Genomic DNA, 106,515 nt, shown 5'->3' on the forward strand with positions numbered 1-106,515 from the left:
TATTCTGGTCACTTTTTTGTCCGGCCAAAATTGCCAAAATCAAATATCACAATATATTACTGAAAGCTCCACTAGCTCGTCATCTCATGTTTCCCGATGATTTTGGGCATGCCTCTGATGAAAATTCAATTATTCTTAAGTCGGTGCTCGGTAACTCAGAGTTACCATATCATATCAACTATTCAATTTTTACGAGAACAAATCCGATGAGGAAAAGAGTCAATATAAAAATAACAATATAAAAGACAAAGTGGAATGACATATAGTGACAGTTGCTAAAAGAAAATGGCATATAGTGAAAGATAGTGAATATTTTTTTTAATATCTAAGTCTCAAATGGAATACAGTCTGTTATATATATCAAGCATATACCCATGGGCACGCACTTACTATTGTTTTCCACCACTAGATGTTTCCATATCCACTATATATACACATTCAATACATATCAAAAAATATCAAGACACCACCATCTCTCTTACTCTCTCAGGATGTCTTTACTCTCAAGACTTCTTAGTTCTATCTTAACCCTAGTACTTTTCTTCTTCTACCCTTCACAAGGGTACTCCAACCCTAAATGTAACTTACATGACAATGGCCAAACCCTTAAAGTCATGCATATTTACGGCGAATGCTCGCCTTTCCGGCCATCAAAATCTTTTTCTTGGGAAGAAACTGTGCTTGATACAGCCCGTAAAGACGAAGCCCGTCTCCGTTATCTATCTAGCCTTGTTGCGAGAAGATCCGATGCCCCCATTGCTTCAGGCAGACAAATAATTCAGAGTGCTACATACATTGTAAAGGTTAATATTGGTACACCAGCTCAAACAATGATGATGGCCATGGATACTAGTAATGATGCAGCTTGGGTACCTTGCAGTGGCTGTGTAGGATGCTCTTCTAAGCTCTTTGATACTACCAAGTCCACAACTTTCAAAACTCTTGGTTGCCAATCTGCTCAGTGCAAACAGGTAAGAGTTGGTTTAAAGTCATTTCATATAAAAAATGACAGAAAAGGCTAGAAAAGTAGACTTACTCCCCATACCTCTCTAGCCGACATATACTCCGGTCAAGATTTGGCCGGGATATGTGTCGGGCAGAAAGTCATTTTTCATAAATCTACTATACATTACGTAGACTGGAAAAACCCGTCCGTCAAAAGAGAGAAAGAGTTGACCTGGAAATTAAAATCGTTGATTTCGTTTAGGTCTGAAGTAGACCTTGACTTGTACCCTTTTCTAGCATTGTTCGTCTGATAATAAAGATGAGCATGTACATTAATGTTGTTTCTTATGTTCTTTATTGTAGGTGCCAAATCCAACTTGTGGTGGCTCATCATGTTCCTTCAACCAAACTTATGGTTCATCATCATTCTCAGCCAGCCTCACACAAGACACATTTTTATTAGCAAAAGATTCAGTTCCAAGCTACACATTTGGATGTCTTCAACAAGTAACAGGCACCTCTGTCCCTCCCCAAGGACTTCTAGGTCTTGGTAGAGGACCTTTATCCCTTCTCTCCCAAACCCAAGATCTCTACAAATCAACTTTCTCATACTGCCTACCAAGTTTCAAGTCCATTAACTTCTCTGGGTCACTTAGATTAGGACCAATAGCTCAACCAAAAACAATCAAGTACACCCCATTACTAAAAAACCCTAGAAGATCATCACTCTATTATGTAAACTTACTTGGTATTAGGGTTGGTAGTAAAATAGTAGATATTCCACCAAGTGCCCTAGCTTTTAACTCAACAACAGGAGCTGGTACAATAATTGATTCAGGAACAGTTTTTACTAGGTTAGTTACACCAGCTTATAATGCAGTAAGAGATGAATTTAGGAGAAGGATTAAAGCAAAAGTAACAAGTTTAGGAGGGTTTGATACTTGTTATGATGTACCCATTGTTATACCAACTATTAGTTTTATCTTCACAGGGATGAATGTGACATTACCCATTGATAATATTTTGATACATAGTACTGCTGGAAGTACAAGTTGTTTAGCCATGGCTGCTGCACCAGATAATGTTAATTCAGTATTGAATGTTATTGCTAATATGCAACAACAAAATCATAGAATTGTTTTTGATATACCTAATTCAAGAGTTGGTGTGGCTCGTGAAACATGTACCTGAGTAATGCTAGAAGAGGTCACAAGTAAAAGTCTATTGTCGACTACAAGAAATCAATAGTATCTATTTTTGGGTCAACTCTCTTTCTCACTCTTGAAGAATTTTTTCGTTATTCTCGATGGACTGTTGATTCTTATTTAGATCTGGAGTAGTGATGATGATGTAAGTGTGTTCTTGAAAAGCCAAGTTATTTTTTTCTTTTTGTGATGGAATGAAGATTAGGGTTTATTTTGAATATGTATTAATTTGGTAATTATATCAGATGTTTTGTCTTGGAATAAAGTGAATAAATTAAGAGTTAAACTGTCATATAACAGTGAATAGTAGTGGGGGAAGTGAGAGTGGAAAATTGTGATCAAATATTTTAATAGAGTAACGAGGTCAGAAATCATATGGGGATTGAGTTGATTCGTGTTTCTAATGATTCAGATCCACTGAATAGGAAAAGAATGACATAGCAGTACAAAAGTACTACCCTATTGTGAAATGAGTCCACACAATTTTTTTAAAAATCAATCTAAGATGTTAGGTTGGAGATTGATTTGCCAAGGTCAGGTGGTTCAGGTGTGAAAAAGTCTATATCAGACTCTTGTGACGTTATTTCAATTGCACAATCAACAAATTATGCGTCAGTTTAATACAATAACATGTATGCATCAGTTTTTAACACAATCGACAAATTTCTAACAAACAAGTCGGAAAAAAAAGGTCAATCAAATTGTATTCATTAAACAAGTGAGTTGCTTACACTGTAAAATACATTATGTTAATGCACAATGCAACATCCTAACTTGACTTATTGGACTTACCTTTAATTTTTTTTTTGTGAACTTAGGGCCTCTCCCAAAAAAGAGCTATCATTTTATGGACCATAAGTTAATTATTAAAAAGTTACATGAAAGTCACTTGTTATGTCACGGGGGTGTCTGTTTTCACTTTTTATTATTGTTACTCCATTAGTCTTCAAGTGCTCAGATGAGATCTTTCACGGGTTGCTTCACTCTCTGTCTCCCTCTCTCTCATACTTAGATGATAGAGTGATGGTGTCTACATAATAATATATTGTATTATTCTTGTTTTGGCTTTTGAGCAGAGAGATGTTTGTCCTTTTGTCATTTTTTTTTTAATTTTTTTTTTGTTGAAATAGTCATATTTTTTTTTTTTTTTTTTTTTTTTTTTTTTTTTTTTTTTATGTTGAAAGGATTGTCTTTTTGTCATGAAAAAGGAAATCTATTGGGATGATCATTATAATATACTACTCCATGATATATATAACTTATGATGGGTATTGGATGGAGTCATGTAGCAAACAAGATCTGCAATCTTTAAGTTCAACAAAAAAAAAAAGATCTGCAATCTTTTCTTGGCTGTGTAAGAGCACATTATCACTTTGTTGGAGCATCAATTAGGGGCCATTAGACTCCACTAGGGCCCTGCAGTGTGAAGGCAGTGGACTTCTGTGAGAATTAAAATTAGGTCCGAAAGTATGTCCTGAGGTCTGAGGACGTAAACGACGCCATTACGTAAGAGTCATGCTTGTCGCTTTCAACAAAAAAAAAAAAGAGTCATGCTTGTCCTTGTTTTTACGTGATTGTTGCATTTTTGTTTTCGGACTTCACAAGTAGAATGTCGACGCGATTTTGTGTAATGCTTTAAAGATAACAAATATTCTAAGATAGGTAAACAGAAGCGGAAAAATGGTGTATTCTCATAAGCTTTCATTTTATGACAACATATTGCAAATTGTTGACAAAACTCGGTGTTACGTTGTAAAGATATGCCAACAACCCTTGGTTCCAGTCACAAGCTGAACAATTACAAAAACGTTGTAAAAATATTCAAAATGTTGATAAAACTTGGTGGTATGTTGTAAAAATATTCAAAATGTTGATAAAACTTGGTGGTATGTTGTAAAAATATTTAATGCATTAATTCCTAATGATAATTAGTGTTGTAAAATATGAAAAACGATAAACCCTACTGAAAAACTGTATCTTTTTTTGAGTTTTTTGTTTTACGATAACATAAAACTAAAATACTGACAAACATTTTGTGTTATATCGTAAAAATATTCCAAATGTTGACGACATTTCGAGATAAAAATAATTAATGTTAAAAAATAGTAAAATATACCGTGCAAAATGAATTGTTTCGTTTTCTTTGTTGCAAGAAATCGAATTTTTTTAAATGAATAAAATTAAAGATGACCAATAAAAAGTGAATTAAAGTGGAAAAAATAATGATTATGTGTTTTTTTTTGGAAAAAAATAATGATTATGTGAGTGTATATATAGGCAAGAGAATATTATGACAAAAATAGAACGTATGTCCATTCTACTTTTGGACCTAATTTATATTAGACCATACTTTTGGAATTTAGGCTTGATTATTAGGAGTGTTTAGAATTTTGAACTTGAAAAACTATTCTCTCACAACTTTTAGGTTTGGTGAACTTATATTTTTGGCAGAAATGCATAATTCAATAAATCTATTTTTAACCAATTTACTTCTCCAATCGTCACAAATAAATTATACATGTATGATAAAATTTATTGTTCTGATTTTTTTTTTGTTAAGGGAATTTATTGTTCTGATGTTAAATTGAATTCACATTGTACTTCTATTGTATCTTCTATCTTTAATTTTTTTTCACTTACAAATCTCCCCCTTCACTTTCATCTTCTTCCTAAAAGTTAATGATTATGATATATATATGAGGATGGTGATAGGGGTGGTGGCAGTGGTGGGCACAACCATTATTAGGAATATTATTTCATTATTTTCAACCAATAAGTGGTGGTGGTAGGCCAAAGTGGTTGTGTTAGTGCCAAGGGTGGGGGTATTGAGACGCTAGTGAGGTGTTGGTAGGGAAGTAGCACATGTAGTGGCAATAATCTTATTAACAATTTTGGTGGAAAAGAAACTAACATTTTCTCAAATCAAGCCAAGACTAGTGCTAGGCACCAGTCTGACTTTCGTGGACAAGACGACAAGAAAAGTTGACAAGTTGGATATTTTGCAAATGAAAATTTTGCAATTTATGGATGTGAAGACTCATTCTTCTTTTCTTCTCGCCTGTCAATCATTGAGACCATCGATGGGTGAGATAATTAAGCCCTCAATTACAGAGACACCACCATTTACTCTAACCACCTTCACCATCGACATTTTTACCCACCATCGACATGTTTCAGTCGCAATGAAAAGTGCGGTGGTGGTTGTCTACTGTGCATGTGAATAACGCTTGACTTGGTCATAGTAAAAAAAAGAACAAATGAAGAGTGTGTATAACCATTTATATGTACTTGATCTCACCATTTTTTTGTCAAGCCTCCTTGCTCGACTAGGCTCGAACTTGGCCGATATGCTACTTGTGTCCCAAACCCGGCCCAAATAACACCACCATCCGGGTTGAGTAACGTGTGATCGTTTACACGTGCGTAAATCAGCGAATGACAGTTTTCTCTCTCTCTCTCTCTTCACCTGTCATTTTCAGAGGCCATGAGAGACGATTCACTAGTTTCCCCTGAAAACTCATCGAAACTTCCGGTCGTCCATTTTCGGTTTCTCCCCCCCCTTCTCGTTTTCTCCTCTCTTCTCCGGCCTACCCACCGACCTAAAACTTCAAGCTTTTCCGGTAAGGTCCCCTCTTTAATCTAGATCTCCATTTTTTTTCTAGACATATACATATAGAGAGAGAGAGAGAGAGAGAGAGAGAGAGACCAGTACCTTGGGTTTTGGACTTCAAAAGGGTTGAAGGTCATTGGGTTTTCATGGTTTTGGCTGAGAGTAATTAATGTTGATTTGGACAGCCAAAATTGAAGAGAAAGGTTTCTCTTTTTTCTGCCCCCTTTTCTGTTTGAACTTTATTTTGTTGGGTTAGTAGTTTAAACAGACTAGTTATTTTGCAAATTTGAAAATTTTATCTGGTGTTAATTTGAGTGTCAATTTGACTCTGTCAGGAAAAACCCATAGTATATCAAAGAAGGGAAGAGAACTCTGGGAGTGATCTCATAGTGGAAGTATAACTCTGTTCTTTGTTGATGCTTATGGGAGAGCTTAGAAGTGTGTTATATTTCTTGTACATTTAGTCAGGATTATATGATTTGAGTGGTGGGGAAGCAGATGATTGTCATGGGTTGTCTCCAAATTTGTGAAAAGAGAGCAGCTTTGATGCTGAATTGTTTTTTCTTATGATGAGGGAAGCCATTTGAGAAGAAGATTGTGAGAATTGGGTTGTTTTCTTTGTTGGTGTTTGAGTCATTGAGTGTGATTCATTAAAGAGTTTGGGTTTAAGTTTTTCTTGCTTTAGAGAAATGGCTGGAAGTCAAGAAGGATTAGCTGACAATATGTACTCAAATGGGTCAAATTCTAATGGCACCGAAGAGAAGCTCGACGAACTGCGTGGGCTTCTAGGTAAAGCCGACGGTGACCAGTTGAAGATTGTGTGTGTTGGAGCAGGTGCTTGGGGTAGTGTTTTTGCAGCTCTTTTACAAGATAGTTATGGTCATTTTCGCGAAAAAGTTCAAATCAGGATATGGAGAAGACCTGGGAGGGCAGTTGATAGATCTACAGCTGAGCATCTTTTTGAAGTTATCAATTCAAGGGAGGATATATTGAGAAGACTCATTAGACGTTGTGCGTATTTAAAATATGTTGAGGGTAGATTAGGTGATAGAATTCTATATGCAGATGAGATTTTGAAAGATGGGTTTTGCTTGAACATGATTGACACACCTCTTTGCCCTTTGAAGGTTGTCACCAACTTGCAGGAGGCAGTCTGGGATGCTGATATTGTTGTAAATGGCTTACCTTCAACCGAAACACGTGAAGTTTTTGGGGAGGTCAGTAAGTATTGGAAGGAGAGAATCATGCCTCCAATCATCATCTCTTTGACAAAGGGTATTGAAGCTGCACTTGAGCCAATACCGCGTATAATAACTCCGACGCAGATGATCAGTAGAGCAAGTAAGTGATCGCTTTCTTTCATGTTTCTTTTGTGGAATGCCCATCTGTTAGCTCTATCTCCTTATGAAGTAATGCTTGTTGAGTTCGGTTTTGAATGATTGCGAAACAAAAGAAATTGTTGTTAGTAATCGAGTTGCATGAAACTAGATTAGTATGAAGGGGAAGGTGAGAGTAAAAAGTATATGAGTTTGAAAGACAACATAAGAACTAGTTATATCACATGGAATTTTGTATCTTATTCTGAACAGGTCGTGCTCAGTTAGCACCCCACCTAGCCAAAAACGTGAAGTTAGTTTCTTTCCTCTGTAGTTGTTTTTTCCTATTGGAATTTTTGGATAAGTCATATTTTTCCTGTTTTTGAAATGTGATATGTTTTTAATTTCTCCTCTTGCGCTTGTTAATATTATATTTTTGTGGCAGCTGGAATTCCGATGGATAACATTCTCTATCTTGGAGGGCCAAATATTGCTTCAGAGATTTACAAAAAGGAGTACGCTAATGCTCGATTATGTGGTGCTGAAAAGTGGAGGAAGCCTCTTGCGAAGTTTCTAAGGCAGCCCCATTTCATTGTTTGGGATAACAGCGACCTTATTACTCATGAAGTCATGGGTGGATTGAAAAACGTTTATGCCATCGGGGCCGGTAAGTAGTAATGATGTTGAAAGTGAAATTGATTTAGTCAAATGCATTTAGTAAGATCAGTAGTCTTAGATAAGGGTCTCAAGTGTCATGTTTCATGTATGAACTGTGTAGAAATTTAGACAGAATATAATACCACTAGTAATGCCTGTGTCCTACAGATGGGTAGAATAGACATTCAGATGATTTCGAGACGAGACTGAAATTCGGCAGTCTCCTCTGTAAAGTGGACCACAACCATCGATATGTGAAACCCTGTAAACTTTTCTCCTTCTCATCTGCCCCTAGACTCTAGAGTATGATGGAAACCTGCTAAGTATGTAAAGCGAACCCCGTTTTTGTTAATTCTCTGTCTGCCTTAAACCAACATCTCGAATAAAGTGTGCTGACTTTTCTGTCCTAGAGAGGTATAAAGTGTGCTGACTTGGTAAGTCTTCTAGGAGACGCCACATGATTTTTTTGTTTCTTTTGAATCCGTACTAGGATAATACCGTCAGTTATTTGTGTTTAGAAACCAAACGATTCTATGTTACTAACATCCAGACTAACCAAGAAGCATGAAACAACCGTAAAGAGGCCAGCAATAGCAACCTTAAGAAGCTCATAAACGATTTATCTAATGCTTTATTTATTCCTATATATTACATCAGATATTCAAATGAGTTCATTCAAGAAGGTAAATGCAAACCCCAACATAGTGCCTAGTGAATATGCTTCTCGACGCATTCTTTTTCATTTATGTTAACTTTCACATATCTTTACAAGACTATCTTGGATCTGTGAATGTGATTTAAATCTCCAATGTGGTTTCATTAGGAATGGTGGCAGCATTAACCAATGAAAGTGCAACAAGTAAATCGGTATATTTTGCACATTGTACGTCAGAGATGATATTTATCACTCATCTGTTGGCTGAAGAACCAGAGAAACTTGCTGGACCATTGCTGGCTGATACTTACGTCACCCTTTTGAAAGGTCGAAATGCATGGTATGGTCAGATGTTAGCAAAGGGACAAATAAGTTTGGAAATGGGTGATAGCATCAAAGGGAAGGGAATGATTCAGGTAAGGAAATTTGACTTTGTCCAGCAAAATTGTGCATGTTTCTGACCCATGACCCATTAATACCTCTCATTTCTTGTTTTTAGAACGAAAAAGAAAAGATCTATTAAGCATATTGATTGTTTGATGTGTGATCCGAAAAAAGCAGAGCACTAACTCCTACTTATATTATCTTTGATAGGGAGTGTCTGCTGTGGGAGCATTTTATGAGTTATTAAGCCAGTCTTGCTTGAGTGTGCTACATCCCGAAGAAAACAAGCATGTCGCACCAGCCGAGCTTTGCCCCATATTGAGAACTCTTTACAAAATACTAATAAAAAGGTAATTCTTTACTTCAAGTCTTCTTTAACCGATCTCCTTTTACTCTCTTTTTGGAAAATCGCTATAAGATTTATTTAGATCCAATATAAGCATCAAAGTATGACCTTATTTTATCTCGGCTCTGAGAAATAAGAGACTTAATAGCCCAAGTTCTGACAGATTTTTAGTAATTGCAAATGCCTCTAGGATATTCGATTTAAGATTCTCGAGGAGAAAGAGAATCACAAACTCTCCACCCCCGTAGGTTTGAGATTCTCCCTCTCACAGGAAATCCTATTCCGTTGAGAATGTGATTCCTGATGAATTCCTATATGCCAAACACCACTCGGGAATGCCATTCTTTCGGATTTCATTTCCACTCGCCAAGGCAAACACATCCTTGAGAATTAGGGGTGGTTATAGGGTGATTATACTTGACAGGGTGTTCAGATTTGATTAGAAATGAGAAAGAGGATAAAAGATGAGCCATCTATATTATTAGGGTACAATAGTATAGTATCTGCCTGTTGTTTGACTATTTACTATTTTGAGTAATGTTCAGGGAGCTTCCATCGGAGGCGATTCTTCAAACATTAAGGGATGAAAACATGAACGACCCACGAGATCGGATTGAGATAGCACAAACTCATGCATTCTACAGACCTTCACTTCTCGGGCAACCTTGAGATAGATTCCGTCAACTTTCTTGGTATTCTTTGTTCTGGTATTCGTTGTTCAACGACAGTTATATGTTTCTTCTGGTTCCCTCTCTGTGGGTGTTCAGTGACTTGAAAAATAAGACTATTGTGAGTCTTGTTTAATAGTAGTGTGCTTAATAGATTGAAGTTGTTTTGTTTCATTTAGCTTGTAGTTAGTTTCCATTATTCAATATTGGATTCTCGTTCTCGGTATGTGAATTCCACATATTACCTATGTCGTTACAAGGAGAATATGGAATATGGTCGAAGGAATCAAGAAATGCAATTTGGTGAGAGCATAGAAGATGAAGATGAGAGTTTGCTTTTGAAAAAAGACTAAAAGAGTAAAGGGTAATGTTGAAGTTATGTTCCACTTAAAATTTAACAAATTACACATGATCCCTTCAAAATTTGGGTTTTTTTTACAACTCTGCAAGTACCTAGGTTTTGTTTATCATATATATAAATTCTTCCTCCAACTGCTAACACCTCATCACATCATCAATGAATATGACATTGTTTTAGGGCACATTGCTCATCTTCTACTCTGACATCTGAGATTCCAAATTCATAATGCAGAGATACTGAAATAATAAAAGAACCCAATTAATATTGAACACATTGGTCAACTGATGGAAGATGAAGCGAGTCGCCAGAAAGATAAATCGTCTGTCACAGAGAGTTCATTGAAACATTTTATTATGATCACGTCAATAGCCGAATAAACTCCATCTATTCAAATAACTTAATAGCTCGACCCAGTTAATAAACTACTTCTTCCATACTTCGCTGTTTAAACGTCTGATATGGTACTCAATTTCGATGACCATGTGATGTTCGAAGATTCATGCACAACACACTTAGTCCCGCATTTCACTTTGACTTACATATTTGCTAGGCCCTTTTAGAGGGCTTCGCGCCTAGATTGGTCACGTGAAGAAACATGAGGTGACCTAGGAAAGCCGGGTACAAGGTGGAACTAGACTGGTGTTGGTAGTACCTAAATTTATGACGATATGTTTGGTAGAGTTTCTGAAGCATAATATTGGAAAAAGAGAACTCACCTGCACTGGCACATCATCCATATATTCCCAATCCAAACTCTTTTGGATTAGTTTCCACCATCCATGGGGCCCTGTCCAAAAACCACCATTAGTTCCAATGTTGAACTAGAGCTAAAAATGGTAGCTTCAGATAGGTTATCAATGTTTACTTGTTCATTGCGAAATTGATGGTTCCTTCAGCTGCACGTTTCAGAAGTAACTCTCTGGCTTCAACTGCAATTCCTTCAGGCTAGAAGCAGAATGTGGAGAGATTCTCAGAAAAAACAAAGCCAAAGTCTTATGTGTGTTTTCCTCTGGGTGTTGTTTGTACGTATTTATATAGGAACTGAACAATAATACTTTTTTTTGCTTCGAGAAGTCGGTAGGATTCCAAAATCATTGAAATATTACCAGTTCAAATTCAGGGTTCTTGGTATTTGAGAGACACCAGCAGATATTTTATGGCGTTGTTTGCATGTTTGGATAGATATGAATTTAGTGCTTCCACACTTTAGTGTTTGGTATTAGTAGGAATTGAAATGAATTATCTCAAACCAAGGGAAAAACAAGAGATTAATTTTAAAATCCATAGGAGGTTGGATTTTGAACTCCTTTATTGTAGTCACGAAAGGTTCCTAAAGAAAATCTGGATCCGTTCTTAAATAGCCTACCAAACTTCCGAGTTCCAACACTAATCAAATCCGTCCTAGAGACGAATCTGTCTGACCAAACAAACACTTTATAATTCTTGATTCTAAGTAGTAACATCCGTGCTTTTCTCTCTAAAGTCATGTATGGCTTGTGGTACGTACCTCTTCGGGGAACCAAACCCCAGGCTTTGTGTTCCCTTCAAGAATTGCCAGTGCAAATGCAGCCGCTGCAGTTCCAACTGATCTGGAAGAAACACCAATCCGGCATAACTTTAGGAAATAATTCAAATCAAACAGCTATAAGCTCCAGATACCTGTGCAATTAAAATTGAAAATGGAGATAATGTATGAACACATAAACACACTGACATGCACTTTCGGCATCCAACCGTCATAAAAGTCTGTGGGAAAAGAAAGCTTACTCAGAGAGTCTTCTGTGACTGAATATACCTACGTTATGGCGTCCATTTGAGCTTTCCAAATCTACCTGTAAAGGAGAGAAAGGGAAAATAAGGAATCGGATATTATAAGGTCTCTTTCAATAACGTAAAAGTAATGCCTTGTGAATCTTTCCACCTCCTGGATAACCAAACAAAAAGTTCAATAGAAAAGACACATCTTACTCTCATTGACATCCGTTGTCCTGCAAATTTGTCAACAGCTCTTACAAGAGGGTCAAAATATCGAACCAGTTGCTTTACTTTTTCTTTGTCTCTCAAAACTTCCTGCAAATTCATTTTCTTATCAGTACTTACTAAGATTCATTATCCATAAATTTACATCAGCAGCATAAAGGTTTAGATTATGTTCTGCATTTTGATATTGCATCTAGCAATATCTTAGAAGTCAACAATATCCAGATGCGTGATGGAGAAAAACGACATGCAACAACAAAGAAGTTATTGCAATTTTATTACTTTACATGGTTTTGCCAGAGCAGCTACTGGGCCAACATTGAGACGGGTCAATGTAATGAATCTTCGAAGGCCATCATAGATAGATCAAGTGATTAAGTAAAATATGTACAATCCAATTCGGTTTTAACTTTGAGCTGGTTGAGTACGGGTAAACGTTTGTGAAGATGGTCTCCAAGACAAGCAACAAGACTCGTGCCATACCAAAAAAAATGATAATTATAATATCATCCTTCAAATCGTCCCCTTCTCTGAGTACGTGTAAACATTTGGGAGGATGGTTTCCAAGACAAGCAACAAGCCTCGTCCCATCCCAAAAAAAAATGATAACTATGATATCATCCTCCACATCGTCCCCTTCTCACCCTACAGATCGATGAGAAAATTCTGTACATGGTAATGCAAAAGCAGGATCGTGAAATGGTGTCTACAGTTATCAATTTTCACCAATGACGTTTTTATATTAAATAACCTTGTTCCTAAGCAATGATAACAGAAGATGTATGAGAGCATACTGCAGGAACAAGACTTGACATAGCTTCCATTCCCCAATTCCAGAAGAAGGGTGCTGTACCAAATCGAGCGCTGACACTTGGTACCCCTAAGACCTCATGGGCACTTCTTACCTCAGGCAAGTTCCTGCAAAATGAAATATATTAGTTTCCTCGTATAGGGTATCACTACTCATCCATCCTAATATCCTCATTAGGTAAATCCATGATTTCATCCTATCTATGACAAATATTAATTTCCATGAAGCACAACAAACGTTACTCCAATCTTATAGACTTTCCACTAAGGTGCCGAACTGAGCTCAACACATTGATTCCTTAAGAAATAACTAGGAAAATGCATATTATTGTGGACTGTACTAACACCACATGCACGTGTACTATACATGGTGCAGATTGGAGCTAAGTACGGAATATGGCATCTACATCAACCTATTGTCTGATAAAACCTGGTTCTTGGAGAAGCACTAAGAATTGTCTAAATAGATTCGGTCTGATCCGTAATTACATTGATGCAGACGTTGTGGAAGCCCTTAAAATCCAATAATAGCTCGAACTAGAATTACAACTAAAAAGCAATGCAAGGAAAATTATAATGAATATAAAATTTGCATGAGGTTTTACTATCACTTGAACGATAATACAATACTAGAGATACCCTTTTATATGAATCAGCCAGCCATATGTGTGGCTAATAGAAATTCCTAACTATTACTATTCTAGTTTGTTACCTTACCTTAGGCCATTCTTAAGATATTTTGGCTCCATACAATATTTCAAAAGTGTTTATTTCCTTGTTAAACAAAACTAAATGATGGTTACCTATGTGTTGAGGAACTTAGGTTCTCTTGTTGGTCACGTATAGAGAACAAAGAAGAATTTGCACAAAGTGATGACATGAATTGACAAAGTTAAAACTTAAAATGCCTACGAGGTTTTTATCGTTACTTTTAGATGATTAGCTAATGTAGTATGGTATTTCAGAGATTTCAGTTTCTTCTCATCAAGGAACTTACAACAAATTTCATCAAAAAAAAAGGAGCTTACAACAAATAAACATCTCTCTTTCCAATTCCTTTTCCGAAGTCAATGTTGAGCCTTCCAGTGTAAGGCTTTAATTTGACCATTTCTCCTGGTTAAAGGTTTAATAAGAAAGTGAGTCACTAAAGCTTAAAACGTCCATGTAAAAGGAAAGACGGGATCATACTTATGACTGACCTTTATTGTAGGCAATAACCTCTTCTCCAAGAAGCAAAAAGCTAGTGGATAGTATTGTAGGACCAGCACCACCAGACCCTGCTGTGTAATAGAAAAATCTGAAAAATAAGATATTAGCGCGTTTTTTGCAGATACATGCTTGAGAAAATTATTGCTAAGCTTTTGATCAAGTTCCACATAGTGTTAGACATGTAGCCGTGACATTGGGAACGTCGTAATTTTCGTCTAAGCTGTAGTGACCAATAACCATCAATTAGTACATAACAATCAATTCCCCAGAATGAGTAATACAATAGAGATTTGAGAAGGTGAATAATGTCCCAAATGGATTGAGGTATGAATATGAGAAGTTATTTGCTCATGTACTTTTGATTGACCCTCGTTCTTCTCTTATGGCTGTTAATGTAGCTATTCCTCTAGAGAAGAGTTGTAGCATAAAATGCATGAAAATTTTGCACTTCCGCCGCAACAACAACGACAGCCCAACCGCCGTGAAGTTGTAGGAAACCCGATAAGATTGCGGAAAGCGTCCTACACTTTTGCCGCAAAAGTCAATCATACTTCGCACGTCAGCTGCAAACTCATGGATGTCGTTGCTGATGAACTATCCAGTTCCAAACAACTAGTGATACAGCTTCAGGATGGCACCCGTAACTATGACCAATTGTCAATTGGTCTATTATCCCAATATCTCATGAGTTCGGGGCTTCTCATGAGAATGATTATTCTATCCGAGGTCCACTGACCCCATTGTGACCCAATTATAGATCTAAGCTTTCTTCGAGCCCAAGCCGATCCCTGAGTAACTCGGACGATTCAGCGGAGTTCAACTGCATAGCATATAATGCCACTAAAACTCCGTAATTTCCCAAGTGCTAAAACTACATTGCAGAAGATATTCTCAAAGGCTATAACCTATTTAGTGATGGATGGATTTTCCCTATTCAGATCTGTTTACAGCTTTGACTCACTCTTGGTAGTTGGTACCTCTGGAATTAAAACTTATCTAGTAAGAAAATATAGGTAGCTTGGAGACTGGTGGCTAATCAATATTCAAGCAGTAAGAAATCTCTCTAGGTTATTTCTCCTAATTAGGAGTAAACAGTACTCTGTTTTCTCTCAACCTATCTTCTTTTGTTCTCCCTCTAATAGAAAATCATGTAACAACCCCTAAGTAGGACATTTTTAATTAAAGAAAGATAATAAAGCACGGAAGACGATTTACCTTAGTCTCTCAGGTTTCATGTCTTTACTTCTTGCGAAGCGTACCAGTTCAGCTGCCATGACTATAATCGAAGATAGAAGCAGAGAAGTAAATACATCGAAAAATTACAACACGATGTAACATATACAGAGATAATTAAAATCACAGATCAGAAACATAAGATAAAGTAAAGCCGGTTTATTGACTTTTATATAGAAACATACAGCTCTGAGATGAACAATCCCCTAATAACCTATCAGGCTACCAGGTAATTTCTGATGCATACCATTTACAACAGATTGAACGTGTAAAAGCAAGTTCTCTCTATTAAATAGTTATTGTTGGAACTTCCAAGAGAATCTATGCAACATAAAATTGTGGATACTCCATTTAAGATTTTCGTCGTATTGGATACTATGATTCTCCTACCGGAAGCTCGAATATCCTTCTGCGCCCTAACGTGAGGTTTTATATGTACATCTCATGTAAACTTGCATCTGATCATATTAAGACCATAAAATGTCGCTATAGGTTAATAACTTAACATCATCAATGTATAATAGTGGTTGGGAGAAAGTAAACCAAATTGTGAAAATGAAGGACCTATATAACTACAAGAAAATATATTACATGTATCAAAGACTACATGTTTATTTTGTTGCAGATAAGCCCTTTTGTACTAGTAAATTGTTGATTAGCTTCGTCCTTTCTTGTATTTTTTTTTTGAATAAATATAAGGAAAAGGTACATGTTCCCTAGATCTTCATATCTCAGTCTAGGGAGATTGAAGTCGAAAGGTCTATAATGTTGCTAATAGAGCCTCCCAAGAAACAGTGAAGTCTAAGGAAGACATAAATTTAGCGCAAGGGTCTCCTCCACTCCAACTGTATAGGATGCTTTGTTAATATAGTCCTTTCTTGTGTTGTTTTAAGTGAGAATGTAAGAAATGAAGTATCACCATTGCTAACTCCAGGATAAATCCCACCAGTTGTTATTGCAGGAACATTGGCAGCTACAGCTTTCTGGTGAAAAGATTTTGCACGGGACGCATAGTTTGTATCATCACACACGTCCAAGTACGCTGTCTGTTTAGACAAAGACAACTTATTTATAAGGTCATCGACAATTTATAAGGTATCATGTTAGAAAGAAGTACAAAAATTCAAACGTAAACATAGGATAAGGCTATCATATTAGAAACAAGTACAAAGATTCTATCGTAAACATAGGTAGACTTTGCCAGTGCTCGACATAGCTTCGAAGTATCACTCCTAAATGAGCGAGAAATGGTTATGTTGATGGGTTTTTTCCTTAATGGTGGTTGGAACACTAAGTCATGTAGTCGAGCTGAATGGACCTATATCTGATATTTAAAGAGTCACAGAGGCTTGATATTGTATTCAGACGAATCCATCAAGCAACGGAGTACAACATAACTTTAAAGTAACACTCTGGCCCAGTGTGATAAGAAACCTTACCCCCTGTGTACTGCTCACCGAATTCTATGTTTCAGGAGATGGAATTGTTGGATAATGAGTGCATCTATTAAATATACATCATAGAAAATATACTTTTTAGGAAAAGAGTTTAAAACGCCTCATGACCTAATAAGTGTACCAACAAGGGCCCCAGCATACTGCACAGTGGACATGGTAGCAAACCTCGTACCGATACCACGTGTCAGAGTAATCTACATTGGATATACTCCCACCCTCCCTAGCGCACCGCATAATGGATATGGTAGCATACCCAGATCATGCCTTCTGTGCGCTAATCTGGATATTACCTCTTGGCTGATTGAATATTTTCATTGCTTTAGATCGAGCTCATGGCACGATAATTAGTTGTATGACAAATCGAGTTGGTTTGGCGAGATGAATCTGGCTTCACTGACTAGACACGTGGTATCATCTTAGCTATAAGGTAAAATCTGGCCTTAACAAGTTTTTACTTAATGCACAAATTTACCTGGGTAGATATCGCAGCCTGCAACACATTGCACTCTTCTGTTTGTTGAAAAGGTCCTGCTGTATGAACTACAAGATCTACATCTGAAGTACAGAAGTTTGGGTTATAAGAAGAAACATGTAAACTACATGGCGGAAGCATTAGAAATGTCATACAGGTATAACTTACGCCAAAACGATTGAATATTCCGTATTTATTATGTTCTTAATGAAAGAGTACAATAATTTGCGATGGATATCTCATAAGATTCTACCACAAAGAGAGAAGCATTCTTCTGTTGGTTGTGAGTTGTGACATATTATAGGTGTAACATAGGGAGAAAAAAAATGGAGAATGAAAATAGTCAACCATTTCTCTTGTACACTTAAATGAAGATATAAGCTATGTGCAAAAGATGAAGAATATGAAAGAAAAAACATGCATTAGTTCTTGATGTTCCAGACTCCAGACTGCAGATTAATAGAGCTCTACAAATGGTACTTTTCGACAAGTTCAGAATGACCAGGTTCAGTCTCACTTGCTAAGTTACTATAAGAGGAAAATGGAACAAAAAACAAAGACTGGGGACTCCAGAGGAGGACTTCAAGTAAGCATATAATTTGGTGTTCTATCAAATAATTTGTTAGCACTGAAAATATCATAACTCTAACTGAAGTTTATATAGATCGTGTTGTTTGTATGTCGTTTAGGTGAATAATTTCTATGTAATTTGTATACATTAAGTTTGTTAGTCCCAGAAAGAGACTAGTCCGTAGCATATTAAGAAAGTGTCTGCTCGGTCCATTAATCAAGAATAAATAGAACAACTGCAGAACGATCGTATAAGATGTACTGATGTTTTATTGTCTAGGGGAGCATATAAATAAATCTTACTCGTTGCATTAAGCTTCTTGACTTACACGAAATAGTTGACTTACATCATAGGAAATTGAGAACCAGTCACAGAGTCAGCCTCATAATATTAATAAGTAATGAATAATATTCTTGGAAGGCCACTAGTATAAGGAGTAAAGGAGCAACCACCTTTTAACGCTGCTTCCAATGCTTTAACATTGTCAATGTTAACTTCAACAAATTCGGAATTTTCTCCAAGTGTAGCCACTACATCAGCGCCTCTCTCCCTGTGAGGAAAACTTCCCATTACTCAGTTTGCTTTTACGCAACTAAAAATGTTAACACGATTAAACATCTTATGCGTTCTTCTTATTCATTTGAATAGGTTATTTGCACTCATCAGCAGTCACCATAATTTATATGTTACTGTATTCCAATACTTAGAGCTTAACACCTAGCAACCAAATATACCTCTTTTAATACCAAACTTGCTAACCACATTTACCTTTTGATATCTCTTAATGGAAGTTATATAAGCAACATTATTAGGCCACAGGGTGGCATAGTCAGCCTGCCATACATAGACAGTAAGTTTATAACTACTGTGCTGTAGTAATTCATATAGGTTGTGATACACTCCAGAGTTACTATCAATACCATATCACAAAAATGAAAACAACAAAAGTACCAATTGGTCCAAACTTAGTACCCTCCTTGTTAGCACCTTATCTTACTCGAGGATCATTGGCTCTAATACCAAAATATGATGTAAACGTGTTGGTCGAAGTTTCTACCAAATTTTGATGCAAACACGTCAGTTGAAGTTTTTAGTGAAGTTTGCAATATTTAAAATAAAGATAGTGTGGTGGTTAACCTCATGGCTCTCGTACTTACCTTCCACTTCTTCAAACCTTTTATTATGTCTACTCTGGAAGGTTCCTAGCTCCAATAGCCAAGGAGAACAAGGTGCTTCTATCCTTATCCACAAATGAAGTAATACGGACTCTCCGATATATATTTAAAGTTAAAAAAAAATCTAACTTCCTTACAAATCTGCCTAGTTAGAGCCGAAAGATGGGGGGCGGGGAATCCTATTACAGATGTTGCAATTGTGGCAAGAAGTGTTCCTCGGGTATCATCTTGTGGGAAAGTGTTGTTTCTGATTCGTACGGACTTGAGCCCACCATAAACCCATCTACTAATGCAAATGGAAAAATGATATCTAGTAACCGAAAACATGGATCCTATTCACAACATAAAATCCTCACTTCCATGATTTCTCTCCACAATCACTGAATCATGGTAAGTAGAAATGTGTTTAAACCAGTGTCTCTCTTTTACCGACTCTAGTTTCAACAAGCCATTTTACTCTACGCGTAGCATAATTACTAGTGATATTCCAAATAAGTTTCCAACTCCCAATAACTAGGCCTCTACTTTGCCATTTAAAAAAAAAACTTGTATAAGAATTAGTTCTTAATTCAAATATACGAGTACAACAGACAATCATACATCTTACATCCATTACTTTGATACATCATTACGATAGAATATGCTTGTAACCGCCACGTTGTCCTAAAAAACACTTGTACACCCTAAAGGTCATTAATTATATTTATATCCTTAACAAATCAATAAATGATGGATTTCCACGTCCACCCAGTTTCGATCTTGTGACTTGGGGATTTCCGAGTAGATGCAAATACCACTTCTTTTTTTTGAGAAATCGACTATGATCTACGTTAGTCGTTACAAGACATTGATACATCATGCTTAAAGCCCAACAACATGAAAGAGGCCTAAAGCCCAACAACATGAAAGAAGCCTAAAGCCCAACAACATGAAAGAGGGTCTAAAGACCGACAACATGAAAGAGGCCTAAAGCCCGATAAATTTATTACGTTATTTATACCTCTAATAACCCAAGTTCAATAAATCATGGATTACACCCTCCTTGGGAGCTCCACGGTTTTGGAGTTTATGTCAACATTTTCAACCACTTGGACAAGCAAGTGTTGACGATGCAAGTAACACTTGGAACAAGACCCTAATCTTGTGACATCTGGGTTTTCAGAGTAGATGCACTGCCTCTTGGAACAAGACCCTAAGTGCACATTTAAGTTAATAACATGGAAAACGACTTATTAATGTAAAATTTGAGTTCCCTCACTAGACTTAAATTGGGTTCCCAATAGAACTGATTAAAAATTTGAGAACTAAGAAATAAGGGTAACAACTGACCTGTTTCTATCAGCAATGAGGAGTTGAAGATGAGGAGAAGATTTAGAGAGAGAAATAGCAGTGGAACCTCCAACTCTACCAGCACCACCCAGAATCATAACCTTGGGATTTTGGGAATTGTTCTTCGTTTTTAGTGGATTAATACTAACTGTTCTTGTTTCTCTTTCTTTGGCGCAGCAGAAGATGAACGTCCTGTTCAATTCCAATGATGATGCTCGCGCCATTTCTTTCTCTCTCTAATCTCTCACATCTTCCCCCTCCTTTCATTTTGTATTTTCTTATTCTATCCATCTAAAACCGACGTGGTAGTTTTTTATGCCACGATGGCCTTCTTGCCCAAATCCTATTTTGATTGAAAAATGTTCAATGACCCATGTTGATCTAAAAGGCCAAAAAATGGGTATTGTCAATCTCAAGAAAATGGGGTGTGTCGTATCATTTTCGTGTCGACAACCAATACAGAAAGACTAGCTTTGAGTAATACTGTCTTTCAACTATCTCATAGTCGCCTATTAGTTGAAGTGAGATATGTAGTGTTGAGGTGGAAATTCAGTTCAAACTGTAGAGTATCTGTCCTATTTCTTATGAGACGTATTTGAAAAGTCTGATTAACAAACAATGAGAAATAAAATCAGATCAACAATGAGAGGGGAGTAAAAAATAAAACCCCATACTGTTACTTAGAATTGTATCATTAAGGTATTCTAACAGGAAAAATGTCTTTGTATCCAACCACTATGTCTGTCGAGTTCTGTTCGAAATATATAGAGACGAGATTTAGAGATAGAAAGTAAAATACTTTGTATCTCTAAACTAAATCAAGCACCCACCCTAGTCGAGATTCACCCTGGATAGTGCCCGAGCAGAGAGCATCACCCTTGCTCCCAAAGTTCCACAAGACATGCGCCCTCTCTATCAATCTAGTTAACTCTTTGGACCCCCAAAATTTAATTTTTTTTCTCCACTTCCAACTGTTTCTCTGCATTTTCTCTCTCTCTCTATTTTTCACCCTAACTAGGATCCCTAATTTGGAATTGCAAATTGGAACTTTCAATGTTCTTAAATTTACTAAATTTTCCACTAAGACTAGATCTTGAATGACATTGCTCTCTTCCTCTTTCACTCCAAAACTTCTGTTTTGATGGGTGAGAAAGATGATCATGGTTAGGTTTTATGTCTGGTTATTATTGCTGTTACTATGAGGAGTTCGATGGGAATAATAGTAGGAAAAGTTAGAAAATTTGATCTTGCTCTGTATAATCAACATTCACATTCAAAATCTCATCTTCAGAAGCAGAATTTCAGTTGGAGGTTTCAGAAGAAATCAGCATCTCGTTCTTTCAAATGTGGGTTGATGCTATTCACTTTAGGTTTAATTTCTATTTTGACTGGACATTTCGCTTCTTACCTTGAGTTCTATTCTGGAGCATTCTTCTATCACAAACTGGTATTAATTTTGTTTCCTCTCATTCTCACAAAAATCTTTAATTTTTTTTTTTTTTGATTCCCCATTCAGAGAAACTAAATAGTAAAATGATTTACTAGTTTGTATAAATTTGTAATTGTGATGGGTGGTTCAGATAGGTTTATAAATTTGATCATATGAATGATTGATAGGTCAGTTGGTGAAGGTAGTAGCATGCCCATCATATTATAAGCTTGAGCTTTGTCTTCGAAACAAAATGGGTGATTCAACTTGAGTGTATGTCTAACTAGTTTCCTAAACTGGGTTTTTAGTGAGAGTTTGATTAAGCAGCTTTAAATCTTAATATGAAGTATAAAGCGCAGGCTTTAGAGAGAAAGAGGCCGTGAACAACACAAAAACCCGTTCCTCTAGAACAGCTTTCGAATTTGGAACCGAATAAGCAATCACGTTTTTCATCTGCAATCTACTGAGCTTCCCTTGACATAGAGAGAATATGCACTAAGTCGTGTACTCGTGTTTGCTTGTCTGTTGTTTATTTGTTGGTTTAGTTTAGTTTTATGTTGGGATACACTATGTTTGTACATGACTTGTAAAGCATCTACTCTTTCGAGGATTAGGTAGCTTGAAATGTATATTGGGCTTGCAATTTAAGTTCTACTCTGAGTTCTTGAGATATAGGGTATAACGTTATGGTTTCCTCATTTGTCATATCACTAAGTTAATAGTTAAGATTTCCAGTCTTTTTAACTTCACATCCGAAGAAGAGGTGATGTGATTCAGCCAAGTTGTATACAACATAAAACACATCCGTTCAATGGAAACTTGGAGGATGCAATTTGCATTTTGGAGAATTAGTGGAAAATGGCTATTGTCCATAAACTAGGGGGCCAAGTAACTTTTTTTTTTCCTTATTATAATAAATTTTATTTCTTCATAGGAAACTAAAGGGCGATAAACCATTTTCCATTTCTATCTTGGGTTGATCTTCAACGGTGGATCAACATATTTTAAATATTGATTGCAAATGGCTAAATGCCTTGTGCTATTTGAGTTCTAGATTAAGCATTCCTAACATATGTCTTTTGGTAACAATTTGCAGGATAGGAGTCGTCATGCACCAGTTGATATATGGAAATCACAGTCTTCAAAGTTTTACCATGGATGTAGTTACAGAGGCCCTGGTTTCACACGTAAGGTGCTTCTATTTTGTGTGTTTTTTTCCAGAAAGGAAGTGCTCCTGCTAATACCTACTTGTTTTGCGTTGTACAAAAAACACTCTTCCGGGGATAACTTGATGCATTCCCACCAATCCACCAGTATGCAATTTTAATTTACTGTTGTGACACATATTTTACATAGCAATCTTCTGAAATTGTTTCCACGAAAAAGTTGCTATTTTGTTGGTGATCCTAAAACACTGCTTGTGTTGTCTTGTCATCAAGAACATATTATGACCAAATACTTTTCTCTTGAATATACTGTAGTAAGGGTGCTAACTGGATAATTATCTTTTCTGAAAAGTAGACACTGTTCACCTTGTAAATCGGAGTATGTGTATCCCTGCTAGATTATAGGATGTGGAACCATCGCTGCTTTTCTTCGATCCCCTGTATTTGTGATAAGATTTAAGAGCGTGCAACCCCAATGAGTTTGGGAAAAATGATGTTGAACAATTGGGATAATGAAGAGGAACACTTATATTCACACGGTCACAGCCTCTTTTGTCACATTTCTGTTGGCCTACTATTTGGTTTTACCTTAATAACGACGATACTCTTCATAGATTTAATCTCTTTCTATTTGTTTATCATATTCCTAGGTGCTATAAATGAGCGCTCATCTAACGGCTACTTGCTTATTGCAACAAGTGGAGGCCTTAACCAGCAAAGAACAGGGGTAAGTGAAGATTCACTTCTATATTGGTCTATGGATGCGTATAAACACATCTGAAAGCTCACATAGCAATATTTTGGATATTCAGTGTTCAAGTGTGCCTACATCTAATAGACCTCTAATTTTGTCGGCAATGTTAGATGTCTTCTGGAACCATCAAGGGATCATGAAATGGCTAACAAATCTACTTTTGCGTTATACTTTCCTTCTGTGGATTCAAATTACCATTTCTTTTCTGATGAAAGAAATTGTTCGTGATCCTTAGGATAATGCTTAATAGTACTAATGAGTATAAGAGCATGCCTACCTCAATACTCAAAATTTTCTGATTCACGAATCCGTGAACAAGGCTTGAGCATGCCTGTTACATTATTGTGATTTAGGAATGAATTATATGGAGTATCTGGAAATTGAGAAAGTAGGTGGTTTTTAAGGGCTTAAGAATCCAAGCAGAGACCATTGTTGGAGCTGTTGAGAGCAACATGTTCCATTGCACGAGGGCAGGGGGTGGTTGAAAAAACATGCATTATTTGACGGTTGTGATTGATTGGAAGGCTTTGTTGAATACTATGTAATCTTTTGTTCTTTTGGTTGAAGATCGAAAAGATTCTTCCTGAGACCGTGGGTTTCTGTTTCCCCTGTTTTTGGGAATTTGTCTCCTTCCCTTTGTGAAATCCATTTTTCTCTGATAAATTCATTTAAATATTCATTTTCTTTGGAATGAATTATCTTCTAACATACGGTTTGAATTGACATGAGTGCATTTGTTTTCTTATTTTCTAACTTACAGATAACTGATGCGGTAGTTGTTGCTCGAATTCTTAATGCTACACTAGTTGTACCTGAGCTGGACCATCATTCCTTCTGGAAAGATGATAGGTAAGTTGGGTTTGCGTCGCGTGATTGACAGTATAAGCGTCCATAGTGTCATCCACAATAGATCTATCTATATATGGTTGTTATTTAAACTAAATGCTATTTTTTCCTTGTGTTATAACCTGATAGTAGATCCTTGACATGCAGTGACTTTCTCAACATTTTTGACGTCGACTGGTTCATCTCCTCCCTAGCAAGAGATGTCACCATCGTGAAAAGAATCCCTGATAAAGTAATGAGATCGATGGAAAAACCTCCATATACAATGCGTGTTCCCAGGAAATCTGATCCTGAATATTACCTTGATCAAGTTCTGCCAATACTCTTGAGGAGACGTGTAAGAAGACCTTTGAAATAACATTTTTTTTTTCTTTTAGGGACTTTATGCTATATATTACAGCTGCAGTCTTGAAAATAAGCACGGTACTGCTTGTCACGGGGTAAAGTTTTCGCTCTTACTTTAGCACCGTGCGGCACTTGACTTAGCTTCCTCCTAAGTACAAGTCTAAGCCTTAACCTTCCCAAATGCCTAAGTAACCTTGACTAAATAGGCAAAGACCCAAGAAAGATAAGCTTCCAAAGTGTGCACCAACTAAAGAGAACTTTGATCTTTATTACTAAGAACTCTTTGTATACAAGAAGGCTTTTGGGCACGTTTCCCAAGTCACTCAACTCTCACACTATTGCTTTGAATCCTTACTTGGATGCTTTACAAATGAGGGGTGATCCCCTATTTATACTAGTTCCTATATACAATGGACGGCTAGGATTTACCCACATGTAACACATCTAATGGTGATGGAAATCTCTAGATTACTTGGGCTCCAAGTATCTCTAGGAAATATCTCCTTGCCATCTCTAGAAAACTCCTTGGGCTGGGCCAAAGAAGGTGCTCCAACTATGTACAAATGCAGCCTGGTCCAATGGTGCTGTTTGGTTCCTGTTTGGGCTGCTGCTGTCTAGGCTGCTTGGCTGCTGTTCTGGGTGCTTTAGCTGCTGTCCGGCCCAGGTATAAGCTGCTGTTTGGGGGTACTTTAGATGGGCTGTGACATTCTCCCCCACTTAAGCCGCAGACGTCCTCGTTGCGGTCTCCTCATGGTACTTGGCGATAAGATCCCTATGTTGCCATAAGGTGTCTTCATGCTCCCAGCTTGCTTCACTGTCTGGTAGCCCCTTCCATCGCACTAAGTACTCCTTATAGACGCGTCCTGCTCTGGAAACCCGCCGATGGGACTCGATGCTTTCTACCTCTTTGTCAAAGGAGGTAGTCATTGTCACAGGTGCTCTGGCCTCTGGTTGCATCTTCTGGATCCGCATGATAAGGCTTGAGGCAGCTTACATGAAAGACGGGATGGATTTTGAGATGTGCTGGAAGTTCCAACCTGTAAGATGCCTTCCCGACCTTCTTAAGTATGGGGAATGGTCCCTCATACCTCCTGATCAACCCCTTGTGCACCCTTCGAAGGGACTTGAACTGATTTTGGTTGAACTTGAGCATCACCAAGTCTCCAACCTGGAACTCCAAAGGACGCCTCTTTTGATCAGCGTATTTCTTCATCTTCTTGGCGGCCTTCTCTAAGTAAGATCTGGCAACGTCAAGCTCCTCTTGCCATCCTTTGGCAACCTGGAAAGCTGCCGGGCTTGCACCCTTATACCCACCTGCAAGAGTAAGTGGGGTAAGTGGTTGTTGGCCTATAGCCAACTCAAACGGACTATGCCCAGTCGATTCACTCTTCTGCAGATTATAGCAAAACTGGGCAATGTCTAGGAGCTCCACCCAATTCCTTTGGTTGGCTGTGACGAAGTGCCTTAAGTATAGCTCTAAGAGTGCATTGACCCGTTCTGTCTGCCCATCTGTCTGAGGATGGAAGCTCGTAGAGAAAGATAGCTCCGACCCAAGTAACTTGAATATCTCCGTCCAAAATTTGCCAGTGAACCTTGGGTCCCGATCACTAACAATGTTGGCAGGTATACCCCAATACTTGACTACATGCTTCACAAATAACCTTGCGGCTTGTTCGGCGGTGCAGTCGGTAGGTGCAGCGATGAAGGTAGCATACTTGGTGAACCTGTCAACCACCACAAGTATGGAACCTAACCCATCAACTTTGGGTAAGGCAGAAATGAAGTCCAAAGAGACACTTGCCCAAGGTTTCTCTGCTATAGGAAGTGGCTCCAATAGTCCTGCTGCCTTCTTCTGCTCCACTTTATCCTGCTGGCATATGAGGCAGGTTCTCACATAGGATTCTACATCCTCCATCATCTTTGGCCAATAGTATCTCAGCTCGAGTAATGCCATAGTCCTCCTCTGGCCTGGATGTCCTGCCCACCTGGTATCATGACATTCCCTTAGGAGTGTCCGACGGAGATCCCCGTACTTTGGCACATAAAGCCTGTTCCTTTTTGCAAAGAGAAGACCATTATCCACCCAGAACTTCTTGGTCTTCCTTTCACGAGCGGCCTGCATTAGCTTCTGTGCATGGGAGTCATGTTGAAGTCCTTCTCGTATCCGGTCCAAGTATAAAGTGTCGGGTTGACTGACTATTGCACAAAGCCTTGAGGATGTTAGCTCTGCCTTTCGACTTAGTGCATCAGCAACATGGTTGGTGCGGCCTGGCTTATATTCCATCTTCATGTCAAACTCGGCCAGAAAGTCTTGCCACCTTGCTTGCTTAGGACTTAATTTCTTCTGGGTCTGGAAGTAGCTTGTGGCAACATTGTCAGTGTACACTGTGAAGAAGTTGCCCAGAAGATAGTGCCTCTATGTCCTTAAGCAGTGCACCACAGCTGTCATCTCTTTCTCTTGGACCGTGTAGCGCCGCTCCGTATCGTTAAGCTTCCGACTTTCATATGCAATGGGATGACCCTCCTGCATAAGAACACCTCCAATAGCAAAGTCAGAAGCATCTGTATATACCTCGTAAGGTCTAGTATGATCTGGCAAGCTAAGTACGGGCTCTTTCATAACAGCTTGCTTTAGATCATCAAAGGCAGCTTGGCATTTATCAGTCCACAGCCAAGCTTGGTTCTTCTTCAGAAGATCAGTGAGTGGGGCAGCTCTTTTGGAATATCCCTCGATGAACCGCCGGTAATAGTTAACAAGCCCCAAGAAGGACCTTAGGTGTTTAAGGTGCTCCTCCATGGTATGACTATATATTACTATATCATCCAGGTAAACAACTACGAATTTATCTAAGTAAGGATGGAATACCTTGTTCATGAGGGTGCAGAATGTGGCAGGAGCATTTGTTAAACCAAAGGGCATAACTAGAAATTCATAAGCTCCATACCTGGTGACACAAGTGGTCTTGGGCTCATCTCCTTCGGCTATTCGTACCTGATAGTAGCCTAACCTCAATTCTAGCTTTGAGAAGATCCTTGCACCACCTAATTGATCAAACAAGTCCTCCACCCGAGGGATAGGGTATTTGTTCTTTACTGTCACCTTGTTCAGTGCTCGGTAGTCGATGCATAGACGTAGACTCCCATCGTGTTTCTTTTGAAAGAGCACTGGCGCCCCATAAGGTGATTTGGAAGGTTGGATGAATCCTGCATCAAGTAGCTCCCTGAGTTGCTTCCTCAGCTCTGCCAACTCAGGAGGTGCCATCCTGTAAGGGGCCAAGGCAGGCGGCTTGGACCCCGGCTCCAACTCGATCTCATGGTCCACCTCTCTCCTTGGTGGAAGCTTCTTTGGCAGCTCATCTGGCATAATGTCCTTGTACTCCTCAAGGACAGCTTGAACTTCAATAGGGACTGGTCCTTCTGCCCCATCAGGTTCCTCTTTGAGTGTGGCAAGGAACGTCTCTTCTCCTTTGCCCGAACGGCAGGTACCATACATGGTGACTTCTCATCATGGATGCTGACAACATTCAAGTAAGGGCTAATGGTTGCTTTGGCATGCTCCATGAAATCTAACCCAAGGACAACCTTGAAGTCATCCATGTCTGCTACCATGAAGTCCACAGTACCACTCCAGGTGCCAATCTTTAGTGGTACGTTCCGTGCTACTCCATGCACGGTCTTAGGAGGCGAGTTCACAGCCTTCATCTTACTCGCGTCTCCTTCATACTTAAGTCCCAATCTCCTAGCCTCATCTGGGATTATGAAGTTATCTGTGGCTCCACAATCGGTCATGGCCCTAGTAGCTTTCCCACCAAGTAGGATGTCAGCATACATAAGGCTCCTTCCTTTCCTGAGTTTGGTGGGTTGGGTTCCCTTGAGAGCATTGAGACTAATGGAACCCATGTGTGGCTCTTCTTGGTTCTCATCAGGTTCGGTCAAGAGAGAATTGAGTTTAGCTCTCATGGGACATTCGTATGACATGTGGTCTCCTGTGCATAAGAAGAATTTCTTTGGACGGGCTGTCGTCTTCCACTTGCCCTTCCAGTCCCTTGGGCCCTTCTGACCCTTCTTAGGGGCATCTCTACGGGTGTCCCTCGGTGGTTGCTTGCTTTCTCCCCCACTTTTGCCCTGGTTGCCCTTAGATGATTTGGTCTTTGCACTTTGGTCAGACCTATACGTATAATCATCAAGCTTCTCTACAGTACAAAGGGCAGTGGGTAGGTCTTCAACCCCTCTTCTACGTAGTTCGGTTGCAGCCCAGGGTTTGAGACCATGGAGAAAGAAGTAAAGTCGGTCTTCGTCGGTCATGTGGGTTATATCAAGCATAAGGGTATTGAATTGTTTAACATAGTCGGTGATGCTACCTGTATGCTTGAGATTCATCAGCTTGTCACGAGCCCGATACTCAACATTCTCCGGGAAGAATTGCGCCTTGAATTCCTTTTTGAAGTCTTCCCAAGAGTACATCCTGCAGAGTCCCTTCTCGACTTCGCCTGATTTGCGTCGCCACCATGTTAAGGCATCTCCTTTCAGGTACATGGCTGCTGTGCTCACCATGGATTCTGGGTCTTCAAGGTAGATAGCCTTGAAGTACTGCTCCATATGCCATATGAAGTTGTCAACCTCCTTGGCATTCCTTGCTCCAGTAAAGCTCTCAGGGTCAGGCACCTTGACCCTTGGTCCATCTTTAGTGGAGGGTCCTGCACCGTTCGCCACGGCTTTCTCTAGTAGAGCAATCCGGGTCCTGAACTCCTCAAACTGGGCATGCATCCTCTCGACCGCAGTGGAAGGTCTGGCTATAGCTGCCATCTCCCTCTTGAGCACCTCCACGGTAGTCTCTATGGACTTTTCAAGATTGGATATAGCCTCATTCTGACTTCCCATAACCTTTTCTACCCCCTCACTGAGGTCAGGAAAGGATTCTTCAACCTTCTCGACACGTCCCAGCAACATGTCAAACTTGGTCTCTAGTTGCTCCAACCTTGCCTCTATGGAAGCGTCCCTTTCTGCAGACTTCTCTCTAGCAGACTTACCACCCTTGGTCTTGGACCTTCCTTCCTTCCTTGGCTCTGGCAGAGTAACGTTCTCCACTTCGCTCGACATAGTTCCGACCTGGCTCTGATACCAACTGTCACAGGGTAAAGTTTTCGCTCTTACTTTAGCACCGTGCGGCACTTGACTTAGCTTCCTCCTAAGTACAAGTCTAAGCCTTAACCTTCCCAAATGCCTAAGTAACCTTGACTAAATAGGCAAAGACCCAAGAAAGATAAGCTTCCAAAGTGTGCACCAACTAAAGAGAACTTTGATCTTTATTACTAAGAACTCTTTGTATACAAGAAGGCTTTTGGGCACGTTTCCCAAGTCACTCAACTCTCACACTATTGCTTTGAATCCTTACTTGGATGCTTTACAAATGAGGGGTGATCCCCTATTTATACTAGTTCCTATATACAATGGACGGCTAGGATTTACCCACATGTAACACATCTAATGGTGATGGAAATCTCTAGATTACTTGGGCTCCAAGTATCTCTAGGAAATATCTCCTTGCCATCTCTAGAAAACTCCTTGGGCTGGGCCAAAGAAGGTGCTCCAACTATGTACAAATGCAGCCTGGTCCAATGGTGCTGTTTGGTTCCTGTTTGGGCTGCTGTCTAGGCTGCTTGGCTGCTGTTCTGGGTGCTTTAGCTGCTGTCCGGCCCAGGTATAAGCTGCTGTTTGGGGGTACTTTAGATGGGCTGTGACATGCTGCTGTGGCTCGCGTTCACATTTAGTTTATGGCCTAATTTGACATTGTGAGCCCTTATCATGTATTTATATTACAGGGCGTAGTTAAGTTTATACAGTTTAGGTAACTTACTTCCATAATTGACCTTTTCTACTCGTATCTCTTTTTCTTATCAAATGTCTGAGTCAACTTCTGGAATGAGGTGTCAGAGCATAGTGATCACTAGTTCCTGTGCGATCAAGTTTTTCTTGGGTTTATCTTAACCTTTCAGCAGTTTCCATTTATAAATGAAGATGATGTAAATTGTGGCCTGTGATCAAGTTTTGTGTTATACAATTTTTTGCTTCCATTTTGCTAAGTTTGAATATGTCGTGATGATATTGATTAGTTTCCTTTGTCATGTTTTCTGTTTTGATACCATCACACTTGATATGCAGGCTGTGCAGCTGACGAAGTTTGATTACAGGCTCGCCAACAGTCTTGACGAAGAACTACAAAAGCTACGTTGTCGGGTTAATTACCATGCTCTAAGGTTCACACGAGCCATTGAGGAACTAGGTAAAGAACTGGCAATGAGAATGCGGAAGATGGCTACACGTTTCATTGCTATTCACTTAAGGTATACTTAAGTTTGGATGGAGAATTGAGCTTGAGTTCTGGAATACTAATGCATGATTGCAAGAAATGGGAAGTTGAGCTTATTTCCTTTGTTGCTATTGATTATACTAAAAGAAAATACTAAAGGTACTCCCCTTAAAGGAGATAGTACTCTACATGTGTAATAACCCCTAATCACAGCTGCAGTCATATGTTATAATAGCATTACTGTGACCTAAGAACTTTGATTGGCACTCTGCCGGGAAACTATTCAAGTGGGGTTCTCAATGCCCCCGTGCACCCAATTGCCCAAGGATACTTCTCCATCGTCATAAGATAGCAATAAATAACGGAGAAGATGAGCACTGGAGTTTGTATTATAACTTAAATTGAATTAACTACAACTTACGCCTTGTATATAGCCTGCCTATAGCAGACGACCAGTACGTACTACGTAATGCTATGAGGTTATTAATATATACCTAGTTGCTAGATATCCTATAAGAGTCGACTACTATGTTATCTCATTTTGAAGGAAATATCTTTAAAGTAATAAATTGATAGTTGTAATTAGAAAATCTATATCGGTTGATCTACTAAAATGAGCAATACTAGGGGCAATCCCCCATTAATGAGGTTATACAGACTAGGCCAACAACGCCCATCAATATAGACAAAGAACTTATTCGGAAAATATGTGTCCATTCTTGTGATGAGGGCTTCCATAGGAACATATGACAATCCGCATTCGTAAATTTTAAGTACTTTAATTACCGGCAGGTTTGAACCTGATATGCTAGCATTTTCTGGTTGTTATTATGGAGGAGGTGAAAAAGAGAAAAATGAGCTGGCTGCTCTGAGAAAGCGTTGGGCGACACTCCCTGTAAGATCCATATACTTTCTTTTGTTCCCACTTCCCCATGAATCTTGAATATTTATGATTCTTGTAGAACTATTTGAGGAAACAAAGACTGTTGTTTTAATGGCTCACACAAATCTTAATGTTCCTTCAACATTATAGTACTATATGATCTTCAATACCTCTCAGTAGGATTCACAGCCGTTCTGAGTATTTGCTATACGAAAAAGAGAGCAAAATTTTGCTATTTAAGAACTAAGCTCTAAAAGATTCATCCTTCATAAGACGAATAAATTTGTATATCGATGTTTCCGAGTCTAAGAAATATTTGACTACATTTACTTGTGTTATTCTTTTATCTTTCTTAATTTTAGCAGGATTTAAGTCCAGACGGGGAGCGAAAAAGAGGAAAATGTCCTCTCACTCCTCATGAAGTGGGTTTGATGCTGAGGGGACTTGGTTTCAAAAATGATTCTTACCTGTATGTTGCATCTGGAGAAATATATGGTGGAGAAGAGACTCTGAAGCCACTTAGAGAGCTTTTCCCAAATTTTTACACAAAAGAAATGCTTGCAACTGAAGAGTTGAAACCTTTCCTGCCTTTCTCGTCTCGCCTTGCTGCTCTTGACTATATAGTCTGTGATGAAAGTGACGTGTTCGTCACAAATAACAATGGGAATATGGCTAAGATACTTGCAGGTCGAAGGTAAGTACCAAACCTCAGTATTTCTGTTTCTCTCCTATTGTTGGACACAATGTCTTTTCCACTATGGATAACATTTCATTTATAAGTCTCTTAAACAAAAGAAAATAAAACTCTGAATTCAAGTTTTCGTCATATCAAGATATATTGATTCTAAAAATTTATGAGCAAAGGACCAGTGGAAGAAGCAGAATCCTATTCTATTGTCTGAACCATTAAACTTCAGCAATGAAAAGTAAAAAAGGTTTTGTGAAGTTCTAATACCGCATATTTGATTAGAAGCTTGTTCTACTATCATCCAAAGCACTTAAAAGTTAAAAGTTAACCTTAAATCTGCTCACATCCAAACATTTCCTTGTATGGTATTGATTGTTGATTATTGAATTATGTAAAGCTATATTTTTTTTTTTGAGAATTCAACTACGATCTACGTTAGTCGTTACAAGGCATTGATACATCATGAAGATGGAATAAGCACGATAACTGTCTGATTTAAACCAAGAATGAAAGAGGCCTAAAGCCCAACAACAAAGAGGCATAAAGCCCGACAAATTATTACATTATTTATAGCCTAAATTACGTGGGATAAATATTGATGGCAAACTGCTTCCACCAAGACTCGATCCCACGACATCTTGGACTGAAGAGAGGTGTCCAACCACTGCACCAAAGGCTGGTGCACGTAAGATTACTTAATGCTTCCCAGTATCCATGAAACCATGAATTTCAAACACAGACTCTAATGAGGTGTATGCTAATTTAGATCAACCTTTTAGAAGAAGTCAAAGTCCTTCACAAACTATCTCTATAAACAGCATATCCAGTAAGCAAAAGTAGTACTTGTTAAGTACCTCAGTCAGTTAAGAGGCTCATGCCGAAGAGCATTTGACATTATAGAAGGTTTGAGAGAGAAGTTCTATGGGGAAGCACTAACCTTTCACTCCCCTGGGGATTATAAAAATACATAATATCTAATGCATGAGTTGAACTATTTTTTGGCCGAAATAGTGTGATTTCCTTTAGCCTTACAGATTTTGTGTACGTATTAGACCTTTGGGCGTTTCTTGAGTTTGTAATTTGATTCTATTTCACATGATTGACTTTCTTGACATATGTTGTGGAATGTGGATGAAAGGAGGTACATGGGGCATAAGAGAACAATCAGACCAAACGCAAAAAAACTGAGCTCAATATTCATGAATCGGCATGAGATGGATTGGGATACATTTGCAAGGAAGGTAAGATCCTGCCAGATAGGCTTTCTAGGAGAGCCTGAGGAGATTAAATCCGGACGAGGTGAATTCCACGAATACCCATCTTCATGCATCTGCAAGAAAGACGTTAGTAATAACAGCAATGTAGAACAACCCGTCAGACAAAATGCTTCAATGTCAAGAGAATGGAAAGACTGGAGGCGAGGATAGAGCTACTTTTATAATATTTACTAATTAAAGGTACGGACAATGGGGGCAAGAGCTAGTAGAATATCTTCAAGAATGAAGTAATCGCCCGTTAGAGGAGATGTATAAAAGAACAGAAAAGAATATGAAGCTGTTTTCGGGAAACCCAACCCATTGTTGCCTAATTATGGAGGATCGATCAACTAAAGTAGCCGCCCTACTCTTTCCAGTAATGAAGTGCGAACTAAGTTATGGTGTTTACTAGAAGACTGTTTTATTAGATTAGTTTACTTTTGCCACTGAGTTCAAGAGAACTGTAGTTTAGATGGAGCTTTTGTATATAAAGAAAAATTACTTGCAGTTTACCTAGTAGTAGTTAGATCTTTTACTTGAAACAAATAATGAGCAATTGGGTTGAAATCATTAGTAACTTACTACTGTCCCAAGTTTCTCTTCTGATATTATGTAAAAGTAGCTGATTTGATTTAATATTATACTAATGTTATTATTATACAACTTGTCTTTTTTTTTCCTTCCTGTAGTAATCTTCATGTATTCATTTTCTTTGAACACCATGAAAATATTAAAATAGATGGAGAGGACTTTGTATCATATGTCGCTTTCCGGCTAGGCCCTAACGAACAAGTTCTCTTTCACGTTGGCAGCATCAGGTCGATTGGTCTGTGCAGTTACTGGCCAGGTATCTCTGGTAGGTTATGTTCATGGATGTCTTTTACTTCCGAACTAAAACACTATTTTCAAAATTAAAAAGGGAGATTTTGTAGATATGTTTTTTCTTATTAAAGACAAATTCCTTAAAGGCAGACCCACAAATAGTTACAGGCAATGTGGTTAATAGGATGCAATGCCTATCTTCCTCCTCCTCCAGCTCATGCACATCTTCCTCCTCCTCGTGCCCATTTTCATCCTCCTCGTCCTCTCTGCAAAGGAGAGGACCCCCTTCGTCGGTAATGGTAGAGAGAGATAAGAGAAGAGGAGGAGAAAAAGGAGAAGCAGGAGAAAAAGAAGAGTGTCACCGACCGGTCATTTTTGTCGAAGAAGAAGGAAGATGGGCATTGCCTCTAATCGTACTTGTTCAACTTGTTCAGTGGGTGACTCTCAAAGAAGGTTTCCTCTTCGTCTTATACGAAAGAAGTTCCGGCAAGGAAAGAGACAATGTGTCACGGCCTTTTCGTCCCGTTAGGTCGACCCGACATATTATGCTCAAAGACACGGGTCGATAGTGCGGAATATCAAATCCTAACGTGCCGTGCGGCGTCATGTACTCCCTCCTAGTACATAACCAGCCTTCCCGAACATATTCGGAGCATCTCGACTATCAAGTCACCTTGGTTCCCAACCAATAATGCGGCATGACACCAACGTGTCCCAACCTACGAGCATAGCTCGAGCCGTCCCGTATAACGCTTCCTTGAGTCATAGACTCTCGCCCACTATAAAGGATACCAACATATGTGCGGAGCACACCAAGCCGCATATGCGGATCTTGCCATCTAGTCTCAAGCATCCGGCACTTTATATCTCAGCTTACCATCCGGACATTGGGCATAGGAGCATCCATCTCCAATAAGCTACCTCATGCCCAACATAGCACATCAAGGTTTGGCCCCTTGAATAGCTCAATCCTCCTTATGGAATATGCTAACACGACGCACGCCTCGCCATGGCATGAGAACATGTAACACGCCTTCCAAAGGAACCCGCAGTAACCTATCTCCAGGTACTGTCCCAAGCCATCTCCTATGACAAGGGAACCCATGCAATATGCTTCTCTCACATATGCTAGGCCGGCCCCATGGGTTGCGCCACGAGGAAGCTCACTTTCGTGCCCAAAGGCTAGGATGGACGAGCGCCCCATCCACGAGGTCTTGACATATGCAGGATGCATATGAGGAAGGGAGACCACCCCCTCCTAAGGTTTGGCCCCTTGAATAGCTCGTTAGGATTTGATATTCCACACTATCGACCCGTGTCTTTGAGCATAATATGCCGGGTCGACCTAACGGGACGAAAAGGCCGTGACACAATGAGAGAGGGAGATGAAGAAAGAAAAAAGAGAAGGAAAAGAAAAAAAACAAAAGAAAAATAGAAAAAGATAGCGATGGTGGTCGGAAGCGGTGAATGATGGTCGAATATGGTGAATGGTGGTCAAGTGTGGAAGATAAAGATGAAGTAGGTAAGAAAAACATAAGCTAAATTTCGAATTGAAAAAGGGTGTCCGCGTAGGTTAAATTTAGTTGATCGAAGTCTTTATTATCGTGGAATGATTTGACCTAAAACTACCTGTCTTTTTAATCGAATTTGACGACCAAATGGTCAGTGTGGGTATAACATGGTCTAAGTAATAATGCGAGTGTGGCGTCCACCACCCTTTCGTGTAGCGATAGGACATCCCTCTTAAGTCCATGAGATCTTCGGATCTAGTTTCAGTGGAAGCAGTTTATCACCAAGATTTATCTTATGTAATTTAGAAACGTAGTTGGGACAGGTAGGAAACGTGAGTGTGTATATAAAGGAATAAAATCTCACTTTATCTCACTAGAAATGGTAGAGACTGATAGATAGTGTTAAGGAGGATGGAGGAGGTGAAAATTTATACTAGTAGTTGGGATATTTGGGTGGAGGAAGCAGTTTCAAAATTGGAGTCTCTGAAGCTTCTTCGATCTCTTAGACCCATTTCCACCCTCAACAACAACAACAACAACTACCCCCCCACCAATGATCTTAACCTAATTAAACAACAACAAGAAAATGAGTTGGAGACTTTCGACAGTCTCCGTCCGTCCGATCGATCTTCCGTCCAAGTTCACATTTCCCAATCCACTTTCCGTCAATGGTTTCACAATCTTCCTACTTCTGGTGAACATTATTAAACCCCTTAAACCCTTACTCTCTCTCTCTCTCTCTATATATATATATATATATATATATATATATGAATATAGAATTAATAACATCTGTTCTAAAATCTAACTTCGTCATTGCCCATTATATTATTATATGTGAGAATAGTCCCACATGGGAAAAAAGGGTAGATTATAATTTGGGTTTGAGTTACATTATCACAAATTTAACATGGTATCAGAGTAAGACTCACGCATGATTGGTTTAAGAGTCACACATGCTCCACGTCATCTGAAAGAAAAAGAAAGCGTGTTAGACTTAAAAGGACCTTACACTGACGTGGCGTGTGAGAATAGTTCCACATGGAAAAAGAGTGATCTCGTAACCACTTATTACCAATTGAGTTTGAGTTGCATGACGGCAAATTTGACATCATAGAATTGTTTGGTCGTCGATTTTTTCAGTCACGGTCAAACGCTATTACATTATGTAAAGAATGTGTAAATCTCACATTTTACCTAGTTTAGTGTTTGCGAATGTCTAAGAAGAGTATCTATGTATCCTATATGACAAAAAATAAGAATATTCATGTCATTTGAACTAAATCACATAGAAATGTGGTTCCTTTGGTTGTGTAGGAGATGAGATCATTCACAGAGCTGGAGACTTGAATGTGAAATTAAAGGATTGCCCCCAACTATCAAAGAAGTTGCTTCTTTTCTCAGGAAACGATTACTTGGGCTTGGGTTCCCATCCGGCAGTTCGTAAGGCTGCTTCCAAGGTATGAATTGAAGCTAATTTATTTTCTTTTTATTTTTTTAGTTTTTCGCATAGACTAATGATTTATTTTGATTATGCTAGTAATGATATTTCACATTCTTCCAATTTAGGCAGCTTTAGAACATGGGATGGGTCCACGAGGTTCAGCTTTGATTTGTGGGTACACCGATCACCACAGCTTACTAGAATCATGCTTGGCAGATCTCAAGAAGAAAGAGGTAATTGCCAGCTTTTACTATGGTTCAATGAATGGATCTTTGCTTAAATATACTCAAAACTACACGGGCTGAATTTGCGGAATTAAATCCTAATGACCATGCGTGCAACGCTATGAGCTCCATCCTAGTACATAGCCAGCCTTCTCGAACTCCTGGTTCTACTCGTGACCTTCAGGTCATCTTGTTCTCGCCAATAATGCAGCACGACTCCTCAGAGTCTCCACATACGATCCGTCCCGTTCAAAGCTTCCTCATACCTCCTGATATAAGACGATTTTTTTAAATAGCTTGTTGAACTTTTAGTTTTCACATTCTTTCTGGTCAGATTCTTTTCTTTCTCATACGTCCTGATATAAGTACTTAAGTTCTCTTACATATTTGGACCTTTGGCCTTCTTCGTGATTATCCATATGTTGGCAGTTATAGATCAACTTTTTCGACAGTTGCCCTCTCGCTAATTACTTTTCATTTTTTTTTTCTGTAGAACTAATATGTTCGGTATTCTGAATGGCTCCAGGACTGCCTTCTCTGTCCTACAGGTTTTGCAGCAAATATGGCTGTAATGGTAGCTCTGGGTAGTATTAGCACCCTGCTAGCTGAAAATAGAAAACCGTCGGACGTAGAAAAAGTTGCTATATTCTCGGATGCTCTTAACCATGCATCAATAATTGACGGAATCCGCCTGGCTGAACGACAAAAGGAAGTTCAGAGCTTTGTGTATAGGCACTGTGACATGGCCCACCTTAATTCTTTATTGTAGGTTTCTCCTCTTCAAATTGTGTTTCACTTTTTTTTTTATAGTTTACATGGTGTACTGATCACGGAGTTTCATATCATTTAACAGATCGAATTGCACAATGCAAAAGAAAGTTGTTGTCAGCGATGGGTAAGTACATTAGTATATGGTGTTTCCTGCAATACCATTTATTTGGCGCAAATTCTTATAGTCAAAATATGTTTGTTAGAGTTCAAAACTCTATCCTAGAGAATGTAAAAAGTTGGCATTAATCTTTCGTGAAGCATACTGAGTGGACTAGTGAACATTTTAATTGATCTCTGTGATGAATGTTATTTCATGTTTCTCAATTTGGGGTACTGCATGGAATTTTGATATAGTGGTAGTGGATTAATCATGTATGCCATGTCTCTTAGATACATCTATATCTTACCTGGTTCAGTTCTACTTATATTTTTTTTCTTCACTTGATGGTCTGGTTCATGAATACTTTCTCTTGGACTGAGTGATTTATGTTCCAAATATTCGCATTACACCACAGCTTGTTTAGTATGGATGGGGATTTTGCACCAATGGTTGAACTTGCAGAGCTCCGTCAGAAGCATGGATTTTTGTTGGTCATTGATGATGTAAGTGGTAACATTTAAATATTTTTTCACTTTATCCAGTTTAGCAAAGAGGGATCTGAAATTTGTTCTGAACTTTTTTTTTTATTTGAATTGTCAGCGGGTTGAAGGGACCCTAACCTAAACAAAAAACTGAATCAAAAAATAAACAAATGCTCTAAACAAAATAGATCAAAAACCGGACTATGACTGTATCATCTCGTTCACAATCTTCTTAAGGTGCTCCGGTAGTTCAGTTTGTAACGTTTCCAAATACCCTCCAATTTGTTCTAAACTTCTCACCTTTTGTTGCCCATGGGTTCTTTAACAGCCATTCTGGAACCAAAACCGAGCAGATAACTCTATTTTCTAAATAGAACAGAACCTAATGTTAAAAAACTCAGACCAGAATTGTATGACAGACAAGATTGTCTTATCTGTTCTTTTGCTTAGTCAACCTCTTTTAGGCTATAGCAATGACGGAGATGGTTTCTTTATATTAATTCCTCATTATATATGGAGCAAGACTGCTAACGTTTAAGTAGATACAGGCTCATGGAACATTTGTTTGTGGGAAGAATGGTGGGGGAGTTGCAGAGCAGTATAACTGTGAAAGTGATGTTGACATATGCGTAGGCACTTTGAGCAAAGCTGCAGGTTGCCACGGAGGGTTCATAGCATGCAGGTTATTTATTGATTCTTTGTTTTATCATTCCTTTAAATGCTGAAATAAGAAAACTAAATAAAATAACTCCAAGAATAACTTTACGACTTGTTACGTTGATTACTTTAAGAATTGGAATAGATTCTAGTTATAGACTACAGTCGTGAGATCATATCCATCCTGGGCTAGACTTTTTATTTAGGCTATATCATATTTCGCGGTCTTACCTCTTAAGTAAAGGTTCCCTTAGAGGTATATTTAGAGTTTCTTTAGAGCCAGACTTGCCAGCAGATCTTGTAAGTTGTAACCTTCATTGCGTAAATTTGTTCTTCATATATCTTCTTCGTTAGACTAGAAATGTATAGATCTTAATTTTTTTCTTCTTCGTTGTTCCAAATTCTAAACCTTAATTAGTAAACACTTCGTGGGAAGAACAGGAAATGAGAAGAGAAAGAAAGGGGCAAGATAGAGGTCGGAAAGAGGAAAGAAGTTGGCTAAAGATGAGGGACGTTTAATTTAAAGAAATGTTTCGTTGTTAAACAAATCACACAGTTTGGCTTACCTGCTATTTAAAACAAAAAGAGTATTTAGAATGAAAATGTAGTCCCAGGTTTCAGACTTGGGTACTTTGATGTGTACACGTGTTTGCTCTAACAAATCGTCAAAATTGATGATAAACTATTTACTTGCTATTTTTTCCCCTGAACAGATGTATCAAAAATCTGGTCCTAGGTCATTGTATCACATGATACTATTGTAAGTTAGAATTGTCTGATATAGTATTGGGGTTTCTCTATGAATAATTCTCGCTCCTAGTATAAACATGAAATTTTAGGAGGTTGTCGGGTGTCTACATAAATTACTTTTTTGTTTATCAAAAGCAAAATATCTACAACTTTGAACTCCAAACCTCCTTCATTTATATGCCATGCATTTTGGCAATGTCAATCTGAGTTATGACTGATGGTTTACTAACTTTCGCTTTAATCTTTATAGAATATCTGAGGATACCAACTTGATTAATTTGTTTGACAATTTTTATGTATTCCTTTTCTTTTTGAATTATACTGTGTAACCTTGCTTTATATTGCTGTAGAATTGAGATGTGTTGAACGCTGGATGTATTCATTTTTCTTAGTGTAGGAATATCTGATCGGATATCCATATCTTGTGAATGACAAATGAACAGCAAAAAGTGGAAGCAGCTGTTAATATCAAGAGGACGTGCTTTTATATTTTCAACTGCTTTGCCAGTTCCCATTGCTGCTGCTGCACATGGTAGACTCTGATCCAATTTACTAATTATACCTTTAATCTTCAAATTAGAGAAATTGATCTTCAAAAGCTTAAATAATAGAGACTTCAAATGGCAGCTCCTAAAATAGAGAATTGTTTACCCCACTATTGTTGAACTCTAAATGGTTTCTTTATCGTCTCGCGGCTAGGGGTGAAACATGCACGTGCCAGGTACCCATGGACACTTTTTCCATTGAGCCACTCCTTGCATAAAATTTTGTCTACTAAGCAAATTGGGTGTGCTTGGGCAGGGCACCATCATAAAATTTGATATCCAGAGCTTGCCAAGCCTGCCAAAGTCGCCAGACAAAACAAGCTTTGGGCTAGGCACTAACATATATATGGAAATCTTTAACATCAACTTATAGGCAAAAAGGGTTAACGAAAAATATAGAAAGTTGTTGACGTTGAAACAACAGTGATAAAATAGTTCTGTGTTCTCCACAGACACTTTCTTTGTGAATATTTGAAGAGGTCCATAACAGAAATGGTGAAACAACCCAGGTATTAACAAAACATGGGAAGTAAAGAATAATTTGTGCATTCGAACCCTGTATTAGATGTCTTATTACCTGCTCGACTCTAAACCGCTACGTTATCTTGTCCTTTTTTCATGCTTTCAGTTGTATTCTTTCTATTTTCTTTTTGTTAGTGTGATAGCTTATATTAACAGAGCAATAATGATTGCAGCTGCTGTTGTTGTGGCGAAAAAAGAGCAATGGAGGAGAAAGGAGATTTGGAGACGAGTACAAGATTTCCATGCTCTTACCCAAATCCCCGTAACAAGTCATATTATATCTATCATTGTCGGGAGTGAAGAAAACGCTCTTCGTGCAAGCAGGCGTTTACTCGAATCTGGTTTCCATGTTACTGCAATCAGACCTCCAACTGTGCCTCACAACTCGTGCAGGTATTGGCTACCCCTTCTTCCTGTCTGCTGACTTTAAAGTTGAATCTCCCCACTACCTAATGATCAGACAACCATAAAATATACATGATATCGCTATGAAATAGTATAGGAAGTCCGAAAAATGATAAATGTGTATGTATATTGTATTGAATGAAAATACGTAGTTTTGTTCACCAGGTTACGAGTAACTCTTAGTGCTGTCCATACTACCGAAGATTTGAAGAATCTGACGTCTGCACTTTCTCATTGCATCAACAGAGATATGGGTGTTGTCGCAAACTCTTCAATCGGCAACGGTTATTATGCAAAGCTTTGATTAGATAGGGAACTACTGTTGTCGCCTGGCAGCAGCAGGATTATTGTGCTTTTGTTATTTTATTTTGTTCGAGTCACCAGATACTGAATTCACAATATTCTTCATATGGCGAATCTATTACTGTTGCAAATTCAAACCGAATTTTCTGTCTTGGTTAATAAGACATGTCAAAACCTTTTATTATGCTTGGCTTGCTATAACATTCTTAAAATAATATCCTGGAACACAATTTAGATTAAGTACCAACTCAGTAGAGGGAAATTTTTGCTACACAGCACTTTTGTGTTATTCACACTGCAAAAACAATTGACTCGGTCAATTTACTATGACCAAGTCAAGTTTATATTCATACACTGGGTTTGCGGTCGAATATCTCGTCAAAAATCTCTCTTTTTGCTTTTTTTTTTCTCTCTCTTTTTCTCCTAACCCTTGATGAGGGTGTTTGGGTTGAAAGCTCATCAAGGATTCCATGGCGAGAACCCTCATCGAGTGTGTGAGGGAGAGAGAGACGGATGGTTGTCTATGGCAAGAACCTCATTCAGAGAGGAAAGGCGACCACTGTACAAATCGGTCGATGTGTCATCTGGTATGTTGATGCACCAATGGATGTCCAACAAACGTTGGTAAGTTGTCAAGAACAACATCTTACCAATTTGTACACTTTCCCTCCGATGCAAGTCTGGTCGAAGGGTGAGAGAGAGAAAAGATGGTGGTGGTGGTGGTCCGGTCGACAGTGGTGGTGGTCCGGTCGACAGTGGTATGGTCGGTAGTGGTGGTGTGGACAGTGGTGCTCGCACCCCAGAGATCAATCGATGTGTCATCTGGTATGTTGATGCACCAATGGATGTCCAACAAACGTTGGTAAGTTGTCAAGAACAACATCTTACCAATTTGTACACTTTCCCTCCGATGCAAGTCTGGTCGAAGGGTGAGAGAGAGAAAAGATGGTGGTGGTGGTGGTCCGGTCGACAGTGGTGGTGGTCCGGTCGACAGTGGTATGGTCGGTAGTGGTGGTGTGGACAGTGGTGCTCGCACCCCAGAGATCAAGTCGGCCAAGTTCTGGGAAGGTGGGATGTGTATAACAACACCACACAATCTATTTTTTAGGAACGAAGCCAAGCAACCAAGTTGGTCAAGTGTATTACCAAAAAAAAAAAAAAAAAAAAGTTGGTCAAGTGTTTGGGGTCCAAAGCCATGCCTCAAATGAATCTGAATTTATTTTGGTTGAAGAAAACCACAATTGTATGGGAAACTTGTGTCATTTTCTCCATCAATAAATTTCATAATAATGTTACCTTGGTGGATACAGACATAGGGTAGAAACACCTGCAAATCTCAACTGTACATAGACATCAGAATGCCCCCACAAACATTTTACACTTGTGTTGTTTTCGTAGTGTTCCCTTGTGGGAAGTCGGGTCTACAGATTAAATACATGTACTTGTTGGGGCATCATTAATCCAACAGGACTTCTTCGATGTTTATAAATCGACCCTTTTCTATTGAGAGCTGGGCGGCAACACCTATTGCCACTGAGAGCAACCCATCTTCCAACCCAACCGTAACTGCAGGGGGTTGCTGGTCCATGTCGCCATCATTACCGCTTTCTCCTCCCCCATCACGATGAACCGATACTAATGATCTAACAGCAGCCAGCAAGTTCAGATGCTCCAAGTAGCTTGATCCATGATGGAGTCCATCATATCTGATGATTCACACAAATAGAACAACACATCATAATAACGTTCGATCCTTCGAAGGGAGCACAAATAAATCAAGTTAAAGTACTTACTTTATTCGCTTGTCCTCAGCTTTTATAGTCTGGACTTCATCTCTTCCCCCTGCTCGAGTTCCCACCCGCACAACACTCTCGGGGACGAATGCTTCACCCTGGTTTTATGAATAAATTTGCATCATGACTAGTTGCGACAACTAAATGCGGTAGCATACTAATAAAAAGTGCAAGTACTCTACAAGACAAATGTCATGGAAAGAGATGGTAAATTATATTATTGTAGTATATTATTGGAAGCTCGGGTTTATTTTTTAAGCTACAAAATTGAGAAATTTCAGATCTTATCTAGGCTATAAAGACTGTCAAAGAACAATTTGGTTGTTTTATTCTTAAAACAAACTTCTTTACCTAAAGTCCGATTCTTTCTTTCAGGCAACTTAAATTTACATATTTTGAGCACAAACCCTGATAGGGACCAATATAAAGAAAGGAACTAGGAGAGAATTCATAATGGAGATCAATATTGTTACTAAAAGGCAAATGAAGCAACAACTAGAGAGATATGGATCAAGGTCCTACATGAAAAGAAAATGCAGAGATTAACCTACCTTACCAGTGTCACCAACGACAGATATCTCTTGTTCGTTTTTACTCCCTTCAGCAAACATGCACAGGTCTAACATACCTCGAGAACCATTATCAAATTCCACAATAACATATGCATTATCAATAATGTCAGGAACCTGCATCAATAGTTGAGAACACAATGTGAGACCTGCCATACAAATGAAGCATGACTTTTTGTACAGTTCACACAGTTGGCTGATACTTAATTTCAAATACTTACCTTTCCGTCATACAGTTCATCTTTGTGATTAACATCAATAGCCCCGGAAGCCATCACCCGGGAAGGATTAGCACCAACGAATACTCTCATCAGATCAAAAAAGTGGCAGCACTTCTCAACAAGAGTTCCTCCAGTGTTAATATTGAATCGGTTCCAATCATTTACCTATTTTAAGAGCGGTGTAGTGTAGTTAAACACTATCACTTCTCCGTAATCATAAGTATAAAAGAAAAATAGCTAATTTTACCTTAACTAGAAAAGGAAATCTATGTTCCCGGATGGATACCATTTTGACTTGTCCAATTTTTCCACTATTAACTACCTCTATTAGTTTTGCAACTGGGGGCATGTACCTGTACTCAAGCCCAACTTGGACCAACATATCCGGCTTCCTTCTAGCAGCATCTATGACCTACAATATCAATTCTTTTTCCAAAATCACTAGGAAGATAACAAATAAAGAACTTTTAATAAGCATTAGTTTTAACAGTCTTGATCAACCGGTCAGAAGTTCAAGTGTGAAGTGTTCGTCAAATTTTTAATAATTTCATATACCTGACCTTTTTACAATCCGCTACAGAAGTGCACAGGGGCTTTTCCACTAGTACGTGATGAGGTTTTGGGTGATTGATGATATCCATGAGAATTTGATAATGAGTCATGTTTGGAGTTGAAACAATAACAACGTCACAAAGTCCGCTATCTAGCAACTCCTGGTGTCCTGAGAAAACCTATACCATTGTAATCGCAAAGTGTAAATTAGATGAGCACATTGAGCAGTTTCTACTTTCTACTAGAGTACTAGGCATGCTTTTCTATTGTACCATAAGATGCAATAGAAGTGCAAAAATCATCAAAGTAATCATTGTCTGAATGGTTACAGCTTACAAATTCAATATATAGACAGTCTTTTCTGTTGTACCACAAATACCTGTTTTTTTTTCCTTTTTCAAATATGAACATGTTAATAGAAAAGGTTGTACAATAGAAGGGTTATTCTCTCACAATTAAGGAGAATTGCCCGAAAGGACATCTATAAAATTGAAAACTTTACAATGTGGTGCAGTGTTTTAAACAACTTATCAAGGCGTACACCTCGAGGCGAGGCCGTCACCTGATGCCTCGAGGTGTACGTATTTGAAATCCAGAATAAAACGTGCACATCTGAAGTCTCTTGTTATTGTGTATCCGGGGGATAGAAGTTCTGTATAATTGTATCGTTGTGCTGTTAAACATAAAACCTCTTCAGGATTGAGAATAAAATGTGCACATCTGAAGTCTCCTGTTTGTGCATGCGGGGGATAGAAGTTTTGTATAGTTGTATAGCAATGTTGTAAGACATAAAACCCCTTAAAGATGGTATTTTTGCCCAATTCTTCCCTCTACTCCATTGAAACAATGGTGCTTTCACACCTTCAATTATGGCGTCGGAGTGCGTACTTTGTACTTGAAGATTATGTTGTTCCTCTCTTTCCAAACACACCACATGATCGCCTATGGAATTGTTCTCCATATCTAAATTCCATTCTTTAACCGTTTAACAGCTTCTTATTGGTGAAAACAACCCATTGTTTTTCTTAGCTTGCACCAACTTATCATTACAAGTGATCCCAACGTTTAGATGTCACAGGGCATCGAAGCCTCAGCCGGTTGATGTATTCCAATTTCTCCTTACACAATCTAGCATTTGTTACTCTTATCCGACATCATTATCGACATGTCGATTATTAGAAACTTTTTAAAGACTTGCCACCCATTAGATGAGGAATTGACCTCATCTAGATCGCTATGCTACTAGTCTGCATATCTTGATGGAAAATCCACATCAAAGTTGATTTTAATGTGTTTTAGAACATCTAAAACTTGCTCAACTGGGGTTTTTCAAGATAGTGACATCCCCCGAATTATAGTGTTTATTTCCTAATGTGTGTGGGTAGTGTGATAAAATGGAACATATGATAATTTTGATGAATCATATATTGTTGAGTAAGCCTCTTGGCGTATTAGTACAAATTGATCATGCTAGTAATTCTAAATCAAGACCAAATTGGCTTAGTTGCAGGTATTGGGGAAGTATAAAAAAATGAAGAAAGGTAGTACCTTTGGGGACCAGTTGAAAGATTGAGCTAAGTTTAGGGCAAGCAATTGAGAAGGAGGGTGAGGGTCGGCGATAGAGACGACGGAGACGGCTTCATGATGATGAAGATGGATATGACCTAGATTAATGAGATGTTCTCTACCCATCATTCCCACCCCTATTATTCCATATTTCACCATCACAACACCTCCTCCTGCCATCTCTCCTTCTCCACGACCCTCTCTCTCTCTCTATCTCTCTCACTATAGACTCTGCTATTCACCACTCTCTCTCACTCTCTCTCACTCTCTCTCACTCACTCTAAACTCTCTCTCTCTCTCTCTCTCTCTCTCTTCACAAGATATAAGGATTGGTCATTGGTTCTCCCAATGGATTTAGAGCATTACCAAAAGGAGTTGACCCTCTGTAGGCTAAGGTGCTGTTTGTTTTTTAAATTTTTCAGATCTGAAATCTGAATTGGAATTCAATTCAGATTTCAGATGTTTGATTTTGTATTTAGGTAAATCTGAATTTGTATCTGAATTTTTTTCATGTCTGAATTGGCTGAAAAGAAGTCCATACATTTCAGACTTCAAAACAAGTCTGAAATGTGAGTCCAAGATCTGAAAATTCGGAAAAGACACATATACCCCTGCTGAACTTTAAAATACATAGTTATATCCATCTTTTTGCCACCACCACCACCACCACCACCGTTAAGATCGGAACACCACCACCACCACCGTTAAGATCGGAACACCACCATTAAGACCGAAACACCACCACCACCACTAAGATCGGAACACAGCCACCGCTACCACCACCACTAAGATCGGAACACCACCACCGCTACCACCACCAGGACTATAACACCACCGCTAAGCCCAGAACACCACCACCATTAAAGATGATCGTCTTGTGCTTCATCATGCACTCAAGTAACCAAAATAACCCACCCCTAAAGTGGAGAAAGTTGATCATGATAACAATGAAACCCGAAAATATGAATCATGTTAACTATGAAACCATGAAAACCCCCTAATTATATTTAGAACCCAAAAACCCTAAGACCAAACAAAATAATAAAAAGAGGGAGAAAGAGATGGGAATTTAAATGGCTTGGGAATAGGACTTTTGGCTGAATCAAGAGAATCAAAATCCTTAAGATACAAATCTTTAATTTATGATCAGCATCAAACTCATCAAGAAAGACTCTTCCTTTGGTTAATGGAACTGATAAAGAGAAAGAGGGACAGAGAAAAAGACACCGAACCCTCGCCGGATCTGGCGAGGGTTTCACTTCGTTGATATCTTAAGAAAGAGAGATGGACTGACTGCTGAGTGAGAAGAGATTGAACCCTCGCCGGTTCTGGCGAGGTTCACTTTTGCGATCTGTATAGAGAGAGAGAGATAGAGGGACTAAGGGAGAGGAACTGAGAAAGAGAGAGGGAATGAACACTCACCGGATCTTCACCGGTTCTTCGCCGGATATTCGTTAGGAGAGAGAGAGATGGAGAGAGAGAAATGAAGAGTTATGAACCTGATTAGGGTTTGGTTTTCTTTTCCAGTCAGAGGTATAGATATTAGGTTAGAGGGAGATACAAATTAGATTTAAATATATCATAGGGGTACAAAAGTCAAAAACCTATTCAGACCTAACAATTCAGATTTGAAAAACAAACATCTAACTCGTATTCAGATTCATGCATATTCAGATTCAGTCATTTCAGTTCAGCAAATTCAGATTCAGAAATTTCAGATTCAGACACAAATGAAAAAACAAACAGCACCTAAAAATTTGTTTCAATCATAGTTTTTTCTTATAACTTAACATAGTCGAGGCTTATTTAACTTTGTGAGGGTCTTTTCATTCATGATCTTTAGGATCTTTGGTCTTTTCATTCACGATCTTTAGGATCTTTTGTCGGCCTTTAGGGTCTTTTGTTTTGAGTCAGTGTCTAGTCCCATTTCTTTCTCTTCATGAGGCACTTTGCATTTAAAGGTATGTAACTCTCATGAAGTTTTCAGAGGAGAGAAATAAATGATGTATCATCCATGTAAACAATGTGATTTTATCACTTATTAATGGAAATGGTTCCCTTGGCTTCAAAAAAAAAAAAAAACTTTGTGAGGGTTGATTCATGGGTTAACTCTAATTTGGTTCTCAATATACTGACCATCTAGAAAATTTGATTCTCATATCTGTCTAGTATTTTAATTTGGTTCACAAGATAGTAATTACGTTAGTTAGATTTAGCCCGGCACCCTCATTTCAAAAAACTTCTTTTTCTATCGATTCTCTTTTTTATTTGCGGAAAGGCTCGTTGGAAAATATTGTCAACAAAGATCAAACTGTCATTGTTGACAACCTTTAACAATTTTACTAAGCAGACGAAAAAAAATTGAGATTGAAGAAAGAGAAAACGTTTCGACTTAATACGACGCCTACCATAAATCACAAAAGGGAGAGCACTGTCTTTATCTTCTAAGGTACATTTGACCAAATCTAAATATTTTTGATGTAATCTGATGGCCACGATATATACATACAAAGTAATACATTCATACAAGAAAGAACATCTTCACAACCACTACAATGTAGGGAAGATTATATTCCAAGCAAAAAAGACAGTCTTCAATCCTAAAACCAAACACAAAGTTGAAGAAAAAATGAAATCAAGATTCTAACTACTCACAACCTGCCATTGATGTAACTGTCCTTGAGATTCTGCAATGTTTCTCGAATAGAATCCTCATCTTGGTTGGAGTATTTTAAGCAAATCAGTCTCTGAACAACTCCATACACCATCTGAACCGAATTATACTGATTGCAGTTCACCTCAATCCTTCTAGCTTCCTGCATGATGTGCAAAACAATTACTAAGCAATCTTGTGAAACTCACTTTGGTTGAGTGGTCACATGTATATGTCTCAACTGAATAAACCAGAGTTCGAATCTTAACGTTGTAAAAAATACGTAATCACCAAATTGAGGAAAATGTAGTTCATTTTACCAAATATTTCCTTGATTTTGAGTTTTGAGATCGACTTGGATGGTATCTTTTTTCCTCATTTAACATAAGGAAAATGCCTCTCTGTCTGGCACTTATCTCGGCCGGGGTATGTCATATCTGTCCGGACAGGATTTAGAGAGAAAGTTTTTACTTTGTAAATCCTGACCGGACACATACCTTGGCCAGGATTCGGTTGGGATAAGTGTGGGGCAGAGCATCACGATTGTTAATATAAATCAAGAAATTTAGTTAGGTTAGGCTAACCTCTAAAATCATCAACTTGTTAGGACTTAGGACAATATCATATAAATAGAAATTTTGGTAATAATGAAATAGTACTTGACCTTTTCTGTGATCTTTGAGGTTATGCTTCTTGCAGTATCAATCACAGAGCTAGGTAATCCTGCAATTCCAGCCAATAAGAGACCATAGTGTGGCACATTTCTGAGACCATCCTTGAGTTGAAACTAGTAAAGGTGAAATGCTTGAGTTAGTAAAATCATAATGTCAGTGAGAATTTTGCAAGACAAATAAATACTACACAGAGGGACTACCTTAAAATCTAAGCGATTGTTTTTAACATCAACATGGAAATGAAGAATCTTCACATTTGGGTAAATGGTTGCTAATTCAGATAAGTTTTCCATGTGAGTGGCAAATATTGTATACCTGTTGATCAAATAAATATAGAATAGTTAGCAAGAAAATCATTGAACTAGTAGACAACTAATCACCAGTTGACAAAGAAACAACCAACTTTAACGTTAGCAATATAAGATCACGACAATATAATACCACATTTTTATGTCAAGTTATTTCTTTTAAGGTTCTTACTATTTACAGGTTTCTCAGAATTCTTATTATGTTTGTTTCAAAGAAGATTTGGAGACAATATCTGCAGTCAACCTATAGTTCAGATACAATACATGTTCAAATCTGAGGATAATTTATAGATTTCTGAAGCATCAAAACAAGAATATGGTGCAAGTAATTACGCTTTAAGTGATAATAGATGCTCACAACAGCTCCACGCAATTGCAAATCCATCAGATGAAGAGGTAGCTCTCCCGAGTTCATCCATGACAATCAAGCTCCTATTTATGACCCGGTAAGGAAACAAGTCGTCCAGACTAATTGGACAAACCTAGTATCTCAAGAAGTTATGTGCAGGAGGAATACCTGGGAGTGACATTTTGCATTAGGAAAGAAGTCTCTCTCATTTCTGTCATAAACTGTATGAAGGAAAAAAGGCTCAATAAGAGATTGATGTTTGTCAAACAATAGACTTCTCGAAATAAAATTAGTCAAATTGGTCTAAGCAGATAAGTTCCATATTTCTAATTCAGGGGTTATAGTAAAATGGCTTTGATAAGAGATCTGCTTTCCTTACTCAGATCGATGCTATCAATTTGATGCGAACGCGTATCTAGAAGCTTAATGTGGAATCTCATACATCCGAATAGAATAGTCTCCAGTTTCCCAACTAAAATCTTTTCATACAAATTTTATAAGCTCTCACTAATTCTTCGTTCACTAAGTTGCTTTGGTCTTGGGTCGATTTGTTTCAGGTAAATGAAATAACTTATGTGAAACATACCGTGCTAGAGTTTGATTCAAGATTGTCTCCTGTTCCCATCCTTGTAAATATGCGGTCAACCACTCTTAGAGATGAAAAACATGCAGGAACATAGCAACCAATTTGTGCAAGGATGACTATAAGACACACTTGTTGGAGATAAGTACTTTTACCACTCCTGCAGATAAAGAATATGAGTACCGGTAACCAGATTCTTTGCTTAAAAAAGATCGAACTCTTTATATGACAAAGGTAACCAATGATTCTGATTGATCGTCCATACAGTTTTTTTTTGTTTCAAGCAATAATAGCCAGGAGACTATTAGCATTCAATACAAAGCAGGACTCATTCCAAATGTTTACTCACGAGGAAGACTTACATGTTGGGCCCCGTAACAATCAGCATGTTAGATGCTTCAGAAAGGAAAATATTGTTTGGCTGCAAATTAATACTAACTCTCAAATTACGATGAAGAAAACTGAAGTTGAAACAAAAGATAAAAGTAGTACATATTTAGGAGAGAGAAAAAAAACTCAAGCTTACAATGAAGTCACTGTGTAGGCTTTCAAGGATGGGGTGCCTTCCCGAATCTATTGCCAATGGTCCATTATCTACCAACCAGTAACATACAAATAAGCCAAATATTTCTCCACTGCGCTTTAAAATCCTCAATCATATGCTAGACTTGAAAATGTACCTGTAAATTCCGGTCTAGTATACCGGTCAACAGGCTTAGTGGATATTGTGTGAGCAAATGAATTCACAATCATGTCTAGAAGACATAAGACTTCTGCAAGTAGCGTGAGCACGGATACATCCTCTCGTATCGAATCAATTAGCCCTATAAGTTAAGATATCATGAAAGCACAAACAAAGACAAAATTGAGGATTATGGTGCTTAGCAGATATTATTTGTGAAGACTTTCAGAAATGTGTACGCGACAGGAATGCAAATACATGGGAGATCCACAGCCACGAGTAGTAGCGAGGAGTAAATAATTACTTGAATCTTCCTTCGACCACTGAAATAATGAGTATGCTTTTCTTCCGTACTAGAAGATAACAATTGAACCGGTGGAGTACATTCACGGGAACAAAGCAAAGAAACTCAACTATTATTAAGGAACATAAGCCAAATCTGGATTTCAACATAATAAATCTTATACGTAAAAAAGTTATATTAATAACTGTGCAAGTTAACAACCTTCCAAGCAAAGCTCTGTTCGTATATAGCACTCTGCTGCAGCAGACTTATTCCTAACATTCAACTGCAAAATTTGAAGCAAGTCAAAACTTGGTACATTCTACTATTCCATATAGTACAGGCTACAGATTTAGGCTAGAATTGCAAAAACCACTTGTTCTAACCGCTCAAAACTTTAAAAAGACGGCCTATCTATATAAGGATCGCGTGTCAATGCAGGGTTAGTGGAGGTGTCTCAAATGCGAAAAGCACAATACTACATCACAAAACCCTATTATTAATTATCAACAAACACACTACCACTATTATTAATGAGACTAGGAAAATGACTATGCTTGTTGTTTAACATGTCTCACTACCTTCCAATGTAGTAAATGTCTAAATCCATGATACATCAGCACAAGGAGATGTAAAATGTGCCAAAGCTTTACAAAGTACACACTAACATTAATAATTGATGTAAAAACAAAACAAGCAAGAAACTAAATAGAACAATAGGAAAGAAGGAACATAAGATGAATTGCAAGTTTGCAACCATGAGTGTAGTTATATATTAGACATTTACATAATGGAAAAAGGAACACATGAACTCTTAATATAGTATAGCAACTTATAAGTTGCTAATCTCTTTCCTAAATTTACTAGAAAACTAAATATGTTTACCACTTCAAAAGATTTACAAAATCTCCTAATTCTACTAAATAACTTGGTTGCTCCTATTATTAAACTAGTAATAAGGTTAGGTGCATCACATATGGGACCACATCTTAAGTAGCCGTCGAATACATCAAAGGATAGTAAAAAAACACAAGGATAATTAAACACCTTCATTTAGCCTACAGCGGGCAGCCAAATATGATTGAATACCTGAACCAGATTACTTCAATTGTATATGCATGAAGATTTAAGGAGAGGTATAGAAAATGTTTTTTATCATTCAACCATGAATATCTGATTATCTGGGATGTTTGTTTTCTTGTCTTAATTGCTCTGTGGTATTAGGGTAATAGGGTTGCTCCCTAATTGATTGTCAGCAAAGACCAGGGCGGATTTTGGGTGAAGGTAGGATTTTATGAGTTCAACTGTGCTCCGCTACATTATTATCTTAAACTGGTCACACTTATTATCCTACAAAACTAACGAGAAGTGTAAGCATAAGATAATGATTGAGAATGGTCAAAAAGGATAATGAAAATCTATATGACTAGCATTTCACACGGACAGATAGGGAAGATGTTCTAATGGAATGAGGAAAGTTCTGAGCGCAAGACAATACTCACAGAAGCAAGTTCAAGCGTCGAGCAGTGTATGTTGTTCCCATGTTTCACGACCTGATTCCATATTATAATAATAGATGTAGATATAGCCATACGAATATAGTAATACCATAAGCATAAGAAGTATTGAGAACCTGAATAAATTTTGTGGGAAGCTTTCCATTGATGTCTTTCTTAGGAATGCTGAAGTAAAATCCTTGCCTATTGTTGAATGGGATTTTCAGATTTGGCATCTGGAAATCTTCGCGATATTTGTTTGCGAGGTTATGTATCGCTGTAAGCTCAAATATCAGTCTCCGAATTTCAGAACCATAATGGCATCTAGAACAAATTGACCTTGATGACTAGCAGATATGGAACACCTTCGCTAGTATCACAAAAAGATCTGCGTGCAACATCAAGAAGTCCATCTATTCCAGCCTTGACAGCAAAACATTGCTGCGTGCGGGCTACAAAAGGAACCCGCGCATGAAGCACATCTTCATCAATTACATCACAGACTCTGAATAAATACAAGCTTGTTAAAAGACTAACACATAATATAGCAGATCACTAATAAATACATAATATGGATTTATTAATGTCAACATCTTTATTAAAAGCAAACAAAGTAAACATGTTTTAAAATACGAAGCCAATAACTAACTTGTATTAGAAGAAAAAAAAAGTGGAGTCCTTATAACCTGTACTAGAATTGCATGTACCAAAAAAACGTGAATCCCTACAAGACGCAGATAGATTCAAACTCTTCCTCTTAGACCAAATAAAGCCCAAAAAGGGACAATATTCAGTCTCATTTTTCATAATTACTTTATTCCTTTTCATAACATTCGGCAAATGGCACAAGAACTCAAACTCCCAAATCTCCTAACCTCCTTAGGAGTGGGGATATGATGTCTATCTACAAGAAGATGCTCCAAATTCCTCTCAAACCCTAAGAAACCCTAGTCGAGTTGGCGAACTCCAAATGACACAAGAGGAAGGGACAATGGCTCAGAGCTGATGTTCAGTTATTCATCTTTTCATAAAAAGCAAGTTATCTTAGTTTGGTTCTTAAGTTCAAGTTCAAATTTTCTACATTTCCAAAGCGCATACCTTGGTGGTTGCTTTCACATTGTTTATGGCATTCAAAAGAACTAAAATAAAACAACTAGAGTTCATATACCATAAAATTTTAAGAATAATAATAATGATAAACAAAACTTATTTCCTACTTGACCTCCCTAAACCAATCGATTGGACTATATATACAGGAGGAAATCTTCTTCTCCCTTACTTTCTGACTGAATCCTATTAGAAAAGGAAAATCCAACGTAGAAAGGGAAACCAGTCCTATACTTGTGGTAACAAAAAAGCAAAAGTATTGTCTAGTATACGTACCTATTTCTTATGGAAGCATATTTTCCATTTTCACATATAGACTTGTAAATATTTCCAAGAAGAAAACTTTTTGCATCCTTGAGCACCTGGATTAGTTTGAACATCAGTTCATTATAGAAGTACTAGAATAACAACAAATCAAACTTATCATTTCAACTGACCTTTGATAATAGTGGCAAGGCCTCTAAAGCAGTTTTAAGGAGGATAATGCTTGATATCAACACTTGACTTTTCTTAGCATTATCATAACCCAAGACCTCATTCGTAACCTTTTTTGGCTTGAAGCAGAAATGACATAGAACCCTATCTGTTTGGAGAGTATAATAAGAACTAACGTTCGGAAAAAGTTTAAAATGTCAAAGAATATAATCAAATCATTGCCACTCACCAGTTTCTTTTGGGAACTTACGTAGAACCTGTGTAAGTCCAAAAAATAGCTCCTCATTGCTCATTAATTCATCCTGAAATTGTTACACAATGGAACTCCAAAATCAGACTATATCAAATGGTTTAAGGTATGTTTTTTTATCCCCCAATCTTCTGATTTAGAGCCTTTAGCCAGTTAATGGTGAATGACCCATAGGGCAGCCCCCTCTGGGTTCCCAGTTCACATCACACTAACTTCGCCAAGTTAGCATAATTCCGAGTTCATGAATTTGCTTTTTTCATCTTTCACAACTTGCATGATATTGGTAGGCTCAAGTGCGCAACCTAAGAACCAGACTTGACTTGGAACTACATATACAAGTAAATAAGAAATTGCAGTTGAAGGTTTCTTCCGATGCAAAATTACTTTCAAGTTTCAACATCAATCTGATTAACAGGTGTGTCTTTGATACTCACCAAGCAATCAAGGCGAGCATTGATGGTCTCAAGATCCTTCAGAGGCTGCAAAAGATTTGCCCGCAGAAGTCTAGTCCTAGGACAAGAAGATCCAAGTAAGTGTCAGTCTCCAACTACAAGATGTTCACCATTACTACTCTAAAATAACATTTTATGGATGCATGGGAACAATCACATACAATGCACAACCACAAGTTGTCAGAATTATCTCATTTTGTGCCTCACTATTTCTATGATTCATCGGCTTAATGGGAAATTTTTGTTACACCCACAGCAGCGGATTGCTTGAATCTGTTTTCGACCTTCTTTTTCCTACTTTTTATAGGCTCCCTCAGTTACATGAATGAACTTAAGTAAGCATCCCACCAAGTTCAGATTTGGAAAAAAGGCTACTGGTTCCTGGATTTTCATCGACGGCTCTTAATCCAGAAAACAGCGTCTATTAGTACCAAACTTAGCAGCATAGATTATTCCTACTCCAGAGCGTACTTCAACAAATAAACTTCTGTACATTGATGTCAAAATCGTGCGATTCACATTCTATCATGCATAAATCGATCTGAAAGCCAGATTCCCATTGTAAAATGCACTTTAAGGGAACATAGTAAGCCTTCTTACTGAATTGCAGTGCTTGTGGTAAATCATGGATTCAAGTCATGATTCATGAATAATAGTTTTCGGCTCCATGCTGCCCATGATTAATATTGTATAGTTCTTTTTCGAAGTTATGGTCCCCAGATGAGGTTACTTAGTCACTTCACCTCCCCTTTTTGAACAAAATATAGTACTAAATCTTTTCGTTTTGCTCGATTTCTCCCTCATAAATTAGAAGTTTCTTTCTCTAGAACATCATTCACTCAACTGCGTAGGCTTCAACATGCGATGCTCCCTCTAACATGAAAACACTTAAAAAAGAACTTAAGTACTTAACATTGAAGATTGTCCATTTATTTTCAAGGGTTAGCATCAAGCTATTCTCTTATCTTCTTTGTCTAATATCTTTTTTCTCTTAAAACCAAAAACCCTGCTCCTTTTCTGTTTCATTCCCCACCAACAGTGTACAAGATAGTTTAGACATTAACACCTAAATGTCCAAACTTTCCACTAACTTCTTTTTTATGCTTTAAAACATCTAAATGACTCTGTGTTTCATTATTTTATTTTTGAAAGAAATTATACTAGAAGTGCATCACATTTAGGCAAGATAAATGTAAATTGACAATATCAATAATACAGAGAAGAATGAAATAATCTTATATTATCTTGTGAAGGATGTATAATATATATATATATACTATACCCCTTATCTTATTGGATATATACTACTTACTTAGGGGCAAACCATCGTCTGGTAGGAAATCGACTTATACAAATATACGTGCTGAGGTTCTGAAATAACAGATGAGTCCTGCTCATGCATATCAAGTTATTAATAACATTGATTTTAATTTTGGGTTTTTTGAACTTACCCCCTTCAAACTAATTAGTAATTGAGTTTACCCCCTTCAGTAATTAGTAATTGAGTTTACCCCCTTGAATTTTGTATTTTTAGCAAAACTACTAAGGACATGTTTGGCATGAGATGATAAAATCACAAATTACAACCAAAATCAATCTTTACTAATTTTATTACCGACTAAATCAAACAATAAAAGTAAAGTGGAACAACTACGAGGAATCATATTGAATGGTAATTGTTCTTGATAGTCACATTTATTTCACATACGCCAAACACAACCTTTGTGTTTTTGTCAAAAATAGCAAATCTAAGGGGGTAAACTCAATTACTCATTATTGAGGGGGGTAAACTCAATTACCAATTAGTGATAAGGGGGTAACCGGGTAAGTTCAAAAAACCCTTTAATTTTCTTTCCATCTTTTGTTCCTCCATCAGGTTTGCCTGAGGATTTTGCCTAGTCAGCTTATCAATAAGGTGAAAGCAATTTCCCCAGGTTCCTTCACTTATTAACCAACTCTGGTAATCCGGACTGTGTAGCAGGTGCAATTGGGCGATTGACTCCAGAGCTAGTGTCCACATATCTGGTGTACTCTCTACAACTTGATAACCATATTGTATTTCTATAACCAGCATATAATAATGTGGGTACAAAATGGAAAAGTTAACTGCAGAGGCAGTATATTCTGTGGCCATAAAAATAATTAATGAAACTTCTACGAATAAATAAAGATATCTAACGCGGGATTTATATTCGGAAGCAAAGTAGAGAAACTGCTGAATGATAATCATATAATAAAGTGAATTAGTCATGCTAAAAAATAGCCCCAATTCTGAGCGCAGCGAATCTAGAATGAAAAACATACCCCCCAGTAGTTCTTGTTGTCTTAAGCATGTGGAATATGCTCCTCTTTTTGTTGCTTGAGCCCCATAAACTGGAATTTAGCGGCTCAATAATTTCCAGGTTCTGAACACTGCCATGCAAATATAGTTCTAAGACTCGAATCAATGGATCCCTGAAGCCACTAAGCAAACCCTAAGCTTCTGCCTTCTAGATTCAATAAATTCAATGTCATGTTAAAGAATTACATTATGACTTCTTAAATACATAAAGAAGTTATGATCTTGGAGCATACCTAGTAGCATCAATGTTCACATGGGCAAATGAGCCATTAAAAGTAACCTGTGGAAGCACAGTAATACAAAACAGGCATCGGTGAGAATGTGCAAAACAAGCAACATAGAAAAGACAGAGTACGAGTTATTAGGAAAAACCAAACGAGAGAGGATCCGTGGGGAATTTATTTAATATTTGAAATCAGATACATAGCTGTAGAAACTGTTTCTGAATTGAGAAAATCGTAGAACACAATTCATGAAATTAATTAGGAGATTTAGTCATGGGCGAAAATCATGAGAAGTGGGAGTCAATCCTTGAAACTGCAACCAATTTGAATTTATTTTTATTTTTTTTGGAATTGACCATCAGATCTTTAGTTTCAAGATGAAAATCCAACAGCCGATTTATCCAAACATAAATCTGATGATGGTCCCCAAGAACGTCTGTCCTTGGACCATGTTTTGAAACTAATTGGTGAATGTAAGTGCAACAATCACAAAGTGACCAACTTCGCCTACCATCGTTTCTTCTCTAATAGTGAGTCTACTTGGTATGATGCAATTGCCACGAAAGTGGCTCATATAGTTCTTGGCTACCCATGGTTGGTCGCAGTGTACATCATCGTTAATATTGTAGTCCTCTAAAGATTTCTGGGAGGAATCTATTAAGTCGGACTTCAGAACAGTTTACTGGACTTAGGGTGCAAAAGAAACAGAGAAGTGTCATAAAACTCCTACGTGTGTTTACGAATACCAATCAGTAGACAACCAGGTTTTTACGAGTATTGATCTGAAGCAATTCTCAACCTCAACGATGACAGATTTAATTGACTTTCTCGATCGTTTCAATCCGGTTTGACATTCAGGACTGACAGTGACCTATACAAAATCATTTGAAATTCCTTGGTGTAACCAAAAGTATAGTCTGGAATGTGTCGACTTTCCCAGCAACAAGAAGAACTAAATCTGCATTACTAACAGTTTCTTACCAATATAGAGTGGTTTGTAACAATGACCCCTTTCTCTGCCTCAGTCCTGTACAGGATGAGTTAAAATAATCACTAAAAACTGAAGGAAATATTTGTACGCAGTTCATGAAAAAATGATATTAAAATTTTGAAGAATATGTTAAAACAGCAATTTTGAGAAACATTAGTTTGCATATTCTATAATACCACTTGATTGTAGCCACAGCAGCAGCCAGACAAAGATAATATTGTTTATAGTAAGTATCCAAACCAAGGGTCGATGGCTCCTTTGCTGCCAAGCTTTTGATCAATACAGCTCCCTGTCAAAAATCACTGTCATTGAACAAACGACGAGTCCAGGAAAAGGAATATAGAAGATACCCCCAAAACCGTAACATTGAAGGCATGAAAACTCCACTAGGACCTTGGTGTCATCAAAGCAACCACGGGCCATTATAACCTACACAATTGAGGACATAAATTACAGATTAAAGATTAAACCAAAATCAGAAGAAAATTATAGTTTCCAACAATGCTGAAAAGCACTACCTTCTTTGCCGATGAATAAAATCTGTCAACCAGCTCAGAAACCCCAACCATACCATCTGAGGCTAGCTTGTTGGGAGGAACAATGATAACCGATGGCTCATAGAAATGTAACAAGGTTTTTGTATTTTGGTATGAGCTACTGGTTTCTATGTACTGAGAAAGATGTAGGGATGCTGATCTCAAGTCAAATGCGGCAACTCCAACCTGTATAATGGGTTCAGGACACTGAATTATAATGGTTTAAGTAAATATTCATACAGAACGTTGTGACTTATGAAATACTCTTTTGACTCATCAATAAACCCTAATTTCCTTCTAGAGACCTTTATATTATCTATCTCTCTACTCCTTGTGATCACTGACGAGAATTAATGGATCCTAGTAATATCAATTTCTATCATGAAGAAAGAAATCATCAAATCTAACAAGAATAAGAGATAAGACTGAATGACGAAGCGACACTCCTAAGTCCAGGAAATGAAATGGAAAGTGTTGAAATAGAGAGAAGATTCACTGAAGCAATTGCTATAAGTTGACATCGAAACCCTAGAAATTTCAATAAAGAAGGAAATACCTCTTTTGCTCTGTTCTCGATCAGACCGATTATGAAGCTCGACTTCTCTCCGGCTCCTCCTTCGTCTTCCATCGTTGATTTTGATTTGAATGATTTTCGTCTGGTTAAGAAAGTGATTTTCGTAAAAGCGCGCCAACTTATTAGTAGTACCTAAAATTGGTAAATTACTGAAATACCCTATCACCCGCGGCAACGCGGACCTTCCTTCAAATGATTCTTACACCAAATCCAACCCCGGGCCGGCTGAGGCCAAAATTTCAAATTTTGGACCTCATCGCGCAATCCAAGCCCAACCGACTCCTTCAGTCGACTCTAATGTTAGTCGACTGAAGGCTTCCCAACATGATCATTGGGATTCCAACGGTCATATTAGGCTTCAATCCTAGCCGTTAGATTTTATCAAGGATTTTATCTAATATTTATTTTGGCCCGCACTTTGGGGAAAGCTAAATAGTTTCCGAGGTATGAAGACTTGGTCAAAAATTGGTCAATTTTGTTTGACAATTTTATTTAGGGGGAAAGCAAAATACTTCTCCACCTCAGCTCTCTCTCTCTCCACCTCACCTCACTCTCTCTCCACCTCACCTCTATCTTCTCCGATTAGGTCGCCGGCCGGAAAATTTTCCGGCCGGCAACTATTAAAAAAAAATTTCACTCTCTCTAGAAACTCCGGCGAAGGGAAACCCCTTCGCCGGAGTTTCTAGAGAGAGAGAGAGAGTGAAAAAAAAGATTTTTTTTTTTTTTTCATGGTCGCCGCCCGGAAAATTTTCCGGGCGGCGACCAAATCGGAGAAGACAAAGAGGTGAGGTGGAGAGAGAGTGAGGTGAGGTGGAGATAGAGTGAGGTGAGGTGGAGTGTTTTTTTATTTCCCCTTAAAATTTATTTCCTCGGAAAATTTCTAAAATTCTATATATTCCCTTTAAAACTTCACACCCCGGAAACTATTTAGCTTTCCCCAAAGCGCTGGCCTTTATTTTTGTTCTTTTTAATGTAATTAATTTTATCTTATCTTTTAAAACTTTAATTACTTTTTTTTAACTCTAACAAAAACTCACACATCTAAAAATTCAAATACATCCCACCAACGTGTCAGTCTCCGAATAATTTTTCAACTTAAAAAAAAGTATATTATTTCGAAAATAGTTCAAACATGTGTTTCATACATACACAAAACCATACACGTTTTACGCACAACCTACAAAAAGTCCACACAAGTGTTCCCCATATGCACAAATTTTCGGCCTCAAGAGAGGCTGGGGTTGGAGCTGAATTTTTTAAGTTGAGTTGAGGCTGAAAAATTTGGTGAAAAAGTAAATTTTTTTTTTACCTAAGACATATTGGGGTTGGATATGCTCTTATGGCGGGTGCTTTTTGGTTGGAGGTATGGGTTAGAATAAGGGCGGGTCGGGTGACCATGGGCCTACTCCCTGGCAGGGTCACCCCCTCGGATTCTGAATTTGATTTTTTGACCATTAAGGTTATCGGGCGGAGTCTGACAAGTAATATTGAAAATTTTGTATAAACTCGTGGTTTCAAGACTTGGGTTTTACACTATCTAAAGCGAGAGTGCCTTTACGCGATGCTCGGGAGAGAGTTACCTATAAATGTTGTGGAGACGGACTCATCAATGCCAAGACCTAATAGATTGCTTAAGCTTAATGAAATTTTGAGCCCCGCCATTGTAATGAAGTTGCATCCAAACTTTTTTTCTTTTTGTTGAAAGAGTTGGATCCAAACTTGGAGTAAATGGTGGATGTTGGTTAAAAATTATCAAGTCGGGAGCGGACTGGATATCAGATAGTTCTTCGAACCCCAAACACGACCTGTTTACATCAGACTGTTGGAAGTAATAAGTGCAAAAAAGCTTCAACTTAGAAATTTCTTGCACTTTCTTCGTAAGTGCTAAAAAAAGTTTTTAGACTTCTCCTAATATAATACTCACCTGTACCACCAGAAATACTCTCAATCTTATGTCAGTTTTATATGATTCACAATATTTTTCAATCTATTTAGACCTAATAGAATATGATTTTTGGTCGGTCTGTGTATTTTGTAAAGAACTCTGCACAATCATTGCATTCATCATAAAACACTAATAAATCACGAAATTGTAATATGTACATAAACTGAATAAGCACATTTCTCGCCACAAACACGACATTTAGACCTGTAAAGTTCATCTAAATACCTAAAAAAAGTCCAAGAACGGTAAAATTCATTCAAACTGTCTTTACTTTGTTAGTGGAATATTACGTGGACCAATACTTGTATTTGTGGTATCTGAAATACAAAGCACTAGATCGAAAGTCCATTTACTCGTTCGTACATACACCAAGAGTAAGACTCACACAGTTTTATCACAACCATTGGACTGTGTATCTAACTATCTAAGCCTATCTTGTGTTGTTTGTTTGTTTTTCTAAGAATCTCGAAATTTGAGAACAATTGTCGTTCTCCCTCAAGCCACTTACCTCGCCCATAATACGTCTCGTGTCAAGATTTAGAAAGCCGAAGCGAAATATTTTCTTTAGATCTTGTCCGAACACATACATCTGTCAGTATTGTTCTTGAATGAGTACACGTCCATGTCATGTTTGAACATATACTCCCACAAAAAGTATCCTTTAGATTTTGGAAATGGAAATATCTACCCTTGTCCCAAGTCACAATTACCATCTTCAACTAGAAAAACCGGGACGTCATGGATTACGCGGCGTGCAAAACCTAAGAATCACCATTAAACACTCCTCACCCAAACGACCTAATAAACCTAATCGAGCTCTGCCTGTGAAAACAGTTTCAGCATCCATGGTTAAAGCAATCAGAGTCCATGAACTTGGCGGTCCTCAGGTTCCCCCTCACTCTCTCTCTCTCTCACGTGTATTTCTGACATTTCCTACAGTTTTCACATACAATTTCTTTGCCAAATGAAGCTTGTATTAATTTAAGTTTTGGGTAGATCGCTTAATTTCCCCCGCCTTGTAGTATTTGATTATTTTGATAAGAAATTTTGAATCTTGATCCATGAACGAAGTGTTTGATAGGGCTTAATTCCATCTGTTTCACACTAGGCCGTGTTTTAGCGGGCGGGAATGAAACTGAATTACCAGGAATCACAATCCATAATAATGTTTGATGTATTAGGAATCACATTTGGAGAAGAATGTTTGAAAATGGGAGAGGAGGCTGGCTACAAAAGTAGACCTACCCCAGACCTAAACACGAATCAATAGGCTATCTAGAGTGAAAAAGTTCATCAACAGAGAGAAAGAGATACGACTCGAAAATAGAGACCCTTCATTTCGTGCAGGTCTAGAGTAGGCTTTGACTTGTAGCATCTTCTAGCGTTACCCTTTTTTCCTCAAGGGGGAAGTCCAAAACGAGGGAAAGGAAATCAACAATTAAATAATCTAAGGACAAAATTAATTTCTACCAATCTCGTTTTTGACCTAACCAAACAATACAGTTGCCATTATCGAAAATCGCATTACGGGATTGCTATTCTTAGTAATTTCATTCCTTAGTTCAACAAAAAAAAAAAAAATAGTAATTTCATTCCTTTATTGTAACGCCGCCAACAACATTGAAATCGAGGATGTTATAGGGCTCTTATACCATTGGTCTAGAAACTTGTCTTGGGCAAAAAACCTAACCTTTTTGGACTTCACTTTGAATTGGAAGGAGATTATGATGTAGCATGTTTATCATAAACTCTTTCCCTTTCCTTTGTATTCTTTCCCCTTTTTCAATAAAGATTAATTCAAGCTTTTCAAAAAAAAAAACATCATTCCTTTCTTGCATATCCCATACATGGCCATATACGATAACACTAACTTATAGATGTTAAATAATTAAAAGTTTGTTACTTAGGTGACTATACGAGAACAAAGTATTCTGATGATTGTGAAATTTCATGTATGATTTGTTAGATTACTACTTGGAAAGGGAGACCCAGTGCCATATATTAACTATCTTGTTTCTCTCCTTTGGAAATTTCTTGTGTTTATTGTTTCGTGTTTACTTATATGCTATTCAGCTCTAATTTGAGAATTTTAATTTATGATATCAACGGTTATCTTCATATAATTCCCAATTATTTGTGGCTATCAATTCTCTAATTTATTGTTTGTGGTTTAAGGTTGAGGTTGTGGAATTTTGTAAATTTTGACAGTAGTTACAATCATAATAGGTCCTCAAATGGGAAGATGTGGAAATAGGAGAGCCCAAGGAAGGTGAAATCCGCGTAAAAAACAAGGCTATTGGATTAAACTTCATTGATGTCTATTTCCGAAAAGGAGTTTACAAAGCTGCTACAATGCCTTTTACCCCTGGTTAGTTTTTGTAATAGCTCTCTACGAACTACTTTGTTGAGTTATAACTCCATTCGTAACTATGAGAAGAATTCATCTTTATCAACTTCCAACTCGAACTCGATAGTGGTAGCTTGTTTTCTTATTCATTGACCAAGATATCAATTCTTTATTTTAGAAAGGTAATCCGTCTCTTGAACCCGAGAGCTGGAGGGTGAAAGCCTAATTGGTAATTGGTAACCACTCCAGCCAAGATAACAATTCTTATTCATTTTGTTCAGGTATGGAAGCAGTTGGGGTGGTTACAGCTGTTGGTGCTGGCTTAACTGGAAGGCAAGTTGGTGACATTGTTGCTTATGCTGGCAACCCGATGGGTTCATATGCTGAAGAACAAATCCTTCCTGCTAAAGTTGTAATACCCGTCCCTCCTTCTATAGACCCAATAGTTGCAGCATCTGTCATACTCAAGGGCATGACGGCTCAATGCCTACTTCGTCGGTGCTTCAAGGTTTGTATACTCAAGGACAATATTTTTCAACTAAAGGACTCCATAATCGTGCAAGAATAGCACCAGAATAGGGCGCTGTTACTTTTTCAAATTAAGATCTGAACTCACTCGAATTAGATGTGAGAACTATTGCTGTTTGTCTGACTCGTCGGCGTGGCTAGCTCTGCTGATTTTCGCTCTATTTGCGTACATAAAATAAGTCTGCCATTATTTGAAATAACTTGAAATGACTAATGTGCTGCTGACCAAGTCAGTCTCAGATTAGTCAGATTCAGAAAAGTAGAAGAAAAACCAAAAACCAAAAATGAAGTTATCTTTACATATTTGCTGCAAATGGCTCCACCGAGATAGCTGAAATGTAGTGATGACAGGTTGAAGCAGGACACACTATCCTTGTTCATGCTGCAGCTGGTGGGGTTGGATCTCTTTTGTGTCAGTGGGGGAGAGCCCTTGGTGCAACAGTCATTGGAACCGTTTCAACCGAAGAAAAAGCGGTTCAGGCTAAGGAGGATGGTTGCCACCATGTTATAGTCTACAAGAATGAGGATTTTGTATCTGTTGTCAAGACAATAACATCAGGCGAAGGAGTTGAAGTGGTTTACGATTCTGTCGGACTAGATACATTCCAGGTCTAAGACTCATATCCTCCTTATCTACTTATAAATTTATGTGTCGTTATTATTATTATTACAAATTTGATTAAATTATTAATTCAGGGATCACTGGAGTGCTTAAAGACTAGAGGGTACATGGTGAGCTTTGGGCAATCATCAGGGACGCCTGAACCCGTTCCATTATCAGCGCTTGCAGCGAAATCGTTGTTCTTAACGAGGCCATCGCTCATGAAGTATACAGAGACTAGGGATGAGTTGCTTCAAACAGCAGGGGAAGTGTTCGCTAATATCCAATCGGGGATTTTGAAGGTGCGTGTCAATCACACATATCCTCTGTCACAAGCAGCTCAGGCTCATGAAGATCTCGAGAGTCGGAAAACTTCAGGCTCCGTTGTTCTCATACCGGATGATGATGCTAACTAGGTCTTACTATGTAAAATAGGGTAGTGAAAGAAGATGGCGTAATGAAACTCTTAAAAGATTGGATAAAGTAGTAAGGTGTAATAATGGAAGTTGAACTACTATAATCTACTAGTATATGTCATCTTGGAAATAATCAATTATATATGTTGGAGAACCAGTTAGTGTTTTTTTTCTTACTAAAAATTCAGATCCTACTTGTCTGAATGGTATGAATCGTCGACCTATATCAATTTCATATCATATGTTTTTGTTGATTCTAGAATGCTTGTTTTTATCTGGCTACATATAATTGTTCTGAATGGCTGATTCAAACTGATTTTTTTAGGTTAGTTTGAATCAAGAATGTATGATCTAACAAAATTATTCTGACTTCATCAAAAAAAAAAAAAAAAAAAACAAAATTATTCTGCCCCTCAGGGAAATAAGCCAAATCTGGACAACCAAAAGAAAAAGAATTTCTTAAGATTGACGACATAACAAGCTCAAGAATGCATGATACAGCACGAAGATATGATAAGTACGATAACTGCCTAAGTTAAACCGATAATGATAGAGGCCTAAAACCAACATGAAAGAGGTTTAGAATCCGACAAATTTATTTCATTATTTATACATTTAATAACCCAAATTCAACAATGATGGATTCCACCTCTAGAAATCGAACCTGAGACACCAGGATGTTGGAGTTTGCGTCAACACTATCAACCACTTGGTTGCTTTGACCAATAAATGTGGTTGAGTTAGGCTTTGAGGTTGGTTGTTTGACCCCAAAGAGTATAATTTTCATTTCCATGTCTACCAAAATTTCTATCCAAACTCAAATTAAATTAGATTTCTGCCTTGTCAAAAAAATAAATTTCAAAAAAATTTCGATCCGAATACGAAAGTGTACCGAAATTTAGATCTGGAGATTTACCATGATTGGGACTTGCCAATCTGTAGCATTTTGAAGCCCACATGCCCACACCAAACATACGCAACACCAAGAAAACCATCAAAGTAATGTCAAAATTTCCCCCATTACCACCTACTATGGGCGTCGATTTACACTGATCTTTTCCTTCATTCCTTGTACATAAAAAAATTGAGAACAGCTTTCTGGTTACATAATCAATCAACCCCCAAAGGGGGAGAGAGTGAAAAGGAAAGGAAAAGGTAAATGGGACCAACTCAGATAAAATTTAAAGACAAAATTCAACTTAAGAAACAGTACTGAGTTATATACGAACACGTCTTAGCCTCCAATCACCTTAGAGGGATTCAGTTTCTGGTCTACGTGAAGACGGAAAAACTTCAAACCGTAATTCGTCTTCCCAATCCTCATGGTAAGCTCTTGCTAGCACCTCCAAGTAAAAACAAGGTTTGATTTCTCCTCCTACGTTCTCTTATAGCTTCATGATTAGGAAAAGTGAAAAATATCCCTTTCATCCTCTAGCAAATCTGCTTCTTCTTCTTCCTGCTCCACGCGATGGTGTTAACTTGGAAACTCTGCCAATGATCTTCTCTGGGCTAGGCTCGCCTCCTTCATCCTCGCTGCTTTCATCGGATCTCCATCTAAGCCCACCGTTCATTCTTGAATCCTCACCAGGGCTGTTGTCTTTATCTTTCTTTGGGTTGCTGCTAAGACAAAACATAATTCGAGTTTTAGATAGCCTCTGAGAAAAACCTTTCCTCCCGATTTACGAGAACATACCAAAATCACTAACATGAAACGTGTCTTACCTCCAAGTGAAATCCATTGATTCATCTCCTGAAGTAGACGTTATCTGAGGCCTTTCTGAAGTTACCCGTTTATGGGATGTTGCTGGAGTCGAGTCGTGAACAAGGTCTGTTAATAATCTACGGCTGTTGTTGTTGACAGGAGTGGCCATCTGAGGTACCCTCGAGAGAACTTGAGGACGTGCATTTTCCAAGAACGAATTTGACTCCATCCCTGGTGAGAGTTTGCTAATTTGGTCCTCTTGAAGATGGTCATTGTACGGCACCCTTAATGAACCTCTATTCGCTTCTTTGAGTGGCGTACTATCAAGATGAATTCCCGGGGACGGGATATCATCTACTTTGAAGTTTTGTCTGGTCCCACTTTGATACTTCACTTCTCTGGTTGAAATGTTCTTCGAGAAAAGATTACCCTTGCTGTGGGGAGAAGATGACTCTCCAGCAGTTTTGAGGAATCTCCCGTGGAGAATAGAAGGAGAGCGATAGTTACTGAGTTCAATTCGAGAATTGCTTACGGACCCATAAGCTTTGGCTGGAGTTCCAAATGCTAACCCCTTCTTAGAAGGAACAGTGGAATCCATATCCAGTAGAAGAGAAGAATCACGATAAACGGGAGGCAATAAACTGGAGGAAATTACTGGTTCCTCAGATATATTGGATTTTGAAGAAACCTCAACTTCCTTTGATGGAGAAACACCGAAATCACACAATTTCCCAGTCTTCACTTGTTGCTGCTCTACATCAGGCAGCAACTCGATGCATTTATCCTACAAAAGAATTATCATGACTTTCAATGTGCATTTAACTCTGTTAAACTTGAGCAGCCATAGCAGATTTAACTAGTGAGACTCCAACCAATCTTAAAATAGCATCAGACAATCCACATTAGTTCACTGTTAACCAATTCAACTTGGTCAAACCAGGAATATATAATATTGATATTAACATCACAATCTATTGAAAGGAAGTAAATTCACAAGTCACTTACAACCAATCCTGCTCTCCACAGACTTGTTGATCTTATTCTCGATACTTCTTTTTCGCTAGCAGATGCCTTTGAGATGAAATCCTGCTCTAGCTCTTGAAGTTTACGTTCGACTTGGTATGCCTCGACATATCTGAAGCGCTGAAACGTTCAAATAAAAACAAGTTAAGGCTGAAGTGGGATATTGCCCAACAAGAGGTAAAGACTGCAAGAGCGGACGGGGCAAATTTCATGGCAAACATGATAGCAAAATAGATCTTCCAAGTTGTCTGTTCAAGTCTTAAGGAAACTGATACACTTCTATTTTCTCAACCAAAATATGTACACATTCTGTAATGCAACTAAACCGAACAAAGAAATAAGAGAATGCCATTTCCATTAATACATAAAATGATGGACACGGGGGCCTTGTTTGACAAAGACAGAAATAAACAACTATAACCCTTTCTTAGATTGAAAAGGGCCCATGAATATGGAATGGGGCGCATACGCCCCATGGGAAAGCTACCATTCCATATCACCGTGGTCTCCAAACTGATCGCAGATCTCTGAAGTCCTAAGTCCCAAGCTTTATTAGTTTTCTTTTTTATTTTTTTAACAAAAATAAACAATTTGTTTTCCTAACTTTTTATGGAAGGAATACCTGAAGATAATACACTACAAGGAGACTACCACATGTGGTGGTAGGGCATTCAGTAGCATAGTCGAGAAGGCACTTATGGATGTATATTTCCTCATCAGAATTCCATGGCAATTCTATCATTCGGTCCACCAAGTTTCTCCGAATACATAAACAACAGAGTTCAGTCACAAGAGCGTTCATCTGGTCCACCCAAGTTCCATCTTTGCTTTCACTACCATTCAAAAAGACGTTGGAGGATCCACGCTTTAACTTGTCTTCCTTCACTTTTAGGCAGTGCACCCTCTGGTACATAAAGGCTTCGGTCAATAATCCACACTCGACTCTCACCCGAACCGCAATCACAGCCTCACGGAAAGAAACCAATTCGACTCCACCATTTTCGGAACTTGCATGACCACATAATCCATCACGACCAGACCACCGCAAAACCATTAAAGCAGCATCAGGATTTTGCTTCTCCAATAAAACTTGTGCAATCTTCGGATGTGTGTTTGGGGCTGCAATTTCTGGGAGAAGGTGACACGCTTCCTGGCAAGGATAAAAAATAATCATACTTAGCATGCAAAACAAGGTCAAATGAACTTATGACTACTATGTCTAAACCCATGATATCATTGTTGAAGAACAATATCAGACAGGTAGTTTCTTCATAGGGCGAAAGAAAGTTCACGAGAAAGAAGATATGTACAGCATTAAAGCTTCGAATAATCCCACCTTAAAAACATCCCAATCTATGTCCAGAAAAGGTGGATGAGGTTTACTCCTCAATGCTATTCTTACTTTACAAGTCGATGATAGAGGATCATCATTACATTGATGCAAATGGTTTTCACACTCACTTTTCTGTAATTAGTTGTTGATTCTTGCCGGTTTTTACACATATCGATCGCCTTTTGACCATTAGCCTATTGAAAGCAATAAACTAGCACAAGAAGTAAAAAAGATGTGAAAAATATTGACTACTACTCCTTTCTTCCCTCTAAATGTCCAAATAATGTTATAAGCATCACCACCAAGCCATAAGACTCCATATTCGAATCCTTAACATATGATTAATCACTGGAACCCCAAAAATAGATTGTTGCTTCAACATGTAAATACAGCTCAAAGAGCTAGAAGATTAGAACCAAGTATCTGGTACAACATGATTTTGATAAATTATTGAAGATATGGCAAATAGCTGAAGCTTTAATTATCAGGAAAAACTGAACATCAAGATCACTCTCAGGCTAACAACTTGATAGTCTCCTCCACACTGGATTTCATATGAATGAAGAACAGTATACCACGTGTTTAGACATTGGAAACAGCAAGCACTGGAAATCCTTTTACTTTTTACATTGCTGAGACAAAAACAAAGAATAAAGGAAGGTTAAAACAAAATTACCTGCAATGCCTGATCTGTGTTGTCATCCAGTAGATAGAAAGTCAATGACTCCAGTAGCAAGTGCCTAGTTATACCAAAGGAGGCTGCAAAATCGTCTATTATGTATCTCCATTGTTCATCAGGCTTTGTCCAATGCCTATCAAACATGTAATACAAAAACTAGATCCAAATTAAGGACACAATAAAGCTCTGTCATGTTGGAATGGAAATTAACGCATAATATCATCTAAGAAAAAGGATACAATTGCTCGCTTTGCAACAACCAAATCAGAACATCCACATAGAAAGAGAATATCAATAGCAGCTCGTAAATTCTCAAATGGATAGCATCCTCGAAACCCCTCTATCTTTGACCTAAGAAATGATGACGAACCTCCTTTCACAGTCGATATAACTTCTAACTCCTTACTCATTCCTCTCTCATATTCTTGTTCAGTCTCGAGATTTGATAATGCATCATCTATGAAAAGTGTAGAACTATCTTGTTGGGCAGATCCTGCGGAATTGCTTACCAACTCGGGCCAAGAACAGTTAATTGCAGCAGATCTCCTTTCGCGAAAGAGTGAACACCATGAAGTGTAATTAAGATGCCTTGACTTTATATTCTCCAAAAATTGATGTTTTATAGACCAGGCCATGATTTCCAAATGCTGGAAGACGCAAGCCACAGTCAAGCAGAGAAAATATCACTACATACTGTTAAAATTAAAAAGTCTTGGCGAAGCCATCTAACCTTAATAACTCAAACAGTAAGAACTAAGTCATCCAAACATCATTTATAACCTAATAAGTTCGCTAATATGAAATGGAAGTGTGATCTTTTCTCGAAAATATTTTTGCTCTTTTTTTTTTGAAACTTTGAATGAATATATATTGATATGTAAAATATGTACAAGGGGTTTACAAGTCAGTCATGGGATCTTTCACGATATCCATGCCTCCCAATTTACTGCAATGTCTATAAATGACAAGTTTTTAAAAGACTCTATATTCCTAGACCAAAATATTTTTGCTCTTAGAAACCTGTGATGATAAGTAGTACCTAATGATCTCTAATAGTCCAATCACAATGGAGTGAAAAGAGTCATCCTCAAGGACTAAATACATTGGAGATGACCCCTGCCTTTGCTTAATTGGTAGACACAACATATTAAAATAAAACCATGTGGAATATGCAATGAAGTACTAAACTATTAAAAGCTATACATATACAACAGGATACGTTACAATTTGTGTCACATATCCATAGCCAGAAAACCTACATAGTTACATGTAACCTTCTACAAATGCAGATAATCTACTTCAAAAGGTAGAACTCGCAACTCTTGGTAGTGAGGGGCATAATAATTGTAAAGTTTCAATAGTTGGACAACAATCAATGGGCTGTAGGAATCAAATAAGTTTCCACATAAGCTACATCACGTCATCACCATTGAGAAAATGCTTGCAATAATCCCAGGACTAACAAAACCAAAAAGGGATGAACATCAAACCTGCTTAGCCTTTAACACATTCTCTTGAAGGAGATGCAAGTCATGTTGAGCATGCAGAGTTCCATGTATTGATGACTCCAAAACCTCAAGCACATGGGAAATTCCAGTTAACTGCGATGAGAACTTCAATAGCAGAGGCATTCTTGTTTTCATCTCTAATACTTCAGAAGTATCTAATATGATAAGTTAAGGCATAAATTCCCTAATCACAAAAGGGGAAAGAAACAAATTTCTCTAAGTGACAGGATTAAAGCACTGTTATAGGTTGTGAGGATACATATCGTCTGAAGATAAGAGATTATATTTCCAAATGTCCTCTTGCACCAGTCTTTAACAGCAACTTCGTCCACAAGGAAAGCGATGACGGGATCACTAGAGACAGCACTTTCATCCATGCAAACATCTGTAACGTCTATTCTTTTTTGTTAAGGTAACCACATTAACCACAAGGAGATAATAGCATAATGTACAAAAAGTTGTAAGAAATATCTTTGATTGTTTGAGTATACTTCATAAGAAATCTAGCATTTACAAATTATAAAATTTATTAGTCGTAAGAAGATAAGTTCTACCAGTTTTATAACACATGAACAAAGTAGCATGGATATTGGCATGATGTAGTGGCCACCTTTATTTCCTAGGAAAGGGCACAGACCTAATATTAATAAATTGACAAGTGAAATAAAACTCCAGACAGAAAATGCATAATATTGTAGAAAAGGATACAATGGCAAATCAAAGAAACCAAATTGTTCTCCATGGCAACATCAAATAGCAAGTAAAGACGTTGGACATCAGCAGTTAACTGCTTCTCCCCGTCTTCCTTTTCTTGAAATCTGTCATCATATTTTTTTGAGATGAGACCAGCTTCAATGCACTCATAATAAAGACGGAGCCGGAGACAATTAACATTCTTTGGAATTGGGACCCTACAAATTGGGCATAGATCACATCGTTGACTACACTCAGAACATAACGAGGCATGACCACACGAAGTTAACACATGCCGCACAAAGCGTCCACAGCTCCTCAAGTCTCTGGTTGCCCGGCAACGCTCAACCTTTGCCTCGTTACATAATTCAATAAGATCGATCGATGCTAAATGTTCCAACGCTTCCTGAGATCAGAAACAACCTTTGAGTATTCTAACTTCTAGGTTTCCATCATCAAAAACTATACAACTGAACTCTTTTCACATCACGAATGTACATTCACATTTTCAGAACAACTAAAAATGAAATACAATTGACAGCTTTCAAATTTCAATCATAAGCACCCACAAAAATACTGTCCATATTCTGATATAAAATCAACCGACAGAGACAGAACCTCCGGGAGCGCCAAGCTATCCCTTAAACTCACTACAGAAGGATCCAGTTGTAATGAGGGCAGTGGACTGAGAAATTATAAAATCTAAAAAAGATGTAACTTTCTAACTCAAACACCTCAAGCAGTTGGCAGTATAATCATCAGGATAAAATGAGTGCGTATCTCAATAACTAAGATGAATAATTGATTCATAATTTCTAGTACCCAAGTTTATCTATTACTTAAGTATCTGATTCAAAATGAATATAAATCAAAAGAAACAAAAATCCATCAAAACTTCCTATTCAAAGTCACTCCTCGTTAATTGAATTTGAGTAACTGGGTTCAGTGTTATTATGGGTAAATAAGTAAAGATCATCAAAGTTGTAACTAGGGCAAGTAAATGAATGATAAGAAAGTAGTTAATTTGTATAGAGAAAAAAATGTTAGGATTTTGAAGTTAGAATGTGAACCTGAACAGGTCTGGTGTCGTAGTTTGGTTGAAGAAGAGGAGGAAGCTGCTGAGATTTCCTTGACGAGGGGCTTCCTGTGTCGATTAAGGAGGAGGAGGAGGAATTAGGGTTAGCCATTATTTCCCCTCCCTCTTTATTTTTTTGAAGGTTAAAGCGGGAGAGGAGAGGGTTTTAGGTATTTTGTTGAGAGAGAGAAGTGAAGAGCGAGGAAGAGAGTAACACTAGGGAAGAAGGTTAATAGACGCCGACGGAATTACTAAACCCACACCTTTAAAAAGCAGGCACCCCAAAACACAACCAACTTCAAAGCCGTTGTGTTGAACTAGTGGTGCTTATCGAGCCGGTCCTTCACGCCCGCATCGGGCTGGCAGGTTTTGCCCCAAGTCCCCAACTCAGTTTGCCACTGAATGACTCCTACATTCTTTTTACCCATAAAAATATCAAGAAATTACAGTGTCTCTTTGGCTCGACAAAACTCGACAATAATTTTCAATGTCCCCAAAGAGTTGACGTAATTTTCTCTATCAAACAATACTTCTTCTGTTTCTTCTAAAAAGATAGTGGTGTTGTTCTGAAAACAGACTGAGTACATTCACTACCAACTGACCTATCAGTGTTGGCCACATATAAATTGCTATTCACACACAAATAATATTTGAGTAGGTCAATTTATTGTTTTTCAAGTCACGTTTACTCTAGTGACATAACTATAGTCCAACTCACCGACCACCAGCACCACCATTTAGCTCTCCCTCTCTCATTATATACTCTTCTCTCTTTCTCTTTCTGCGGTTTTTAGACAATCGGTCATCGTACGTTTCGAAACTCTAGAAGGTCGAAGGTCTAAAATCCAATACATGGAGAGCAAAAATCTAACTTGGTAAGCGCTCCAATCAAAATTATGTTGAAGGGCATGGCTAAAGTATAGAACTCCTCCAATACTTACACAAGGGAAATGTTAAATATGCTCACCATTTGTGTTAAATGCACTCACATCTCCTTTTGAGTGGAACAGAAAATGTTATTGATGTGAGTGTGTACAACAAAAATTGCGAGTGCACTTAAAATTTGCTATTACACTAAGATAGTCTAGAAAATGTATGAAGCCCGCCAAACAAGCCCACGGATGATACAGAAGAAACACAGCAAAAGCACATTTTTCAGAGAAAGAAAATTAAAGAGAGAGAGAGAGAGAGAGAGAGAGAGAGATCGGTGATCGGACATGGAAGAGAAAGTGGATGATGGAGGTGGTGGTGGTGGTATTGGTGGTTATTGGTGGTGGGGACTTGCAAGCTCCACTCAAGTGGTGGCGGGAATTGCGTCTTACAGAAGAGGAAAGAAGGGTGATTCAAGGTTCATGCCTTTAAAAGCCTTCACTGTCGCTTCTCTAATCGTTGGTGCTGGTGCAACCGCTTTCGCTGGACTTATCAACGCCGCCGGCATTCATAAGGTAAAATTCAAATCCTCTCAATATTTTTTTTTTTTTAATCTTGGACTGTTGGACAGGGAAATGTTCAGAATTAGGGTTTTGAGAGTGTGTGTGTGTGTAAAAAAACAGGTTGAAGACTTAAAGCAATTGGGAGGAAACATAAGGACTGGTTTAGGGGTTCGTCCAAGAAAAGAAACCAAATAATAGTATTAGAGATCACCTCTTCCTTCTCCTCTTTGTAATTCTTTCTCTTTCCAAATTTTCTTTGTCTTTGTGTATCTCTAACCTTTTAGATAGAGAGAGTGCCATAAACATGTTATTAGTGGAATTTGGTTAAGATTATAGTTATAAACAACTAATTAAGTTTCGAAATATTTCGGCCGAAATTATGTATGTATCATTCTCTTTGTCAACCTCCATTTTAGCCATGGTAGGTTTAACAATTTAGATACCGCTAAGCGTGCATGGATCTTGTTGATTTCCTTTCACCATGATACGAACAATGTCATTACCAATAGGACGCGAACTACAAAACTTAAACCTGTAAGGTAGAAAATTCAACTAAACTACCGGTCTAAAGACTATTTAACTACTTTATTTATAGCCAAGTTCAATAAATCTTGGATTTACACTTTATTTATACCTAATTTCAATAAATCTTGTATTAGGGAGTAAATGAACTACCCGTTGTTGGCAATTACAAATCTTAATCTAAGTAAGACTACCATTTTTAATGTCAAAATAAACATTCCCCGTTTTTCATCTACTCTTTGATCTTCCCCTTTCTTAATAAACTTCATTATTTCAACATCACATCAAATTATTGTGTGAATTAGCTAAACCAACCACAATTACTTTTTGCACTTGAAGGGTTATGATGACGAAAAATGACGAAACAACAATTAGTGGCAAAAAGACACTTTAAAGAAAAAAGAAAAAAAGACAGAGACAATTCCATCTGCAATAATAATCTAATTATTGGGTTACAATTAGACCCCATCATAATATAATTTTTCTATGAAACAGAAACTAGTAGTTTAAAATCCAAAATAAAAGTTCAAAAACCATCATATGATATAAACACAACCAAGAGAAGGAACACCCAACCAATTTCATGTCCAATTTTGATTGAACTCTTTGGAGAAGAAGGAGAATGGGGTTTTACCCAATGGAGTTTTTTCTATTACTAACATTCTTTCCAGTACTACTACTAGACTTCTTAATTGATGCGATTCTCTGAAGTCTTATCTGCTCTCTGAACTTAGCAATGAACTCATCTGCTTTCTTATCAACTTCATTAGGATTCGGACCCTCGTTATCGCTATTCACATTGTTGTTCTTGGTGTTTGCTTCTTCTTCTACTTTATCTGCATCATTATCGACTGAATCTTCATCGTCTGTATCAGTGTCCACCACCTCAACCTTGTCATAGATTTCCTTATTCTCTCCGTTCTGAAACTTCGAGTATGTTGTTGTCTTTGGTGAAGGTTGAGGGTCCCAACTATCTCTTTCTGTCTTGATAATCGATTGTTTATCGAAGACTATGTCTTCTTCCTTCCCATGTCTACCAACTGGTTCAGTTGGTCTATTTGTTCGAACCGATTTTCCCACATTTGTGGAGGAACCATGGACATGGGTGGTGGCTCTAGGTTTAGCTTCGGATTTCAAAGAATCTAGCACAAAGGAGCTTGATCCCGTCTCTCTTTTCCTTGATACATTCTCATCCTCTCTTATTTTCTTACCAAAATCTTTCAATTCATTCTTGAAAACTACTTCACCTGAATTAAAACCCTTCTCCTCATATGAAACATTATCGACAATCGGAGTAGAATTTGACATCATTAACGGAGATCTCCGGTAAACAGGAGGAGGTGGTGGTGGTGGAGGTGGCGGAGGAGATGACTTGTTGTAATGACTTCTCTTCTTCCCCATATCTTCCAAATTCTTGGGTCTAACTTCCGGAGACAGAGAAGGGGCAGGCGAGAGCTTTCTCGGTGAAGGAGAAACAGAATTCGGTCGAGATGATGAAGACTTTGGTAGTGAAGACCGACGAAAAGGAGACTCAACTCTACTGAATTCCGATTCCCTCATTGAAGATGGAGGCAGAGAAACCAGAGGAGGAGAAACTCCATTTATGTCTTCTTTCATTTCAATTCTTCCTGATCTTGATCTCCATGGAATTGGAGATGGAAGTACTCTACTTTCCTTCAATTTCTCCTCCAATTCAATAGGATCTAGACCTCCGATATCGCCATTACTTCTCATTTTACGGAAACTACTCGACGATGAAGAAGAAGAAGAAGAATGAGAAGGGATTTTAACACCTGAACTAGACCTACTAAGCGAACCAGACGAAGATCCACCCGATTCGCTTATGGTTTGAGATTTCAAACTCCTAACAGGCAAAAGCAATGGTTTATTACTAACACTACTAGTACTAGTACTAATCCTGCTATTACTACTACTATTATGTTCATCAAGAACAGAACCAGTCTGGGCCACTAAAACCGTTGGATTACCACGAGAATACTGAGAATTCCAAGTTTGAATCTTGTTATCATCAGACCTAAATGATGATGATACAGATAGTGATGGTGGGTTTTCGATTTCGTCATCAAAAACAGAGGAAACCTGAAGAATTCTAGACATATAATTAGTATTATTATGAGTGTTATCAAATTTTGAGTTGTTGTTATTGTTTTCCTTGTCAGAATCTACATTTCGTCGACTAAATAAGCCGTAAGAGACGGCTATACCGACGAATAGAAGATGAAGAAGCTCCCAACTTCTACTTAATACAGTTTGGTTAACAAATTCAGGAGCTTGAGAAGGAAAAAGTGGAAGAAGAACAAGAACAAGTGCAACAAGAAGAGATTTTGATAGAAATTTTGAGAAAAACTTACTTGGGTTTTGTTTGATTTGTGGTGAAGAACCTATTATATCTGAAACTAGACGTTGGGGTGGGATATCTAAATGTTGGGGATAAGAAGAAGAAGAGTAGTACTCTGTTTCTGCCATTAAAGTTAGAGAGAAAAGAAGCTTTTGGACTTGTTTGTATTGGAGTGGAGGGAAGAAGAAGAAATGAAAAAGAGGAGGAAGATGAAGATGGAAGAAGAAGATATGAGAAGACTTCAAGACTAAGGCAAAGTAAAGGAGAGAGAGAGAGAGAGACAAAGGAAGTTTGAGAAGAAGGTAAAGATGAGATTTCAAGCTTTCTTTTTTGTTCACTTTTTCTTTTATTCTCTTTATGTTAAAATGACAAAAACAACCTCCCCATCAACTACCAAATGAAATATTACATAAAAGATGCATGAATTCTCCGCGTATTGTTACTCTTTCTTTAAATCTTGTTCGTCCACGTATCTGGTTTAGATTCAGTCGGGATAATAGTTGGGTCAAGTATCACGGTTTTTTCTTTATTGTACTCTTTTAAGTATCGGATAATATATTAGAGACTACACAAACTAGCGACGTATATTAGGACATCTACTTGAATAGACGGAATAGAAGTACACTTGCTACATCTTTGAGTCAAACCCTAATAAAATGACAGAGAGACTATAGAAGAACAGCAAGATAAAACTAAAAAACGCTAACTTAAACATCTCTTTTAACTAAATAGCTAGTTTTTAGGGCCAAAAGATCAATAAGATGAAACGGTAGACTAAACAGGGAAGGTAATAAAAAGTTGTGGGCCATTTGACAATGAGGGCAAGTAGATTTTCCTAGAAGGATTAGGAATGTACATTGGATTGCTAACCGACTTTTTAAGAACATCCACTATCCAATCCGGAGTAGTTGACAGAGATGGTATTTTAAATCGTCCTAAACTACCCAAATTCGGTTCATTTTTTTTTTTATTGTTGGTAAAAGTGATATCGACTTATTGAACCAAATCGGTTCATTTTTAGAAGTTCGCAATCACACTCGGTTAAAAAACGAGTGAATCAATTTAAATGGGTTTGAGTTCGTTGGTTTGGTCGATTTTTTTCGCATCCCTAAGAAGGATGGAGTGGGTAAAGAGGTCCAAAGAAAAGGAGAAAATGGAAATTGCTTGAATGATGAAAATGGGAATTGGAATGAGAGGGAGAGAAGAGATTCTTCTTTTGGGGAGAGCACGCAACTTTTTAATTTGGAATAGTGGGAAAGGAAAAGATTAGTTGGAAGGGAGTGTTTTGTTTTGCTTTACACGCCAAATTGACATTTTTTTTACAAATTCCCACCCCTAATATTCTTTTTGTGTCAAAGTCTCAAAGAGAATGAAAAAGATTACTCCAATTTTGAAGATCTTGCTTGCTTGATGACTACGCACTTACTTCTTCTTACCAACCAAATTCTCTAGAATCCACATTTGACAGCCGACCACCCACTATTCTTATCAATCTCCTCCTATATCAACATGCACCCTCTCATGGAAATTGACTTTTAAGCTTACTTTCAAGATGACATTTTACTATATAAAGCTATACTATAGGAGTACTTCCCTTTTGTTGAAATTTGTATGGAGATTGATATGACTTTATTTGTTGTTTTCAATTGAGTTCAATGTGACAGTAGATTGTTTGTCTCGTTGAACCCTCGAATTTATAAGTTTTATTCAGATTCGATTTTAGATGAATTAGATATCAAAAGGACTTGTCTTATTTTGATGGAGGCGATGAAGTTCTTTACTTGGGACAATATATCATGTCAAACAGTATTAGTGTCTGCCAAGATACGACGATGACTTCTTGGTTAACACGACACTTCAGTAAAGAAAAACGACCAACCTATGAGTAGAACTTTATTGCAAAAAAAGAACTTAAAAATTGATTTAATCCTTAAGAGACACTTCCAATGCTCTAAATACTTTATCTACATGGAGTATTGCAGATTTTGAGTGCTTTAAATCAATTTTGAATGGTTCACCAAATTAAATGTGCAAGTGGGAAGTAAAAACAGAGAGTTTAAACACAAAATATTTATTTGATCTCCCAAGAAGAAATTCGACTCTTACAAGGAGAAGATTCTACAATCCAATATTTGAGATATAAAAGTCTATGGTACAATGGAATGGGCACAAAATAAACAACATAGCTTCAATTGAATTACAACAAGAGTATATCATTCCTACACGTACATGACACTATTGTGATTCTTCAACAGGGGCCCTATGATAAACTATTGTTTGATATGAACCTGTTGGGTCGGCATGATACTGTCCGTAAAAGGCATAAACACCGACTGCCATGATGCTCAGGATAACAAATCTGTACCAAGCTTCCTGATGTAACTGCAAGAGAAAATAACACATTTTGCGTTTAGGGCTTTAGGCTGCTTGTATTTACACTAGGTTTATTCTCAACTTTTTTCTTCGATCTCTTATTTTAAAACTTAATAGATTTTTGAAGTCTTGGTCAAAAAGATAGAAAACAATCAAATAGGTGTGAAGAAGCAAACCTGAGCAAACAAGAAGATATTAAAGAAGATACAAGCAGCTGGCAAAATGGGAACTCCTGGACAAGAAAATCCTAATGGTTCTGCATATACCTGTTACGAAATGGAGGCAGGTTAGAGAATGCATTCAAACAAGTAACTAAAACTTATATGCGTTATGGGTTCATAGGTAAGGCATGATAAATTAGCAAAATATACAAACCAAATGCCAGTCTATATGCAAAATATCACCCCATCCGATATTGGATATTTTCTTAAATACTTGATCACCAACATGTTTGGTTTCCTTTCGTAAGGTCTGGCCAGCCCTATAGGTGGCTACAAGCCTACAAACAGACACTATTAGATCCTCCATTCTAGGTTGTTACAACTTTCGGCCCTACTGCCAAAACTGCGCCAACAGCTTAGAAGTTAGACCCATCTTGCATAAAGGTCTTCCTGGCTGGTACCAAGCCCAACAATAGGCCTGCATCGAGTTCTTCTTGACAAAACCCATCCAAAATTTAATGATTACTAATAACAAGAATGACGGCAAGTCATGTCACTCTTCTACCATCTCTCCTTTTTCCCTTGGTTTTAGTTCAACTTGGCTTGAGAATGCTTCCTCCAACCAAACTTCAGTTCTCTCCCTCTTTCGCCCCTTGCTGTCTAGTTTTACGTCCTTCCTTCCTGATGTGATATCTCTTCATTTCGCTCTCAAGAGAAGCAAAACCTCATCTAGTTCTAGCTCATGCTCAACACAGATATAATGTTGGAATTCTGGGTTATATATAAGATCGCATGACAGGTTAAAAAGGCAGTTATATTGTGACTATCTGGTTAAGTAGTTAAGACAGGCTTTTATGGCCTTGAATGGGCTTCGAGAGCAAATATAAGCTTTCAATGCCTCTATCTAGTTTACACTTCTTCCCGTCGAGAAGATAACTTCTTCAGCCAACAGTGGTACTCTGAAGAGATTTACGAGAAAGAGCAAAAGATATTGGAAATGCAAGAAATACTCACGTGGCGAAAATGTAGAGCACCAGAAACAAGTATCGCTATTAGCGCAGGTACAATCGTTAATGCAAGTCCAGCATTATAACGATAGCAGAGTCCACTAGTAAATCCACAGAAAGCAACTACGACGAGGCAAATCACGCCTTCCTGGTGAGGAGTTAGCCATCTTGTAGAAACCTGATTTGTTGTCTTATCCTTCCAGCGAAGGGTTACAACGCAAGCCGAAACAACAGAATACCCTGTCTGTAAAGTAAATCAAGTACATAAGTGAGTTTTAATCAACAATTTCGTATCTACAAAGCAAAACTAATTTAATGGAAAACAAATGTAAGTCAAACCAGTAGCTGAAAGTTTAGAATGTTTAGAGTTTAGACAGAAGTTGCAAGATACCTACCAAGGAGCCTACAGAAAGAATATGTGAGAGTATATGGACATTAAACAATCCAGCCAAGACCCCAGCGACGAGACCAACCCAAATCTGAGAATGGATAGGAGTATGACGTGCGGGGTGCACTTTTGCAAACACTGAAGGTAGTAAACCATCCCTTCCGAGTCCAAGATATAACCGAGACTGCACATGAATGACACATCATTTGCAATATTAGAGCACACAATATTTGATGATGAATTTTCAATTACATAGCACCTGATATATTCACCTGAACATATAAACCAACTAGAAGGGTAGTTGTAAGTCCAGCAACAGCACCTATGCTGATCAAGATAGACACAAACTTCATGCCTTTTGAATTAAAAGCCTCGGCCAGAGGAGCATCTTCACCAAGAAACTGGTAGGGCACCATCCCCGTGATCACTAAGCAAACACCGATATATAATATTGCACATATAAGAAGACTCCCAATAATGCCAATCGGTAAATCCCTCTGAGATGGAAGTTAAGTAAAGAAAAAAAAATACTTCAGTAAAAGTCCAACTATAAGTTTTACGTGATCTAGCACTGAAGCACCACATATTCACAAACCTGTGGTCTTTTAGATTCTTCTGCTGAATTAGCAACCGCATCAAATCCAACATATGCAAAAAACACCACAGTGGATCCAGTTATAATAGCTTTAAAACCATTGGGAGCAAAAGGAGACCAGTTAGACATATCAACTTCAAATGATCCAGCAATGATGACAACAAGAACAATGATTATCTGCAACATAAATTGTGTAATATTAACATTGTAGAACAAGTACTCACAATGTTCTTACACTGATCTTGATCTTGTAAACGAGAGGAGATAATCATAGATGGGGTCCAAGTACTCAAATTGGTGATACATCTCTTTTTCTTTCAAAATGGATCGATCATTATTTCACCTTTTATTGTTAATTTGTGATTCTCCCCATTCAGAAAAAAAAAATATGATTTTGACTAAGATTCTAACCATTTTTAATGTATGGTATTACCAAAAATAAATTCTATATGAGGTATCTAAGTCAACTCTTACTCGTCAAATATGTCAATTAACAACAGGAATTATTTTATACGAAATAATCTTAACTTCAATACACCCACCTAAGTTTTATCAAAAAAGATATTGACTTCCTGTCCTAGAATCATCACACACAAAGACCTATATATACACTTTTTGTTTAGTAGTACCATCAGGTGTTAACCAAAAGGGATCTACCAAGTCCGTAAGACGTTGTGGGAACCTAGAATATATATATGCCCACCATGTATTGCCCTGGGACAACCACGAAAATAGTATACAAATAAATAGTGGCAGACCTAAAAATTCACATTTATTATATAACAGACAGTTGACATAGCCAATTACAATTATCAACATCATATGTTGCATTAATAAAATTCGTCAACTCAAGTCAGATATGCATGTAGTACACTAGTATGCACATTGTACTTAAGAATGCAACAGTTGTTGAAAACAAAGCAATAAAAGCATCAAACAGTAACGATCATGAATACAAGTTTAGTTAGATATGCAGAACATATCTTTTGCTTACAAGCTCTACACTAAGTGAGTGACATCCTAAGGCTAAAAGTGATATCCACATTACATTTAGTGTAAAGTAGACACCAAATTAGTGACATCAAGTCTTAAAGTCCACATCATATCGACCAACTTGGATATACACAACATGATTATTAAAGCATTTAAAAAGTCAAACCTTTGTTCCAGTCATGAATGAGTTCACAAAAGATGATTCCCCAACACCTCGGCATAGAATTATTGTTAAGAGAACGAGGAGAATTGGAGCCAACAAGTTGATTGACAAAGTGCCTCCTAAGAAGTCTTCTCCTCCATGCCCAATCCATCTTGGGATATTATCCCTAAAAACAGGAAAGAGTTCAAGTATTGTCACCAGATAACTGGCTAAGCTTCGAGCAATGCTTGCGGCCCCTATATGGTAGTCAAGCATCAACTGCGTGAAAACGAGAAAAGCAGTGAGCTCATTGAAAGCTGAGTATGAATACAAATATGCTCCTCCAACAACAGCAGGGAAACGAGAAGCCAGCTCAGCATAACACAATGCATTGAGCACACATGCTGCTCCGGCAAGGATAAAACTAATTGTGACACCTGCATAAAGAGTCAATAGATGGTTCACTACCCCCAAATGCATAGCAATAGTTAAGTATTTAACAATAAGTTATAACCAACTACATTCATGCTAGTTACTATCCTTCCCCTGGATGTTAAAACATAAAAGGGGTGAGTCTGACGCTACATATTGTGATGCCCATTTACTGATAGATTTAGGGAGATGATTTCCTTTATGTTGTTTATTTTTTATGTGGGTAATCATTTGCCTTTGCATGTGTCATATGTTGGTAGCTATTTGTTTTTCCATGTTGCGGAGACATGTATAAGTAGTGATTAGGGGTAGTTATTTACTTTTCTCTATACCATCTATTTATTTCTGGACAAGAGATTAACCATGGTAGTTCCATTTTATCCTACAACTACCAGTACCATCTGACCAAGAAAACAAAATTATTAACGGAATACACAAGTATTGGAGAGAATCCTCAATTTTGGTAAGAAATTACTTTGTGTGCTTCCAATATGACAAGATACCAATACTTCTTGTTACTTTTGATGTGTGGTTCTGATTATGGTTTTCATGCTTGTAACTGTCCAAGATGTTTTCCACTCTCTATTTCTTCTCTTTGACTAATTCTACAAGGTTTTTCTACTTGACTACTCCCTCTTCCATCCCTTCAATTCATGTAACTTAACAAATTTAATCACTTAATTTTCTTTATCTAGCTATACCACATTCATCTTAGACCTTTACTTGCGATTTCAACAACCTAGATGGACAAAATGATATCCTTGGACGAGGATTAAACCCTGGAATGTCGATACTCTAACTTCTCGTGTTATTACAAATATTTAAGGGACATTACTGTGGGACTGCAATAGGCTTGAAAACTCTATCATCACTTCTTGATGTTCTACCTGTTTATGAATGTGTATTAATTGATATCAGATATGCATTCAACATCCATTTACATAGTCCGACATCTGAGCCTATGCATTTTCGTTTTGATTATACTACGAATATTTTCTTCCAGAGTCTTGTAGATACTTAATGAAGTTTTGAGTTGATACATCACTAATTTGGTGTCTAAAGCTCAACAGTATGAAATGCAAGTTTCCTCATTAAGCTTCCACGTGAAGATACTTAATGAGGTTTGAGTTGATACTCACACATATCCGATTAATCCCGAAATTAATAGTTTACTCATCATCTCAGATTTTCTCAAACTCATGACTTCAATGAATGGAATTGGGACATTCATGGAATGTAATGAATAGAGCTACTTTGAGGTTCCCTATGAAATGAGACATGGAATGGAGCCACTACGAAGAAGTCCGGAAGTAACTAAGGAAACTGCGAGCTCATATTGGTCATGGGTTGACAACGGGAATTGAATTGAACTTTATGAGATCGAATTTTCTGTTTTTCTTCAGTCCGGAAGTAACTAAGGAAACTGCGAGCTCATATTGGTCATGGGTTGACAACGGGAATTGAATTGAACTTTATGAGATCGAATTTTCTGTTTTTCTTCAGTCCGGAAGTAACTAAGGAAACTGCGATCTCAGTGGCAGAGCAGTCGGCTGATAACCGATTGGTCGGAGGTTCGAATCCTACATGGGGGGGATTTGATTCATTCCAACGGAAGAATTCAGAATGAAATGAAAGGGCTACAAGTTATTTTTAATACACAGAGGAAGTGATTAAAGTCTCCCAAGTGTTTTTTCAAGGATCTTACTTATTGGGTCCATATTTCAATTTGTATCGTAATTCAAATTCAACATGATTTACTTCAACCTTCAAAGTATAAAACTAGACCTAATTGATGGTATCAACAGATAGACTAAGAAATGAAATCAAATTGAAGGAATCATCATCATATGTGAATAGATAAAAACCGAACTTAGAAATCAGAAGGGGAAAATAAACAAACCAGGTCCGGCAGAACGAGCAACAGTTCCGGTGACAACAAAGATACCGGCACCAATGGAAGCGCCAATACCTAGAAGAATAAGATCGAAAAGACCGAGACGACGAACTAAACCTTCGCCGGAAGAAGATTGTAAACGAGTATCTGAAGAGGAGAAGTCATTGAGGGTTTTAACTCTAAGTGCAGAAGAAAAGAACTTAGAAAACCAAGACGAAGAAGATCCCGGCGACGAAGGAGTCGCCGAGGAGTGCCCCTTCTGCCCTCCCATATTTTCCGATCGTTAAACAGAGTTTAGAGAGAGAATAAAAATAGTTGACTCGTCACTCTCATATCTGTACGTACAAAGTGTAGGGGTGAGCAGGGCTCGGCCAACTCAACCACTAAGAACTCGATCGGACCCAAGTCACCCAACTTACTTGATTTTTCTTTCCATGGTCTCAATCTCCATTGTTTTGGGTTTCGCTCTATACAAAATTGTCGACAACTGATTGTTGTTCGCCCTAGTAATTATAGTAGATAGTCGTCAGAATAATTTCTTTGGCATTGCACATATTTTACAAAATTAGTGACAATTGGTTGTTACTCACTCTAATAAATATAGTAACTAGCTATCAGATTAATATCTTTAGAATTGCACATATTTTACAAAATTACGCTTCCTCTAAATATATAGGATGCGTAAATAAGAGTAACATGTTTCAACAAAAAAAATAAAAAAAGAGTAACATGTCCTCTCAGTCATGAAATTACTCAGGTTAGTTCAACAAAAAAAAAATGAAATTACTCAGGTTAGGAAATTTTGTAAAATACGTGCAATTCTAAAGATATTACACTTGTACAAATACTTCACCAATTCTTAACAAAATATAACAATATTTTTTTTGACTTATGATTACGGGTGTTGTTTTATTTTTACAAAAGACTTTAAAAGTTATTACATGACAGTGATTACCTCAAAACAATGAAATACTGAAAAACAAACCGAGAATTGGATAAATATTTATTCTACTTTTATGCCAAGTAGTGTTTATAATTAAATAAGATAAATCTTCCCATAAATTATATCCACCAAAGATGGAACAAAAAACTAGTGGGTGCAAGGATGTATCTGTTTGCGCATTGCCATTCTTATTGTATTTATGTAATTCTTGGAACGATTATAAAATTATTTTCCACCTTGGTATAATAATTCAAATAACTATATTAAAAATGAATTTATTCATGAAAGGTTAAAATACAATTACACTAATGGAATAATTGGAAAATTAACAACCATAAGATAATACTAAAACATTATGGGCTATTTTCCTAATAGCCCCTAATTTTGTGACCAGCTTCCTGCTTAGCCACCTACTTTTTCGAAGATACCTAGATGGCTCCTTTTAGATTCCGTTACAACACCGTTAACTAGTCATCACCTCTCTCTCATCCAACTCATCGCCTCTCTCTGCCACCTCATCTTCTCGCCACCTCATCATCTTCACCGGCGAAGGTCGCCGACCGGCCAATATTCCGGTCGGCGACCTTCAAACATTAAATTTCTTTTTTAACTCTCCTCTTTCTAAAAAAAAAATTTGAACTCTCTCTCTAGATCTGGTCTGGTTCACCAGATTTAGAGAAAGGGTTATTTTTTTTAGAGAGAGGGAGGAGAGTTAAAAAAAAAATTAATGTTTGAAGGTCGTCGGCCGAGATATTGGTCGGCCGGCGACCTTCGCAGATGAAGATGATGAGGTGGCAGAGAGAGGCGATGAGTTGGATGAGAGAGAGGTGATAACTAGTTAACGGTGTTATAACGAAATCTGAAAAAGGTAGTCATCTGAGTATTTTTGATAAAGTAGGGGGCTAGACAGGAAGCTGGTCACAAAGTTGGGGGCTGTGAGGGAAACAACCCAAACATTATATAATTGAGATACTAATTAATTTTTTGTACAAGCACATAACAATACTTAAACTCTATAATTTATTTAACAACCAAGCTTCAAGGTTGTTTATTTTTTTCTTTTTTTTTCTTTTCATTTTATCTCTTTAAAATTCATCTCATTCATCTTCTTCTCTTTCTCTTATGGGCATGGAAGTCCCAGGCCCGTGGATGGCCCAGTGCGGGCAGGGCGCCCGTACTGGGCCCACCACCTGAAGGGGCCCATTAGTTCTGTATGTTTCGTTTTATTAAGACTTAGAGAAAGAAGAGTAACTTTACATCACTAAATGTGACGCCCCAAGCCTTAGCAGTTACAAAGTGGTATCAGAGCCGAGGACGGCTCTTCGCTGAGGGTGGGAGATTGTAATAGTCCCACATTGCTCACAAGAGTGTCCAGAGACTGGACTATATGTGTAAGCTCAAGCTTAGTAAGTACCGAGGCCTTTTGGGTAGGCTTGTGGTGCCTTCGCCAAGGACAAAATCCCGTACCTGTGTGAGGTGGTTAAAGCGGGGACAATATCGGCAACTGCTAAGGCTTGGGGCGTTACAAAGTGGTATCAGAGCCGAGGACGGCTCTTCGTTGAGGGTGGGGGATTGTAATAGTCCCACATTGCTCACAAGAGTGTCCAGAGACTGGGCTATATGTGTAAGCTCAAGCTTAGTAAGTACCGAGGCCTTCGCCAAGGACAAAACCCCGTACCCGTGTGAGGTGGTTAAAGCGGGGGCAATATCGGCAACTGCTAAGGCTTGGGGCGTTACACTAAAGGGATACTGGCTCAGTCGGTAAGTTTCCTTGCTTTGTGCACCGTAGGTCATGAGTTCAATACCCATTTGAAGCATTTTTTGAATTTTTTTTTATGTGAATTATACCCATTGGAAGCATGCTTTGAACTTTTTTCTGAATTGTGACACCCGACTCTCTCACTCTTTCTCTGGCTTCTCCCACTTCCAAATCTATATGAGACTTTTTTTTTACAATCTTTCTCAATAAATCTTTCTTTCTAAACATTCATTTTAGATTGCATGAAGAAGAAAAATCGAAACTCTAACTTTTATAAAATCCAATACAAATTAGAAGACTTTTATTTAGTTAGGACAATCACAGAGCACATCATTATTCCGGGTTCATCAATGCTTTATTATAACGTTTTACAAGTAAATTATTTCAAACTTGTGTTTATTACTTCGCATGTAAAAATAAATTTTTACATCGAATTTGTATAAAAGGGTCTCGATTAAAGTTTGGCACTGGGCCCCAAATTGTCAGCCACGGCCCTGGGAAGTCCTCACGTATTTATTTTTATTACATAAAACTGTTTTCATGTACACAAAAGTCGCCTTAAAATGGACTGGGTTTAGTTCATTTAATATTAGTGAAGTTGAAGATCAAAACCTTAACAAAAAAAAAAAAGAAGTTGAAGATCAAAACTTTAAACTGATTCAATGCTAATAGGAAGTTCAGTACTTTTTTAATAACTTAGTAAAACTAAGTAAACTCAAAAGCTGATATTTCTCATTAATGGTAGTGTCTTTAACTTACAACAGTCTTTGCACACCAACAAATGGAAGGAATGTAACACTAATTACAAATGACTCATCGAGGTTGTGCACTTCTGTTACACTCTCTTGACCGAGTACAATTAACAAACAAGTGATACTTTGTGTACACCACCTGGTTAGGGGTGGTCCATACAAATTGTTAACAACTCTTCAACTTACTCTTCTATGCTTTCATTCTTCCTTTTGTCTTCTTCAAGTTTTTTCTTCATTATATCTTGTTTTCTAACAAGAACATCTTAACCAGTTCACATTAGAGTTATAGAGTTCATTAAGTTTCTTCTAACATCTCAATTGTTTAAATTTATCATACTCTTTAGCCAACTTTTATCTATTTTTGCACAACGTTTGTAGTACAAGTTCGACAACCTTATATTTAGACTTCAAGTTATACTTAAATATGACCAAAACACATATCGCATGTCAATTTGTTGTGATTGCTCATACTCTTTATGTGGCAATAGGTCATGTTTGGTCCGTGAAAGTAGAATATGATTACCAGAAATTGCACTAGTGTTGTTTGGTACACAAAAATGCATCAAGAATCGCATTCTTGGGAAGAATGTAATTTATCCTTGAAGTGATCCTAAAACCATAGAGTCGGTGGATTTTTTATCCATTTGCCACAGGAATCATCACTTGAATAAGATGAGCACAAAATCATTTTCTGTCAATCTTATCCCTAACCAAACAATACATTTAGACCGTTGCGACTACAAACAATCACATTGCTTAGTATTCCCCATAATTTCTTTTTGTTCTCTTTAGAGTGGATGCCAATATATCAGGCTTCTCAAGCTAGGATTCTTTTTCAAAATTTAGCTACACAATTCATACTAATGTTATTATACTTTTTCCATATAACAATCTTTTTATTGTTAACTGAAGTAGAATACAAAAGATTACGGAACAATCACCCGTAATAGATTATCGAAGTTTTAAACTTTCTCAAATATTCATTTTACTGTTAACAATATAGAAAACTTCACAACCATAGAAGTCAAGACAAGTGTTCCTACAAGCACATAATACTGTTTAATTATATAATTTATTTAGACAATTAGATTTTGTTTTACAAGAAATTATGACGAATATCTAATTTTAAACTTTTTAAGTTAAAAAGACAAGTTGCCTCCAAATATATGTATTTTGTTTAATTACAATCCAATGTTTTTTGTAACCCTTTGTAAATTGTTGCAACTCTATTATAAGGTTTTGCAACCCTCTTGCAAGTTGTTGCAAATTACAAAAATACATAGAGTGCTGAAAACTAAAAAAAAAATTGAACGATCACTTCTCACCAAAACAAAAAAATTATATGGAATTTTGACTAAATTTCTTTTTTCCTTTTTCCATGCTTCTCTCCTTAACCCCCATCTTATTCTGTTTTTAGCGGTCTACAATTATTACTTTTTATTTTCATGAAGACAATAGTCTTCCTAGAAAAAAGAAAATTATTTCAGTTGATAATCATGTACTGAAAAAAGAAAATTTATCCGTAAATACTTTTTATACTTTTGAATGTTTGGGATAAAACAAATGTGTTTCTTTTTTCAACATTTCCATTTTCCATTGTTTGTTTATCCTCGGAAGAAGTGGTGTCTTCTTAATATGAGGTTTTCGTATATCACCTCTCTCTACTTTTTTCACAAATTTATTTTCTTCACTAATCCACCTCCAAGTTCCCATTCCTTGCACTAAAATCTCTAGTGGAAAAAGTTCAACAAAAAAAAAAAAAAAAAAAATCTCTAGTGGAAAAACTACACCTCCGAACTCAAAATGCCCAGTAAGATTTGTTAATCATGTGTTACATTTTATTAAGTTTCTTCCAACATCTCAATGGTATAACTTTATCTTATTTTCTAGTTAACTTTTATCTATTTTTGCACAACTTTTGTAGTACAAGTGGGTTCATCAACCTTATATTTAGACTTCAAATCATAATATACCGATGACCAAAATCAACATCACATGTCAGTTTCTTGTGATTGCTCGTACTCTTTTAAGTGACAAATATAATTAGGTCGTGTTTGGCCAACAAAAATAGAGTGTGTGTACTAGAATTTGCATTACTTAGTGTTGTTTGGTGTACGAAAATGCATTGAGAATCATGTTCCCGGAAAGAATTTTATTTCTTCTCGAAGGGATCCTACACCCACTAGATTGGTGGGGTTTTTGTAATCCATTTTACCTAGGAATCATCACATGAATAAGATGCGGACAAAATCAATCTCAATTAATCTTATTCCTAACCAAACAATACATTTAAGCATTACGATTACAATGAATCACATTGCAAATTATTCTTAGTAATTACATTCTTTTCTCGCACAAAGCATGGCTTTAGAGTGAATTTTCCTCATTCTCTTGTGTGTCCTGGGATTCTATTTTTGAAACTTTGCTACAAGTTTATACTAATTTTTTTATAATTCTATAATATAACCACCACTTTATTATTAACGGCCATGCAATACAACTGATTTCCGAAGGTTCATCTCTAATAAATTATCAAAATTGACCTTTTTTTTTCTGAAACCGTTAGTTAACTTGAACTTTTCATTTCTTTTCCGTAATTACGCTTCCTCTTAATATATTTTTTTGTATGTTCCTTCTTCTTTCTCTCTCTAATCTCCGAGATCTACAACTCTCTTTAATCTTCTCTCAAACTTGAAGTTTTAGGGTTAAAGGATGAAATTTTAAGGTAAGGGTGAGATGAATTGTTTTTTTCTTGATTAGGAAACCCTTTATTAAGAGAAGAAGGAATTGAAATTGAACATCCATCATTAGGTCCAAACATCATCATCTCTCTATGATATTACAGAGTGCACCGGTGAAGCAATAAAATGTTTGAGTTCGCTATTTATTCAATAAAAAGAAAATTGCATTGTAAGAAGTTATTAGACTCGTAATAAAAAGAACTTGAATTCTTATTTCTTAAAATGACAAACCATGAACCATCAAACAACCAGCAATGTGTAAAGTCGAACATAACCCACCGAGAAAGAGGTTGAAATCGAGAGTTGAACTGATGAAATCGAGTGAAAATTTAGGGTGTTGATTTAGGGCTTTTTTAGGAACTGTAGGAAAGAGAAAAGAATCGAGAGGGAAAGGGGGTAGAGATGTTGTTTAGGGCTTTTTATTTCGACGGGACTAATCTCCGTCGAAAAATCATTTTCCCGGAAAAAATTGGCGGAAATTTTTCGCGCCAGAGAAATATTTTCCAGGCGGCCATTTTTCGACGGAAAATGAAGAAAAGGTTGTCGGAATATGAATATTTCCGACGGCATCAAGTACCGTCGGAAATACTTATTTCGTCTCACAAAAATTTGTTGCCTGTCGCGCATGTTTTCCGACGGAAAAATAGGGAGTCCGTCGGGATTTATCAATTTTCTTGACGGAATAGTACAAATCCGTCGAAATAGCGACTTTTTACGACGACTTTCATAATTCCGTCGAAAATAGTCCGTCACAAAAAGCACGAACTTTTGTAGTGCATGAATTTAAAAGTTCTGATAACTACCACCAACCCTGCAGAAAAGCTAACTACTCAAAATCTGACTTTTATCAATCCATATTTAGCTCTTTCCTCAGCTCCAATATACCATCCTTATACTCCTACATAATCTGATTGTCTTTTGTAACTCAGAAAAACTGTATAATATAAAAAGATCATAAGATAACTTAGAACTAAATATTATTACCTTAAATTTTTTTTTAAAAAAATAATACTGTAATTACTCTGTATTTGACCACCAGTGTAACTTTTCTTCTTGTCGTCTATCATCGTCGGACGGCTAGCTAATACCATACTTACTTTAATGTGATGTATAATGTCATCTAAAGGCCACTCTCCCGAGTAATTTTCAAAGATGTCACGGGGGTGTTCCGCACCACTGCCGGCAAAAAATTTATCTTCTTCGATTTTGGAATAGCTTTGACTCCCGTGAGTTGTTTCAACTTTCCATAATTCCAGTCTTTGTGATCGTATTTGGTTTTATCATTTGGTTTTATCATTTGCCCAATACGCTTTAAATTGATTTAGATAAACCCAAGAGTAATAGAGAGAATAGTGTTAACTAGCTAATCTTCTTACCATAACAACTATTAAGTTTCTTCTAACATCTCAATTGTTGAACATTATCTTAGTTTTTAGCTAACCTTTATCTATTTCTACACATCCGATATAGTAGAAGTGTATTCAACAAACTTATATATAAACTTCAAGTCACAATTTAGGAATGACCAGAACCAATCTATTTCTTGTGATTACTCATACTCTTTGGGTGGCAAATATTATTAGGTTATATTTGGCCCACGAAAATAAAACACAATTTAGGAATGACTTTATGTGAGGTCCTCAATTACTTTTTTATTCCATAAAACTATTTCCATGAAAGAAATATGGTGGTTCAGTTTATTTAAATAGAGTTAAAATAAAACGAGAATGGTTGATTTCACTTTATCCAAGTAAATATTTCTAATAGTGAATTCAAATGGGAGCTTTAGGTATGATTTTGTCATTTTCTAATAACATATTAGAAATCATAATAATGGTTGTGAAGTTCATTAACGTACTAGACAATCTCATTTTGATTTGGTTGAGATCCATAAATCTAGTAATCTAGTTAAACACCCTCGTAAATATAGTAGATCGTCATCAGAATGAGATCATTAGAATTGCACATATCCCACAAAATTATTGACAACTGATTGTTGCTTATCCTAGTAATATAGTAGATAGTCCTCAAAATGAGATCTTTAGAATTACACATACCTCACAAAATTATTGACAATTGATTGTTGCTCACCCTAAAAAAATATATTAGGCGGACATTAGAATGAGATTTTGGAATTGCACATACCTCACAAAATTATTGACAAGTGATTCTTGCTCACCCTCGTAAATGTAGTAAATCGTCATTAGAATGAGATCGTTTTTTTTTTGTTGAGAATAGAATGAGATCGTTGGAATTGCATATATGTCACAAAATTATTGACAATTGATTGTTGTTTACCCCAATAAATATAGTAGATAGTCATTAGAATGAAATCTTTGGAATTGCACATATCTCACAAAAATATTGACAAGTGATTGTTGCTCACCCTAGTAAATATAGGTCATGAATTTGTGACATAAATAAAAATATTTGGGGCATAAAGACTTACTCAATCAATATTAACTTCGGGTGCATATTTATCTCTTAGCCCAAAAATAAATTTGATTGAAAATTGGTCTGTAATCTTCATTTTCTCTCCCTCCTCCTTCACAACTTTCGGTCACCACTAACATCCCGACCACTATTTCTGGCCGACCACCTCACACTCTTTCTCTCTTTCTCACTATTTCTTTATATTTTCCACGCTTTCTCTCTCTAGATCCATCTCCCTCACATAGTAGACCTCTCATTGTGGATCTTTCTTTCTCTCAAGATCTCTCTCTATCTCTTTGACAATCTCTCTTTCGCTCTGTAAATCTCTCCCACTCGCTCTGTTAATCTCAGATTTTGTGGCCGCCCTGGCCACGAAACACTCGAGGAGGGTTTCGCTAGAAATCCTCCTCGAGATTTGATTCCGGCAAAGGAGACACTTCCCTTCGCCGAAATTGCACTTGTGAGATAAAGAGAGAGAGAGAGAATAGGACAATGAGATATAGTAAGAGAGGGAGAGAAATCGTGAGATGGTTTTATGGAAAAGTGAGATAGTGAAAGCTAGAGAGAGATGGAGAACGCAAGAGAGGGGAAGAATGCGATAAATAAAAAAAAACAAAAAGATAGAGATTAGGAGACATATTTCAATCAAGTCAATTTTTTGACTATAAAGTTAATAGGCCCCCTAAGTTAATGTTAGTTAACAAAGTCTTTGTGCTATAGACATCGAATCACAAAATTTCTCTCAATCTTATTCGCTAAAATAGAATCTTGATTTCAATAATGAATTAATATTTTGTTCAAACACACTCGCTAATGATTAATACCTCGATCAAATGACAAATAGTAATGAATTTCAATATTCAACTGTGATACTCTACTCGACACATGTTTCGGTCAGGGTATTTGTCTAGTCAAGATGTAGAGAGACAAAGTAAATCCCTTTCTCTTTCCCAATTCTGTCCGGGCAATGCCTCGGATGAGATTAGGTATCTAATTTCTCTAAATCATGCCCCAACAAGACTCTAGATGAGTTAACTTTCTCTTTCCTAATCGTGTCATGACAATACCTAAGGTGTCGTTTGGCAACACTAAATTAAGTTACTTTTTTGCTTATCAAAGTAGAAAAGTCAAAAAGTTAGTTTGGTACGCAAAATTACCGACTTTATTTAAGTTAAAATTTGACTTTTTTTTGAAGTTATAATTTTTAGCTTGTGACTTCAAAGTAAAGTAACTTTTTTTAGACACACATGAATTTTATTTGACGAATTTTTTTGTCTATCTCTGTTCCTCTATCACAACAAAACTTCTACCATACTATTCTACTCCAACCACCACCACAACAAGCATTGCACCTCCCCACCACCCTACCTCAACTACCACACCTTAACCACCACCGCCACCACCACCATACCTCGACAACAACCACCTCGTAGCTCCACCACCACCACTACGGTACCTTCACCACCACCACCACCGCCACCACCCCCATACACCACCACACTTCGACAACAACCACCTCGTAGCTCCACCACCACGGTACCTTCACCGCCACCACCACCACCACCATACCTCGACAACAACTACCTCGTAGCTCCACCACTACCACCACCTCTGCCACCACCACCGCCACCACCACCGCCACAGTACCTTCACCACCACCACCACCACCACTGTACCTTTACCACCACCACGATACGTCCGCTGCCACCATCATACCTCGACCACCACCACCATCAAACTTCAACCACCACCATGCCCCATAACCATACCTTCATGGCATCACCAATATCACCACTACTTCGTATGCAAGAGTAATCATGGAAATCATAACTAAATTCAATTAAAATCAAGTAACTCTATGAGAAAGAAAAATAAAATTATCAATAGTAAATTAAGTTGCCAAACTAACTTTTTGACTTATAAGTAACATTTTTTGCTCCTTTCAACAAAAAAAAATAACATTTTTGTCAAATATACTTTTGAAACTTTTTTATTTTTTTAAAGCAAAATAACTTCTATTACAAGTAAAAGTACTTCTACTTTTGGTTGTCAAACGACACCTAAGTTGGGATTCTATATTTACTTTCACTCTCCAAATCATGTGAGAATAATACCCAAGTTGTGATTCTGTCCGATTGTGCATCCCACATAAAGTCATTTTTCTTTCAATATTATACATTGAATCCATGTTAACTCTTATCTTTTACTCATTATTATCTAATACAAAATGAACAACCATAATCTTTGAAAGTGGAATTCCATTCAACTTCAACAACTTTCTCAACCTTGGATTGAACACCTTTCTCCTTTTTAAGTTAAATTAATTAAATTAATACAAAACGGATCAAACTCAATCACAAACTTTGAATCTCAGTTTTACACACGTGAGCCCAAGGTAGTCGACAATGAAGTTGTTGAGATGCAGAAACCTCACTACAAATATTTGAAAGTCAAAGTCAAATATGACCCAAATGGTCAATGTCAACGTTTGAATAGAATTGGTTGCCGTTGGATGAGAAGTATGACGATTGTAGTGAACGTGTCCCCATCACTTTGACTAAATATGCCCATGGATGATGGATGTAATCTTGTGGAAATAGATTGGTTAATTCCATCATGGCCCTCAAGAGATACCAAATCATCAAAACAGTCCTTGGAAATAAAGATCACCCCTTTTCAAATAAGCTTCCATAAACAATTTTTTATTGGACTAGATTTACTGGTGACATATATTTGAAGTTCCAAATCCACTATTTATTCTTTTTGAAAGGTTTTGGGATTCTCAAAATAAATAGAGAGAAACAATTGATAAAGGTGAGAAGAAGAAAGAGGGTGGAAGAGTTATGCTTGATTTCTGTTGGTTGGTTCTGACATCTACCATCATTTTTCTTCTCTGTTCACGTATCTTTATTCTCTTCGAGTATCCAGCTTCTTTCCTATTTTTTTGTTAACACAATTTTTGGTTTGAGGAGTTCAACTAGATTCAGTGGTCTTGAGGGTTTTGCTCAAACAAGACGAGTGTGGTTGAAGGATACAACCCGCATACCAAAAAGAAAAGAGTAGATTGAAATTTAAAGTACACGTCAAAGGATTCTTGATGAAAAAAAATAGTTTATGGGGAGCTATTTAGAAATTGTTCATCTTTGAGAGTTATTTTGGTGAGCCAGACACCTTTGAGACATCAAAATGAAATCAACCTTTGATATATTATTAGATAGATAGGTTTTGCTCTTAATTATTTCGAAGGGTCACTCTCTGTCTTAATTGTTTCTCTGGGTAAGAGACAAAGAGGTGTACCCTACAAAATATACATTGTATCACTATTCTCCTTTACTAAAAATATATTTGTAAAATTAATTGGAAACAAAAACTAGTTTTTTCTTTATGAAATGAAACAAAAACTTCTTAACATTCAAAGTTCAAATTTTTGCGACAGATAACTATTAATTTTATTAGTCCTTATAATTTACCAAGCGACATCAACATTTAGCTCCAATATCTAGAGAATTTCACATTTCTTGTTTTTCTCTTTTCCTAATATTTTTTCTTGCAAATCACTAAATTAAGAATAATTAGAAAGAAGAGGAGACGAACCACGATTTATTATTACGAGTATGCCTAATGACATATAGGGTATTTGTATAGATTTTACTAGCGAGAATGAGTGTCTGTATAGTTTTTCTTTTATAACATAATTACATGACACTAGAGGAAGGTTTTTTTTTTTTTTTTTTTTTTGGAAAAGGTTATTTTTTTCTTTTCAGCTAAAATAACAAAACGTTAAATTTGAATACACAAGAAACACAAAGTGGTTGCGCAAGAAAGTGACGTCACGGAAATCGTAATCAAAGACTAGGAATTTAATCACGTGGTTAATTGTAAAACACAGACAGAGAAACACACAACACTCCCACTTGCACGAGAAATGAAACTTCAAAGAAACAGCCGACTTGTCCAAATCATTAAAGGGTTCGTTTCAATTTAGCCCCCCATATTCATGACAACTGAAAGTTGACCCCCTATATATGTCTAACTTTTCGTTTTGGATCAAAAGATCATGATTTTGTTAGTTAAATTGAACACCTAATGATATATTTTTCTTTAGTTTTAAAACAAATTCTCTCTCGTTCCTTTCTCTCCGTACTCGCTGGAAAGCATTGTCGACAACAATTGATCTAACGTTGTTACCGACTTTTGACAAAAAAAATGCATTCCGCTTTCCTTTTTCTTCTCGCCATCACCACCGACTCTAATTTGGATTTCTTTAAGAGAGTGTGTGAGTGAAAGAGAGAGAAATGGAGTGGATGATGATGATGGCGAGACAAAAAAAATTTAATCTCGCTTTTCTGCTAAATTAAAATACTGCCCAAATATATGGGCCAAATTTTCTAACTAGTCACAAGCTTGGACCAAACTGGAATTAACTCATAATTGAATTCACCCAAAACCTTGCCAGATGCATGAACCTTCCTCAATTTCCCTATCTATTAAATCCCACTTTCTCCCTCTCTTTTCCCAAATTAGTCACTACCAACCTAACCCTTGAAACTAGAGAGAGAAAATGGATAATTCTTCAATTAATAGAAATCTTCTATTTGAAGAACAATTAATCAATATTCCTCTTAGAAATTCTGGGGATTTTCCGGTTTATTACCGGAGTTCAAGTTTTAGTAGTTTATTTCCATGTCTAAGTGATAATTGGGGAGATTTGCCTCTTAAAGTTGATGATTCTGAAGATATGGTTCTATTTGGTGTTCTTCGTGAAGCTGTTAATGTTGGTTGGATTCCATTTGATACACCTTCTCCTACTTCTTCTTCCTCCGTTTGTGATTCCCCTTTTGATTTGGAGGTTAAATGTGAATTAGAACCGGTGGCGCCACCAGAACCGGTTGTTCCGGTGGTTAATTTTGGGCGGAGGGAGAAAGTTAAAGCGGCAGTGGTGGTGAAAGAAAATAAGGGAAAGCATTATAGAGGTGTGAGGCAACGGCCGTGGGGGAAATTCGCGGCGGAGATAAGAGATCCAGCTAAAAATGGAGCTAGGGTTTGGCTTGGAACATTTGAGACGGCTGAGGATGCAGCTTTAGCTTATGATCGAGCCGCGTACCGTATGCGTGGCTCTAGAGCTTTGCTTAATTTCCCACTCCGAGTGGGCTCAGCTGAATCTTCCGGCTCCACCACTATTAGGGAATCGGATAGTAGTCAACCACTAAAACGGAGGAAACAAGGATGAGCTTTGAAGGTGTAAGAGGTCCAGTCTTCACCTTAGAGGTCAAGACTTTGGGCCACGCTGACAATTAAAGAAAACAAGAATGAGCGGCCGATGAGCCCAATGCATCCATACCAATGTGCCACTGACGCATGGTGAAAGGGCCGGATAGACGGATAGAGAACTATTTTATTTGTTGGAAGTCGGATAGAGAACTATATATAGATCAAGGATGCTCCTGGGAGGAGCTTTTTTGTGCCGGAGCACAGCTAGGATGCTGATGTCCATATAGGCATATCATGGCTCTGGCAATGTTCAAGCAAATATCTATTCCAAGTCCAACTAGCTAGCATTTTCTTATAGGGATAGTGAGGTACTAAAATTAAGTGTAGGTTTTCAACTTTTCCTATTTTGGATGTCAAGAGGTGAGTGTGTAAATATAAATTTGATCGGTAATTAGACTCAAACTTATGAAGCACTAGAGATGTAGCTAGCCAAAAAGTATCGCTCTTCCAGAAAGTGTAAATCCCCCCGTCTTCTAGCCGACTGTCTACCATCATTCTCCGTCTTCCATTCCACGTCTCTCTTATTCTTTGGTCTTTTCCTCCGCCCCCTTGGCTTTTCTTCTTCTCGATTGGAGAATATGGAAAGAAATCCTAAAATTTTCAAGAAAGAATCTTTTACAATATCTATTTTCACGTGTATAACACATATATTTCTACAAGTGGCGTGTTTTCCCCCACTAAGTTCAAAAGGTAGCCACACTTCAGACATGTTTTATACTCAAGACAAATCCATGACGTTTTATTGAAACTCGTAAAAAATTAAGTTCGTTGTGAAGGTTTAAAAGATTGAATTTAGATTAATAATTTCATTCTGGTTAATTTTGTTATCCTGAAATAAATTACTATATACTTACGAATATATGACCAAGGTAAGGGCTAAAAGCACCCACCCAAACTGATAGCTCCCGCATTGCACGTGACACATCTCATGATTTTCACAATTTGTTGAGCGGGTGCCTACAACAGTTTGGGCTGGTGCTTTTAGCCGCACCCTATCACCAACAATCACAGGAGACCTAGAACTTTTTGTCTGCGGAGGTGGTTGGGAGTAGGGGTGGGAATTTTGCCCATGAGCCCGAACCCGCCTGCGGGGACCCGAGCCCAACGATGATCATGGACGCCCGCGCCCATCTCGGGAACAACCCGCCCAACCCGCCAAATTTTAGTGGGCGGGCATGGGTTAAAACCTCTACCCGCGCACCCGCCTATGCCCGCACCCACTTAACCTCACTCAATGATAACCAACCAAATTACATCAACTTTATGGGTTGATGAAGCCCCAGCTGTCTATGTTGCTAGGCTTAGTTGAGATGGTAAACAATATGCTTAAGGGAAATCACACGAACCCAATATATTGCTTTGCAATGGCAATTCTTAGTAGAATACTGAAGTAGTCTTTGGCTTTGAGGGGACAAAGAGTGGGGTAAGTTTATATTATATCTCATGAGAATTCTTCATTAGTTTTCAATGTGAGATTAAATTCCTAAAAGGAACAACACAAATAACGTCTAGTTTTAATCTCACATTGTCTCTTTAGAATCAAGAAAGGTGTTTCCAGATTCTATAAAAAAAGAGGAAAAAGTGATTTTTTTTTTCAAGTCATGAGATTACCCGCTACCCGCCCGTCCATACCCGAATTACCCGAACTTCTTAATGGGCTTGGGCGGGTAATGAGCAAGGTGAATTTCAAAATTGTCCGGCCAATTAACCCGCTTACCCTAATAGTCATTGAAATTTTGTGCCCGACCCGCCCAGTCCGATGCTTCAAGTGCCCATGGACGCCCATACCCGCCCAATTCCCACCGGGAGATTTGCTGTTTGGACCCCCTTTCACATAATTGACTTGCCATTTGGACTCCCTTTTTCCAGAGTTGCACTTTGGACTCTCTTTTCACCAAAAAAAATTATACATAACAGTTTCAAAATTGCAATGACTGTTTTACCCTTATTCTTCTTCTTCATGGTGTTTGTGAGAGAAAGAGTTGTAAAGGAGTTTCTGTTGGTGTTATCATCAAAGAATCGCCCATTTCATCAATGACAGAAACCCATGAACAGGCCCGGCCCTGGGCCCAAAGCGAACAAAGCGTCGCTTTGGGCACCCAATTTTCAGAGGCCACTGCAGTGTTAATTTTGACCGAGTTATGGTCATGGCCCAGTTATTACAAGGATGTCTTAGGGACCACCCCTATGTTATCTGATAAAGAAGTGGGCCACCAAAAGGAATAATATTTTAAAGAAGTGGGGCCCACAAACTGTCCTTCCCTTTCAAAAATTTTGAGAAACCCCAAACAGCTCGTATTTTACTTTTAAACCTTTCTCATCCCTCCTTCGGTCCTTCCCTTCCTACTAACTTATTAGTAAGGTAATTTTATCTTTTTTTTTGTTTTTTTGTTGAAGTAAGGTAATTTTATCTCAAGCCTCAACGGTCAAACCCAATAAAATGACAACTAACATTATTTACATAATCTAGAACCTAAATTAAATAAATCATATATTGATCAAAATTTAAATCTAGTTTTACTATTTTAGTTTTCTCTCTTCCCTCCCTAGTTCCATCTCTCTAGCTCACCGCATATAATCCATATATTTATATACTACACTGCCTACACCGACCGGCATAGAGCAGAGCCTGAACGGAGAAAAGTATCTCAATTTTGTTTTTAATTTTCATCTGTCTTGTATTTATAGTTTTCCTATTCTTGAGTAATTTACTTACATTTTCTGATTTTTTCTATCTTAGTTCCATATCTCAAGTTTTTCGGAAATTATAATTTATTTGCTTATAATGCTTTTTCGATGTCGTTTATCTCTACTATATATATATGTTGTGAATATTCAATGATCTCAAATGTGTATTTTTTTGCTTGACAATTAAACATGAATAAATTTTTAGTTTGTTTTCAAACTATTGATATTTCTAGACACACAAAAGAACTAAAAGGATATGGAAGAAATTTAAGAAAGTGAAAGAAAATATTTTAGGCCATTTAACTCGTCGTGCTTTAGGCCATTAATTTCGTCCGACTTTAGGCTAATAATTCGACAGTTATCGTGCTTATCACATCGTATTGATGTATCAATGCCTTTGTAATGACAATTACTGTCAATATTAAAAATACATATATATATATATATATATATATATATATATATATATATAATATTTTAGGTTTAAGTTGAAAAACAATAACAAACGCACATGGTTATTTTCTTTTCTTTTTTTGTTAAAAGAAAAACAAATGGTTATGTTGTCAGTCATGTACGTACAATATCTATTATATTAAAACAGTTCGGTCGGTTATGCAAGTGATAAATCTAGTCGTTCGTTTTTTATTGAAGACTTGATAAAGATCAAATCTACGAGATTTTTTTTTTTAAATACAATTTATAACTTTTTGTAGTAATTTTGTTAACAACCAAAAGTAGTTTGAGTCATTTAATATCATGAGAGAATGTTAGAGGTAAGCTCTTCGATTGAAATTGTAGTTCAATTTTACTTTTTTTTATTCGCAAATGCGTTAGTCAAATGGGATTCACCGCGTCGTATGACGCAAAGGAAACCTAGTTAAATTAGAATTTGGTGTTACACAACCAACTGTAACGTGCTCAACTACACATGTTAATATAGGGGGCCCATTTTTCATATTTCGCTTTGGGCCACCAAAATGTCAGGCCCGCCCCTGCCCATGAAGATAGTTTACTTACATCTGGATATGCATAACTATTTCTCCTCAATCCATTACAACTAGTAAAACTATCTAATCGATTTTAAATCATTTGATTATCTATTATTGAGATAATGGATCCATGGTTGATTGCGGCGAAGAAGAGGAAACGGTCGTTCCTCCACCACTTGCAACAGCAAATCGGAAAATCTATTGCCGTCAACACCACCAGAACCACCATCATCTTCAGTTCGTCTCTCTAATTCGAAAGAATTTCTAGAGAGAGAAAGGGCAATTTTTGTTGATGGAGCTTTGTTCCTCATAAATTGTCTCAGGTCACCTTTTTATGAACAATCACTGCCTAATTGTGGATCAAAAACCTTGATTGCAATGAAAATTTAATTTAAAAACATTGGATAGAACAAATATGAACCAGGCAAGTGAATCAATAGCAATAAATTGAACATGATTTCATGAGCAAAGAAATAGGTAAACTACAAAAAGGTCACCTTCTCTCTAGACATATTCTTTGCTTTCCAGCTTCTTCTTCCATGGTTGATCAAACTTCTGATCCAAATCCCACATATAACCTTCATCACTGCTATCATTGATTTGTTTCTCAATCTCAACTGAAGCAGCTGAATCCATGAATTTATTTAGCCGAATACATTACCCTAATTCTCTCTCTCTTACTCCCAAACCAGATTTTGGGTGAAGGCAACATTTACTAATTTTCTAAACCCAAATTTGGAGTGCAACAAACTTTTTCAAATCAAGTTTGGTTTTTAAGTTTTGAAGTGAATGAAAGGAAAGTTGATTTTCAAGTGAATAAATTTCCAAGTGAAACAAACCTTTTTTTCAATTAAATTTGGTTTCATAAGCTTTGAAGTCAGTGAATGTTGATCTTTAAGTGAATAATTTAAGAAATCCGCTCTAAGTGATTAGGGAGATTAAGTGATTAGGGTTAATTAGGAAGAAGATGAGTTGATTGAAGAAGAAGATGAGTTAAATAAATTAGGGGGTCTAAAGCGCAATATTGATTATATAAGGGTAGATTGGGTATTGTTTAAAATATAACTATAGAGACGGAATATTCCCGAGTGATTTCGTCAAAAGGGAGTCTAAAATGCAACTTTGGAAAAAGGGAGTCCAGACATCAAGTCAATTATATGAAAGGGGGTCCAAACAGCAAATCTCCCATTCCCACCCCTAGTTGGGAGGGAGACACATTTAGTTACATAAGAAACTTTAAAGTGTACAAATATCTTGATGTGACGTTGAAACGTTTGTGTTCTTTAATAGCTACACCCCTAATCAACTCAACTATTGCTTACTTGTAGGTTGCATTTGTTGAAGTCTCACTATAAATGTACAAAATTTTTGATAAAATTCTTGACTTGATGACTTATTTTCATTAAAAGATAAAAGTTGATAAAAGTTTTTTAAAGTTTGGCTTTGATCGAGACCGTTCTTTTAGAATTTTATCAAGAATTTTGTCAAAGATTTTTTGTACACTTAGCATTTCCCAAATTTTATTTTATAAAAATAGAGTCTATTATGTCTTAGA

The 106,515-nt window shown here is 37.4% G+C and overlaps 13 protein-coding genes across 31 annotated transcripts; 7 read left to right on the forward strand and 6 right to left on the reverse strand.

The window, feature by feature from the left end:
* The first annotated feature begins 389 nt into the window (after nt 1-389).
* On the forward strand, nt 390-2,442 carry LOC147560039 (aspartyl protease AED3-like). Its single transcript, XM_086662032.1, has 2 exons — nt 390-971; nt 1,309-2,442. The coding sequence occupies exons 1-2, from the start codon at nt 492-494 to the stop codon at nt 2,134-2,136; spliced, it is 1,308 nt and encodes a 435-aa protein (XP_086518158.1). The 5' UTR covers nt 390-491; the 3' UTR covers nt 2,137-2,442.
* Nucleotides 2,443-5,366: 2,924 nt separating this feature from the next.
* On the forward strand, nt 5,367-9,960 carry LOC147560040 (putative glycerol-3-phosphate dehydrogenase [NAD(+)] 1, cytosolic). 4 transcript variants are annotated; one of them, XM_086662039.1, is made up of 6 exons: nt 5,367-5,963; nt 6,096-7,101; nt 7,522-7,743; nt 8,557-8,804; nt 8,983-9,122; nt 9,664-9,960. In XM_086662039.1, the coding sequence occupies exons 2-6, from the start codon at nt 6,450-6,452 to the stop codon at nt 9,785-9,787; spliced, it is 1,386 nt and encodes a 461-aa protein (XP_086518165.1). In that variant the 5' UTR covers nt 5,367-5,963; nt 6,096-6,449; the 3' UTR covers nt 9,788-9,960. The 4 variants fall into 4 exon arrangements, with proteins under 4 accessions (XP_086518165.1, XP_086518167.1, XP_086518166.1 ...); XM_086662041.1 differs by having other exon boundaries at nt 5,389-5,770; XM_086662042.1 differs by having other exon boundaries at nt 5,398-6,172; nt 6,335-7,101.
* A 191-nt stretch (nt 9,961-10,151) lies between these two features.
* Nucleotides 10,152-20,737, reverse strand: LOC147560041 (Saccharopine dehydrogenase). 3 transcript variants are annotated; one of them, XR_015234726.1, is made up of 14 exons: nt 20,384-20,737; nt 18,332-18,429; nt 17,309-17,391; nt 16,299-16,425; nt 15,362-15,422; nt 14,137-14,234; nt 13,966-14,050; nt 12,922-13,045; nt 12,116-12,217; nt 11,915-11,979; nt 11,655-11,806; nt 11,013-11,092; nt 10,864-10,934; nt 10,152-10,383 (listed from the first exon to the last, which is right to left on the reverse strand). XR_015234726.1 is itself a non-coding variant. In XM_086662043.1 (14 exons), exons 1-13 carry the CDS (start codon nt 20,605-20,607, stop codon nt 10,877-10,879), a joined length of 1,287 nt encoding a protein of 428 aa, XP_086518169.1. In that variant the 5' UTR covers nt 20,608-20,737; the 3' UTR covers nt 10,152-10,383; nt 10,864-10,876. The 3 variants fall into 3 exon arrangements, 2 of the variants coding, with proteins under 2 accessions (XP_086518169.1, XP_086518170.1); XM_086662043.1 differs by having other exon boundaries at nt 11,655-11,736; XM_086662044.1 differs by lacking the exons at nt 10,152-10,383; nt 10,864-10,934 and having other exon boundaries at nt 11,009-11,092; nt 11,655-11,736.
* A 235-nt stretch (nt 20,738-20,972) lies between these two features.
* On the forward strand, nt 20,973-34,718 carry LOC147560042 (O-fucosyltransferase 29-like). Of its 4 annotated transcripts, none has more exons than XM_086662038.1 (9): nt 20,973-21,830; nt 22,909-22,999; nt 23,629-23,705; nt 24,493-24,581; nt 24,726-24,915; nt 31,086-31,267; nt 32,026-32,128; nt 32,482-32,810; nt 33,943-34,718. In XM_086662038.1, the coding sequence occupies exons 1-9, from the start codon at nt 21,582-21,584 to the stop codon at nt 34,229-34,231; spliced, it is 1,599 nt and encodes a 532-aa protein (XP_086518164.1). In that variant the 5' UTR covers nt 20,973-21,581; the 3' UTR covers nt 34,232-34,718. The 4 variants fall into 4 exon arrangements, 2 of the variants coding, with proteins under 2 accessions (XP_086518164.1, XP_086518163.1); XM_086662037.1 differs by having other exon boundaries at nt 21,310-21,830; nt 32,479-32,810; XR_015234725.1 differs by having other exon boundaries at nt 21,324-21,830; nt 32,482-33,242; nt 33,480-34,718.
* Nucleotides 34,719-36,551: 1,833 nt separating this feature from the next.
* On the forward strand, nt 36,552-42,780 carry BIOF (biotin F). Of its 3 annotated transcripts, XM_086662046.1 has the most exons (11): nt 36,552-36,651; nt 36,717-37,087; nt 37,711-37,853; nt 37,963-38,070; nt 38,588-38,826; nt 38,915-38,956; nt 39,348-39,435; nt 39,963-40,096; nt 41,265-41,353; nt 42,062-42,281; nt 42,459-42,780. In XM_086662046.1, the coding sequence occupies exons 2-11, from the start codon at nt 36,805-36,807 to the stop codon at nt 42,595-42,597; spliced, it is 1,485 nt and encodes a 494-aa protein (XP_086518172.1). In that variant the 5' UTR covers nt 36,552-36,651; nt 36,717-36,804; the 3' UTR covers nt 42,598-42,780. The 3 variants fall into 3 exon arrangements, with proteins under 3 accessions (XP_086518172.1, XP_086518171.1, XP_086518174.1); XM_086662045.1 differs by lacking the exon at nt 36,552-36,651 and having other exon boundaries at nt 36,684-37,087; XM_086662048.1 differs by lacking the exon at nt 36,552-36,651 and having other exon boundaries at nt 36,802-37,087; nt 37,967-38,070.
* Nucleotides 42,781-43,837: 1,057 nt separating this feature from the next.
* LOC147560044 (Oxidoreductase family protein) lies at nt 43,838-49,119 on the reverse strand. 2 transcript variants are annotated; one of them, XM_086662049.1, is made up of 8 exons: nt 49,047-49,119; nt 47,280-47,687; nt 45,740-45,910; nt 45,427-45,591; nt 45,180-45,344; nt 44,941-45,075; nt 44,390-44,487; nt 43,838-44,302 (listed from the first exon to the last, which is right to left on the reverse strand). In XM_086662049.1, exons 2-8 carry the CDS (start codon nt 47,475-47,477, stop codon nt 44,053-44,055), a joined length of 1,182 nt encoding a protein of 393 aa, XP_086518175.1. In that variant the 5' UTR covers nt 47,478-47,687; nt 49,047-49,119; the 3' UTR covers nt 43,838-44,052. The 2 variants fall into 2 exon arrangements, with proteins under 2 accessions (XP_086518175.1, XP_086518176.1); XM_086662050.1 differs by lacking the exon at nt 49,047-49,119 and having other exon boundaries at nt 45,740-46,343; nt 46,450-47,621.
* Nucleotides 49,120-49,751: 632 nt separating this feature from the next.
* Nucleotides 49,752-61,585, reverse strand: MSH4 (MUTS-like protein 4). Of its 4 annotated transcripts, XM_086662051.1 has the most exons (25): nt 61,218-61,585; nt 60,644-60,847; nt 60,519-60,554; nt 60,302-60,414; nt 60,116-60,161; nt 59,144-59,190; nt 58,874-58,981; nt 56,552-56,627; nt 56,097-56,169; nt 55,870-56,015; nt 55,709-55,794; nt 54,691-54,830; nt 54,463-54,602; nt 54,332-54,382; nt 53,411-53,476; nt 53,052-53,115; nt 52,545-52,688; nt 52,391-52,458; nt 52,227-52,285; nt 51,868-52,024; nt 51,450-51,502; nt 51,266-51,364; nt 50,825-50,939; nt 50,615-50,737; nt 49,752-50,113 (listed from the first exon to the last, which is right to left on the reverse strand). In XM_086662051.1, exons 1-25 carry the CDS (start codon nt 61,287-61,289, stop codon nt 49,949-49,951), a joined length of 2,451 nt encoding a protein of 816 aa, XP_086518177.1. In that variant the 5' UTR covers nt 61,290-61,585; the 3' UTR covers nt 49,752-49,948. The 4 variants fall into 4 exon arrangements, 3 of the variants coding, with proteins under 3 accessions (XP_086518177.1, XP_086518178.1, XP_086518179.1); XR_015234727.1 differs by lacking the exon at nt 53,411-53,476 and having other exon boundaries at nt 51,291-51,364; XM_086662052.1 differs by lacking the exon at nt 53,411-53,476.
* A 2,069-nt stretch (nt 61,586-63,654) lies between these two features.
* Nucleotides 63,655-67,255, forward strand: LOC147560046 (GroES-like zinc-binding alcohol dehydrogenase family protein). Of its 3 annotated transcripts, none has more exons than XM_086662056.1 (5): nt 63,655-64,724; nt 64,765-65,548; nt 65,809-66,035; nt 66,407-66,664; nt 66,752-67,255. In XM_086662056.1, exons 2-5 carry the CDS (start codon nt 65,533-65,535, stop codon nt 67,070-67,072), a joined length of 822 nt encoding a protein of 273 aa, XP_086518182.1. In that variant the 5' UTR covers nt 63,655-64,724; nt 64,765-65,532; the 3' UTR covers nt 67,073-67,255. The 3 variants fall into 3 exon arrangements, with proteins under 3 accessions (XP_086518182.1, XP_086518181.1, XP_086518180.1); XM_086662055.1 differs by having other exon boundaries at nt 63,655-64,067; nt 65,389-65,548; XM_086662054.1 differs by having other exon boundaries at nt 63,692-64,067; nt 65,407-65,548.
* Nucleotides 67,256-68,072: 817 nt separating this feature from the next.
* HOS1 (ubiquitin-protein ligase) lies at nt 68,073-76,053 on the reverse strand. 2 transcript variants are annotated; one of them, XM_086662058.1, is made up of 11 exons: nt 75,616-76,053; nt 75,081-75,539; nt 74,026-74,416; nt 73,577-73,711; nt 73,300-73,472; nt 72,049-72,456; nt 71,807-71,965; nt 70,420-70,947; nt 69,780-69,917; nt 68,795-69,558; nt 68,073-68,689 (listed from the first exon to the last, which is right to left on the reverse strand). In XM_086662058.1, the coding sequence occupies exons 2-11, from the start codon at nt 75,195-75,197 to the stop codon at nt 68,497-68,499; spliced, it is 3,006 nt and encodes a 1,001-aa protein (XP_086518184.1). In that variant the 5' UTR covers nt 75,198-75,539; nt 75,616-76,053; the 3' UTR covers nt 68,073-68,496. The 2 variants fall into 2 exon arrangements, with proteins under 2 accessions (XP_086518184.1, XP_086518183.1); XM_086662057.1 differs by having other exon boundaries at nt 68,073-68,692.
* On the forward strand, nt 75,873-76,895 carry LOC147560048 (StAR lipid transfer-like protein). The gene is made up of 2 exons (XM_086662060.1): nt 75,873-76,530; nt 76,639-76,895. The coding sequence occupies exons 1-2, from the start codon at nt 76,303-76,305 to the stop codon at nt 76,711-76,713; spliced, it is 303 nt and encodes a 100-aa protein (XP_086518186.1). The 5' UTR covers nt 75,873-76,302; the 3' UTR covers nt 76,714-76,895.
* Nucleotides 76,896-77,454: 559 nt separating this feature from the next.
* Nucleotides 77,455-79,815, reverse strand: LOC147560049 (cotton fiber protein). Its single transcript, XM_086662059.1, has one exon. It carries the CDS (start codon nt 79,525-79,527, stop codon nt 77,671-77,673), a length of 1,857 nt encoding a protein of 618 aa, XP_086518185.1. The 5' UTR covers nt 79,528-79,815; the 3' UTR covers nt 77,455-77,670.
* A 1,639-nt stretch (nt 79,816-81,454) lies between these two features.
* On the reverse strand, nt 81,455-88,026 carry LOC147560050 (cationic amino acid transporter 9, chloroplastic-like). Of its 2 annotated transcripts, none has more exons than XM_086662061.1 (8): nt 87,391-88,026; nt 85,083-85,495; nt 83,924-84,100; nt 83,601-83,825; nt 83,336-83,512; nt 82,948-83,184; nt 81,949-82,038; nt 81,455-81,781 (listed from the first exon to the last, which is right to left on the reverse strand). In XM_086662061.1, the coding sequence occupies exons 1-8, from the start codon at nt 87,653-87,655 to the stop codon at nt 81,635-81,637; spliced, it is 1,731 nt and encodes a 576-aa protein (XP_086518187.1). In that variant the 5' UTR covers nt 87,656-88,026; the 3' UTR covers nt 81,455-81,634. The 2 variants fall into 2 exon arrangements, with proteins under 2 accessions (XP_086518187.1, XP_086518188.1); XM_086662062.1 differs by having other exon boundaries at nt 85,083-86,686; nt 87,249-87,742.
* Nucleotides 88,027-100,520: 12,494 nt separating this feature from the next.
* Nucleotides 100,521-101,696, forward strand: LOC147560051 (ethylene-responsive transcription factor 2-like). Its single transcript, XM_086662063.1, has one exon. The coding sequence runs from the start codon at nt 100,574-100,576 to the stop codon at nt 101,240-101,242; it is 669 nt and encodes a 222-aa protein (XP_086518189.1). The 5' UTR covers nt 100,521-100,573; the 3' UTR covers nt 101,243-101,696.
* The last annotated feature ends 4,819 nt before the right edge of the window (nt 101,697-106,515 follow it).

Source organism: Eschscholzia californica, unplaced genomic scaffold, assembly GCF_041429995.1.
Source record: "Eschscholzia californica isolate CP2 unplaced genomic scaffold, dmEscCali1.0.p SCAF_2, whole genome shotgun sequence".
In the NCBI taxonomy this organism is placed as follows: Eukaryota; Viridiplantae; Streptophyta; class Magnoliopsida; order Ranunculales; family Papaveraceae; genus Eschscholzia; species Eschscholzia californica.

Coding starts and splice junctions, on each gene's coding strand:
- LOC147560051 (XM_086662063.1), top strand. CDS start 100,574: ATGGATAATTCTTCAATTAATAGAAATCTTCTATTTGAAGAACAATTA.
- LOC147560041 (XM_086662043.1), bottom strand. CDS start 20,607: ATGGCGCGAGCATCATCATTGGAATTGAACAGGACGTTCATCTTCTGC. Junction 15,423..16,298: donor TTATCCTGGAGTTAGCAATG/GTGATACTTCAT, acceptor CTTCGATTATAG/TCATGGCAGCTGAACTGGTA. Junction 10,935..11,012: donor ATCAATTTCGCAATGAACAA/GTAAACATTGAT, acceptor GTTTTTGGACAG/GGCCCCATGGATGGTGGAAA.
- LOC147560050 (XM_086662061.1), bottom strand. CDS start 87,655: ATGGGAGGGCAGAAGGGGCACTCCTCGGCGACTCCTTCGTCGCCGGGA. Junction 84,101..85,082: donor CATTCATGACTGGAACAAAG/GTTTGACTTTTT, acceptor TTTATGTTGCAG/ATAATCATTGTTCTTGTTGT. Junction 83,185..83,335: donor TTCTTTCTGTAGGCTCCTTG/GTAGGTATCTTG, acceptor TTTACTTTACAG/ACAGGGTATTCTGTTGTTTC.
- LOC147560042 (XM_086662037.1), top strand. CDS start 21,582: ATGAGGAGTTCGATGGGAATAATAGTAGGAAAAGTTAGAAAATTTGAT. Junction 23,000..23,628: donor CAGAGGCCCTGGTTTCACAC/GTAAGGTGCTTC, acceptor TCATATTCCTAG/GTGCTATAAATGAGCGCTCA. Junction 32,811..33,942: donor AAGATACTTGCAGGTCGAAG/GTAAGTACCAAA, acceptor TGTGGATGAAAG/GAGGTACATGGGGCATAAGA.
- LOC147560039 (XM_086662032.1), top strand. CDS start 492: ATGTCTTTACTCTCAAGACTTCTTAGTTCTATCTTAACCCTAGTACTT. Junction 972..1,308: donor AATCTGCTCAGTGCAAACAG/GTAAGAGTTGGT, acceptor TCTTTATTGTAG/GTGCCAAATCCAACTTGTGG.
- LOC147560049 (XM_086662059.1), bottom strand. CDS start 79,527: ATGGCAGAAACAGAGTACTACTCTTCTTCTTCTTATCCCCAACATTTA.
- LOC147560046 (XM_086662054.1), top strand. CDS start 63,855: ATGGAAATATCTACCCTTGTCCCAAGTCACAATTACCATCTTCAACTA. Junction 66,036..66,406: donor TACTTCGTCGGTGCTTCAAG/GTTTGTATACTC, acceptor TAGTGATGACAG/GTTGAAGCAGGACACACTAT. Junction 66,665..66,751: donor TCGGACTAGATACATTCCAG/GTCTAAGACTCA, acceptor TTATTAATTCAG/GGATCACTGGAGTGCTTAAA.
- LOC147560044 (XM_086662049.1), bottom strand. CDS start 47,477: ATGGCAGGAGGAGGTGTTGTGATGGTGAAATATGGAATAATAGGGGTG. Junction 45,911..47,279: donor CTTTCAACTGGTCCCCAAAG/GTACTACCTTTC, acceptor ACAATGGTATAG/GTTTTCTCAGGACACCAGGA. Junction 45,345..45,426: donor GATTTCCTTTTCTAGTTAAG/GTAAAATTAGCT, acceptor CTCTTAAAATAG/GTAAATGATTGGAACCGATT.
- LOC147560048 (XM_086662060.1), top strand. CDS start 76,303: ATGGAAGAGAAAGTGGATGATGGAGGTGGTGGTGGTGGTATTGGTGGT. Junction 76,531..76,638: donor ACGCCGCCGGCATTCATAAG/GTAAAATTCAAA, acceptor GTAAAAAAACAG/GTTGAAGACTTAAAGCAATT.
- HOS1 (XM_086662057.1), bottom strand. CDS start 75,197: ATGGCTAACCCTAATTCCTCCTCCTCCTCCTTAATCGACACAGGAAGC. Junction 73,473..73,576: donor CTCTTATCTTCAGACGATAT/GTATCCTCACAA, acceptor TTATCATATTAG/ATACTTCTGAAGTATTAGAG. Junction 68,693..68,794: donor TCAATGGATTTCACTTGGAG/GTAAGACACGTT, acceptor GTTTTGTCTTAG/CAGCAACCCAAAGAAAGATA.
- MSH4 (XM_086662051.1), bottom strand. CDS start 61,289: ATGGAAGACGAAGGAGGAGCCGGAGAGAAGTCGAGCTTCATAATCGGT. Junction 60,555..60,643: donor TTTATTCATCGGCAAAGAAG/GTAGTGCTTTTC, acceptor TCAATTGTGTAG/GTTATAATGGCCCGTGGTTG. Junction 51,503..51,867: donor TTGAATCAAACTCTAGCACG/GTATGTTTCACA, acceptor TCCTTCATACAG/TTTATGACAGAAATGAGAGA.
- LOC147560040 (XM_086662039.1), top strand. CDS start 6,450: ATGGCTGGAAGTCAAGAAGGATTAGCTGACAATATGTACTCAAATGGG. Junction 8,805..8,982: donor AAGGGAAGGGAATGATTCAG/GTAAGGAAATTT, acceptor TATCTTTGATAG/GGAGTGTCTGCTGTGGGAGC. Junction 9,123..9,663: donor TACAAAATACTAATAAAAAG/GTAATTCTTTAC, acceptor AGTAATGTTCAG/GGAGCTTCCATCGGAGGCGA.
- BIOF (XM_086662046.1), top strand. CDS start 36,805: ATGGAGGAGGTGAAAATTTATACTAGTAGTTGGGATATTTGGGTGGAG. Junction 37,088..37,710: donor TCACAATCTTCCTACTTCTG/GTGAACATTATT, acceptor TTGGTTGTGTAG/GAGATGAGATCATTCACAGA. Junction 39,436..39,962: donor TTTTGTTGGTCATTGATGAT/GTAAGTGGTAAC, acceptor AAGTAGATACAG/GCTCATGGAACATTTGTTTG.